This window comes from Cervus elaphus, chromosome 17, assembly GCF_910594005.1.
Source record: "Cervus elaphus chromosome 17, mCerEla1.1, whole genome shotgun sequence".
Lineage (NCBI taxonomy): Eukaryota > Metazoa > Chordata > Mammalia > Artiodactyla > Cervidae > Cervus > Cervus elaphus.
Window position 1 is genome coordinate 7384785 of NC_057831.1, and position 144179 is coordinate 7528963.

At 40.2% G+C, this 144179-nt stretch overlaps 1 protein-coding gene, 1 long non-coding RNA gene and 2 pseudogenes across 8 annotated transcripts; 2 read left to right on the forward strand and 2 right to left on the reverse strand.

Annotated features, from left to right (window-relative positions):
• Positions 1–13526: 13526 nt before the first annotated feature.
• LOC122673622 lies at positions 13527–21543 on the reverse strand. Its single transcript, XR_006334755.1, has 3 exons — positions 21485–21543; positions 19039–19163; positions 13527–14103 (listed from the first exon to the last, which is right to left on the reverse strand). It is a non-coding gene; the product is annotated as an uncharacterized LOC122673622 (long non-coding RNA).
• Positions 21544–30623: 9080 nt separating this feature from the next.
• On the forward strand, positions 30624–108555 carry LOC122673602 (cGMP-specific 3',5'-cyclic phosphodiesterase-like). Of its 6 annotated transcripts, none has more exons than XR_006334737.1 (4): positions 30624–31070; positions 53194–53782; positions 95261–95402; positions 108411–108555. XR_006334737.1 is itself a non-coding variant. In XM_043871528.1 (3 exons), exons 1-3 carry the CDS (start codon positions 30949–30951, stop codon positions 85598–85600), a joined length of 717 nt encoding a protein of 238 aa, XP_043727463.1. In that variant the 5' UTR covers positions 30624–30948; the 3' UTR covers positions 85601–86121. The 6 variants fall into 6 exon arrangements, 3 of the variants coding, with proteins under 3 accessions (XP_043727463.1, XP_043727462.1, XP_043727461.1); XR_006334739.1 differs by lacking the exon at positions 108411–108555 and adding an exon at positions 101033–101047; XR_006334738.1 differs by lacking the exon at positions 108411–108555 and adding an exon at positions 97045–98549.
• Positions 58178–58293, reverse strand: LOC122673662 (annotated as a pseudogene).
• Positions 108556–108591: 36 nt separating the features above from the next.
• Positions 108592–115884, forward strand: LOC122673608 (annotated as a pseudogene). The gene is made up of 5 exons (XR_006334747.1): positions 108592–108825; positions 109587–109734; positions 112689–112809; positions 114050–114153; positions 114842–115884. The product of XR_006334747.1 is annotated as a mitotic spindle assembly checkpoint protein MAD2A-like (transcript).
• Positions 115885–144179: the final 28295 nt, after the last annotated feature.

Sequence of the window (144179 nt, forward strand, 5' to 3'; positions counted from 1 at the left end):
ACAGGTGAAACATATTTAAGCTAATGTAACTCCCAAGTGTTTAACATGTTGTATGAATTATTCTTCTACACACATAATTTGCTTTACTTTTTAAAAAAACTCACTGTATATTAAGACGTAGAAATATGAATGCTTGTTCCTTTAGACTTCTAGGACAAAATAAAATAACTATGTATAATTGGTAAGATGAATAATACGGTGATTAATGTTTAGTGGTGCACATTTGCAGGAGTGAAGTGACACCCAGCAGGATGCTCCGATATGGACTCACGTGACGGTTAAGTTACAACATTTAAGCTAGGATGTCTACGGTAAGGTTGTGTAGAATGGGTGGACTAGGCTCTATACAGCTATATAAATGTGTGATGGCTTGGAGGAAAGGTCAGAGAGGTCTTAGAGGATATAAAACGTTCTAATATAATAGTAGTGAAAATCATAGGCACAGCACTGGATCCAGGGTGAATAAGCTGTGAATGAATGAATGAAGCATTTAGTCAATGACTTAGCTAAAATCCTACAGATAAAACTTAGAAATGCTTAAAGTGTGTGAACACAAGATCACTGGATGAATGTTTATGTAAGCATGGGAAAAACGGAGCAATGACCCCAACAGAATGTATTTGGACATGTCAGCAAAAGCCTCTCAATAGCCCTAACACTGCAGAAAATGGCCTGCAGCGTTTGGCCCTAACTTATCAGCATGGAAAATCCATCTGGGCATATCATTGTCACCATTTATTTGTGTAAAGTAAAATAATCCTCTCCTCTACTGGAGACTAGAGGCCTGGTCACAGTCACAGTCACCTCATTTGAAAGATTCAACCAAGGGAATGTGTGTGTAAAGGTACAAACAGCCACTATAGCAAATGTCACTTTACCCTACCACATGTTCAAATAAATCATCCGATTTCTAAACCCCACTATCTATATTGAATGCCATATTAGGCAACAGAAAGGAATTTATAGTATGTTTATGAAAGTTTTCAAATAATACCAGGACAGGTGGGCTAATTAAAGACAAAAACAAGGTATAAGCTGCTGCTGCTGCTAAGTCGCTTCAGTCGTGTCCGGCTCTGTGCGACCCCATAGACGGCAGCCCACCAGGCTCCCCCGTCCCTGGGATTCTCCAGGCAAGAACAATGGAGTGGGTTGCCATTTCCTTCTCCAGTGCATGAAAGTGAAAAGTGAAAGTGAAGTCGCTCAGTCGAGTCCTTCTCTTAGCGACCCCATGCACTGTATGTAGCCTATCAGGCTCCTCCGGCCATGGGATTTTCCAGGCAAGAGTGCTGGAGTGGGTTGCCATTGCCTTCTCCGAGGTAAGAGCTAGTTACCAGGAAAGACTGGTTAAGAACTACTGAACTAAACGCAGGCCATTTTCTGCAGTGTTAGGACTTTCAAGAGACTTTTGCCGATATCTCCAAACAAAAAGAAAAAAATCTAGAGTCATAAAGGACAACAATCCTTAGCCCTACACTGTCATATGATGCTTATAGATATAGGATAAATAGGAAGATGGGAACTAGGAAGTATTTTTTCCCTCAAAAATAATATGTCAAATCTTAATTAAGAACTTTGTATTTGAGCACCATATATTGCCCCCAAAAGTGGGAAAGAGAGTCTTGGAAAAATCTTAGGAATAATAAAAAATTTAAAATATGCTAAATCCTATGAAACATTAAAGATGTTTAGATAAGAGAAAAGAATATCTGTTTTCTGAGAGTCTTACATTTATTTCAGAGTAGTATAAAACAAAATATTTGTATACTGATTTTAGATAGAATGGAACTCTTTATAACCCTTTTACAGGAGGATGATATCAAACCCTTATAACAACAATGAGCTACTGGTTCATACCTACTAAGAAGGTTGTAATAAAAAAAAGATGGGCAATAACAAATAGTAATGAGGACGTAGGGGAATTGGAACCCTCATATATAGATCATGGGAATATAAATTGTACAGTCACTTTGGAAAATAATTTGTCAGTTCCTTAAAAAGTTAAATGGGGACTTCCCTGGTGGTCCAATGGCTAAGACTCTGCGCTCCCAATACAGGGGGCCTGGGTTCAATCCTCAGTCAGGGAATTAGATCCCACATGCTGCAGCTAAGAGTTTATATGCCACAACTAAGACCTGGTGCAGCCAAATAAATATTATTTTTAAAAAAGTTAAACAGAGCCATCAAGTGTATGTGTGTTCAGTTGCTCAGTCATGTCCTACTCTTTGCAACCCCATGGACTGTAGCCTGCCAGGCTTCTTTGTCCACGGAATTCTCCAGGCAAGAGTACTGGAGTGGGTTGCCATTTCCTTCTCCAGGAGATCTTCCCCACCCAGGGTTGAACCCACGTTCCTGGCACCTTGTTCATTGACAGGCAGATTCTCTACCTCTGAGCCCCCTGGGAAGCCTGGAGTTATCACGTGACCCAACAATTCCATTCCTTATGGATACCTAAGAGAATTGAAAACATATGTCCACAGAGAAACTTGTATATTAATATTCACAGAAGCATTATTCACAATAGTCAAAAGCAGAAAAATCCAAATGTCAGTTGGCTGAAGAATGGGTGAACAAATATGGTATATCCAAACAGTGGAATGTTATTCACTCATAAAAAGGAATGGTGCATGCTATGACCTGGATGAACCTTGAAAACTTGCCAAGTTAAAGAAGCCAGACATAAAAGACCACATATTGTATAATTCCACTTATTAAGTGGTCGAAACAGACAACTGTATGGAGGTAAAGAATAGATTAGTTGATCTAGAGAGGGGATGGGGTTCGGGAGTGACAGGGAATGGGGTCAGAGTTTCTTTTGGGGATAATGAAAGTGTTCCAGAATTAGAAATATTCTGGAATCATATAGTGGTGATGGCTGTACAACCTGGTGAATATAGTAAAAGCCACTGAATCGTGTACTTTAAAAGCATGAGTTTTATGATAAGTGAATTATATTTCAATTTAAAGAGCATGTAGGTGAGTAAGTAATATTAGGAAAATAGCTATATTTTAGAAAAAAAAATTTTTTTCCAAATTGAACCAAACGATACCTCTGCTCCCAGTGCAGGGGGTGCAGGTTCCATCCCTAGTCAGACAGCTGAGATCCCACATGGCTCTTGGCCAAAAAGCCGAAACATAAAACAGAAACAATATTGTAACACATTCAGTAAAGACATTAGAAGAGAGGATAGTGCACATCAGCTGTTCCCTCTTCTTTAGAAAAGATGAAATAAAAATACTGGACTGAAATGAAAAGGTTAATTCTACAAAGTCTCTGCCCACATAGACTTCCTGTACAGTGGAATAGACAAACATACAAACAAATAATTACACTACATGAAATACATGGGGGAAAAAACGAGAGATCTTGCTTAAGGAGCTTTAAAATTAGTATACATTGATCTGAGTCTTGATGCAGGAGTGCAGCTTCCCCAGACACACAGGGTGTGGAAACACATGCAGAAACAAGCTTCATGAGTCTGCAGGTCATTCTGTTGGGCTAGAAATTACAGAGATTTTGCAGAAGAGCTGATGAGGCTCAAAATGTTTTGTTTTTATGAGGAATGAAGCCATGAGCTCTATTCCATAGGAGATGGAGAGCCATGAAAGATGATACTGAAGGAAGTGAATGATTCGTATTTCATTTCAAGCAGATGATGCTGGCAGCAATGAGAGGATTGAAGGCTACGTGACTAGAGCCTGAGAGATCCTTAGAGAGTAAGTGGTTAAGGCAAGTAAAAGATGAAGCACTATTAGCAGGAACAGGGATGAGGTGACCAGGTACGGAGAGACTTAGAAAGACACTGTGAGCTGAGAGAAGAGGATGGATGGAGAGTGACTCATCTTTGACTTAGGCAGAAAGACATTTCCTTGTGTTGTTTACATTTAAATTGTAATGTTTAATTTGAAGTGTTTGTTCCAGGATTAGAAATCTAGTTAGTAGAATTTTGAGTTTTCAGAGAGGAGGAGAATGTATGGGCTGGAGATATTTATTTGAGGGGCCATTAGAACTTTCCTGAACTAATGGAAATGGATAAGATTGAGCAAGAAGAACTGATTAAAAAAGAAAAGAGGGCAAAGGCCAGAAGCCATTTGAAGCCTAGATTATGGATAAGACAGCATGGAGCCTGGCACTTACTGCTTAAAAAGTATTTGTCAAAAGATTGGACAAGTGAACATCATGTTTGCTCCCAAGGATAGCAGGTAGAATGAGGGGTTGAATATGGACTCAAGAAAGAAGGATGCCACAGAATCGTCTTTTCTAACTGTTAATAAATCACAATGAGAAATAAAAATCGGTCCTCCAGGTTAGCTGAGCATGTAATTTTGGAAGGTTCAAGTGCAGAGATGAGAGTGCTGATGAAATGAGTGTGAATAGAAAAGAGGGCTGAAGACAGTTCTAATCTGGCAAAGGAGGCAGATCCAGCAACTAAGAGAGACAGGCCGCCAGTGAGATGGGGGTAAATGGAGATGGGGGTGGTTTCTTGGAAACAAAGTGAAGAAAATGGAGAAGGGGTAGTCACTGCTCCACATGCTGCTGAAAGGTTAGATGAGGACTGAGGATTTCATATTGGATGTGGCAAGGTGGCTCAGATGGAGAAGAAGCTGCTCACCATGTGGGAGACCCAGCTTTGATCCCTGGGTCAGGAAGCTCCCCTGGAGAAGGGAATACAACCCTCTCCAGTATTCTTGCCTGGAGAATTCCATGGACAGAGGAGCTTGGCCAGCTACGGTCCTTGGGGTTGCAAAGAGTTGGACACGACTGACACTCTCGCTATTCATGGCAAGGTAGAGGTCATTCGTGACCTTAACAAATGCTCTTACATGAAGCTGAAATAGGAAAAAATCAAGAGTGCTGTGGAGGAGTCAAACGTGTGGGTTCAAGTAAAAGATTCAGGCAGAGAATAGGAAGTGAAGAAAACAGAAACAGGTATGGAGTTCTAGCATAAAATGGAGTAGAGAAATAGGCAGAGCTAGCGGGGGATGAGGAGTCAAGGGAGGGGTTCTTTTTAATGAGATGAGAGATGTTCCGCACACTTTTAGTTGATGGCAGTAATTTAGTGCAGAAGGAAAGGATGGTGCAGAAGAGGGCAGAGATCAGTCCAGCCTCAGAGAAGTTAAGGAGGAAGAGAACCCAGTACACAAGCTGGGGGAACAAGGGGTTGGTAGGAGCCGTGCTACTGCATGAAAAGCAGAGGATGTGGGTCCAGATGTAGGAAACTCAATACATTTGGTATAATTTAATTTTGCAGATAAGAAAAAAATAGTAGTACATAACTTCCCAAGAACCAGGAAGCCAAGATAGTTAATTAAATTTCTGTCTAAAAATTATGACATGTTAAATGTTAGCCTAAATGGGACATAGTATATTAGTTAAAAATAATACTATTATGTTTGTTAAGTAATTTGTTTCTTAGTAAGAATAAAGTGGTATAAAAGTGTGAATATAGAAGGTAGCTGATTTTTACATATCAAATAGTATAACAGCAATTACATTGGAATCCATGTAAAGGAAATTTTAACACAACTGGAAGATTTCTAGGGTCACTTAACTAACCTCACATTAAACAGGAAGCCATTGATAGCAATATTTCCTTTAGGAATACATATCCAAATCAAACTCAGAGGGGTACATTTCTTTCAAAAATAAACAGAAAATAAATGCCCTGATAGCTGTTTTTTCAGTAAATGTGTATCTTCACAAAACATTTTTAAATAATTAGAATTTATTACTGTATTTTCACAAAACACTTGTAAATAATTATAACTTATTTTACATAGGAGGCGTTCAAAAATGAATACACATATGAATAAAATTTGAAGAAACACTGAGGAACTTTCTAGATCCTATCCTTTCTAGATCCTATGAATTATTAGTAATAGGATTATTATTAGTAATAGAATTGTTAGTCAAATTATTCTTCAAAACATGAGATAACTTCCCTTATAAAACATTGCTTATTTGGGTCCTAAAGAAAAAAAAATTATTATAAGCTGTTTAAAGCCAATCAGCTTTTGTAGGACAGATAATATAAGGGATAAAATTATCCGAATAGAGTCATATTTTTATTAGTGGAAAACGGCTTGAGCATGCTATTCATGTTTTCACTAACTTGTTTTGCAACTAGAGTTTCTTTACAGTTAGTGACTAGTTTTTCTTCATTGTAAATAAAGCAGCTGGAATACTTCTGCACCTTATCAGGTGATAATATGACTTAACATGGATTTTTATGTCCAAAAGGGAAAATAATTTTTATTTATTTTTTTTTGAAAATAATTTTTAAATATAACATTTGACATATGGTTACATTCAATAAGTATTTGTTAATTTGGTTTAAAGATTGTACCTATTTAATATGAAGTAATAAATGATTAAAATAGTAAACCATCAGTCCAAGAAAAGGTTGGAAAATAGTTACTAAAAGATCAACTGGGTACAATACTGTGATTATATATGAACAAGTTCTGACCAACAGAACAGATATCTGCTACTTAATTAAAAAAATAGAATTATTGCTTTTCACAAAATACCTAAATACAAAGTAAATGTAAAATATATTGTGAGATTCCAAAGGTCAATTCTCTAGCTTACATAAAGCTGGATCATTTTTTTTTTTTTTTTTTTAGTGGAGTGCAGTTTATTACACCGGTGGGCCCAAGGCAGAGTCTCCTCTTAGCCGAGGACCCCGACCAGCGTTTGTGAAAATCTTTTATACCCCATGTGTACGATGTGTACGTGTCCAAACCCACTACCCCAATTCCCTTGAGACTTACATAAACAAAGGAAGGGTAAATACAACTACAATAATCCCATCATTCACGTGTTATGTGTTCAAACAGTCAATAATCAGTAAGCCCGCAGTTACATTCCAAATAGTTAATAACTGATAAGCCTGTGCTTACATTCTGATAGTGTCTGGAGGCAGTGGTGTTTAGTGTCTGTTTTCTCTTAGGTGATGAGTAACCTGGATATGATCTTCAAGGTTCCCCTGTCCAGAGGGGGTCTTATCCTTCCATTGCCGTTCCCACAGGCACTAACCAGAGAGTTCAGAGTCCACTGGAGAGGTGGCCGAGCACGATCAGCACAGACAGGCCTGAGATGGAGTCCAGGCCCTATGAATTCCTTCTTCATTCCCCCGTCTTGATGCTCTTAGTTTCCGTAACGAGCATCATTCATTGAGATATATTGTACCTTAACCCTCCTGCCACCCACATGAGAGAATGCTATCAACCTCTGCGTCACAAAATTCACAAGGCAGTGTAGGAAGCAGGGCCCACAAAGCAGTATGATTAAGATTACTGTAACAATCGTTACAATGGTTTTCCACCAGTCTCCCTTTACCCAGGAGAGGACTGAAGTCCAAAAGGGAATATTTTCATTAGACATGGCTTTCACTTGATTTTGCATATCCTCCAAGGAGGTAGATACATTTCCAGACAGGTCAGGGATGTACACGCAACATTCGACTTTAATTACGGCGCAAGTCCCTCCTTGGGCTGCTGTGAGTATGTCTAATGCCATCCTATTTTGAATTACTGCCTTCCTCATCTGAATTTGTTCCTCGTTCAAAGCTTGAATGGCTTTTGTACTGTCTAAGAGGGCCTGTTTAGTGAAATTAGTTAAGGCCTCTACCTTAACCATGATATCCGTTGTCCCTACAGAGGGTATAAACAAGGCAGCAAGATAGTCATACCATTGGAACACAGATCGTGTCCATCTTGCATGCAGATAAGGCAGGTTTACTGGAGGCTGGTGTAGGCTAGGCTTAATTCTGCCATGGGTGAAAGCAAATCCTAATGTGCAAAGCCGCACCCAGCCAACTGGTAACCATGGCCATAAGTTAAGCCCACAGAGCCACTGGGTCCCATTGGGGGCTACCCAGCGCATTCCAGGATTATATTTCCAGTCGGAACCAGGCCACTGAACAGACTGATTGGGGTGATAGGTAACTTCCAAGATTTGTTTCATTTTTACCCCTTTACACCAAATAAATGTACCATAAGTGTTAGTTGGGAAGAAAAGCAAGCAGATTTAATCTTTTTTTACATGCAAAGTAAATGCTTTTTTTAAAAAAAGTTAATAATTTGATTATAGGCCATAAATAATCACTTAACAGAGAAAATCATTTAAATTTTAAGTAATTTTGGATCCTATTTCATACTTGAGAGCATATTTATTCAAGTCATGAGCATACTTTTAAATTTGAGTGTAAATGAACTGATATTTCATAAGTGCAAATTAGGCTTCTCTGCTAGATTGTTAAACAAAAGGGACACATTATTCTAGCTTAGCTGCTTGAGATAGTCTCACTTTGAAATCCCATATTGATAGTGATCATTTCAATTCAGAATGCCTGCTAAAAATTATATTGTATATATTGCTGTGATCTACTCAAGGGTCAAATGTTCTTTGACCATTACATTAAGGTACCATTACAACTTTAGACAAATTTTAATGCCTCTGATTCTAGCAATTCTCTTTAACTGTGCTGAGAAAGTAATTTATGACTTTTTAAAAATTTGTTGGATTTTAAACATTAAAACTTTAAAACATTTTAATCATATCATGTGGTGTTAAAAATATGCGAAGGTTCTACAGCAGTTCATACACAAATTATATACCCATCTTCACTCTTCACTCTCCTTTGCCAGGTAAATTGTTACTTGGGCTTCTTGCTGTCACAGGAAACTTGTAATTTCACGAAACGCACAATGTACAATGTTAGGAAACTGAGGCTTGATAACTTCAGATGAATGGGTATACTTGAATTGGAAAGTTTTAAATAAATGTATTCTTTAAGAGGTGCTTATTTGGCTTGACGGAGAAGGAAATGGCAACCCACTCCAGTGTTCTTGCCTGAAGAATCCCAGGGATGGGGTCGCACAGAGTCGGACATGACTGAAGTGACTTAGCAGTAGCAGTATTTGGCTTGACAGGCCACTTAAGTATAGACTTCTGGGTTTACATGAGTCTTGCCGTTTTGATACCAAGAGCAAAGACTATCTTTTTTACTTGTTTTATTGACTCAACACCAGAATAAAATGTTAATAGTGCAGAGATATAGATACTTTCAGCAGCAAATGACAGAAAACCCATCTCAAACTAGCTTAAAACTCAACCTGGCTTAATTAGCTAGAAGGACGAGACGCGTTAGAGATAGGACTCCTGTCACCTGCTGGAGCTTTTTTTCCTACTCTAAACAGAAGTTTCATTTTCAGGGTCATGTCTAGAGAGAGGGTTACTCTGGGAATCTCTCTCACTGTGACGGTGTCTCAGAGGCCCCTGGCAAACCTCTTTTTAGTTAGCTGGGTCACAGGTCATCTCTGGCACCCATCACTTGGTCTAGAGGTGCGGTTAGCTTTACGTGCATTAGAGCCACCTGCCAGAGCAATCTGGATTGATGAGGTCAAGTTCGCCTGAGACCTATGAGAGGTATGGGGAAGAGAAGATAACTTGAATAAAGTCTAGGTATTGTTGGAAGGAAGAGAGAAACCAATGCTTGTACGCGGCAGAAATGTCTGTTTCAAATGGTGATTGTTGATCATATATAAAATACAGCCCTCCAAAATCCAAAAGCAAGGGAGCAGTTACTCTTCTCTATATACAGAATTGTTATTCTGTAGCTTCGTAATCTCTCAGTCGGGAGGTTTTTGCAGTCCTGTCTTTCAGTGTCATAGTGTGCTTTCAACATTTTTTCAGAAAGGAGTTATATACCAATTTGGTCATTTTTGTGGCTGCTGTTTTTTAAACTGGGCTTCCCAGGTGGCTCGGTGGTAAAGAATAAGGCTGTAACTTTGGAATGGTATCAAACATTTTATTTGCCTTCTGTATCTGTTACTGTGCATTTCACATTATGTTTTTTCTAGCTTTTTAGTCAACCAAACTTTAACAAGCACTATCCTTACCTGGGCTTCCCCGGTGGCACAGTGGTAAGGAACCCACCTGCAAGTCTGGAGCCGCGGGAAACATGGGTTTGATCCCTGGGTCAGGAGGATCCCCTGGAGGAAGGCATGGCAACCACTCCAGTACTCTTGCCTGGAGAATCCCAGGGACAGAGGAGCCTGGTGGGCTACAGTCCATGGGGTCAGAAAGAGTTGGACACGACTGAAGTGACTTAGCACACACGCACTCATCCTTACTCAAGGTACTTTTTACACATCATTCATACATTACTGACATATATATAGTTCAGGGATTTGGTAGTCAGAGAGTTTAAGGAGGATATGCTGGGGTATTTGATAATAGGGTTTGTTTGGAGTGAGGGATTAATTAGAACAAAATAGGACCTATGCAAACTCTCATTACATCTTACAATTATATTAAATCTTGGCTATGTTCCTAGATTAGCTGCATTCAAGCATCCTACCAATACTCTTGCTTCACTTGCCACTTGATTTAAATGTGACCATAATTGATGTTTATAAACCAATAATATGGCTAGAGACCCATCTCTTATTACCAGCTAGAAAAAAATCCTGAGCCTTATCTCTTCACATATAAAATAGAAAGAAAATCTGCCTCACTGAAGGAGGGAAGATTTAAATGAGATGAACTATGTAAGATCATGAAACAATGCCTGACATAAAATAGGCCCCGGAGTCTCAGTGCCGGAGACACGGGTTCCATCCCTGAGTCGGGAAGATTCCCTGGAGTAGGAAATGGCAACCCACTCCAGTATTCTTGCCTGGACAATTCCATGGACAGAGGAGCCTGATGGGCTACAGTCCATGGGGTCACAAAGAGTCAGGCACGACTGAGCAGTTGAGCATACATGCACACAGGCCATAAAGGTTAAGTGACTTCTAGAAAATGCCCTTTGACAGAGTCTCCTAGTTAAAGAAGTCAACCATCAAAGGAACTGAAACATATAAGTACAAATCCTTTCATTTTATAGTGTTATAAGATTATCTGTTTTAGTGAAGAGCAGAGAATAAAGAATATGATCATTGGTATCGTTTAGTTTCTTCACCCCCAAGCCTCCCCTCCCTACCCCACCATCAATTTACCAAGAACCTTCAGGGACCAGACAGCTCCAGTCTGGTTGGTCCTTGCCAACAATGGAGTAGAGACTGGAGCCATGTAGACATGAGCCAAGGAAAGCTAGCAGCTTCTAAAAGTTGGAAGAGGCAAGAAATGGATTCTCTTCCAAAATGAACCAATCCTGCAGACACATCAGTTTTAGTCCCACTGATTTTAGCCCTGTGAGACTTAATTCAGCCCTCTGACTTCCAGAAGTGTAAAAGAATAGATTTGTGTTAAGCCACTAAATTTGTGATAATTTGTCACCACAGCCACAGGAAACTAATAAAAGTGATTTTCCTAGTTACATGAATATAGTGAGGGGGCACCTATGAGGACAGATTCCTTTTGACACTCACTCTTTACTGTTGCTGCTTAAAAACCCATACGAGAAATTTGCATGAAGAACCTAGGAGCCTCAGAGAGATTGGGACCAAGACAGAAATCTGGAGTTAGACTGCCTGTCAGCATAGACTAGGGTGGTTCTGACTAAGGCTTGGTAACAGAGAAGAGCAATGACTCATCCCTGAACAACCAAAAAAGAAAAAAGCGTTTCGTGTAGTCCAATTAGAATACACATTCTGTTGAACAACCCTAACTCTGACAAGTGAGAAGCAACATATTTAGTCATCTGGTATGAGTAGTTTATCTATTAGCAACTTTATGGGAAAAAACACAGAATATTAGGTTGAACTATATGAAACTGCCAATTTTTCCAGGTGTTTTACCTATAAAAATGGTAATGTCATATAGTGCAACATAAAGTCTATAAATGGTTGCATTTCAAGCCCCAGCCACACTCATCTAGAGCTCTACATGGGACACCTGGTAATTCTCCAAAACACCCTTCTCTCCTTACACCACCCTAACCTGACCCTCAGTAAGATTTTGGTGTGTTGGCTATCTTCTATTTGCTTGTCGAGACCCATCCTCCACCATTCTCACCAGCACCCTGCTCTGTAGTCCTGGGAGGCTGACCTCCGTGGACTGCTCCAGCCACCTGGCTTCAGGTAGGTTAGCTAAGCAGAAGATTGGAGGGCATGGGACAATGAGATGAGAGTGTGTATCCACCCTCTTCCTCCTCCACTGAGTCATCTTTGGCTATCTGCATCTCTCCCTAAATGCTACCAACTTTTGTCAGACACCCTGTACAAACAGCTCCCTTGATTTCTGGTAACTTCTCCCTTTCCTTCAGTCCAGGGAAAGGCAATGGCTCTCTACTGTTACTAGTTTGGAAGTTCTATATAATCCTTATTTTTGTTTTCTTTAAACACTCCCACACTTTAAAAAATAATCCTGACAAGACCTCACAGCATAACACAGTGGTAAAGAGTGCATACCCTCTAGCTGAACTGTGTGGCTTCAGTCACTAGCTCTGCCACTCACTGTGAGCCCCTTGCCCATTAGTATAATCTCTGCATGCCCCAGTGTCTTCATCTGTAAAATGGTGATAATAGCAGCACACGGCTAATAGGGTTATTAGGAGGATTGAGTGAATATTATTTGTATATTATTTCAGAGTGCCTGGAATATAGAAAGTGTGACATAAAACTGTTAAATAAAATAACACAGTTCCAGAAAATGACCAGTTTCCACAGAAAGCAAAAGAATGAGTAAGACTCAATGAATCCAAAAATCCTTAAGGATAGTCTTAAACACCTAGTCTCTTCTGAAGTATTCTAAAGTATTTCATTAAGGGTAACTGTGAGGCTGTCACGGCTAACGCCATGGCAGGCAGCCTAGATTAGGAGTAGGCCTGGTTTCCCAGGGTAACATAATAATCAGGCCTCCTAGAGTCAGCCAATCAACATATGCCTAGCCAGAGAAAAGGCAACCTATCAGGGGAAAGCTGAAAGCCCCACTTGGGCCAACAAAAATTACCTTGCAACTGTGTAACCTATCAGCTTGCGCCAACTACCCACTGTGTAACCAATCCGATTGCACCAACTACCTGCTGCTTATTTTGACCTAATAAATACCCGAGAAAACTGGGGCTCGGGGCCTTTCGTCCTCACACATCTGGTGAGGGTGGGAGGCCCTGGCTCGAGTCAGTAATAAATTCCCCTATTGCGAGTTGAATTGTTTCAAGGAGTCTTCTTTCCCGACGGGGACTCGGACTACGGACAGAACAGTAACATGCTAATTACCTGATATAAGTATGTACATGTGCCATTTTGCTAATTTGTGTGGTTTTCTAAAGCATAATTTTGAAACTCCTTACATAGACTGTAGCTTTCTCCTCTGTTCTTTAATAAATCTTGAAACGTGTATATATATATCAAGTCTGGTTTATAAGCCAAGATCCTGACAAGAAACAGATAATACTCTCAAACTAGGTGATGCAGGAGAATTTAATTAAGGGACTTTATTCTGAAAGGTGGACAAGATTTTTAAAAGCCAATGACAAAAGATAGTACAGTGCTTGATGGCGGGGAGTCACTCCTTCCCCTAGGCTGTAAAGCAAAAGTAGTTCTATGGAGAGGCTGTCTTGGAGAGACTTGGGCAGAGTCTACCAGGGCTCACCCAGCTAGGAGGTTACCAGGCGTTTGGTTGTTTATTGCTCTGAAACGATAATCACATACTGTGCTCACAATTTTGTGGGTCACTAGTTCTGGCAGGGCGCAGCAGGGATGGATTATTCTTGCTTCACAAAATCCTGGATCCTCGATTGGGGTGGTTTGAACAGCTGGAGATGTCTGAGACAGCCCCACAGGGGTCATATATATCTGGGGCCTCAGTAAGGCTGTTGGCTGGCTTCTTCGGTTCTTCTTCACCAGCTATTTGCTGGGACTGCAGTGTCCTTCAAGGCGTTGTCTTCACTCACATATCTGCCTCCGAAGGCTGGAACAGCTTGGGGACGGCCAGCATTGCTCTCTCCACGCTCTCTTCATATGCGTCTTTCCAGCAGGGAAGTCTCAGGGTGGTTGACCTCTTACTTACAAGACAGCTCAGAACCCCAAGAGTGAGTGCTCCAAGAAAGTGAAGCAGTGGGGTCTGTAAGTCTGCTTGTGATGATCTAGTCTCAGAAGCCTCAAAATGTCACTTCTACTGCATTCAGTTGTTCAAGAAAGTTACTTAGGCCAATCCTGATTACAGGGGAGAAAGGAATTAGACGTCACCCTTCGACGGCAAAAATTAAAAAAAAAAATGACATCATGTTTAGTTTACCATATCAGGTTATTAAATATGCTGAGCTCATTTTCCTCCTGGCCTGCCATCTCTTGCTTATACTCCCAATTAACCAAGACAACCAATAGCCAGAGGGCAAAGGAACTTGTTCTTTTTAATCCTACTAAAATTTAATAAAATGAGGAAATTTACAAATTTATATTATTATACTTTTATAATCACTATTATGTTGGTTAATATGTTTTTATATTCATATTTTTAAATTGAACAGTAGTTGATTTACAATGTATTCATTTCAGGTGTACAATAAAAGTGATTCAGATTATATATATGCTGCTGCTGCTGCTGCTGAGTCACTTCAGTCATGTCTGACTCTTAGCCACCCCATGGACGGCAGCCCACCAGGCTCCTCCGTCCATTGGATTGTCCAGGCAAGAGTACGGGAGTGGGTCGCCATTGCCTTCTCCAATTATATATATACATATATATATATTCTTTTTCAGATTCTTTTCCTGTATAGGTTATTACAAAATATTGCATATAGTTCCCTGTGCCATACAGTAGGACCTTTTTGGTTATTTATTTTATATATAGTAGTATATCAGTACTAATCCGAAACTCCTAACTTATCTCTGCCTCCCCATTTCCCCTTTGGAAACTATGAGTCTGTTTTCTATGTCTGTCAGTCTCTCTTTTGTAAATAAGTTCATTTGTATCATTTTTTTACACTCCAGATATACATGTTCAGTTCAGTTCAGTTCAGTCGCTCAGTTGTGTCCGACTCTTTGTGACCCCAGGAACCACAGCATGCCAGGCCTCCCTGTCCATCACCAACTCCCAGAGTCCACCCAAACCCATGTCTATCAAGTCAATGATGCTATCCAACCATCTCATTCTCTGTCGTCCCCTTCTCCTCCTGCCCCCAATCCCTCCCAGTATCAGGGTCTTTTCCAATGAGTCAACTCTTAGCATCAGGTGGTCAAAGTATTGGAGTTTCAGCTTCAACATCAGTCCTTCCAATGAACACCCAGGACTGATCTCCTTTAGGATGGACAGGTTGGATCTCCTTGCAGTCCCAGGAACTCTCAAGTCTTCTCCAACACCACAGTTCAAAAGCATCAATTTTTTGGCGCTCAGCTTTCTTTACAGTCCAACTGTCACATCCATACATGACCCCTGGAAAAACTATAGCCTTGACTAGATGGACCTTTGTTGGCAAAGTAATGTCTCTGCTTTTTAATATGCTTTCTAGGTTGGTCATAATTTTCCTTCCAAGGAGTAAGCGTCTTTTAATTTCATGGCTGCAATCACCATCTGCAGTGATTTTAGAGCCCCAAAAATAAAGTCAGTCACTGTTTCCACTGTTTCCCCATCTATTTCCCATGAGGTGATGGGACTGGATGCCATGATCTTAGTTTTCTGAATGTTGAGCTTTAAGCCAACTTTTTCACTCTCCTCTTTCACTTTCATCAAGAGGCTTTTCAGTTCTTCTTCACTTTCTGCCATAAGGTTGGTGTCATCTGCATATCAGAGGTTATTGATATTTCTCCCAGCAATTTTGATTCCAACTTGTGCTTCCTCTAGCCCAGCACTTCTCATGATGTACTCTGCATAGAAGTTAAATAAGCAGGGTGACAATATATAGCCTTGAAGTACTCCTTTTGCTATTTGGAACCAGTGTGTTGTTCCATGCCCAGTTCTAACTGTTGCTTCCTGACCTGCATACAGGTTTCTCAAGAGGCACCATGTCAGGTGGTCTGATATGCCCATCTCTTGAAGAATTTTCCACAGTTAATTGTGATCCACACAGTCAAAGGCTTTGGCATAGTCAATAAAGCAGAAATAGATGTTTTTCTGGAACTCTCTTGCTTTTTCGATGATCCAGCGGATGTTGCCAATTTGATCTCTGGTTCCTCTGCCTTTTCTAAAACCAGCTTGAACATCTGGAAGTTCACGGTTCACGAATTGCTGAAGCCTGGCTTGGAGAATTTTAATAATCACTTTACTAGCGTGTGAGATGAGTGCAATTGTGCGGTAGTTTGAGCATTCTTTGGCATTGCCTTTCTTTAGGATTGGAATGAAAACTGACCTTTTCCAGTCCTGTGGCGACTGCTGAGTTTTCCATATTTGCTGCATATTGAGTACAGCACTTTCACAGTGTCATCTTTCAGGATTTGAAATAGCTCAACTGGAATTCCATCACCTCCACTAGCTTTGTTCATAGTGATGCTTTCTAAGGCCCACTTGACTTCACATTCCAGGATGTCTGGCTCTAGGTGAGTGATCACACCATCGTGATTATCTGGGTCATGAAGAATACACAGTTCTTCTGTGTATTCTTGCCACCTCTTCTTAATATCTTCTGCTTCTGTTAGGTTCCTACCATTTCTGTCCTTTATTGTGCCCATCTTTGCATGAAATGTTCCCTTGGTATCTATAATTTTCTTTAAGAGATCTCTGGTCTTTCCCATCCTATTGTTTTCCTCTATTTCTTTGCATTGATCACTGAGGAAGGCTTTCTTATCTCTCCTTGCTACATATGACATCATATGATATTTATCTTTCTCTGTCTGACTGACTTCACTTAGTATGATAATCTTTAGGTCCATCCATGTTGCTGCCAATGACATTATTTCATTCTTTTTATGACTGAGTAGTATTTCCTTGTATAAATATACCACATCTTCTTTATTCATTCATCTGTCAATGGATATTTGGGTCGCTTCCATGTCTTGGCTATTGTAAGGAGTTGCTGCAGTGAACATTGGGGTGTATGCATATTTTTGAAGTATAGTTTTCTCTGGATTTATGTCCAGGAGTGGGGTTGCAGGATCATGTGGTAACTTTATTTTCAGTTTTTTCAGGAAACTCCATACTGTTCTCCATAGTGGCTGCCCCAATTTCCATTCCTACCAACAGTGTAGGAGGGTTCCTTTTTTTCCACAGTCTCTCCAGTAGTTATTACTTGTAGACTTTTTGATGATGGTCATTCTGACCATGTGAGGTGATATACCTCATTGTAGTTCTGATTTGCATTTTCTCTAATAATTAGCAATGTTGAGCATATTTTCATGTGCCTGTTGCCCATCTGTATGTCTTATTTGGAGAAATGTCTATATAGATCTTCTGCCCATTTTTTTTATTGAGCCATGTATATATGTTTGATATTAATCTTTTATTGATTATATTGTTTGCAAATATTTTCTCCCATACTTTAGGTTATCTTTTCATTTTGTTCATGGTTTCCTTTATTGTGCAAAATCTTTTAAGTTTAATTCGGTCCCATTTGTTTATTTTTGTTTTTATTTCCATTCCTCTAGGAGATGGTTCCAAAGAGATATTGCTGAAATTTATGTCAGTGTCCTGCCTGAGTTTTCCGGAGTTTTATAGTATCCGGTCTTATATTTAGGTCTTTGATCCACTTTGAATTTAACTTTGTACATGGTGTTAGAGAACGTTCTGATTTCATTCTTTGACATGTAGCTGTCCAGTTTTCCCAGCATCACTTATTGAAGAGCTGTCTTTTCTCCACTGTATATTCTTGCCTCCAAAGGAACTTGTTTATACAGTCCTTATAAGCCAGCCCTCTGGAGAACAGAGGAGCCAGAGGAACAAACAGAAGATACCCAGCATATCCAGTGACTCTTCTAATCTTCAAATACTTGTTTTAGGACTTTCAAGCACTGTGCTATGGTTATATAGGAGTGTGTCCGTGAGAACATAGGAATGACCAAGAGGAAGGAACCCTATAAGCCCTTCATTACCTACATTTGTATTTCCTATTGTTGTACGTTTCATTCTTAATCTGTGTTCATATGGAACAGTGTTCTTTGGTTTGGGCTAGAATTTCATTACCTACACATCCTCAATTTCTGGTAGTCTATTTCTCACCTGCAGGAAAAAATAGACTTACTTCCAGTTGGAATCCCACCACTGGGATATCTTTACAAACTATCCTTACACAGGGCCACTAGCAACATGTTAGTCTGTTGTGGTTGCATATTGAGACTTGGGATACAGTGTACTTGTACACCCAAGAGTCCAGCAACGTCAGATACCAGGTCCCCTTTCACCGTGAAGCTCTGTTTAAAAAAAATGATGGAGGGCAGGGAATGGTAGAGTATCAGGTGAAGGCCCTGGAAATCATACTCTACATCCTTTTCTTTTTTATCTTCAGAATCAAATAGTTAATATCTTTTTCAGCAAAGGCTAGTAAAGTAGCATTTCCCTTCTGTATCTTCCAGAATTTTTTGCTGTCCAGTAATTTTAAGACATCTTGCAGTTTCATTTTAAACTGTTTCTTCACAGTTTTCCAGATTCTCCAAATCAGAGTCTTTTTTCTCTAGAATTATCCACATACTTCTAGTGACAGGTGATATAAGGCACATTCATATCTTGACAGGATGTCTGACCTTTCCTGTCCTGGTATTAGGTGATTCTGAAGCATGGGTGGTAGGGATAGTCTATTAAGCCTTTCCTACCTCAGGGCAGCTAGCAAAAACTCAACAATAAAAAGAAATGACAGAAAAAGAAAAACAAATATAATATCGATTATATGTAGAATCTAGAAAGATGATACAGAACTTATTTGCAAAGCAGAAATAGAGCCCCAGATGTAGAGAACAAATGTGTGGACACAGGGTTGGGGGGGTGGGAGGGTAGGAGGAATTGGGACCACAGTATACACACTGCTATGTGTGAAACAGATAAACAATGAGTGAGGACCTACCCTATAGCGCAGGGAACCCCCCTCAGCGCTCCGCGGTGGCCCAGATGGGAAGGAAACCCAAAGAGAGGGGATGTATGTGTCCTGACCGCGGACTCACTGCGCCGTACACAGACAGTGAACAACGTCGTAAAGCAGCTCTGTGACCACAGTGCTAGGGACTCACTCAGACTCGGAAGGCGTCCGGTAAGCGAATGGTGCGGTGCGCCTCGGTGACTGTGAGGTGAAACCACCTGTGCCCTTTCGCAGGTGAATTTCCTCAGGAGGAGCCCATGCTCTCTGCCTCTGCACCTGGATCAGGGACATCCTGACTCAGCTTGGCGCACTCTCCACCAACCCCCGCCACCCCCAGCTGCCTCCCAGTGCTAGATCTCAGGTAATTAAGATACACATTTTAGTTCATCTCTTCCAGAAGTTCCAAGTTCCTTATGCAAATTAATCTAATTCCATCCTAGGAATCTGCCTTTGCTCAAGGGGCCCCAGGGATGGCATCCCCCTTCAGCGGAAACCTTCCAATGCCACCTGTACATAACTAGAGGCAAAACTTCATGTGATTTTTAGCAGATCTGATTCAAAGAAACAGTCTGCCCTCTTTCTCGCAGGATGGAAGTGCTCACTTAATTGTTAATTTTCCCCCTCAAAGGATACCTACAGTTTCTGTCTGCCTCAAGAGGCATCCTGTTACTTTTTATCGGCAACTACAACAAAAAAATACATGTACATATATCTATCAATCACATACTATATAACATTTTAGGTCATGATGTGGAACATACCCAATTTACTGTTCTCAAGGATCTTATAATCTGGTATTCAGTACTTTACTTAAAATTAAAGACCCAATATGTGCCAGATAGTATGGTGGGACCTGGGGACCCAGTGGTGAATGAAGCAAATTCAACCTTATGGAGCTTACAGACATCAGGAATAAAAAAAAAAAACAACAAATAGTAAATATAGAATATAATGTCCAGAGTAGACAAACGCCTCAAGAAAATCACAGCTCTGTTTGGCAGCTCTGATTGTGTGTCTTATTTGCTTGCTCAGAAGATCCTTCTGAGATGATCCTTTAAGATGATCCTTAAAGATCCACATTAAGTGAGAGGTTGAGGTAGATTCAATGCAACTATTTGGATTTTTCCAAGGCAGAGAGGGCGGGTGTGAGAGCCAAAATTTGACAGTTTTTTTTTTTTAAATCTTAATAGCAATAAAAATTGTTAATGAGTCACAAGAACAGTAAATAAGACGTCAGAAACATTATTCATTCATTCGTTCATTCAATAAATGATTACTGAGGCCTATTATGTTCCCTGAAGGAGGAAGTGGCAACCCACTCCAGTATTCTTCCAGGAAAATCCCATGGACAGAGGAGCCTGGCTACAGTTCATGGGGTCGCAAATGGTCAGACACAGCTGAGCAACTGAGCACATTATGTTCCTAGGGATACAAATGTGAACACAAGGTCCTGGAGGGTGTAACTAAGACTGGTATGAATAAGACACAGTACCTGTAAATAAATTTCAAACAAATAGAGGGTAACAATACAGTCCAATGGCTAAGCAAGTGTTACGAGATTACGTAAGAGGTATACATAAATAAGCCTCATGTGGGAAGTGGGGCCCTTAGAGGGCCTGAGAGTATTGAGCTTCCTGGAGCACCTAATGTCTAAAATAAATCCAGAGGAAATAATAGGAATTAGCCAGAAGCGAAAGAGAACAAATTTCAGCCTCATGCAAAATCCTAGGAACATGAGAATATGCTACATTTAAAGAAATGTGGCATTGACTTTCTGCAGTAAACCAACTTCAGATCACAAATAGCTTTCTACGTCCTACTGAGAAGATTGTCTTCTACCAGAGGATAATGGGGAGACATTAAAATGTTTTAAGAGGGAAGTGACTCCATCAGGCTAACACTTTGGAAAGATCACTCTGCCTACAACATGGAGAAGGCATGGCTTCAGGGATTGAAGACAGGAAGTGGGTTGGAGAAAAAGATTTAAGAGTCATGATGAAAGATCAGTCTTGAGGACTCCATGATTGGTTGGAAAAAGAGAAAATTACAAAATGAATTACTTACACAACAAAGGTGACTTCAGAGAATGGATTTGGAGTCAGTTTTGAGTGATGTGCTGGATCTGGATTGATGGATTGAGAGTTTAATAGAAAGGAGAGGTCTAGAAATCCCTTCATGGAGTTATTCTTCAGGTGAGAACTGTTCAACTGTGTGCTGGGCACTCTGACTACTATGGTATATTTATTATATCACTTAATAGAACAAGTCTATGTGAACCATTGTTACTGTTGTTACAAATAAAGAAACTGAGGTGTTGGGCAGTCACATAGCTGACAAACAGGATAACACAAACTTCTAATCTCGACTATAAAAATCAGTCTCATAACCTTGTAACCATTTTACCAAAAAAAAAAAAAAAACCAAAAAAAAAACAAACAAAAAAAACCCTCTTATTTCCCACCAGACCATAGGTGAAGTAACTTTCAGTTCAGTTCAGTTCAGTCGCTCAGTCGTGTCCGACTCTTTGCGACTCCATGAATCGCAGCATGCCAGGCCTCCCTGTCCATCACCAACTCCCAGAGTTTACTCAAACTCACGTCCATCGAGTCAGTGATGCCATCCAGCCATCTCATCCTCTGTCGTCCCCTTCTCCTCCTGCCCCCAATCCCTCCCAGCATCAGGGTCTTTTCCAATGAGTCAACTCTTCACATGAGGTGGCCAAAGTATTGGAGTTTCAGCTTCAGCATCAGTTCTTCCAATGAAGTAAATTTAGGCTCTTTAAAATACCAAAAAAAAACAAAAACAAAAAACAAAAAAAATTCACTCTCAGCATGAAATCTACAAACCAAAATATTGTCACTATTGAAGAGATGCAAAAAGTCAAATGCAGACTTTGAAAGCAATTCAAAGAGGAATTTCCCAAAATGTTTCAAGCAATGGCAACACAGTTTATAAAAACATACAGCTTTCCAAGGTAACTATGGCAAAGAGAAAATAACTTACATTGATCAATTCTAGAGTTTTAAGACATTATAGAAATGTTTTTCAAGTTCTCAGACCAGTATTGCACAATACTTCCAATCTATGCACCACATCAGTGATGTCACTGACAGAGAAGAATGAAAACAAATGAACTGTTCCATGGAACAGTTCCTTCTTTCCATTGATTTATTGATTGCTCTTCTTGGAAGTGCTATTATTTAAAGACAACATTTTATGTAAGCATAGCCAGAAGTTTTATCCTGGAACTTCCAGATTAGAATGTTGCACATTACCTACTTTCAATATATTGTTCATTTCCCTATAAGAAGTGAATGGGAAAATTGAGTCACTGTGAAAAGAATGAACTTCATCTCCGTACAGCCTTTGTTTATTTAAAACATGTATTATTTTCAAGGCATGTAGTAAAGTTGAATGAAGAATTTTGCATAAGTATTCCTAATACTTAGGGTCTTTTTTGAGTTTTAGTTGATTTTATTAAATTAAAAAATGTTGATTTTTGTTTCCAAAGAGTTCAGTCAAAAAAGTTATCCAAAAGCTACTTCTAAAAGATGAAAATTATCTCTGATCATGAGGTTCTTTTTTTCTTTCCCTGTGGCATTATAATTAAATCACACTTTCCTTACATATTTGGGAAGAGGCAGGCTTCATAATGATGTCTATGCAGTCATCTGAGATATTTTAAATGAGACTGAGCATCACTTAAAAAAATTTTAGTCTGTAACTTACAAAGGAAAGACAAATGATTCTCTAGGCTGGAATCAAGATCAACAAGATGATATCTCTTGATTTACGTTTAAACATACACGTTTTTGTTCCTTTAACCTTAAAGAGTCTATTTTTAAATGACCTACTTTTAAACTGGTTTTTAGTTAAGTATGTCACACTCAGGTGCAGTTGACTTTTAAAAGTGTTTCACTCCTTGCTATTTCTTTCTAAACTAATTATTTTATTTTTAGCCATTCTGACTAGCACAAGATATTTTCTCTAGAGAATGAAATCTTTTCTCTAATAGGAAAGTGGATGAAAAGAGCATAGGTTTGTTCTGGATATAGGTGTTTTAGGTTATTTCATGTTTATGTGCATGGTGCATATTATACTGATCAATTAAAACAACATCATTCTTCTGTTTAATATCTTCTCCAGACGCAGGTGAAAGGGCAGTGAGAAACCTCAGGAGTTCCTGAGGTTGATCTGCCCTAAGACAGGACTTCAAAGCATTAGCAACAGATGGTTGTCCACCTCATTTGTAAAAGTTGCTGGGGGGAAATTCCACAGTTGTTTTTCATCCTGAATCCATCTGTGCTGCATCCCTTTGTCAGGAAAGTGTGTCTAGTATCTGTCCAAAATCTCTCCTGTTTGAATGTAAGTCCATTTCCTCTCGTTGTGACCTTCCTTGATGTGAAGAACAGCTGCTCGCCATCACTGTGTAATGTCTCCTCACATGGATCAGCCTTTATACATCAAATAGAATTCTTGGCTTCTTCAAGAGACTTGGGTAAAAAAACCCTATGTTTGATTTGGAGGGAACATGCTGTGTACTGATTGAAATCATTGCACTGCACCATAACACAGTCTTATTATTCATAGGTTGGCTCTGTCTTTGAAATATATAATTATGGCTTGATTTAAATTTATGCAGTTAAAAATAATAAGCTGATCCCTACTGTGTGACACCCTGAAACATGTACTCCAACACTCTCTGCAGAAAACTGCTATATCACATGAGCCTAGTGCTGCTAAAAATAAAGGATGATCTTGTGAAGTGTGATAAGACTTCCACAGACCACTAAAAGAAATAAACCTTCCCCAAAGATCAGTTGCTGACATATTTACATATATCCAATAAGCAAAAGTACCGCCAGAGGCAGTATCAAAGTTGAGTGAAAATTTAAAGCTATTTAAAATTCTAAAAGATGATGCTGTTAAAGTGCTTCATTCAATATCTCAACAAATTTGGAAGACTCAGCAGTGGCCACAGGACTGGAAAAAATCAGTTTTCATTCCAATCCCAATGGAATGCTTTTCCATTCCAAAAGAAGGGCAATGCCAAAGAATGTTCAAACTCCTGTATAATTACACTCATCTCACATGCTAGCAAGGCTATACTCAAAATCCTTCAAGCTAGGCTTCAGCAGTACATGAATCGAGAACTTCAAGATGTACAAGCTGGATTTAGAAAAGGCAGAGGAACCAGAGATAAAATTGTCAACATTCATCGGATCATGGAGAAAGCAAAGGAATTCCAGGAAAACACCTACTTCTGCTTCATTGACTACACCAAAGCCTTTGACTGTGTGGATCACAGAAAACTGTGGAAAATTCCTAAAGAGATGGGAATACCAGACCACCTTACCTGCCTCCTGAGAAACTTGTATGCAGGTCAAGAACCAACAGTTGGAACCAGACATGAACTGGTTCAAAATTAGGAAAAGAGTACAACACGACTGTATATTGTCACCCTGCTTCATACAACTGCCAGGCTTGATAAATCACAGCTGGAATCAAGATTGCTGGGAGAAGTATCAACAACCTCAGATATGCAGATGATACCACCCTTATGGCAGAAAGTAAAGAGGAACTAAAGAGCCTCTTGACGATGGTGAAAGAGGAGAGTGAAAAAGCTGCCTTAAAACTCAACATTCAAAAAACCTTACCTTAGCTTTTTGACCATGGCATCCAGTCCCATCACTTCATAAAAGGTGGAAAAGTGGAAGTAATGTCAGGTTCTATTTTCTTGGGCTCCAAAATCAATGTGGACAGTGACTACAGCCATGAAATTAAAAGACACTTGCTCCATGGAAGGAAAGCTATGACAAACCTAGACAACATTCTACAAAGCAGAGACTGACAAAGGTCCCTATAGTCAAAACTGGTTTTTCCAGTAGTCATGCACAGATGTGAGAGTTGAACCATAAAGAAGGCTGAGTGCCAAAGAATTGATGCTTTTGAATTGTGGTGCTAGAGAAGACTCTTGAGAGTCCTATGGACTGCAAGGAAATCAAACCAATCAAACCAAGGAAATCAATCCTGAATTTTCAATGGTAGGACTGATCCTGAAGCTGAAGCTCCAATACTTTTGGAGCTGTTTGCAAACAGCTGACTCCTTGGAAAAGACCCTGATGCTGGGAAAGGTGGAAGGCAGGAGGAGAACGGGAGAGCAGAGGATGAGATGATTAGCTAGCACCACTGACTCAATGGACAGGAATTTGAGCAAAGTCTGGGAGATGGTGGAGGACAGAGGAGCCTGGTATGCTGCAGTCCACAGAGTCACAAAGACTTAATGACTGAACAGAAACAACTGCCAAAATACTCTTTTAAAAAGCCCACAGTTCTTTTTAAATTGACCCAACAAATAGCTACTGAACACATGTTATGTCCCAATCACTGTACCTTATTCTACAATATTATTCTAGGTGGATTTTTGAGGTGGCCTCCATGATCCCTTCATCCTACTATTTACACCCAATGTCACCCCACTCCAGTACTCTTGCCTGGAAAATCCCATGGACAGAGGAGCCTGGTAGGCTGTAGTCCATGGAGTTGCTAAGAGTCAGGCATGACTGAGCAACTTCACTTTCACTTTTCACTTTCATGCATTGGAGAAGGAAATGGCAACCCACTCCAGTGTTCTTGCCTGGAGAATCCCAGGGACAGGGGAGCCTGCTGGGCTGCCATCTATGGGGTCACACAGAGTCGGATATGACTGAAGCGACTTAGCAGCAGCAGCATATTCCCCTCTGAGCACACGGTTGGGACAGCTGCAGGCTTGATGGCAGGCAACATTCGCTGTTTACTGAAATGGCAGGCAACATGTTATTTTGCCCACACTTCGAACAAACAATATGGCAAAGGTATGCATGTGATTATGTGTCTGTGACAGTTTTGATGACATTATTACAAACGTGCACTGCCCTTCTTGCTGGAGGCTGTCTCCCTTGCTGGTTCTGAGGAAACAACTGACCACGTTGGAAAGCTCCCCGTGGCAAGGCACTGAAAGTGGCTTTGAGAACCAGAGAGGGGCCTCCAGCCAGTGACCTGTACAAGTTCCAGGTAGCATCCAGCAAGAGAAAGAATTTCTCAGTTCTACAATCACAAGAAAGTTAATTCTCCCAACAGTCTGAGTGATCCTAGAAGAGGCTCCTTCTCCAGTTGAGCCTCAGATGAGACTATAGCTCTGGCCAGCACCCTGACTGCCTTGTGAGACACCCCTGAGCAGAATGCCCAGCTCAACCAACCTAGACTCCTAATTCACAGAAACAGAGATAATGAGTGTGTGTTGCTTTCAGTCACTAATAGTGTGGTGGTATCGCTCCATAGCAATGAATAACTAACAAACAGCTCCTCAGTCTTTACCTTTCTTGACCTTGAAATTTTTGAAGCATGCAGGCCAGTTATTTTGCAGAATGTCCCTCAATCTAGGTATGTTTGTATGGAAATCAGTCAATCTCATCCTCATGACTAGATTCACAATTTTGACAGTAATGACATAAATGTAATGTTGTATCCTTCTCAGTATGTTCTAAAATGTGCATACTGTTGGTTTGTCCCAATATAAGTGATACTGAATCACTTAGTTAGAGTCTCTTTGTTGTAAAGATACTATTTGCCCATGGTAACTAATAAGAAACCTGCCAGGTGACACTTGAAGCTATGTAAATATCCCACCCATCATCACACTCTCATCAGTTAATTCTAATGACCATTAGTGATTTTTCTGGGTTCCCTAGTGGCTCAGACAGTAAAAGAATCTGTCTGCTATACAGAAAACCCAGGTTCAACCCCTAGGTCAAGAAGATCCCCTGGAGAAGGGAATGGCTACCCATTCCAGTATTCTTGCCTGGAGAATCTCATAGACAGAGGAGCCTGGTGGGCTACAGTCTATGGAGTCGCAGAGTCGGAGATGACTGAGTGACTAACAACTTCTTTTCAATGATTTTGTAATTACATGATTCCTTTTATATTCATTTCATTGACATTCTGGAACATTCCTTTCTCTTCTGTTTATTGCTTATCTAGTTACTTATTTATATCAGTATGGAATCACAGTTTATTTTAGTCAATGGTTTAAAATTTGTTACTATCAATATATGTCAATATATATCAATATGTATTTTGATGTTCTAATTGTTTCAGATTTGTATTATATTTTGGAAGTCCTCTGTTCTGATATGCTGGCATTATTTTTAAGTCTTTCTTATATTCTGTCAAAACAAGATTTTCCAGGTATATTTTGCACTTTCCCTGTCACAGACCTGGAATCTTCTACAGAGACTCTTGGTTTCTTTTGAAGTGAAGAAAGATATGTTTAAACCAAAATCTGGGACTAAGTGTACTCTGCCACATGAATATCATTGCTTCTAGTATTTCTCAGTGACAGTGGGATATATACTGAAATAAGTTTAACAAAATACATGTAAGTCATGTACACTAAAAACTTCAAGACACTGCTGGGAGAAATTTTGAAAGATTGAAGTAAATGGATAAATACATACATTAATAGATATAGGACTCAGTGTTATTAAGATGTTGATTATGAAGATGTCTACTGCTTAGCATCTCATAAGGGTGCAATCAGTTTATTGGCTGGAATTGTGGTTGTGGTCCCATTTGAGGCGTGACTGGGGAAATACCTGCTTTTGAGTTCACTTTAGTCTTAGTCTTGCAGTTACAACACCGAAGAATTAATTTTCTTGGTGGCTGGAGCTCCTTGTAGGCTATCAGCTGGAGGCTGCCCACAGCTCTTAAAAGCTGCCTGCATTTCCTTGTCATGTGGGATTTCCCCACATCATGCACGCATGCACACACACACACATACACACATTTAATTTGTAACCTCCAATTGCATTTCAACATCACAATGTACCTTCTAGGCTTCCCCTTCAACAATGAGGGACCTAGATCCTATTATATGTGCTAATATATTTATTAGCACATTATATATGCTAATATATTTACTCAGTTTTCTCAAGCTTAGAATATATAGGTTTGCTGTAAGAAAAAAGAAGATACTATGTAGTGTTTGGAAAAAAAAAAGGCAGGAAAGATGTCATGACTTTTATAATCTGTGTTCTCTTTTGGAAAAGGAATTTGATCATCCATTGTTTGTTTTTTCTAGTTGTATGAACAAAACCTTTAGCAACAGAAATGAGTAAAAGTCACGCAAAACCTTGTAAGCCATGTTAGAGACTTCGGGTTTTTTCCTAGTACAATGAGAATATAACAGGTTGGAGGGCTTTGTGTTAAGTCAGTGCAAGTTTTTTTAAGTAGCATTTACATCATTTTCCAGGTTATTTCCTGGTAATGTTTATTATTTACTCATCCTTCAACTTATTCTAAAACAAGATTTGATATGCTTAGAGCAATCCATACCAATAAGTTAGAAAGAATGTATGTTAAAAAAAATGGGGAAATTGGGATAAAGAATAAAAGGAGCTGGAGAACAGATGCCAGGGTGAGGCCAGTTCAAAATATTCTTAACTTTAAGTACTTTAATGTTACAAGAGGTATTGTTTTATCTGAGTTTTCTAGAGACTAGAACAGTGTGAAATGCCTCATCCCCATCCCTTGTGATATACTCACTCAGGTAACGGCCTTCACAGTAACCCCCACCCAACATCTATACCACACAGACTTGAGACTCACTGATGGGAGAGTCCAGGGATTGTTTTTCTTGCATAATTTTTTAGACGCCTTCCTGGTTTCTGATAATTTAACCCTTTCAGGTTGGGAGAGAAAACGGACATTTGGATAATGCCTGTTTATTTAATCATGGTAGCCAACCAAAGCAAGCATTTTTAAGCCAAAAATTCACTCCATCCTTAGTTGGAAGTAGAATTTTAAATTATAATTGACCTCCTGAGGGGAGAAATGCATGACCTTCCACAGAGAAAACCTGACCACTGAGGAGATGGTCTTTAGGTCATGAGCACTATAATCACTATCATAGTAAGAAATTAGAAAATAATTCTCATTTAAAAGTCTGATATAACTTACCATGTATTATTTCATACTCCTTTGCTTGCTTTTTACTGGTTTGTGGCTACTTGCATACAACAGTGAACTTTCAAAGAAACTGAAATTACAAAAGGACAATTATTTAATGAAGGAAGTATAAACTGGGGGACTGGAAGACATTTATTAAAGTTCTCATATTATCTGTTTAATTATGTGTTTCTATGTAGTGAGTAATGTCTTACATTCTTGCCAAGAATATTTTGAAAGGAGTTTGTTAAAAGTGTGTCAGCTACATCACTTTTGGTATATCACTGCTAATGGTGTCGTTCACACATTGTGAAACACACAGCTCCAGTTTAATTCTGCCAAAAAAAATTAGGTCATTGCAAAATACCATATTAAAACTGCAGGGAGATGGGGATGAGAACAAAGCAAGGGAAGACTCCCAATTCTTTTTTTGTGAAGCATGACAGAAGTGAAGTGAAGTCGCTCGGTCGTGTCTGACTCTTCGCAGCCTGATAGACTATACAGAGAAGGCAATGGCAACCCACTCCAGTACTCTTGCCTGGAGAATCCCATGGATGGAGGAGCCTGGTGGGCTGCAGTCCATGGGGTCACTACAAGTCGGACACGACTGAGCGACTTCACTTTCACTTTTCACTTTCATGCATTGGAGAAGGAAATGGCAACCCACTCCATTGTTCTTGCCTGGAGAATCCCAGGGCCGGGGGAGCCTGGTGGGCTGTCGTCTACGGGGTCACACAGAGTCCGACACGACTGAAGCGACTTAGCAGCAGCAGCAGCAGCAGACTATACAGTCCAGGGAATTCTCCAGGCCAGAATACTAGAGTGGGTAGCCTCTCCCTTCTCTAGGGGATCGTACCCACTCCCTTCTCTAGGGGATCTTCCCAACCCAGGGATCGAACCCAGGTCTCCCGCAGTTACAGGCAGTCTCTTTACCAGCTGAGCCACAAGGGAAGCCCTATCAAAGCTTGATAAGAATACGACAAAACAGGGTAGGAATGCCGAGCCCTTTTAAACGGATACATTTTTCGAGGCATGTGTATTTTAACTCCAGTTCAATATAAATGACGAATTAAAAACTGGGCTAACTGGCTGCTCTGCACGGTACCTGGGGACTGCCCCTACGAGCAAGTTACCCTACTTGTATGGAGATTTGCGATTTCATACACAAACCATAGTGATTATTGTATTTCAATTTACCTTTATCTTTTTCCAGTTAGGAAAGGGGGCTTAATGCAAAGAAAGGCAAATTAAGCCTTTCCTGCGAAGGCAGTTAATTTATACTTACTATGGTTATTATTAACGTTAATCACAGGAATGGCTCTGTTAGAAGTTACCCACCAGGACTGTCGAATCTATTTTGGTGACTCACGTCCCAGATCTCGTCACCCCAGACGTGGTCCTTGGCGGGGGCGCCCTGAGCGGTTGCGCTGTCCGGGCTCCGTGGGCCGTGGGTCGCAGCTCCTCCCAGACCCACGCGCTGATCTGGCGGAAAGCGAGGCAAGACAGTCATTGTTCTCCCAGGCGCGGGTGAAAGAGCCCGGGCTACTAGCACCTCTCATTTTCGGGCGAAAATTTCCCCAGCTACCGCTCTCTGGGTTTGGGCTGGGTCTCCACAGCGTGACCTTCCCTTGCCTAGAGCGGGACGCTCAGCGAACACATCCACAGTCACCTTTGCGCGCTCCTCCGGAGCCGGCTTGGCACGCAGCGCACCCCAGCGGCCGCCTGGCCTCCTTTCTAGTCCTGGCCACTAGGCTTCCGGAGAGCTCGCCAGTCGCCGCCCCGGCCGCCTCGGAATCTGGAGCCTAGAGAGACTTCCAGAGCCAGTCTCAGACAGACCCCGGGGAAGGCGCGGGGCTGCAGCACCGCCCCGCCCGCCGCACCTGGAAGCGGTGAGGACCGGGAGAGGCGGGGCGCGGCAGGAGGCTGGCCCGGCGCCTGAGCAGCTCCGCCGAAAGCCGGCCCGACTGAAGCAGGGCGAAGGGGGAGGGTCTCGAGGCGAGTTCTGCTCCTCCGAGGGAAAGGACCCCAGCTGGAGTGGAAAACCAGCACCAGCTGACCGCAGAGAGCCGGGCTGATCATGGAGAGGGCCGGCCCCGACTCCGCGCGGCCGCAACAGCAATGGGACCAGGACTCGGTCGAAGCGTGGCTGGACGATCACTGGAACTTTACCTTCTCTTACTTTGTTAGGAAAGGCACCAGGTAAGAGGAGGAGCCACGGAAGACCCGGCCGGGGCATGGAGCATGACCTGGGGTTTCTCTCTTCCCTACTGAATTCCCTTCCTTAAGCATTAAACAGCCTCCACTCTCAGGCCCTGTGCTTTTGAAGTAGGGCCATGATCTTACGGTGTAGAGACCTCGACTTTTAAGGCGAGTACAGTCGAAAAATCCAAGCGTCGGATCCGATCCAACGTGCTCACAAAAGTTCAAATACAAAAATGTATGTGCCGAACCCCCACCCCCACCCCCTACACGCCGGCTGCCCTGGTATTCCCTGGGAGCAAGATTATTTCCATATATTTGCGCTCACGGGCCTTTCTCTAGCCTCCTGGTTCCCCTAAATCTCCTTAGCGAAACCAAAACAGTGTTTGACCCCCTTCCCTGCAGCTCCGGAAGCACCATTTCCAACGCGGTCCCCGTGGCTCCGCTCCTCCCCCGTCCCCCTTTGCCCCGGCCCTGGCGGGGCGGGGAAGCCGGGGTAGGGGCGAGACCGAGAAGCAGCCCAAAGCCAGCACCATGCCGGAACCTTCCCAGAGTGAGTGCTGTCGTCTTTTACCCCTTCCAGTCCCCTAGTTGTCCCGCGCTCTTCCTCTCCTTCGCGTTTGCGCGCGAGGCGGCGGCGTGGAAGGCGCTCCGCAGAGGGGCTGGCGGCGCGCACACAAAGGACGGCGGAGAGCTGACCCCGGGGGGTGGCAGGTCCCGCGCGGCCCGAGGCGACCCCGGAGGCCAGTCTTCCTGGTCCGGAGCCAAGCGCCCGGGCGGCTGCTGCGGAGGGCGGGGAGGAGGGAGCCTGTGCTTTGGGAGGAGGCTGCGCGGCTGACAGTCGAGGCGCGCGTGGGAAACGCCCGCGGGAGAGTTGGAGAGGCATTGAGGCTGAAGCCGAAGGGCTAGGAGGGTGGAACGAAGAGTGGGAGGCTGGCGGGTGCCCGGAAGCCGGAGAGTTGATGCGAAGCCGCAGCCAGGGCAAGGCTGCTGCGCGCGGACGCGGGCTGACTCCCAGGCGCACTCCTTTGGAGAAGGGGCCCGGACTTCGCCGTCGCCGGCTCGGGGCAGCGGCCTTCGGGCAGCCGGAGCTGGCCGCCTCGGCCGGGAGGGAGGCGCTCGCGGGGCGGTGATGGTGGAAGAGCCGGCCGGGGCTGGCAGCCGGGCTCCCACCCGCCGGCGCACGGCCGCGGTCCGGCCTGGCGCTCCCCGCCAGGGGGCGGCGCGGCGCGGGGCGAGCGGGCGGCGGCGGGCGGCGGCGCGACGGCGGGGACCGTAGGGAAGCCGGCTTCGAGCGACCCGCCTCACCTGGGCGAGTCGTCGCCCCCCGACGCCTCCTGCAGTCCAGGGTCCGCAGAGGCCGCCTGGTGTGCACCTCCAACTTCCCACGTTTGCTATGTTGCCCTTTGGAGACAAAACAAGGTACTTCCTTCAGCAGTCCCCCCGTCTTTCCCACTTTTCCCGGGGGGCGCGGTGGGGCCGGGTGCTGTGCTGGCTGGTGGCACCCGGGTCGCACCGGCTGGGAGATGCTCTATTGAAAATGCGTTCTTTGACATTTTTGTCTTCGTTTACATTCCTGCAGAGGTAATAATTTTGAAATCTTAGATGAGTCTTTTTAACTCCGTTTCTCCCAACGAACGTTCAGGGTTGGTATCGGTTTGATGACTTCGGGGGTTTTTAACAGAGGCGCAGGTTTGGGGACAAACCTTCTCTCTTCTGTTTGATTACTCCGCCTTCCTTTTAAAATCCTCTTCTCCCCGCTTTCGTCTTCTATCACAATACTTAATCTGGAGTGACCAGAGGATAAACCCTGAATGGAAGTGGTTTCTTTCCGAAGGGCACTTTTCTGTGAGTTTGGGGTGAGCACCAAGACCGTCTAGGCCTGGAATTATCCATTGCTGGAGGCCAACAGTTTCCAGAGGTGGTCTCCTCCGAGGCCGTCTGTCTCCGGATTCGTTTCACCGTTTGCACACTTCCACCCTTAATGAATTACAGCGCAGAAGAGACTGGGCAGGAGATCTGGGCTGATCTTTTAAGTGTGAAGGGGGATGTTCTTTAGAGATGTTCCTTAGGCATATTATTAAGAAAGAACGAAATTATTTATTTAAAAATCAGAGTTAATATCCTTTTGTTTTGTTTTGTTTTCTTTCCTCTCCCTTTAAAGACACAAACTTGGGGGTGTTTGGCGGTAGCTTTTAACTCATACATAAGAATACTTCACTTTGAGAATCTGCCAAAACTTGAAGAGTAATATTTTTTCCTAATAAATTAAATGAATTCAGTTACATTTCTTTTCACATTTTTTTCCCTCCGAAGTAGCATAGGATTAAAATCTCAGTTCTCAAAATGACACTACTTAGTATAAAATTTAGATCATCTGAGACTGTTAAAGACTTTTTCTTCAGTTGGAGTTTTTATATTACAGTTGATGTTGAGAGTAGGCTGAACACTTTCTGTGATATGTGTGTGTGTATATATATATAATCTTGAGAGAAGAGTTTGTGTTGAGTAGAAGTTGGAAAATGAAAGTGAAGATATTCAAGAATAGTACAGGCCCTCAGTTTTAGGAATTATAAAGTGCTGAAAGTTGTCAGTGTGAAGAATATAATCTAAGTCTTGTGCGTAGCCATAATTTTTTCTAGAAACAGTATTCCAGTTTGGGCTTATATTTGATAGCATTAGCTGGAGACTTAAAATTTTAAGAATGAGAGGTTGGACATAAAAATGCCACCCTGCTAAACCATGTGATTCACATGGTTGCGGTAAAATCTAATTGCAGACACTAACTTTACAGCTGAGCTGTGTGTGTGTGTGTGTGTGTGTGTGTGTGTGTTTAACCAGAAGCTCCTGTTACTTTGCTACCCCCCTTTTCTTAAATTTTGTATGTATAAAATGAATACTGTTGTAATTCAGGAAACTTGTGAAATAGAATAGCTCTGTAGGGGCGGTTTGCATGTTTATTTATTTAAAATAAATTTGGATTTACTTAGATTGGCCATCTGCATCGGTAGACAGGCTTATTGGTAGAACTATTTCCTCCTTATTTGATTTAATTGTTTGACATTTATCTGTGCTTCTCTGTTCTTTTCCCAGACTGAATGGTCTGCACCCAATAGTAGTCATTGAATAGAAGGAAGGTTCTGGCACTCCTAAACTCTCATTTAAACACCTGTGAATTTTGATTGACCTGGAAAGCAATTATTGCTGCTATATTACATTGTTTTCTATAATAATCTTTCAATACAGAGCTAAACACGTCCTTAGAAGCCAGAGCGTGCAGCACACAAATAAATGGTTTTTAGCAGTCAAAACCTGTTGAAGTGGATTTGAGAGTGTCAGTTGAACAATTCATAACATAATCTATTGGCATAAAAATTAGTTTGCGACTGGAAACTAAAACCTGTGGGAAACTCCCACCCTTGCTGTTGTAGAAAACTTTGCAGTCCTCCAGGTTTGAGATACCGTGTTCCTTAGGGGCTTAAATGCCCCTGCCTTTGCAGATGAAGCCTTTCTGATGCTAATGCCACTTTAACAGCTGTGGTTATTCTTGACAGCATATTAGAATAATTTACCTTTCAATATTACTTACCAGCTCTGTGATTGTGGGCAGTGTTTTATGTCATTTAGTATTGACGAGGTGATATGATTGACTTTTTATTACTTTGTTTTATACTAGACAAAAGCTTGAGAATATTTGGCACATACTGGAAATAGGAGATATTAAGTGAGGGCAACTTTTTATGACTTCTTGGATCAAAGTCCAGAAACAGAAGTTTTACACTCCCATGCAGTTTTCTATGATAGACTTTTTATTTAACACTGCAAAGCTGTGGTGAATTAGTTGGTGTTCCAAGTTCACTGTTTAGGATTCTTTCTTTTTTGTTTGCTTGTTTTTAATATTTTTTTTATCTCTTGAAGCTGTAATTATTATTTGCAAAATATTTTTCTTAAAGTCAGATGATGGGTATAAACTAAATATTGCTATTCACTCTTTAAAATGATAATTTCTATATCATATAGGAATATAAACTTTTCACAGTTTTCAGACAAACATTTTGTTAAACATATTTTGTTATGTAGTCATTAGGGTTGAAGACAATATAATCCTGTGCGTATTGACTTAGTCGGGCTTTGATATTATTTCTCATATTTTTATTATGGTAATTCTGGTGTGATAATGTCCTTTTATCCTTGTATTGCTTATAACCAGGGTTCTTATAGCCAGCTCTAAGGCACTTTTTAGTGCCCTAAAAGTTCTCATGTGGATTGAATTTGGATGTGATTAAATCTAGAAGAATCTGCAGGAGCCCCTGAAATGATGCTTCTCATTGCCCTTCTGTCACTAATGTTCTCAAGGTTTTATATTTAGTTCCATTTTTAGAGCCCCCAATACAAGATCATGATTCCTAAAACTGTGATAGAACCAATGCAGTGGCAGTTAGTCATAAATATCTCAAAATAAATATATTTGTTTAATATTAATATAATACTTAGGTTTGTAATACATTTCATTAACTTTTTTTTTCAGTTTGTGATCTAAAAATCTATAGAAATTGCTAATATTTTCATGAAGTCATCTTCAATACCTAAAGATGAGCAACTTTTAGCATTTTGATTATGTGGTGCAACAGAATTTCCTATTTAGATAGTTCCATCTAAAGAAATGACTTGAGTCTTGTCTCTGATATCATTTCTTTTAAAATATTTGAAGGTGTTTTCAAGTTGTATGGATAGAGTTTGTACCTTCACCCTCACCTCATTACAGAGAGTATGTCTTACCAAGATGCTTTGTTTCCTCTAGGTTTGAAGACGCAATTTAACTTAAAACTGCTTGAACTTCATAGTACATTTTAATAATGGTTGGGAGAAAGTTCTTTCATAGTTAAAAAGGCTGGGGGAAAAACTGCTTGCTGTTTATTAGTTTGTCCCAAATATTTTTCAAACAAACAATTTGTTAAACCTGTAACTGTTGTATTGAGTTGTTTTCTTTCTTTGTTTTCAGGGCTAAGTGTAGGATAAAAGCTTTTCTTAGGATAAAAGCCTTTGGTAAGGACTGCAGAGTAATTAAATAAATCACTGAGGTGATTGACAGTGAAGGGTTGAAAAATGACTGAATTTGGAATGCAGAGTGGCTACTGACTGTGTAGGACTTCCTATGAGATTAGTTTAGCTGAACAGATACAGATTTAGTTGACCAATTGATGTGGCTGATTGGTGTGGCCTTGGAAATATCTGTTAAATCAGGTTCAGTTAAAAAAAAGTACCTGTGAGTTACAACCTAAGAATAAAAACTGAAGAAACTTTTCCATATGAGTCATTCACTTGATACTTAGCTCTGTAATCTTACTTACTGACTTGGTATTCTCATTTTATTTTGAATCTTTTTTTTTTTTTTCTTTTTCATGGTGTGAGTGCTTTATTCATTTTCTCTTACTAGGAATTTATATGTATTACCAACTAAATATCAGGCAGGTAAAGCAAACTGAGTGTTAAGTTTATAAGAATTATTCCGATAAATATTAAAAGCTTAAAGCCTTTTATTGGTAGGACAGAAAGTTCCTCTGTTTTTTTCCGGAAGATGTTATGGAAAAAAACAAACTTTTCCTACTCAATATATATATGGATGCATGTGTGTATATGTGTGTGTGTGTGTATGTATATATATATATATGTGCCCCGTTTGTCGTTTGTAGTGAACTTGCTTTTTAAAATCTTAGGTGCCATTATTAGCTTCTATATGCTTTGAAACCTTTTCCTTGATTCTGAATCATGACGTAAGATTAACTTTTTGAAATTGTCTTTTCTGAATAATTTTATTACATCTAAACTTGAGAGAGAAAAGTCTCCTATCTGATATAATATCGCTGGTAATAATCATGAAAAAAGTAATCACTTCTACTTTCTGTTGAATAAGCGTGCTGAGGTTATAAGAAAAGATCCTGATTTTTTTTTAAAGCTGGTGAAATGTTTAAAACACACACAGAATCTTTGAACTTTATAGAGCTGGAGATCGTGTAATCCAGTGTTTCTCAAATTTAAGTAATCTTCCCCTGTGAAAGAAAGACATTCTTATTGACCTCCAGTATTTTAGTTTAAAAACTTTTGGTCACAAATGACAGAAATTCATGTTGAACTCATGCAAAATTGACATTCCTGGGGACTGGTTTGGATGTGAAATTCAGCGGGATGATATAATCTTGTCAGTATTCTTTTTTTTGGCCTGTATATATATCTAATCAATCTGTCTTTCCCACTTTCTTCCCTCCATCCATCTCACCATCCATTCATCCCACCGTCCATCCATTTGTTCAGCCATCCTTTTGACACTGTGCTATATTGGTTTTATTCTCCAGCAGGCTTTCTTCATGTGCTGGAACATTTTTCTTGGCAAGTTTATGTGGGTCTTAAACTTTTGATGTTTGAGAAATACCTTCTTATCCATGTCAGTCCTCTGAGAATTATTTTGGCCTTACTTGCATAATTTGCCTGCTCTGGACCAACCTTTATTTCTGGAAGAATAGGTTTGTCTCCTTCCTTTGTTGGGGCAGGTAACCCATAGTGTGATGTGTCAGTGAGGGAGGAAAAGTTCCCAAACGAAAGTGGTGTGAGTGCACCCAGAAGTTCCAGCTATCTGCCATAGCTAATATTGACTTTCTCTTATTTTAATGTTAGTTAAATGTGGAATTCTTAAGAGTAGGTATAATTTAATCATAGTTATAGCATTTGTGCAACTGCAATACCAAAATAAATGTATAAGTTAATTATGAATAAAATGATAAAACTCTAGCCAAATGCAAATTGACAACACTCATTAAATCATCCTTGCGGAGTGAATGTGGCCCTAATTGCAGGACGATGCTGGGGTCTGGTGAGGTCATCTTGCCTTTGCTACAGTTGCCTCGTGATGACTCATTTTTCCCACTGGGTCTCTCTCAACAGTCATGAAACTTTCAGTCCTATAGCACAGTACACCAGCTTTTGGTTTTACTTGGCTTGAAAGCATATTTGCATATTAAATCTACCTCTTTTATTTTCTCCTTATCCCAGAACCTTTGGGCTGCAGTGTGACTGTAAACACAAATATAAACTTGACTCCTAAAATTGCAGGATAGTAGTTGGTTATAAGGTAGTCATCCCAGTAATTTAAAGTATATGTCTTTGTCTGTCTTTGTTGTTATTGTCGTTAGTGTGAAAACACAGAATTGTAGCATTTCCATAGAAAAACTGTGTGTGGGTGTTAGTCGCTCAGTTGTGTCCAGCTCTATGTGACCCCACGGACTGTAGCCCAGCAGGCTTCTCTGTCCATGGGATTCTCCAGGCAAGAATACTGGAGTGGGTTGCTATGCCCTCCTTCCGGGGACCTTCCCAACACAGGGAATGAACACAGGTCTCCTGCATTGCAAGCTGGTTCTTTACCATCTGAGCCTACTACAGGTCTTCAAAACATACTTGCTTCAGACTCTGAGGCCTTCTCATACCTCATATTGAGACATGCCAATCTAGTCTAATCTTTTCTCCATGTCTAAGCTGCAAAACAAATTGACGTACATACTTACAGCATAGATTTTGGTTATTAGATTTTCTTTTAGATGTAAATAGATACTTCTTTAAGGAACATTTTTCATACATGTGATTATGAATGCATGGAAGATTGCAAAACATGTCTCTTCCAACTCTTGGTCAAATTTGAATGTAAAACCATATGAAGTGGTTATGCATTTTATTTATATTTGGTCCCAGTAAGCTTCTCAGATGTTTTCATAGCTGGAGAAGACTTGAGAATGTTAATTAACTTTAGGCAGCATTTGTTTCTAATCCATACCAGAAGCAAGGGAACTACTCACTGTAACATCAGAGTAGAGATTATTGGAGGAATCACTTGGCGGTGTCTCAGATCTCCCCTGTTTGATTTAATACCCTGTTATAGTATGGTAATCTTTTATTCTTATTAACCCTTGCTTTTTTTCTTCTTCTTTTTTAATTGAAATATAGTTGATTTACAATATTGTATGAGTTTCAGGTTTATAGCAAAGTGATTCAGTTATATATATATATATATGTTTTATATATATGTATGGTATGTATATTTTTTATATATGTTCTTTTTTCAGATTCTTTTCCATTATAGTAAAAGATTGCTTCTTAAAGGGATGCTGTTTGGCCTTTGGTAGGGATACATTTTGTTGTGAGAAGCTGTTCAGTGTCTTGCAGGGTGTCTAACATCCCTGGGCCCCAGACACTACATGTCAGGAGCACCCCGTTGTTCTGACACGAGTTTCCAGATGCCACCCCGAAGTCTGGCAGCAGTACTTGGTTGCTGCTGCTGCTGCAAAGGCGCTTCAGTCGTGTCCGACTCTGTGCGACCGCATAGACGGCAGCCCACCAGGCTCCCCAGTCCCTGGGATTCTTCAGGCAAGAACACTGGAGTGGGTTGCCATTTCCTTCTCCAGTGCATGAAAGTGAAAGTGAAGTCGCTCAGTTGTGTCCGACTCTTAGCGACCCCATGGACTGCAGCCCCCCAGGCTCCTCTCTCCATGGGATTTTCCAGGCAAGAGTACTGGAGTGGGGTGCCATTGCCTTCTCCAACCACTGTTCTGAGCCCTTTAAAATTTATTTCAGTTTATGATGGTTAAAGTTCCCAGGTAGGACAGATTTAAGCTTCAACTCCCAAACTACGTCTTTCTTAAGACTATGACCTTTAGGTACTTTATTTGCTTTCTCTGTAAAATGTTAATAATAGCATTACTTCTAGTGTTCTTAAGAAATTTAAAGGAAAAATACATATTTTTTAATCTTTTTTGTAGAGTGATTTTCAGTAGGTTACAATTTATTTTACGTTGGGAATCACCAGTGGTTTAATTATAATTGCAAGTTTGGGGAGTCATCCCCCTATTCTGATATGTGGAAATTAGAACAGCAGAATAGGGATTTAACAGACTTTGTGTCCTCACTTTTAAAGTGAGTTTGTATTAATGGTTTGAACAGAACCTTCTGAAGACTGTGGAAGGTACTGGAAAGGGAACTGGAATGGAAGTTCAGACCTCCCAACTGTGTCCCCAGCTTGGTAACTGGCCCAGGTTAATAAACCTTGACTTTATGTGAGATGGGAGCAGGGAGAAGTCAAGGCAGAGAGATTTGTAAATGAGTTTAAAATTCTCTTTCATCCCTAAGCATTCTTGATTCTCACTAGAAGGGCAGAGTGTCAACTTCTCAGATTTGAATAGTTTCCTTCTTTAAGTATTTTCTAAGTAAGAGTGGTGGATCTAGGTCAAAGTGTCCAAACATGGCAACTAAAACTGTAAAATTAGGATCCAGGAGCAGGAGAAATATCTATTATATTTTATGTGAGATTTTTTGTGTTTTTCCTACAGATGATTTTAGCCATTTCTATGTTATCAACCATCCTTTGACAGGAAATTAGTACACTCTTCTTGATTCTCGTCTTAAGTAGTTAATTCACATGAAGATGGAAGAAACACGGGAAAGGAAGAAAGGGGTGCTGTTTTGATAGTGGCCTTGAAAACGCGTTCCTGCGTTGTGTCTTGTGGGTCATTCAGGGCCCGCAGCTTTTACTTCTGTTTTATTTGAGGCGCCCTGCAAGTCTCCCCAAATGTTACACCACACCAGGGTAACATCCGGGAGGCTCAAGTATCAGCCTACTTACAGAATTCTCCCAAGTAAGCCCCCTTGGGTAGTAACTAAAACGGACCGACTTTAATCCCTAAGTCTCCTGTAGCAAATGTTAAAGCATTGTTTTTATCAAGTATTGAAACCATTCCCCAGTTTAAAATTATGGTTTTTATGAAATATTGTTATGGTTTTTATCATAGGCAGTTAGTTGTGTATTTTATCACAATTGTTAAACAGTTTTATTATATCTTTGGTATTTAGAAACCACATCATCCTCCAAATTCTATAACTTATTTTTAGCGATTAAGTTCTGAGTGGTAATAGAAAAACAAGTTATGCTCTCTCAGTGATTTTCTTAACTAAATGATCAGCTCTTATTCTTTATTATTTAGAAAATTTTGTCATACATAAGTATAGTTATTGGTCTAGGGAGTCCGTGTTTTTTCAATTCTAGTTTGAGAAACTACAGACATTAAAACACCGTTTTTGTTTTGTAAAAGTGTTTTTGTAGAGAAATTAGTGCTTTTAAACTAGGAGCTTGGAAAACAAATGGCTAACATCTAGTTATTTTGTAGAAATCCATGAATAAATTCTTTTTATTTTTACAAAAAACTTAATTGCCTTTGAAAATATACTCCAGTTAATGTTTGATTAACTTAAAAACAGTAACTAATATATTAAACCCTTAGTACCAGACTCTATGCGATCACTTCATAGGTGTCATTTTTCTTAATTTTCTTAGGAAGCCTATGAGGGTTAATACCCTTATCTCTGTTTTATAGACAGCATAAATAATGCACCTGAGGTCTTATCTTAGAAGCAGCTTGGGTTGAAGCCTGAGTCTGTCCCACCTGGTGCCCTTATACGCCATGTTCCACTGAAGTTCAGTGTCAGTATTAATGGAAGCAAAGGAAAGACTCAGAGATTTAATGGCATGAGAAATTTGACTCAGGAAGAGGCTGAAGTTCCTCCTAGTGCCTCTTAATGTGCAAGTCCGTTACTAAATGAGCTGCCTAGAGACTTTGCCCAAGTGCGTTTTGTTTCCATATATGATTTTAGAGCATAAAAAGTGGGAACTCTCTAATGATATTTTAAAATAGAGTGGCTGAAAATTTAGATACTAGACTGTTAACAATTATATTCTTAGTATTAGACTACAGATACCCTACCTGCAGTATATTTTCAAAGGATTTTTATCCTCTGGTACATTATTTTAGGCAAGAGTACAAAACACATTAAGCTAGTTGCTCTACAAGTAGGTTTCATCTAATTATATTTTTAGCTCATGAGAATTATTATGTTTACCTTAGAATTTTACACTGCTTTGTAAATTGTTTCCTTTTCTTGATGCCAAGAAATTTTCTTTAAAACCTAGACAAGGTATTTTAATTATTTTTCCCTTTCAAAAAGCATCTGGAATACTGAATATGTATTTTAAGATATTCCTGTCTTTTTTAAGATTCGTTTTGTAACCTGAGTGAGCAAGTTCAACTTTGGTAGAAAGTAAAGTTATTATTGGATGGAGCTACGTTGTGTGTGTGTATCCCTTTTGCTAATCATATTTGAAGTGCTATGTGAGAGCTTGTATTTCACTATGCAGTGCTTTGCATATACAATTTAATACGTCTAGATTATAGGCATTTGGAAAAAACTGTGATCTAATTAGATTAGTGAAAAATTATATTAGTTATAATATAAATTATAAACTGTAGTTTTCCTTTCTGTGATAGATAGTACTATTGAGTGAAAATGAGAAATTGCAAAAGGGGAAAGTTTTCATCCTTAACAGAGTATGTGCCATCAGATAGTGACTTTCCATTTTTTTTTAAATGAATGTGCCTGTGTGCTCAGTCGCTCAGTCATGTCTGACTCTCTGCAGCCCCATGGACTGCAGCCCACCAGAATCCTCTGTCCATAAGATTTCCCAGGCAAAAATACTGAAGTGGGTTGCCATTTCCTCCTCCAGGGTTTTTAGTCAATATTATTTATCAATTTATAAAATTTTTGAAAAGTTTGAGATGAAGTATAGGTGATATACAAAAATTAAAGCTATTTAAATATCCAGTAAAAACAGATATTATTAGCTTGCTACCATTCAGTTTAATCATTACCTCGACTCTTATTTTAAGAATAATATATTTTTCATCTTCTTTAAAAATATGAACACATGGGATGTGTAGTATGAAATAGCACTTTATTTCTGCCATGTGTATAATTTTGATGAGATAAACTCTATTACAATGATTAAAAAAAAAACAGACAATTCACCTAGACATTCTGCCCCACAGATTCCCTTCTGTTTTTGTTTTTTTTTTTAAATCATTCACAAGTGGATGTATTCATTCCTTTCCTCTGTATATTATTAAAGACCCCAAACGTCCGGCCCTGGAAATGCCAGTACGCAGCCTTTTCGTGCAGCAGCTGCTGGAACGTGGCTGCCGGGCCTTTGAGTGCATCCACTCAGTTTTGTAGGGCGCTCCACCCACCCTGACACATCGTCTTGAAAGATGCAGTGCTGTTAACACTCTAAGGAAGCCTCATGAAGTCAAAATATGCTAAAGATTATTCCTCCTGACACTGATTTTTATATTACATCATCGTTGCATGGGCAAGATTCTTGAGCTGCTAGAGTCTTCACTAAAGTGGAATATTAAGGCAGTAAACTTCTGGTTGGATTCATTGTTTTAAAAGATTTGAGATTTAAAATCCAAGTCACATTTTTGATAACTCATAGCAAGTTTTTATCAGCTCCCAGTTGGCTTCGTTTCCTGCCATCTAATTAATATCAATTTGGGGGGTTCTTTACTTGCTCTTTTGAGGTTCTTTACTTCTTTACTTGCTCTTTACCTGCCTTGTGGGAAGGGGTCCCTTGGTGAGCCGTGAGCAGCATCTGTGCCAAGTTGTGTTACAAGTTTGAAATCACAAATGGTATTCACATTTATGTTACCTGAGAAAATAACTCCTGGCATTGATTTTGGTACCCTCCAGGGTTTCTGCATCTCACTTCCCAGGTAGTGCTAGTGGTAAAGAACCTGCCTGCCAATGTAGGAGACACAGGTTCGATCCCTGGGTCAGGAAGATGCCCTGGAGAAGGAAATGGTAACCCACTCCAGTATTCTTGCCTGGAGAATTCCATGGACAGAGGAGCCTGACAGGCTACAGTCCATGGGGTCACAAAGAGTCAGACATGACTGAAGCGAGTTAGCTCGCATGCAGGATTTCTCCAGTTATTGTAAGACATATTGTAAAAGTTTAAGAACAAAACTGAACTGTTTACCTATTTTAAAAGAGACATATAATTCATTTATGAGGTAAGAAATTTTTTCTGTAATAAAATATGGGAGGAAATAACTGACTAGAGGATAATAAAATAGGTTTCGGTGAGAAGAGAAGGAATGATTTGGATGGGATGTTAAACATCAGGATCTTGTCATTGATTATAAATTCTTGGCATTAACTTTTATTGCATTTCCTTTGGCTGTGGCTTTATTTCTAGCATCCAGGGCCTGTTGTCTTTCATTAAAAGCCTTGTAAAAGTTAAATCAAGTCAAAGACTTCAAGATGGTTGTTCTGTTTTTGTTTGCAGGGCAGTTAACAAAGACTTGCTTATACTTGGAAGTAGGGTTTCTAAGTTATTAGAACCTCCAGCAGAAGTAAAATACCTTTGTGGAATTTGCGTCCATTTCGTTCTTTTTGCTCAGACAGCTAGGATGTAATTTATGTAGAGTTGTGATGTAACTCATCTTTTTGGGGGAAGCTTAGTGGGATTCTATAATAAATAACAATCTACACTATCTTCTTTGGACAAAGACCTAGGTGCTCAGGGTACGTGTAGACAGGCTGTTTCCAAATCATATCAGACCCGCTAAACCTGTGGGCCTGTACCACCAGGAACATGACCTTTCTTCCCCCCTTGCTTTCTCTGATTCTCTCAGAGAACGTTATGAGGAAATAAACACCCATTGCCCCTTAGGCCAGCCCTGCAGCTCCACTGGAAAGGGTCTAGGAGATAGCAGCATCTTAAGTATGTGGAAGAGAGTTTGAAATACTTCCATGTGCATTTTCTAATTTGACTCGAACATCACCCCTGTGAGATGAGTGAAAGAATAAGAAAGAGAAGAAGCTAAGGGGCAAAAGGAGATGACGAGAGTTGACTGACCTAATAATCATCACCTATTGGTCTGCTGATAATGTAAGCACTTGTGGGCATCTTCCTGACCCGTTCAGAGAGCTGCCCATTTTTACAATGAAGAACTTGTACTCAGGAGAGAATGAACTCCAGAGTAGTGATTGTCCGGTAGAATGATCTCCTGATGTCCAGTTTAGTATTCTTGACTTTATACTCAACTGAAGATAGTTGCCACCTTGCACTTTAGGAAGAAGTTATAACAGTCAGTGTCTCCCCTGCTGGAAACAGGATGAAATTGAAACTCAGAAGAAAATTGTCTGCTATTGGTTACAAATCCCATTGGTAACAAATGCTAAAGTATAGATTGGAATTTGGGATTTATGACTAAAAACATAGCCTCTCAGTGCTTCCCAAGAATTTTTAGCAATGTGTCAGCCTCCGTTATATAAGCAGATTGCAGTTTGTTTTTTCTCTACTAAATATATGGCATGATTTGGACAGTAAAATGAAAAGGCTTGATGTAAGGAAGAATTTTATGCCACACATTATTAATCTAAGAGCTTTCAAAAGTTCAGTTACCATAACACACAGGATCCTTTGCGCCCTTTCAATGATACAGTTAGTTATTTGATGGCACAGAGCTCATTGATGTGCTACACAGAACCTACCTTTTCTTTGATGTCTATCTGCCAACAATTTCAGTTGGGAAAAACAGAATATCAAATGACTAGTACGGTCATTTGAAATAAATTCAGTATAATTTGAATTTTAGATAGTTTATATTAAAACTGTATTCATTGTTTATCTGAAACTCAGTTTTAACTGGTATCCAGTATTTTTATTTGCTAAGTTTAGCAAAATCACAGTGGATAGTGACTGCAGTCATGAAATTAAAAGACACTTGCTCCTTTGAAACTAGATGGCATATTAAAGAGCAGAGACAAAGGTCCATATAGTCAAAGCTATGGTTTTTCCAGTAGTCATGTACGGATGTGAGAGTTGGACCATAAAGAAGTTTGAGCACTGAATAACTGATGCTTTTGAATTGTGGTGCTGGAGAAGACTCTTTAGAGTCTCCTGGACTGCAGGAAGATCAAACTAATCAACTGTTAGGAAATCAACCCTGGATATTCACTGGAAGGGATGCTGCTGAAGTTGAAGCTCCAGTACCTTGGCCACTTGATGGGAAGAGCTGACTCACTGAAAAAGACCCTGATGCTGGGAAAGATTGAGGGCGGGAAGAGAAGGGGGCAACAGAGGAGGAGATGATTAGATGGCATCACCGACTCGATGGGTGTGAGTTTGGGCAAACTCAGGCACAGTGGAGGACAGAGGAGCCTGGTGTACTGCAGTGCGTGGGTCGCACAGAATCAGTCCTGAACTTAGTGAGTGAACAACAACAGTGCAACCCTGAGAATTACTCTTATCTTGAACACGTTTAATATACGTTCTTTTCAGTGCATCATTTTAGGTTTGTAAACCATGACCTGTTTTCAGAGAAACAGGCATGAGATTCAGTCAGATTTTTTTAAGGACACTGTCTTTCAGAGTTTTTGTTCTGGGTCCCGTGACACTGTTTTTGCCTCAGTGGTTTAGTATGCCATCCTTTTGTGGTCTGGATGGAAAGAATTAAGTCAGAGGATGTGCCGTTGTGAGCGACTGTGTTCCTTCTATACCTTATATGCTTAAATTTGATTTTTGACTCTTTCTACTGCATCTGGATGTTATGAGGTGTCTTCTTCATGACAAACATTGATGCTGTGGGAACTTCTATAGTCTTATAGGCAGTAAGACTTGGAATAAGAAACCTAGATTTGATTCCTAGTTTTGCTACCAGATAGAGTGTGTTTGGTTTAGCCATTTAATTTAGCTTCTTAATTTAGAAAGTAGGATTGTTAATACCTGCCTCGCCAGGTTTAAATAAAATGGTGCTTTTTTCTTCCAGTATCTCTGATAGACATACTTTTCAAAATCTCATAGATTCAAGGGAGAGAAAAAAGGGAAAGTAGAGATCCTGTCCAGGCCATAGAAGAGAGTTGCCCCAGTCAGAGCTGTCAACCAGGTTTCTTGACTCCCATCTGGTATATTTACCCTCATATTTGACATGTTCATCTTTCCATCTTTATTCATGTATATGCAAAACCCACTTCAGTACTCTTGCCTGGAAAATCCCATGGACAGAAGAGCCTGGTGGCTATCGTCCATGGGGTCTCAAAGAGTCAGAGATGACTTTAGCAGCTAAACAACGACATATAACTTCATATGACAGCAAAATTCAGTATGTGTATAAATTAACTTCTGGACACATTCTAAGTTTCGGTTTGGGGAGCAGCGGTCTGGGCTTGCTCACGCCCGTATCCCTGGGTGCCAGCACAGTGCCTGACGTGCACAAGAAGCTTCATGAGCACAATGCAGTCTAGAGAAAAGGACACTTAAAAGTGAATCCAGTTAAAATGAAAAAGTATCAGTGAAAAGGTTTCGATTGGAACTTTACTTTGAAAAATGGAAGTAAATGAAAGTAAATTTATTTTAAATCCAATAAAATTTAAATTATAATGGAAACTCCAAGCTAATTTGTAAAATAGTTTCTGGCAAATAACTTTACTTGTTTGACATTTGCAACAAAATCATAGAGTTTTTCTTCCCAAATACAGTTTTTTAAAATTAACATTTGAAGATCTTCAGTATTTCCAGCAGCCTTTCTTAATCTAGAATGCACTTGTTTGAATAGAATTTTCTTTTCAGGTATTTGTTATGTTAATGATCTTTGTTGATTTTGTTATCTGGTTTTTAATTGGGTTTAACCTTTAATTATCAGTGGCTTTATGTAATATTAGAATAGTCTCCAACATCACTTTGTTCTGCTTCTAGAAATTTTATATCTTACGTAAGTTTACATTTCAGTCTGCAAGTGATTTGTATTTGCAGAAATTAAAGTATTAAAGAACAGGAGATGATCAATACTAGTCTTAGGAAAGAAGGCTCACTTCACATAGCCACATAGGTCATGCACTGCAAAACGTCAAGGGATGCCTGAAAGGAGAGAGGTGTAAGAGATGATTTAATATTATTTATGGCTGGTTTATAAGTAATTGTTTTGATGTTATGATAACTTATGTTTTCCTCCTCAGGCATATATATCTACAGGGACACAGATAATCAATAATGTGGTCTTGAGAAAACCTTTCCCCCCATGACTGGTGGTTAATAAAAATTGTTGATTGAATGACTGAAGATACCAGATCTACTTTTCCTGTGTCATTTAATACTGAGTTCATTTCTCCAAGAAAGTATCTAGAAATACAACACCTGTGAGACAAATTAAACACCCTGTTTAAGATGTATATATAACAGGTCCTACGGGATAAATGAGGGGAGAGTAGCCATGGTCAGTGATGAGGCTTACATCCAAGGGGTGGTGACCATTAGCAGCTAAAACATAATGTTGATTTTCTAAGCATTCAAATTTTCAAAAGACTGTTGTCCTTTTTAATGCAGTTAGTTTAGGAGGCTTCATTTATTTATTCATTCACTTCACTCAGATATTTATCAAGGTCATAGTATTAATATGTGACAGACATTTTCTAAGTACAGGAATGCAGTTAACAAGACAGATGAGTATGAAATTTACATCTCCTTGGAGGAAACAGACAGTAAACCAACAGGTTAATAAGCAAGAAAAATAGATGATAGTAAGAATTCATTACCACTCTAATGGCAGAAAGCGAAGAGGAACTAAAGAGCCTCTTGATGAGGGTGAAGGAGGAGAGTGAAAGAGCAGGCTTAAGACTAAATATTAAAAAAAAAACCAAAACTAAGATCATGGCACCTGGTCCCGTTACTTAATGGCAAATAGAAGGGGGAAAGTTGGAAGTAGTGACAGATTTCTTCTTTGTGGGCTCCAACATCACTGTGGATAGTGACTGCAGCCATGAAATCAGAAGACGATGGCTTCTTGTCAAGAAAGCTGTGACAAACCTAGACAGTGTGTTGAAAAGCAGAGACATCACCCTGCCAACAAAGGTCTGTATAGTCAAGGCTATGGTCTTCCCCATTGGTCATGTACAGTGGTGAGAGCTAGACTGTAAAAAAGGCAGAACACCAAAGAATTGATGCCTTTGAACTGTGGTGCTGGAGAAGACTCCTGAAAGTCCCTTGGACTGCAAGGAGATCAAAGTCTTAAGGGAGATCAGCCTCGAGTATTGGAAGGACTGATGCTGAGGCTGAAGCTACCAATATTTTGGCTACCTGATGTGAACAGACGACTCATTGGAAAAGTTCCTGTTGCCGGGAAAGATCGATGGCAGAAGGAGACAAGGGCATCAGAGGATGAGATGGCTGGACGGCATCACGGATGCAATGGACATGAACTTGGGCAAGCTCTGGGAGATGGTGGGGGACAGGGAGGCCTGGCATGCTGCAGTCTGTCAGGTTGCAAAGAGCTGGACAGGACTGGGCGACTGAAGAGCAACAACAAGAATTCAGATCGTGTCGGGGTTGGGGGGGAACATGAGGTGTTGGGGCCCCTTGAGAGGTGGAGTGAGCAGGGAAGACCTGTCTGTGCAGGTGAGGAGGGAGCCGTGACCTGCCAGATGCAGGTGAGGAGAGCGTCCCAGCCTGGGGGCAGTCAAGGCTTGATGTGCTTGAGGAGCGTCAGGGAGGCCTGTGTGGCCAGGAGGGCCTGTGGTCGGGGGTCGGAAGAGTTTAGGTTTTACTCTCAGTTCAGTGAGAAGCCCAGTAAGATGGTGAAGATGCTAAGGCCTACTTTTCCAAAGGTTGCTCTAGCTGCCATGGGGAGAATGGGTTGAAGGAGGCTAGTATAACCTCAGAGAGTCCAATTAAGGGGCTGTGGCCTTAGTCCAAGATGAGAGATGATGCAGCTTGAGCCAGGGCAGTAGTATAGGAGATAGAAATGAGCAGGTTGGAGTATAGGGTTTTGGAAGTCAACTAGACAGGACTTCGTTGCTAGATTGGATCTGAGAGTTGAAGGAAACATTCAGAGTAATTCCTAGATGTGCAATTGAGTAACTGATATGAAGAAAGTGGACAGGGAGTGAGATTTGAGCAAGAAGAAGGGCAGGGTGTTAGGAATTGTGATTTCACCGCTTCAAGGTGTCTGTGTAGATGTTGTCAGGGAGGTGGTTTGATTAAAAATTGAAATGTTGATCACCATTTTTCAGTGAGAAGATAAATAGGCTGAGGCTGTGTTTCAGGTTTGTAGCTGACATAGTTAAAATACCTGTTTTTATGTTGATTTGAGAAGTGTTTAAGTTACATGTACATATTTTTTAATCACATAAACTAGATTAACTTAAACATATTGCTGGGTTCCTGTTTCATGTTTTACAAAACATTTTATTCAAATGCTTCCTGTACATTTCTCACATGAATATCTGACATCAATGTCTTTGGCACAATCTTTCTTTGTGATTTTGGACATTACATAAACATTTCCCAAAGTATGTCCCCCTCATTTCTATAGAAGTTTTTGAGATACACTGTTACCAGAGTATATTCTTATCACTAGAAATTTTGTGCCAAGCCACGGCATGCATTTATAAAATATTAGGCAATTACATTAAAAAAAAAACAAAACTCTGTGCTACGTATACACTGGAGTAATATAGTAAGTACTTTTTAAAGAGAGCTTTAAAATGTATCTGACACTTGGAATTATGAGATAATCCTGATAATATCTATGTTATATATTTTTTTTACCCATTGCATTATAGATTGGTGTCAATTCAGGGTAATATATATTTACCAAACAATAGATTATTGTTCAAAATAAAATAATTCAGGGAACACTCTATAAGTGAAAGACTTAGTGGAGACCCAGGAAAATGATTAGCTCTTCTCTCCTCCTTCTGGATCTTCTTTTTTCACTTAATAGATTGGAGTGATTATTCATATCAGTACCTTGTACTATCTGCCTCGTGATCCATTTGGGCTTCCCAGGGGCGCTAGTGGTGAAGAACCTGCCTGCCAATGCAGGAGATGTAAGAGATGCAGGTTCAATCCCTGGGTCGGGAAGATCCCCTGGAGGAGGGCATGGCAGCCCACTCCGGTATTCTTGCCTGGAGAATCCCAAGGACAGAGGAGCGTGGTGGGCTACAGTCCATGGGGTCACAAAGAGTCAGATATGAAGCACCTTAGCACAGTGTTCATTTATAAATGTGCCATGATGGATTCTGCCAGGCTTCTATTTATGGGATTAGTTTGCTCTTATCTTTGCTATAACAAACAGTAAGTAAATACACTGATACTTCTTTTGCCGTGTGTGTAAAATCTTTGGAACAAAGGATAAATGCATTTTAAAACTTGTTAGATACTGCCTGCTTGCCCTCTGAAGAGGTGTTATCAATTTCTGCTGCAGCCAGAAGGCTTGGAGAGTGTCTGCATCCTGGCTGTTTCATGAAAATAACCAGTAAGCCGTTGCCTCATGGAGATTGCATTGCTCTTATAGGCCAATTCTTTTAAGCATCCTCGGTGCTAGCAAGTTATTGTCTTTTGAAAGTAAATTTTGAGTTTGGAGAAAAATCAGGTCTGTATTCGGGGAAAAATCAGGTCTGCATACAATATGTATTGTTAGCCGTTACTCTAGGTTTTTTGTGGTTTTCTTTGCTTATTTTGAGAGCAAGGCTCAGTGAAAAACAAGATCTAGCTTTTAGGTAAACTAATATATATGACTTTGAATTTCTTTAGAAGTTAGTTTCAAAAGTTCCCAGAATGTTTAAAGTAATGGGGGCATCAATTTGCATCAGATTACAGCTTCCCAAGAAGCTTGAACTGAACAACAGTCTTTTGGATGTATATGATCTGGTATATTTGTTTTTGTTTTTGTTTTTTTTTAATACTGACTATGAAACCTTTAGCCCAGGTAAGTTTCTTCATGGAGTGGCACATGAACAACATAAATAATTTAAATTTTCTTGGATTAAATTTTGTATACTAGTTACTGCCTATTTTTTGTTTTCCTCCTTTATACAAGGAGTAAATAGAAGATTATTCTAGATTATTGGACATGCATTATTAGGAAGTTATTAATGGTAGTCTACGATCTTTCTTCTACATACTAGATCAAATTGTTTCTGTTTTCTATTTCCTTTCCTAAATCTAATCTATATATAGTGGTATAGATAAAAACTGTCTAAAATTAAGCATGTTACCTAGCCAAGTTCAGATAATTTTTTAAAAAAATTTTGAATATTTAACTTCAGAATAAGTTGTGTGTTTTAAACAGCAGATTTCCATGCCTGTGTTTTCCTTAGACTATTGTCAAATTTAGTGGCTTTTACTTTAATTCAAACTGATTTTGAGAGGAACCGACTTGACACTTGATGCATTATAAATCAGATATCTGAAAATATATGTATACAGGAGTCAATCTTTTATTAAAATGTTCAGTGAAACAATTGTCCTCTACAGTTTTTCAAAATAAACTGTCTTAAATAGACCATCATGTTTTCATTTTCTATGACAAATGGTTACCGCATCAGTTAACCATGAGAGGATTTTAGAAGTTTTCAGGGGTAGCAGTGTTTAAGGAGGGAGGCTTCCCAGGTGGCACAGTGGTAAAGAACCTGCCTGCCAATGCAGGAGACAGAGATGTTGGTTCGATCCCTGGGTTGGCGAGATCCTCTGGAGTAGAAAATGGCAACCCTCTCCTTTGCCTGGAAAGGTCCCTGGACAGAGGAACCTGGCAGGCTTCAGTCCGTGGGATAGCAAAGAGTCAGCCATGACCGAGCATGCTCGCCACCGCCCCCCCCCACCCCACACACAGTGTTTTGTTTTTATTGAGGTATAGTAGCTTTATACTGTCGTGTTAATTTCTGTTAATTTCTGCTCAATGGTGAAGAGAGTCAGCTATGTGTGTACACATGTCCCCTCTCTCTCGGACCTCCCTCCCTTATCCCCATCCCCATCCCCATCCCACCCCGCCCCCGTCTAGGTCACCACAGAGCCCTGAGCTGAACCGCCCACGTTCCACAGTAAGTGCCCACCACTGTGTGTCCTATGCGTGGCAGCGCACATACTGCGATCCTGGTCTCCCTGTTCACCCCCCTGCATGACCGCCGTCCACTTTCTACATCTGCATCCCTGTTCCTACCCTGCAGATAGGTTCATCAGTACCATTTTTATTGATTCCATATATATGTGTTAATATAGGATATCTGTTTGTCTCTTTCTGACTTACTTCATCATGTATGACAGACAGTAAGTCCATCCACGTCTCTTCAAGTTACCGTGCATCAGTCCTTTTTTATGGCTGAGTAGTATTCCATTGTATATATGCACCACATCTTATTTATCCACTCCCGTCTTCCTCAAATATTTAATGTCTCTACATGTTCTTTTCTACAGAGAAATGGTCAATGCATGGTTTGCTGAGAGAGTACACACCATCCCTGTGTGCAAGGAAGGAGTCAAAGGCCACGCGGAATCCTGCTCTTGTCCCTTGCAGCCAAGTACCCGTGCAGAGAGCAGTGTCCCTGGAACACCAACCAGGAAGATCTCTGCCTCCGAATTCGATCGGCCACTTAGACCCATTGTTATCAAGGATTCTGAGGGGACTGTGAGCTTCCTCTCTGACTCAGACAAGAAGGAACAGATGCCTCTAACCTCCCCCCGGTTTGATAATGATGAAGGGGACCAGTGCTCGAGACTCTTGGAATTAGTGAAAGATATTTCTAGTCACTTGGATGTCACAGCCTTATGTCACAAAATTTTCTTGCATATCCATGGACTCATCTCCGCCGACCGCTACTCCTTATTCCTCGTCTGTGAGGACAGCTCCAACGACAAGTTTCTTATCAGCCGCCTCTTTGATGTTGCAGAAGGTTCAACACTGGAAGAAGCTTCAAATAACTGTATCCGCTTAGAGTGGAACAAAGGCATCGTGGGACACGTGGCCGCTCTTGGCGAGCCCTTGAACATCAAGGACGCCTATGAGGTAAGTAAGCTCGTGGATCAGAGGCAGCGTGGGGCACGGGGTGTGGATGGGGCATTGGGCAGCCGCTGGGAATCATAGCGATGTTTGAAACTGAGATTTCATCCTTTACAAGCTTATTTAAAGTGGGGACGTATGGTTAGGAACCTCCCCGTCTTTTGAAAGTCAATTTCTTCACTGGTGGTTGAGTCCAACCCAGGGGCCTTAGGGAAATCTTGTCTTGTTATTCTCCTAAGTGATAATTTGACATAGCTCATCTCACAGTTGTGTTCTCTCGTTTTTTCCTGATTACTGTACATATCCCTCTCCACATTATCACCACGTGGACTTCTGAGGATTTTACTGAGATTCTAAAATAATAGGTCCAAAAACTGTCTGAAAACCAAACCAATAGTCTTTTTAAATTCATTCATTCACTTCATCATACTCATTCATTTGACATCTCATTGATACCAAAGTCTGATTATCTTCCTTTCCACTCTTTCAGTTGTTTTACTAAATAAATTTATCTGTATCTTCAAAAAATAGAAATTTTTGCTCTACAATATTTTGATGGAAGGATTTGATATTTCTTCCATTTTTGTTTCAGTAGTGAACAAGTCTTCATTATAGACTTAAAGATGACAATATATGTTTCTTCAAATTTCCTATGAAAATGATTCTTTTATTGATAGAGTTAGAGATTTTAAACAAAGCGTCTTAATTGAGTGGCAGTGTGTTTATGAATCATGTTCTAGCACCTTGATAGAACAATTGTTCTTGCTACTTATCATGTGGTACACTGTGTAGGTCCCATAGTAACACAGAGAAGGTGAGGTTCCTCTGTGCAGTTTGAGGGGTCATAGACGTTTTGCTCAGCCCTGTACTCCTGATGCCTAGTACAGTGCCTGGCACAGAGATAAGTCCTAATAAGTATTGATTAAGAGAAGATTGTGGTAGGGGAGGTAAATAAGTAGAGTAGAAAGCAGGTCATAATAGAGCCAGGAAAAATGTGTTAGGTTCAGGGAAGTAGAAGGTCGCATGTAACTGGGGGGATGGAGAGAGGTTTCTCTGAGGAAGCAATGATTGATACAGACCCTGGAGGATGGGTAAGATTTGAGTAGATTGAGTTGTGTGCGTGGTGAGAGCCAGATGCAAAGAGAAGTTTGAAGAAGAAACGGGAAGTTGGACCATGTGTTGCTTATGTGGATATATGTTGGGGATAGTGTAGATTTTGAGGAGCTACTGGAGATCACTGAGGTCTTGAATGCCCAGCTGTGGAGCATGTATTTGATTCAGAGCCATGAGGAATAATTGAAGATGGTTTGAAAGGGGGACTGGGGTGATTCAGACTGTGCTTTAGAAGGATGAATATTATGGTGGTCATAAAGTAAATTAGATGGAAAAATACTGGAAACTGGTAGGAGAGGCTATTTTAATAGGCTGAGGAAGTAAGGACCTAAAGCAGGGCACTGGCCTTCAAGATCAAAAGGAGGAAATGGATTGCAGAAGCAGTTGAATCTGCCAGACTTGGAAGCTTGCAGGAGATGGAAGTGAGAAGAGACGTTGGAGATGCCTCAGGTTCTGAAGCTGGGTCAGTAAATAGTGGTGACTGGTGAGGAATTCTGAGGGTAGGGGTCTGGGGAGATAAGTGATAGTTCACGTACGTTAAATCCTGAGATAGCTCTTGGAATCCACTCTATACCGGCAGTGTTTTCAATTTTGGTTCTTCACGGAGCCATCTCCATGACCTCGTTGAGCTCTGTAAATAACATCACACTGTAGCAGACTCCAAGAGGGGAATTAAGGGCACAGCTGAAGGATTGCTGCCAAATTTGCAGAATCCCCTTCCCATCTTAGGTGACACTGGTAGATTAGGACCATAAATATGCTTCAGTTTTGCTGAGAAAGCCTTCATTTGTCTGCATTGTCCTAAACTTCACCAGCACTGAGGATTTCTTCACCTATATCATTTATTTTCTTTACCATCTTCAGAGTTTTTGGGTTACCCAAAAAGTTTGAGTTTTTCATAAGATGTTACAAAAAGTCTGAAAGAACTTTTTGACCAACCCAATAATATGGTGTAATTTTTGTTTTGCAGTGAGCAGTGGTTTAATTCTTGTCTAAAATAGGCCCACAGGGTGAAGCCCCTTAGCTTGGTGGATTTCTCGTGTTGCTACTTCACCCTTGACCCCCTTGATCTGCGTTTATAGTGGCCTTACAGAAGTTCTTCCTGGCACAGAATTTCATTAGAAGTTGTGGGATTGATTGTGATGTAGTTTACGTTGGTCTTAACAGTGAAAGTCAGTTGGCTAGTGGATAATTCATTACTTGGCTTCCCTGGTGGCTCAGTGGCAACGAACCTGCCTACGAATTCAGGAGACGTGGGTTCAGTCCCTGGGTCAGGAAGATCCCTGAGAAGGGCATGGCAACCCACTCCAGTATTCTTGCCTGGGAGAGTCCATGGACAGAGGAGCCGGATGGCCTAGTCCATGGGGTCGCAAAGAGTTGGTGCACCTGAGCACGCCCGCAGTTCCTTACTCAGCCCACTCATAATTAGTAGTGGTCAGAATACTGTCTCTTAGCCTTCTGTGGAAATAGTCAAAATGTAAAAGCGTGTTCTGTGTTTTCTTAGTCCTACACATTCCTTAGATATGTAATCTGTAAAAATGACACTGTATAGCAGTATTTCTTCAGCTTACATGACCACAGAACACTTAGACATGGTGGTGTAGCAGTAGAAAACCAAGCGGTGGCCATGAAATAAAACAGTGTTCAGATTGAAGCTGAGAATAAAAAAGTCTCTTAGATAAACTAATTTTAAGAAATGGTCAACATTTGATTCCCATTTTAAAACTTTGTAACAGAATGGTATACAGTTGGGAATTCAACTGTTTTATTGCTGATAAAATAATACGTTCACATATTTAAAACATGACATGATCCGCAGCTTAGACCAGTGAGTTTCAGTTACACCACAAATGTCCCTGATGTTCAATCAACACATCATCTCCTCTCTCAGGCCATCTTTCATGCAACTTTCTTGAATGTGGCACAGCATCTATTAATAATAAGATATTGACCCAATAATCAGAACAACTTATATAAATGTGTTGGAATTTTCCTAATACTTGAAAACTAGACATCATCCAGTATTTAGATCAGATTGCGTATCACTCAGTGTTCTTCAGAGTAGGATATATAGAGATAAATAAGAAGTGATTTATTGTAGGAATAAGCTCACTTGGGTATGGAGGCTTAGAAGTTCCACAGTCTGCCTTCCATCTGCAAGCTGGAGAACCAGGATTGGTGTAGTTGATGGTATAACTCAGAGTCTGCAGGCCTAAGAATCGGGGGCCAGTGGTGTAACTCTGGTCTGTGTCTCAATCAAAAGCTTCAGAGCCAGGAGCTGTGGTGGACTGCACAAGGGCAAGAGAATATGGATATCTTGGTTCAAACAGCAAATTCGTCCTTCTTTTCCTCTGCCTACTCAAGGGATTAGATGATGCCCACTGGCATTGATAAAGATCTTCTTTACTCATTCCACTGATTCAGATGTTCATCTCCTCTGGAGACATCCTCACAGACACACCTGGAAGTAACGCGTTATCAGCCTTTTGGGCGTCGCTTAGCCTAGTCAAGTTGACACATAAAATTAACTATCACAGATTGCCTTGAAGCCCTGGTTCTATGTCTGGTGGAAGCCTTACGCCTCCCAAGATTTCCTATGTCAAAGGATTTATATTGTCTAAATAACCCTCTTATTTCCTAAATCAACAGGAATGCAAAACTTAGACCCATCTCTTGTTTCCATGGGGCAGCCTCTCCATGGACACCATGATTTTTAGGGAGAGAAACTGGAGGGTTCGTAGGGACGGATCACATCGCCACTCATGTGGTCTTTCCCTCGAGCTGCAGCTCTTCCCACCCCAAACTTATTCCCCCCTTTTCAGTCCTTCTTCAGATAAATACGTCTTCACCATCTCTCATCCTGCAGGTCTCAGGCACTACTCAAGTGAATTTCTGGTAAATCAAATTATTTCCAAAATGAATTTCAGAAGAAAGAAATAACAATAGCTACTGTTCTAATTTTAATAAATTACCAATTTTGATACATTTGTCGTGTTGTAATTGTGTCCTAGGGAACAGAGTTTGGGAATTGCTGTATCATTGTTAAATGCTCTAATAATCTTTAGATATTCCACTTTGTGGAAGAAGACCAGCATATAATTTGGCAAATCTAGTTGGTTATTTCCTTTTTTGTTTTCTGTTATTTTTATCTTTATATGATTTCAAGCTTATAGAAAAGTTGCAAGACCAGTATCAGAAACTTGGGTATACCCTCTACCCAGATTCTCTAATTGTTTATATTTTGCCCCATCTGCTTTATTACTTTCTTTTTCTGTGTGTAATGCATGTAAGTGATGCATGCATATTATTTTTTTTCTGAGCCATTCGGAGACATTTTTACTATATGTATATTCTGGTAAGAACAGATACTGCACTTGATCTTAGCTAAAAGGCTGAGAAGCAATTGCTATATATATTTTCTAACAAGAATATAGTCTTACACAATTGTCGTACTTTTATCAAAATCTGGAAATTTTTTGATACAAAGCTCTTAGCTAACATTCCATAGTCAAATTTGGTCAGTTGTCCCATGAATGTCCTTTGCAGTGATTTCTTCCCCCTCTGTTGAAGGCTCTAACTCAGGGTTACATATTGCACGTGTTTGTCCTGTCTTGTTAGTCTCCATTAAATCTGGGGTAGTTTCTCAGTGCTGCTCTTTCTTGACATGTCTTTTGGAAGGAGACAGGCCAGTTATCTTGCAGAATGTTTTTCTTGAATAGATTCAATTTAGGCGCTTTTGGCAGGAATACCACAAATGTTCTTTCGACCTCGTTTGGCTTTACAGCCGACAATCAGTTCTTCACCTCTACACCAGCTGGGGTGTCCTACAGTCCAGCTCACTCCTGACACGAGTTGCCTGGAGTGGGTACAGACCCCATGGGTTAGGGGCCCTGTCGTACAGTGTTGTCCCCACTTAAGATGCCAGCCGTGAGTAGGACCACACTAGTTTCAGGCCGACTGCAGACGCAGGGGCTCCCCACTCGGGTTTAGTGATTTGCTGGAATGACTCAGAACTCAGGAAAGTGCCATACGTAAGATTATAGCTATATGTTTATAAAGGATAACATTCAGAAATAGCCTAGTAGAAGAGATGCACAGGGCAAGGAGTGAGAGGTAGGGGACACAAAACTTCCTTGCCCACCCTCTATGGCAACACCATCCAGCACATAGATCACCTTTACCCAAAAGTTCCCTCAATCTGATTTTTTTTTCATTATGTAGGGATGGTTGATTAAATCATTGGCCATTGGTGATTGGACTCAGTCTCCAGGCCCCTCTTCCTTATCCAGTGGCAGGGCTGAACGTTCTGACCCTCTAATCACTCAGGTGGTTTTCCTGGCACCCAGATCCAGTCCTGAAGCTATTTGAAACCTTCTCACCCATGAGACTTTACATTACCACGAGCTCAGGTATGCTTGGCAGGGGCTTGTTATGAATATAAAAAGACTATCAGGTAATTCCAAGGGTTTGAAGAGATCTAATGCCAGACCAAACATGTTTTTTAATTATACCACAGATCTTAGCATATGTTACCAGGTAGCACGCGATGTTACTTTACCACATTTTTGATGATATTAAACTTGGTAAGTGGGTTAAAGTGGTGTCCACTAAGTGTTTCACAATACAGGTACAATTTTCCCATTGTAATTAATAAATATCTTAAGAGAAGTTATTTTGATATTATGTAAATACTCTTTTCCTTATCATAGCACTTACCACTTTGGGCATCTACTAATTTTCCAACTTTATATCAATAATACCCTCTATATATATTAGTTACATTCTAATGTGAAGAAGAGCTTTGTCTTCCTTATTCATTCATTATTTCTATCATTATGGACTCATGGATTTATATTTTTGAATGAGTTATGCTGTGTTACTATCTTATTCATATTCTCAGATTATATCCAATTTATTGGCTCAAATGATGTTTTTGAACTGTGGTGTTGGAGAAGACTCTTGAGAGTCCCTTGGACTGCAAGGAGATACAACCAGTCCATCCTAAAGGAGATCAGTCCTGGGTGTTCATTGGAAGGACTGATGCTGAAGCTGAAACTCCAATACTTTGGCCACCTCATGTGAAGAGTTGACTCATTGGAAAAGACCCTGATGCTGGGAGGGATTGGGGGCAGGAGGAGAACGGGACGACAGAGGATGAGATGGCTGGATGGCATCACCAACTCTATGGACAGGAGTTTGAGTAAACTCCGGGAGTTGGAGATGGACAGGGAGGCCTGGCATGCTGCAATTCATGGGGTCGCAAAGAGTCGGACACAACTGAGCAACTGAACTGAACTGAACTGATGTCCTTTTGGCTCAGTCTATCAAATCCTAAAAGATAATGCTGTGAAAGTGCTACACTCAATATGACAGCAAATTTGGAAAACTCAGCAGTGGCCACAGGACTGGAGAAGGTCAGTTTTCATTCCAATCCCAAAGAAAGGCAATGCCAAAGAATGCTCAAACTGTCGCATAATTGCACTCATCTCACACACTAGCAAAGTAATGCTCAAAATTCTCCAAGCTGGGCTTCAACAGTACATGAATCGTGAACTTCCAGATGTTCAAGCTGGATTTAGAAAAGGCAGAGGAACCAGAGATCAAGTTGCCAACATCCGTTGGATCATAGAAAAAGCAAGAGAGCTCCAGAAAAACATCTACTTCTGCTTTATTGACTACGCCAAAGCCTTTGACTGTGTGCATCACAGCAAACTGTGGAAGATTCTTAAAGAGATGGGAATACCAGACCACCTGACCTGCCTCCTGAGAAATCTGTATGCTGGTCAAGAAGCAACAGTTAGAACCAGACATGGAACAACAGACTGGTTCCAAATTGGGAAAGGAGTACATCAAGGCTGTATATTATCACCCTGCTTGTTTAACTTATATGCAGAGTACATCATGTGAAATGCCAGGCTGGATGAAGCACAGGCTGGAATCAAGATTGCCAGGAAAAATATCGATAACCTCAGATATGGAGATGACAGCACACTCATGGCAGAAAGCAAAGACGATCTAGAGAGCCTCTTGATGAAAGTGAAAGAGGAGAGTGAAAAGGTTGGCTTAAAACTCAACATTCAGAAAGCTAAGATCATGGCGTCTGGTCCCATCACTTCATGGCAAATAGATGGGGAAACAGTGGAAGCAGTGACAGACTTTATTTTTTTGGGCTCCAAAATCACTGCAGATGGTGACTGCAGCCATGAAATTAAAAGATGCTTGCTCCTTGGAAGAAAAGCTATGTCTAGACAGCATATTAAAAAGCAGAGACATTATATTGCCAACAAAGGTCCACCTAGTCATAGCTATGTTTTTTCCATTAGTCATGTATGGATGTGAGAGTTGGACTATTAAGAAAACTGAGCACTGAACTGTGGTGTTGGAGAAGACTCTTGAGAGTTCCTGGGACTGCAGTGAGATCCAACCAGTCCATCCTCAAGGAAATCAGCCCTGACTATTCATTGGAAGGACTGATGCTGAAGCTTAAGCTCCAATACTTTGGCCAACTGATGTGAAAAACTGACTCATTTGAAAAGACCCTGATGCTGGGGATGACAGAGAAATGAGATGGTTGGATGGCATCACCATCTCAATGGACATGCCTTTGAGCGGGCTCTGGGAGTTGGTGATGGGCAGGGAGGCCTGGCATGCTGCAGTCCATGGGGTCGCAAAGAGTTGGACATGACTGAGTGACTGAACCGATGTCGTTTTGATATGTTCCCACATCACTCTTGGCATTTTCTTGCTTTCTGGGGGAACTGAAAGTTTTACCTACTTAGCAGGATGTTCTAGACTTTATCTTACACTTCCCCTGCCGTGGACCTAGGAACCCAGGTGCCTCTCAGTGGACGGGGTGGTATTTAAAAACCAAGATCTAGGCACTAGGCATGCTCGTTGCTACTAGTTTTTCAGCAGATAGAGGTAGGAAAAAAATACACAGACTAACATACACTAATATTTTATTTATTCCTATAGCTGGCTACCCACTATATTATAAACAATAAATTCTTACCTCTGATTTTAATCTAACACTTCAAGGTACATTTTGTTTTCCTCCTCCAAAAATGAAGAACCAGGCTTCCTTATTCTTCTTTTTTTAATTGAAGTATAGTTGATTTACAGTGGCATGTTCAGATGTATAGCACAGTGGTAAAGTTATGTGTGTGTGTTTGTGTGTATGTATATATACACACATACATATATATTTCAGATTTTTTTCCTTTTAGGTTATTATAAAATGTTGAATATAGTTCCCCAGCTTTACAGTAGGCCCTTACTGGTTATCTTTTTTATATATAGTTTGTTAATCCCAAACTCCTAATTTATTGCCCTACGTTTTCCCCTTTGATAACCATAAGTTTGTTTTCTATGTGTATAGATCTATTTCTGTTTTGTAAATAAGTTAATTTGTGTCTTTTTGTTTTTTTTTCTTTTTTTAAGCTTCTGCATATAAGCAGTATCATATAATAATTACCTTCCTCTGTCTGGCTTACTTCATTTAGTGGGATAATCTTAGATCCATCCATGTTGTGCAAATGACGTTATTTCATTCTTTTTCATGACTGAGTAATATTCCATCCTACAACAAAAGAGGCAGGAATACACTGGACAAAAGACAGTCTCTTCAATAAGTGGTGCTGGGAAAACTAGACAGCTACATGTGAAAGAATGAAATTAGAACATTCTCCAACACCATACACAAAAATAAACCCAAAGTGGATTAAAGACCTAAATGTAAGACTGGTTACCATAAAACTCCTAGAGAGAAAGGTCGGCAGGACACTCGTGGACATAAATCACAGCAGTATCTTTTCGGGTCTATTTCCTTAGTGTTTATATATTTGTGCATGTGCTCAGGCCAAGTTCCAAGCTCTTTATTCGTTTCTGTAAAATCTGTTTCTTCAGGCTGAAGAACTTTCTTTACTATTTCTTTAGTATTGGTCTGATGGTGACAAATTCTCTGATTTTGTTTACCTAAATATGCCTTCATTTTGCCTATAATCTTGAAAGATATCTTTACTGCAAAGATGCTTCTTGGTTAACAGTAGTTTTCTTTTAATATTTAAAATGTTTTCCCACTTTTTTTCTGGTTTTCACTTTTCTTATGAGAAGTGAGCCAACCTTCCTTTCTTACATGTTTCGTGTTATGTATCATTTTCACACTGTGTGTATATGTTTAAGGTTTTCACTAACTTTGGGAAAATTCTGGTCATGTGTTTAAATATTTTTTTTAGGCCCCATTTTCTTCTCTTTGGTCTCCAATTGTATATGTTAGACCATTTGATATTGTCCCAGAGAACACTGAGGCTCTGTTAACTTTGCATAGTTTTTGTTTTTCCTCAGTCTTTGAGTAGGTACTTTGTCAGTTTCCCTTCAGGTTCACTGACTCATCCAATCTGCTGTTAATCAGTGAACTCTTCATTTTAGACTTCGTACTTTCCAGTTCTAGAATTTCCATTTGGCTTTTTAAGAATACTTTTTTTCTTTCTTTGCAGAGATTCCCATCTGTTCATTATTACCATATTTTAAGCTTTTTAATACATTTATAATAGCTTCTTTGAAGTCCTTGTTGTTAATTCCAATATCTTTCACATCCTGGGGTCATTTTTTATTGACTGTTCTTTTTCTTCACTATGGGTTGTGTTTCCTGTTTCTTCATTTGTTGTGATTATGTTTATTGTAGGCTGGACATTGTGACTGTTTGTTGAAAGTCATTTGGGTTATATTATCTTCTTTTAAAACAGGGCTGACCTTTATTTTTGCAAGCAGTGAAGTTACTGGAAGATCCTTTTGGCCCTGTCAGATTTGATATTATTATTTATTATGATGGATCTACTTTAGTTTTAAATTTATCCTTAGGGAATGCTGCCTGGATCTCCGGTAGGGTCCTTGCTCCCAAGGAGTGGCCCTTCTGTGCCTCAGCTGAATGCCTGGGTACCTAGTGAGGTACCTCTGATGGGTAGGACCCCAGTGTCTTCAAACATTTTTATAATTGGAGGCACCAGTCCACTTTCAGCTTTCAAAAGGTAGTTTTTGCTTGTTCTCTTAAGAGTCTTGCCAAATACATGTTCAGCCTGTATTGAACCAAAGACATGTTCAAACTGTCTTCTGCCACTCCTCTTTATACCCTACCACACCGACAACACAGCCTGTCTTAGCAGGTACTTTGCCTTGCACACCCCAGCACTTGTGTTATTGTTGTCATTCTGTCCCTAAGTCTTCTACAACTCTTTGCGACCACATGAACTGCTGCATGCCAGAGTCCCCTGTTCTTCCCTCTATCCTGGAGTTTGCTCAGAGTCAGTCCGTTGAGTCTGTGATGTTGTCTAACCATCTCATCCTCTGCTGCCCCCTTCTCCTTCTGCCTTCAATCTTTCCCAGCATCAGGGTCTTTTCCAGTGAGGGACTTTGCATCAGGTTGCCCAGACTATTGGAGCATCAGCTTCAGCATTAATCCTTCTAGTGAATATTCAGGATTGATTTCCTTCTGGACTGGCTGGCTTGATCTCCTTGCTGTCCAAGGGATTCTCAGGAGTCTTCTCCAGCACCACAGTAATAAAGCATCAATTCTTCAGTGCTCAGCCTTCTTTCTGGTCCAACTCTCACAGCTGGAAAACCACTACTGGAAAAAACCACAGCTTTGACTAGACAGATATTTGTCAGCAAAGTGAGTCTCTGCTTTTTAATACACTGTCTAGGTTTGTCATAGCTTTCCTTGCAAGGCGCAAACGTCTTAATTTCATGGCTGCAGTTACTGTCCACAGTGATTTTGGAGCCCTAGAAAATAAAATCCGTCACTGCTTCTACCTTTTCCCCTTCTATTTGCCATGAAGTGGTGGGACTGGATGCCAAGATCTTAGTTTTTTGAACATTGAGTTTCAAGCCAGCTTTTTCACTCTCCTGTCTCAGCCTCATCAAGAGGCTCTTTAGTTCCTCTTCACTTTCTGCCATTAGAGTGGTATCATCTGCATTCTGAGGTTATTGATATTTCTCCCAGCAATCTTGAGTCCAGCATATGATTGAAAAATCCAACCCAGCATTTTGCATTATGTACTCTGCATTTCAGTTCAATTCAGTCGCTCAGTCATGTCTGACTCTTTGCGGCCCCATGGAGCACAGCATGGCAGGCTTCCCTGTCCATCACCAACTCCAGGAGTTTACCCAAACTTATGTTCATCGAGTTGGTGATGCCATCCAATCATCTCATCCTCTGTCTTCCCCTTCTCTTCCTGCCCCCAATCCCTCTCAGCATCAGGGTCTTTTCCAAAGAGTCAGCTCTTCACATGAGGTGGCCAAAGTATTGGAGTTTCAGCTTCAGCATCATTCGTTCCAGTGAAGACCCAGGACTGATCTGCTTTAGGATGGATCTCCTTAAGTTAAATAAAACTTAGCAATTTTTATTAAATTGTTACAATTTAATTTAATTTAAGGGTGACAATATATAGCCTTGTCACACTTCTTTCCTGGTTTTGAACCAGTCATTTATTCCATGACTGGTTCTAACTGTTGTTTCTTAACCTGCATACAGGTTTCTCAGGAGGCAGGTAAGGTGGTCTGGTATTTCCATCTCTTCAAGAATCCTCCAGTTTGTTGTAATCCACATAGTCCAAGGCTTTAACATAGTCAAAGAAGCATAGTCAAACCAATTTTTTTTTTCTGGAATTCCCTTCCTTTCTCAGATTGTTACTAGATTGTTATCTCTATAGAAAATTTTAAAAATTAAGAAATATATGTCAATGCCTATAAAATGAAGTGAAAAAATGTACTCTACAACTACCCTCACATAATTTGGTTGGAACATGAAGAATGCTAACAAATGGTCATTCCCACTTCCTGGTCTATAGTTTAAACTGGAGTGGAAAAATCACTCAGACTCCACCATCTTGGTAAATGGACAGGGAACCTTGAGAAATAAATAAGAAGTGGATGAAGGAGGGGACAAAATAGCAGGGGAAATCAGTGTTTGGATCAAGGCTGGGGCTTTACAGGCTTTACAGGCTTTGTGGACTTTCAAGCTTGAGTGGGGTACAGAGTCAGTTAACTTAGGACTCTTGACGGCTTTGGCTAACGGTGCAGGTGTGGGAGGCAGGGATTAGGTGTTTTTAGACCTTGCTGCATGGACTATTTGTAGCTTTTGTTGCGTTTCTGAGCCAGTTCTTCAGGCCTGCACTTTGAAGCCCAAGAATAGATGTCTGATATGGTCTTGAGATGTGGCTGCTATCTGGGCTTTGTCCACTTCCAAGCTGTGTCCCCTGCTCTGGGACCCTCAGGTCACTGCTCTTGCTATTAGCTCCGCACTGCAACAGAATGTGGGTGAAACGTCCTTTACAGAGAGGAAAAGTGTGTTTCTTCACATGGGCCAGTCAAGACAGAGTGTTTAGCAAACAGATGCAAAAGCACCCCAGAGGGTTCCATTGGCTCCACAGAAAATAAATGATGAAGAATGTCAATAAAACAGAGGAAGTTATGAAGTCTGCTTTGATGATGATTATGACCACCTACAGCATTTGAAAGAAGCATCTGGGCCCTACATGCTTAAATCCCAATTACCTTTAGTACATGTAACAGGAGAGAGGAGAAAGAGGAGACTTTGATAATTCTAGGCCGTGCAATTAATTTGCCTTAATCAGAGTTTAAAACAGAGTTTAAGAAAGTTATTGATTGGTAAATAAACCCACTCCTATTTTGGGCCCTCAACTGGATTTGGTCCTGACATTGTTGCAGCTCTGGGTGATGATTTCAACTCTGTTACCCAGAGAGTATATGTGAAGGTGACTTTATCTTTCAGATTAGTGAGGAACAAGAGAGGAAGAGGGGATGAATAGAAAGAAATCTGAAGCTGAAAATGTCAGCAAGTGGAAAGATGTGGATGGGAAGAAAAGTGATAGGGAGAAATGATGATTATGATGTATAAATGCCAAACTCAAATGAAGACGATCTGGCTGCCTGGACAAACTTCATGAAGGCAAAGATGCTGGTTTTTTTCTTTTTTTTTTTTTTAGGAAGAAAAAATAAAAAGTCACCTTGTAGAGAATTCTACGACTTTCTCAGTCATGAGAAGAAATGAATAGCATGAGCAGTTTGAGTATTATGAAAGTTAAGATGATAAGATTGGAGCTAACTTAAGCTAAGCTAAGTTAAGTTAAGATGATAATTCAGTCGCTCAGTACTCTGATTCTTTGCGAGCCCATGGACTACAGCACACCAGGCCTCCCTGTCCATCACCAATTCCCATAGTTTACTCAAATCCATGTCAATCATGTCAGTGATGCCATCCAACCATCTCATCCTCTGTCATCCCCTTCTCCTCCTGCCCTCAATCTTTCCCAGCATCAGGGTATTTTTCGGTGAGGAAGTTCTTCGCATCAAGTGACCAAAGGATTGGAATTTCAGCTTCAGCATCAGTCCTTCCAATGAACACCCAGGACTGATCTCCTTTACGATGGACTGGTTGAATCTCCTTGCAGTCCAAGGGACTCTCAAGAGTCTTCTCCAACACCACAGTTCAAAAGCATCAATTCTTCTGTGCTCAGCTTTCTTTATAGTCCAACTCTCACATCCATACATGACTACTGGAAAAACCGTAGCTTTGACTAGATAGACAAAGTAATGTCTCTGCTTTTTAATATGCTGTCTACGTTGGTCGTAACTTTTCTTTCAAGGAGCTAGCATCTTATAATTCCATGGCTGCAGTCACCATCCGCAGTGATTTTGGAGCCCAAGAAAATAAAGTCAGCCACTGTTTCCCCACGCAGTTGCCATGAAGTGATGGGACCAGATGCCATGATGTTAGTTTTCTGAATGTTGAGCTTTAAGCCAACTTTTTCACTCTCCTCTTTCACTTTCATCAAGAGGCTCTTTAGTTCTTCTTCACTTTCTGCCAAAAGGGTGGTGTCATCTGCATATCTGAGGTTACTGATATTTCTCCTGGAAATCTTGATTCTACCTTGTGATTCATCAGCCTGGCATTTCTCATGATGCATATAAGTTAAATAAGCCAGGTGACAACATGCAGCCTTGACATACTCGTTTTCCTATTTGGAACCAGTCTGTTGTTCCATGTCCAGTTCTAACTGTTGCTTCCTGACCTACATACAGATTTCTCAAGATGCAGGTCAAGTGGTCTGGTATTCCCATCTCTTTAAGAATTGTCCACAGTTTGCAGTGATCCACACAGTCAAGGCTTTGACATAGTCAACAAAGCATAAATAGATGTTTTTCTGGAACTCTCTTGCTTTTTTGATCCAGCAGATGTTGGCAATTTGATCTCTGGTTCCTCTGCCTTTCCTAAAACCAGCTTAAATATCTGAAAGTTCACTGTTCACATACTACTGAAGCTTGGCTTAGAGAATTTTGAACATTACTTTACTAGCGGGTGAGATGAGTGCAACTGTGCTTTAGTTTGAGCATTCTTTGGCATTGCCTTTCTTTGGGATTGGAATGAAAATTGACCTTTTCCAGACCTGTGGCCACTGCTGAGTTTTCCAAATTTGCTGGCATGTTGAATGCAGCACTTTCACAGCATCATCTTTTAGGATTTGAAATAGCTCAACTGGAATTCCATCACCTCCACTAGCTTTGTTCATAGTGATGCTTCCTAAGGCCCCCTTGACTTCGCATTCCAGGATGTCTGGCTCTAGGTGAGTGATCATACTATCGTGATTATCTGGGTTGTGAAAATGATTTTTGTATAGTTCTTCTGTGTATTCTTGCCACCTCTTCTTAATATCTTTTGCTTCTGTTAGGTCCAATCCATTTCTGCCCTTTATTGAGCCCACCTTTGCATGAAATGTCCCCTTGGTATCTCTAATTTTCTTGAAGAGATCTCTAGTCTTTCCCACTCTATTGTTTTCCTCTATTTCTTTGCACTGATCACTGAGGAAGGCTGTCTTATCTCTCCTGGCTATTCTTTGGAACTCTACATTCAAATGGGAATATCTTTCCTTTTCTCCTTGCTTTTCACTTCTCTTCTTTTCATAGCTATTTGTGAGGCCTCCACAGACAACCATTTTGTCTTTTTGCATTTGTTTTTCTTGGGGATGGTCTGTACAATGTCATGAACCTCTGTCCATAGTTCCTCAGGCACTCCCTCTATCAGATATCTATTTCTCACTTCCAAAGTATAGTCATAAGGGATTTGATTTAGGTCATACCTGAGTGGTCTAGTGGTTTTCCCTGCTTTCTTCAATTTAAGCTGAACTTGGCAATAAGGAGTTCATGATCTGAGCCACAGTCAGCTCCTGATCTTGTTTTTGCTGACTGTATAGAGCTTCTCCAACTTTGGCTGCAAAGAATATAATCAATCTGATTTTGGTGTTGACCATCTGGTGATGTCCATGTGTAGAGTCTTCTCTTGTGTTGTTGGAGGAGGGTGTTTGCTATGACCAGTGCGTTCTCTTGGCAAAACTCTATTAGCCTTTGCCCTGCTTCATTCTGTGCTCCAAGAATGGTTGGAGCTCTGGATCATGCCAGATTGGAGGGCTCCGTTCATGTAGACAGCGCATGGTTACAGGACAGAGAAGGTGGAGAACCGTGTAAAGCTGAATACACCTGAGACTCTGAGGATGAAGGTCTGCCAGGAAATGAGACTGATGAGTCTGAGGAAGGAAAATTGTTTTCTGTAGTTGACCAGCAGCAAGAGAAGCAGGACTGTGAATTCATTTGTAGCACATGCTCACATTTAACCATCCTTAGTTTGTCAAGTAACAAAAGCCCAAACAAATTCAAATATTTAATAAAAGAGGAATACCTCTCAACACTTTATCAAAGACAGACTCAGAGCAAAGCAAGTTAGTAAGTGCAGACAATTAATGGCAGTCATCTGCCTGAGGTACCGACTCAACCACATTCTGAAAATGAAAGCAAAGCAAATAAAAGAACAAGAAATCAAGTTATAAAAGAACAGCACAGGGAACAGAGGGTGGAGAAAATAGGTAACAGATCATCCTGCAAACTGGAAAGGGCAGGAAAAGGAGCAGTTAAATATAAAAATATTCCAAAGTTATGAAAATGGGACATTTAGTGGAAAGCACACCCCCCTGAGGGACGCCTCATTATGTTCAGGAAGGGGGCTTCCCTTGTGGCTCAGATGATAAAGTGTCTGCCTAAAATGCGGGAGACCCAGGTTCGATCCCTGGGTGGGGAAGATCCTCTGGCGAATAAATGGCAACCCACTCCAGTACTCTTGCCTGGAAAATCCCATGGATGGAGGAGGCTATTAGGCTATAGTCCATGGGGTTGCAAAGAGTCGGACACGACTGAGCGACTTCACTTCACTTCACTTCACTATGTTCAGTGATGAATTGCAATGTTCAAATGACAATACTCTGCCATTTTTATTGACAGGTACTGAGAAAACAAGTATAGTATTTGAACTAATTTTATTGCTCAATTATAAAACTGTTGAACAAGTTTCCCCTGCAGACCATAACATACATAGTATCATTTTTTTTCCATTTATTTTTATTAGTTGGAGGCTAATTACTTTACAATATTGTAGTGGTTTTTGCCATATATTGACATGAATTAGCCATGGATTTACATGTGTTCCCCATCCTGAACCCCCACCCACCCACCCACCTCCCTCCCCATCCCATCCCTCTGGGTCATCCCAGTGTACCAGCCCTGAGCACTTGTCTCATGCATCCAACCTGGACTGGCGATCTGTTTTACACTTGATAATATATATGTTTCAATGCTATTCTCTCAGATCATCCCACCTTCGCCTTCTCCCATAGAGTCCAAAAGTCTGTTCTGTACATCTGTGTCTCTTTTTCTGTCTCGCATATAGGGTTATCATTACCATCTTTCTAAATTCCATACATATGCGTTAGTATACTGTATTGGTGTTTATCTTTCTGGCTTACTTCACTCTGTATAATGGGCTCCAGTTTCATCCATCTCATTAGAACTAATTCAAATGCACTCTTTTTAGTGGCTGAGTAATATTCCATTGTGTATATGTACCATAGCTTTCTTATCCATTTGTCTGCTGATGGGCATCTAGGTTGCTTCCATGTCCTGGCTATTACAAACAGTGCTGCGATGAACACAGGGGTACACAAACTGAAAGAGACACATGTACCTCAAATTTTTAATTTAATGTTTATTCTTATTGTTTTTAATGTTTGACTAAATTTAATGTTGTGCAATAAATTTACATCCATGCTAAAATGACTTCATGAATGTGAAATGTGTTGATAAATTATTGGAAAATATCATCACGGCCTGCAAAAAAAAACTGAAAGGCCACAAAGTTTGATAGAGGCTCAATAGTAATGGATGGAGTTCTAGTTTTAAATTCCTAGTTCAGGCCCTTGATGGGCCGCTTAGATCAGCTGCCCTGAATACTTTTCATTCTTATTCTGCTTTAAACTATGTTCACGGCCAAGGAGAAATCTCTGAAAGAAATCTGTGAAAGGCTTCACTTCAGGAGCCTACGGCTTTGCCTGTGGCCTCAAGCCTTACCCTCTCACCACTGGAACACAGCCTGTCTTAGAATCTGATCATAGTTTTAGATATCAGTGACCCAAACTATTATTTCACCAAGGGAAGAGTGATAGATTTTATTAATGAACAACTAAAACTGGAGGAAGCTGTTATAAAAGAACATTTCACCTTCTTAAGGTAAAGAAACAGTTCTGAATATAAATGACAAAATCTGAGAAAAATTATTTAACAGGGCTGTCTGTGGAACAATCTAATTCTAAAAATTGGATATACTTTAGAAATTAGGAATAAACGGGAGTGGCTTTAAAAATATGGTTGAGTCTTATTTGCAGAATTAGAGAAGTTTCAGTATAATAACAAAAAAAGAAAAACAATAGCATTAAAATAGAGAGAACTAGAAGGAAACCTAAGATCTTAAAAAGGCAGGTGAGACACAGTGACAAGGGAAATCAAATGATTTCTCTACAGAGGCCAGGCCAGAAAGACATAAAAAAGAGGTGCCCTAAAGGCAGTCTTTGAAAACTCCCCAAAAAGCTCCGATTACAAACTAGCTCTGCTCTTCAAAGATGCCCTCAGTAATTCCAGCCTCATGACATTCACGCCCCTATATAGTTTCTTCCTACTTTTTACCTGGGTTCATCAATGTATGACCAATAGAATAAGCAGAAGTGATGTGTTACTTTCAAGGTTAAGGCATGATAAGATACTGTGGCTCTCTTAAATCACTTCCCCTGGTGGAACCAGATGCCATCTCGTAGGAACACTCAGGACCCACGCTAAGGCCAATACACAAGGAACTAAAACCTTCTGCCCAGGTCAGTAAGGGGCCAGGGGTCCTGCCAAGAACCATGGGAATGAGCCATCGTGGAAGTGGATCTTCAAGCCCCAGGAAAGAAGTCAGATGTTTACAGATACACACACACAAAAAGATTAAAGGAAATGTTCGTCTCTGGGGTGTTGTAACCATGGACTTTTTTTTTTTTTCTCTGAAATGCTTTTATGTTCAACGTTTTCTAAAATTGGCACTGTTTTAAAATTTAAGACTGAAAACAACAATGATGGGGTGTTGTAACCATGTACTTTTTTTTCTCTGAAATGTTTTTATGTTCAAAGTTTTCTAAAATTAGCACTGTTTAAAATTTAAGACTGAAAACGACAATAATGTAGGTAACAGTTGGGAAGTGGGGAGACATGCATGGCCAAGATACAGGCTTGAACAGAACCAGAAAAGGATGAGTTTGCAGCTGAATAAGATTGGCAACCCTCAGAAGAAGCTCCTGAAACTAGGACTTGATGCAACTTGTTCCCAGAAGCACTGGTACAAAAGTGGACAGGTGAGACCAAGAAGGAAAGGAAAGCAATACTGATGTGCTCAAGTCAGATACCAGTGTAGGCCACTGGAGCTCAAGTCCATCGGAGACTTCTGGGAGACCCGCCCAGAGAGAAAAGCTGGGGAATTTAATCTCAAGTCCGTCGGAGACTTCTGGGAGACCCGCCCAGAAAAGAAAGCTGGGGAATTTAATCTCCAAACCTCTGTCATTTGTTGGGGGCTTCACAGCGATGTGCCTAGACTAAAGGAATGCAGAAAATCAGGGAAAGATGCTCACACGCACACACTGAGGAGTCTGCTGAGCTGCTAGATCAGCAAAGTGTATACAAAGGAGACACTGGCCAATGACCCTGGGAAGATAGACTGGGACTGACCTATGGCTTTTATTCTTAAAGAGCTTGGACTTTATTTTACAAGCACATAAAGAACTAAAGTGTTGACTTAATTTTTATTATGCAGAATTTCAAACATACATAAGATTATAAAGAACAGTCAGCATCAACTCTGGCCTATCTGTCTATGCTGCCATCCATGCTTTCTCACTCTATATGATTTGAATCAAAACCCAGGCATCATATCAATTATTCATAAACATTTTAGTATTTGTGTACTATATTTAGTATTTGTGTATTAATACCATCAAATGCCCAGGCAACATTCAAATTATTGAGTGAGAACTTTAAGAGGAAACTTAGGTGTGAAAAGTTCCCCTCGTACCAGCACACATGATGCTTTAATGCCACGAGAACCGGAACAGAGGAGAGAGTGTGGATGCCATCAGCACAGGCCAGGCATGAGACAGCCGAGGTGTGCGCTGGTGTGATGGTGACGGAGACACGGGCCCCGCGTGAGAGAGGCCTCGGGGGACTCAGTGAACGCAAGGGTGAAGGCAGCACAGGCGTCACCAGGTCACAGAGAAGCGGCAAGGGATAACGGACACAGGACGGGAGGCGATGGGTTTAGCCACGGATCCACTGGCTTTAAAGACTAATCTCTGGTTGGAAATGTAGAGAGGATACCTGGAAGATACAGAACCGTGGTTTGAGGGAGAGACTGGAATTAGAGACTTAGATCTGAGAATCACAGAGGTTATGCATAATTGAGAGAAAGTGTACAAAAGAGAAAAAAGCAAAGGGCAAGACAGAACTTCATCCTCGCCTTAAGGACTAGAGATTAAAACAAAGTAACCTAGATGCCCATCAGCAGACGAATGGATAAGGAAGCTGTGGTACATATACACCATGGAATATTACTCAGCCATTAAAAGAATTCATTTGAATCAGTTCTAATGAGATGGATGAAACTGGAGCCCATTATACAGTGAAGTAAGCCAGAAAGATAAACACCAATACAGTATACTAATGCATATATATGGAAATTAGAAAGATGGTAACAATAACCCTATATGCAAAACAGAAAAAGAGACACAGATGTACAGAACAGAATTTTGGACTCTTGTGGGAAAAGGCGAGGGTGGGATGTTTCGAGAGAATAGCATCGAAACATGTATATTATCTGTGGTGAAACAGATCACCAGCCCAGGTTGGATGCATGAGACAAGTGCTCAGGGCTGGTGCACTGGGAAGACCCAGAGGGATGGGATGGGGAAGGAGGCGGGAGGGGGGATCGGGATGGGGAACACATGTAAATCCATGGCTAATTCATGTCAATGTATGACAAAAACCACTACAATATTGTAAAGTAATTAGCCTCCAACTAATAAAAATAAATGGAAAAAATAAATTAAAAAAAAAAAAAAAGGCCATGAAAGCAGACAAATATGGAACAGTCAAGAAGGCAAGAAGGAAACAAGAACTGAGATTTACCACAAAAGCTACTTTCAAGAAGGATGAAAAATCCCCAAATATAGAAGGTACAGGAAAATACTCTGGGGATATCAAAGTGCGTTAAACACTCAGTGGTATTCTACCATATGTGTGGTTGGTGGTTTAATTGCAGCCGTGTCACTCTGCAACCCTGCGGACTGTAGCCCGCCAGACTCCTCTGTCCATGGGATTTCCCAGGCAAGAATACTGGAATGGGTTGCATTTTCTTCTCCAGTCTTATCATATACTACCCTGCATTTCTTAAAGAGTTCCCATCGTGTGCCGAAGACTGTGCTGAAGGTCCTGGGCATGAGATGGAAAATCCAGCTCAGACCTGTCTGTCTCAGAGGACAGAGAGAGAAGCAGTTATTCCACTGACTGTACAAAGAGATAATTACCAGCTGCAGTGACTGCGATGTGGGGAAGCCCGAGGTTGCAGGACTGAGGGTGCACATTAGGAGAAGCAGGTTTATCCTGGGAGAGGAGGGGGGATAACAGATGGTTTCCTTGGAATCTTGAATAGATTGGACAGCCACATCCACAGGAATTCTCTGGCATTACTCCTGGACTTGTTAGAAAAGAATGACAACATTGTTTTTGTCATTCAAAAAAAGAACATGAAAACATGTCATCCACATTTCCTAGTAAAGTCAACTAGACCTTTATTTTGGAAAAAAAAATAAAGGATTTTAGGAAATTTTGATAATGGATTCCTTGTTGAGATATTTTATACAAATGTTTACAAAGAAAAGAGGTATCATCAAAAGCAATGTATGGGAACTTCTAAATTATTTTTAGTGAGATCAGACATATGAGTGTCATAAGAGAAAATGCATATTTTGGCTTCAATTTCTGCCATAAAACCTTATGACTGAAACGAGTATTTCTTTTGGAAATCAGTATTTTGGTTCTCAGGGCTCAAGCAGTCATTTTGTTTGGAAATTATCTTTTCATACTTAGAGCAAGGACAGAGCTCTGCAAAAGTACCACACCATGCCAACAATCCCTGATCAAGTTTTTACTGTATTCCCACACTGCTCACATCTGATAAATTCATATATATAAAATTACCTCCAAAGAGATGAAAAGTAACGGCTTTAAGACATCATTCATGCAACAACAGTAAACTCTAAAGTTGATCTATCTAAGAATTAAGAAATTTAGCTCAGAGATTTGAGCAGTGCTCAAATGTTTTAGAAAGCAATTTGGATGCAAATTAATCCTTAAAATATCCTCAGAATATTCTTGGGGTTGTTTTTTATTATTGGAATATTATACTTTATTATTTTTAAAATAAAAATTCAGATTCCTTTTAGAAACCTTCCTTGAGAAATAAGTCAAGTTCAAAAGTATTAAAAGTTTACTGACATGGTTTCAGATTTCACATGACAACTTGTCTTTAACAAACTATTACTTGTTGAGATTTGATGTAATATTAAAAAGAATATCCAGAAGTATCTGGAAAAGTTGTTAAAATTGTCCTCCCTTGCCAACTACATATTTGCATGAAATCAACTTTTCTTCATATATGTCAACCTAAATGCCATATTGTAACAAGCTGAATGCAGAAGCAGATTGAAAGAATCCAGCGGTCTTCCATTAAGATATATATTCAAGACGTTTACTAAACGTAAAACAGTATCACTCTTCTCACTATTTCTTGTTGTTCTGAAAAATCCATATTATGTATTTTAACATGTAAAGTTGTTGTTTAGTCGCTAAGTCATGCTTCTTTTGCCACTCCATGGACTGTGGCCTGTCAGGCTCCTCTGTCCATGGGACTCTCCAGGCAAGAATACTGGAGTGGGTTGCCATTTCCTCCTGCAGAGGATTTTGTTGACCCAGGGATAGAACCCACGTCTCCCACATTGGCAGGTGGATTCTTTACCACTGAGCCACCAGGGAAGCCCCAACATGTAATTATTCATTATTATCTTAAAGTATAGTAATAAAAAAAATTCAAAGATTTCTCAGCTTTAATATCTAATGTGATAAATACTCAGACATAACCTACATTAATAAAAGCTCTTTAATGATTTTTCATAGTGTAAAAGTGTTGAGAAATCCTCAATAGATAAGATTTCTGTTTACCATGTTTACTATTTGTTATTTTGGATCATTCCTAGGTTGCTTTAATCTACTCCAAGTGCACCTTCCATTGAATGTTTGATTTCAACAGTCTGGCCAAATCAGCAGTGCAAAGGAAAGAACAGGGTATTTGCCCCAACAGGTTTTACAAGGTTCAAGAGGAAAAGAAAAAGTTATTGTCAAACTATATTATAAAATTATTGTCCAATTATATATCACCTATGCTGGAACTCTGTGTTTTTTGAAACGGAAAATATTTATATCTTTCCTAATTATAAAAGGATCAAAAGCCTATATAATACAGTACAGAAGATTTAATAAATCACCCCCAAATCACCCAAAGATATACATTTTGCTATATTTTCTTTCAGACTTCTTTTTTTCATACTATAGTTAATGTGTGTGCCAGGCAAGGATGAAATAACCCATATATAAATTTAGCTATAAGAGTTTCAGGATAATAAAGGATTTCAGATTGGAAATCTCTGGATCCTGAAAATCATTGGGATATAAGTAAGAAATCTATTGTATAAACCTAAGTGATTTGATTTCATTAAATTAAATGTATACTGCTCTATAAGCTATAATAATTAAGCTTTCAATCTAAAATATAGCTGAAGGGAGGAGCCAAGATGGCGAAGGAGTAGGACGGGGAGACCACTTTGTCTCCTACAAATTCATCAAAAGAATAACTGAACGCAGAGCAAACTTCACAGAACAACTTCTGATCGCTAGCTAAGGTCATCAGGCGCCCAGAAAAGCAGCCCAGTGTCTTCGAAAGGAGGTAGGACAAAATATAAAAGATAAAAAGTGAGACAAAAGAGCTAAGGACGGAGATCTGTCCCAGGAAGGGAGTCTTAATAGAGGGCGTTTCCAGACACCGGGAAAGCCTTGCACTGGCGGGCCTGGGGGAAGTGTTTGAATCTCGGAGGGCAACCTGACTGGGAGGGGAACAATAAATAAAACCCACAGATTACGAGCCTAAAAGCAACTCCCAGCAGAAAATTACCCCAGACACCCGCATCCGCCACCAGCAAGTGGGGGTGGAACGGAGAGGAGCGGGCGGCATTGCTTGGGGTAGGGTCCGGGCCTGAGTGCCCTGAGGACAATCGGAGGGAGCTTTTATGAGTTGCCAACTTGAATTGTGGGAGAGCAAAAGAGAGAGAGAAAATTAACCGGCCGAACACACTGCCGGCCGTTCACAGAACAAAGGGACTGAGCAAGTCCAGAGAAGAGCTCGCAGGCTGTGGAACCGCCCAGCCCCGCCGGAGGCAGGAGGCAGGGGGGAGGGGAAGGGGGCAGGCTCGGCCCCAAGGACTGCATCCCCTGCCCCAGTGCAAACAGGCCTCCAGTTTCTAATCAAAGACCTCCTGAGATTCTGGATGGTCGACATCCGCCAGGAGGGTCGCGGCGAGACACAGGGCGCAGGCACCCGACTGGCGCGGGCGGGGACTGGGGCTGGGGACGCGGAGGGCAGAAGGCGCACGCACCCGACTGGCGCCGGCGGAAACTGAGACTGGGACCGCCGAAGGGAGTGGGCGCGCCGCACCAGGGGAGAGTGCGCCAGTCAAGCCCCTGGCTGCCTGGACCGCTCTCACGGGGAAGGCACAAAGAGCAGGCGCAGCTTTTTGTTCCGCGCTTTTGTGGAACACCCGAGGGCTGGAACCTCGCGCAGCGCGGGCCGCGCTCCATATAGAGCAGCCGGGAGCCTGAGCAGCGCAGACGGAGAAAGCAGCACCAGCCCCTCCCCGCAGCGCCACGGAACTAGCAACCTGAATAAGAGTCCACCTCCGCCGGCCTGTGTCAGGGCGGAAATGAGGCTCTGAAGAGACCAGCAAACAGAAGCCAAATAAAAAAAGGGAACCACTTCAGAAGGGACCGGTGCAACAGATTAAAATCCCTGTAGAAAACACCGACTACACCGGAAGGGGCCTGTAGATATCGAGAAGTGTAAGCTGGAACGAGGAGCTATCTGAAACTGAGCTGAACCCACACTGACCGCAACAGCTCCAGAGAAATTCCTAGATATGTTTTTCCTTTTTTTTTTTAAGTAAGAAAAAAAGAAAAATTTTTTTTTCTTTTTTATTTTTTCTCTTTTATTTTCCTTTAAAATTCCCTATTACTCCCCCATTACTCCTTAACTTTCATTTTCATAGATTTTTATGATTTTTTTAATTAGGGAAAATTTTTTTTTCTTTTATTTCTTTTTTTTTTTCTTTTTCTCTTCTATTTTCTGTTTTTCTTTTTCTCTTATTTCTTTTAAAGTCCCCTAGTCTTCCTCTACTACTCCTTAATTTTCATTTTCAATACACTATAACCTTACAAAAAAAGAAAAGAAGAGAAGCCCTGTTTTTAAACCAAACTTCATATATATTTCTAAAATTTTTTGTGTGTGTTTTGGTTTTTGTTTTTAATATAGTGTTTTTAAGAGTCTAACCTCTACTCTAGATTTTTAATTTTTGTTTTTCAGTATATGATATAAATTGTGAACATTTAAGAATCTAATATTCAGTTCCCATTTTTATTCAGGAGTGTGTTGATTATTCTCTCCCAATCTTGACTCTCTGTTTTCTACCTCAGAACACCTCTATTTCCTCCTTTCCCCTTCTCTTCCCAATCCAATTCTGTGAATCATTGTGGGTGTCTGGGCTACGGAGAACACTCTGGGAACAGACAACTGCGTGGATCTGTCTCTCTCCTCTTGAGTTCCCCTTTATCTCCTCCTGCTCATCTCTATCTCCCTCCTCCCTCTCCTCTTCTTCATGTAACTCTCTGAACCTCTCTGGGTGTCCCTAACGGGAGAGAATCTTTTCACCATTAACCTAGAAGTTTTATTATCAGTGCTGTATAGTTGGAGACGTCCTGAGACTACTGGAAGAATAAAACTGAAATCCAGAGGCAGGAGACTTAAGCCCAAAACCTGAGAACACCGGAAAACTCCTGACTACATCGAACTTTAAGTAATAAGTGACGGTCCAAAAGCCTCCATACCTACACTGAAACCAACCACCACCCAAGAGCCAATAAGTTTTAGAGCAAGACATACCACGCAAATTCTCCAGCAACGCAGGAACATAGCCTTGAACGCCAACATACAGGCTGCCCAAGGTCACACCTAACACATAGACCCATCTCAAAACTCATTACTGGGCACTCCATTGCTCTCCAAAGAGAAGAAATCAAGTTCCATGCACCAGAACACCGACACAAGCTTCCCTAACCAGGAAACCTTGACAAGTCAATAGTCTAACGCCACCCCCTGGGTAAAACCTCCACAATAAAAAGGAACCACAGACCTCCAGAATACAGAAAGCCCACTCCAGACACAGCAATCTAAACAAGAAGAAAAGGCAAAGAAATACCCAACAGGTAAAGGAACATGAAAAATGCCCACCAAGTCAAACAAAAGAGGAGGAGATAGGGAATCTACCTGAAAAAGAATTTAGAATAATGATAATAAAAATGATCCAAAATCTTGAAAACAAAATGGAGTTACAGATAAATACCCTGGAGACAAAGATTGAAAAGATGCAAGAAATGTTTAATAAACACCTAGAAGAAATAAAAAAGAGTCAATTAAAAATGAATAATGCAATGAATGAGATAAAAAACACTCTGGAGGGAACCAAGCGTAGAATAACAGAGACAGAAGATAGGATAAGTGAGGTAGAAGATAAAATGGTGGAAATAAATGAAGCAGAGAGGAAAAAAGAAAAAAGGATCAAAAGAAATGAGGACAACCTCAGGGACCTCTGGGACAATGTGAAAGGCCCCAACATTCGAATCATAGGAGTCCCAGAAGAAGAAGACAAACAGAAAGGCCATGAGAAAATACTCGAGGCGATAATAGCTGAAAACTTCCCTAAAATGGGGAAGGAAATAGCCACCCAAGTCCAAGAAACCCAGAGAGTCCCAAACAGGATAAACCCAAGGCGAAACACCCCAAGACACATATTAATCAAATTAACAAAGATCAAACACAAAGAACAAATACTAAAAGCAGCAAGGGAGAAACAACAAATGACACACAAAGGGATTCCCATAAGGAAAACAGCTGATCTATCAATAGAAACCCTCCAGGCCAGAAGGGAATGGCAGGACATACTGAAAGTAGTGAAAGAGAATAACCTACAACCTAGATTACTGTACCCAGCAAGGATCTCATTCAGATATGAAGGAGAATTCAAAAGCTTTACAGACAAGCAAAAGCTGAGAGAATTCAGCACCACCAAACCAGCTCTTCAACAAATGCTAAAGGATCTTCTCTAGACAGGAAATTCAGAAAGGTTGTATAAACGTGAACCCAAAACAACAAAGTAAATGGCAATGGGACCACACCTATCAATAATTACCTTAAATAGAAATGGGTTGAATGCACCAACCGAAAGACAAAGATTGGCTGAATGGATACAAAAACAAGACCCCTATATATGCTGTCTACAAGAGACCCACCTCAAAGCAAGAGACACATGCAGACTAAAAGTGAAGGGCTGGAAAAAAATATTTCACGCAAACGGAGACCAAAAGAAAGCAGGAGTCACAATACTCATATCAGATAAAATAGACTTTCAAATAAAGGATGTGAAAAGAGACAAAGAAGGACACTACATAATGATCAAAGGATCAATCCAAGAAGAAGATATAACTATTATAAATATATATGCACCCAACATAGGAGCACCGCAATATGTACGGCAAATGCTAACGAGTATGAAAGAGGAAATTAATGGTAACACAACAATAGTGGGAGACTTTAATACCCCACTCACAACTATGGATAGATCAACTAAACAGAAAATTAACAAGGAAACACAAACCTTAAATGACACAATGGACCAGCTAGACCTAATTGATATCTATAGGACATTTCACCCCAAAACAATCAACTTCACCTTTTTCTCAAGTGCACACGGAACCTTCTCGAGAATAGATCACATCCTGGGCCATAAATCTGGTCTTGGAAAATTCAAAAAAATTGAAATCATTCCAGTCATCTTTTCTGACCACAGTGCAGTAAGATTAGATCTCAACTACAGGAAAAAAATTTTTAAAAATTCAAACATATGGAGGCTAAATAACACGCTTCTGAATAACCAACAAATCATAGAAGAAATCAAAAAAGAAATCAAAATATGTATAGAAATGAATGAAAATGAAAACACAACAACCTAAAACCTATGGGACACTGTAAAAGCAGTGCTAAGGGGAAGGTTCATAGCATTACAGGCTTACGTCAAGAAACAAGAAAAAAGCCAAATAAATAACCTAAGTCTACACCTAAAGCAATTAGAGAAGGAAGAAATGAAGAACCCCAGGGTTAGCAGAAGGAAAGAAATCGTAAAACTCAGGGCAGAAATGAATGCAAAAGAAACTAAAGAGACCATAGCAAAAATCAACAAGGCTAAAAGCTGGTTTTTTGAAAAAATAAACAAAATTGACAAACCATTAGCAAGACTCATTAAGAAACAGAGAAGAACCAAATTAACAAAATTAGAAATGAAAATGGAGAGATCACAACAGACAACACTGAAATACAAAGGATCATAAGAGACTACTACCAGCAGCTCTATGCCAATAAAATGGACAACTTGGATGAAATGGACAAATTCTTAGAAAAGTATAACTTTCCAAAACTGAACCAGGAAGAAATAGAAGATCTTAACAGACCCATCACAAGCAAGGAAATCGAAACTGTAATCAAAAATCTTCCAGCGAACAAAAGCCCAGGACCAGATGGCTTCACAGCTGAATTCTACCAAAAATTTAGAGAAGAGCTAACACCTATCTTACTCAAACTCTTCCAGAAAATTGCAGAGGAAGGTAAGCTTCCAAACTCATTCTATGAGGCCACCATCACCCTAATTCCAAAACCAGACAAAGATGCCACAAAAAAAGAAAACTACAGGCCAATATCACTGATGAACATAGATGCAAAACTGCTTAACAAAATTCTAGCAAACAGAATCCAACAACATATTAAAAAAATCATACACCATGACCAAGTGGCCTTTATCCCAGGAATGCAAAGATTCTTTAATATCCGCAAATCAATCAATGTAATACACCACATTAACAAATTGAAAGACAAACCCATATAATTATCTCAATAGATGCAGAGAAAGCCTTTGACAAAATTCAACACTCATTTATCATTAAAACTCTCCAGAAAGCAGGAATAGAAGGAACATACCTCAACATAATAAAAGCTATATATGACAAACCCACAGCAAGCATCACCCTCAATGGTGAAAAATTGAAAGCATTTCCCCTGAAATCAGGAACAAGACAAGGGTGCCCACTCTCACCACTACTACTCAACATAGTGTTGGAAGTTTTGGCCACAGCAATCAGAGCAGAAAAAGAAGTAAAAGGAATCCAGATAGGAAAAGAAGAAGTGAAACTCTCGCTGTTTGCAGATGACATGATCTTCTACACAGAAAACCCTAAAGACTCTACCAGAAAATTACTAGAGCTAATCAATGAATATAGTAAAGTTGCAGGATATAAAATTAACACACAGAAGTCCCTTGCATTCCTATATACTAACAATGAAAAAACAGAAAGAGAAATTAAGGAAACAATACCATTCACCATTGCAACAAAAAGAATAAAATACTTAGGAGTACATCTACCTAAAGAAACAAAAGAACTATACATAGAAAACTATAAAACACTGATGAAAGAAATCAAAGAGGACACAAACAGATGGAGAAACATACCGTGTTCATGGATTGGAAGAATCAATATTGTCCAAATGGCTATTCTACCCAAAGCAATCTATAGATTCAATGCAATCCCTATCAAGCTACCAACGGTATTTTTCACAGAACTAGAACAAATAATTTAACAGTTTGTATGGAAATACAAAAAACCTCGAATAGCCAAAGCAATCTGGAGAAAGAAGAATGGAACTGGAGGAATCAACCTGCCTGACTTCAGACTCTACTACAAAGCCACAGTCATCAAGACAGTATGGTACTGGCACAAAGACAGAAATATAGATCAATGGAACAGAATAGAAAGCCCAGAGATAAATCCACGAACCTATGGACACCTTATCTTTGACAAAGGAGGCAAGGATATACAATGGAAAAAAGACAACCTCTTTAACAAGTGGTGCTGGGAAAACTGGTCAACCACTTGTAAAAGAATGAAACTAGAACACTTTCTAACACCATACACAAAAATAAACTCAAAATGGATTAAAGATCTAAATGTAAGACCAGAAACTATAAAACTCCTAGAGGAGAACATAGGCAAAAAACTCTCCAACATAAATCACAGCAGGATCCTCTATGACCCACCTCCCAGAATACTGGAAATAAAAGCAAAACTAAACAAATGGGACCTAATGAAACTTAAAAGTTTTGCACTACAAAGGAAACTATAAGTAAGGTGAAAAGACAGCCCTCAGATTGGGAGAAAATAATAGCAAATGAAGAAACAGACAAAGGATTAATCTCAAAAATATACAAGCAACTCCTGCAGCTCAATTCCAGAAAAATCAATGACCCAATCAAAAAATGGACCAAAGAAAATAAACAGACATTTCTCCAAAGAAGACATACAGATGGCTAACAAACACAGGAAAAGATGCTCAACATCACTCATTATTAGAGAAATGCAAATCAAAACCACAATGAGGTACCATTACATGCCAGTCAGGATGGCTGCTATCCAAAAGTCTACAAGCAATAAATGCTGGAGAGGGTGTGGAGAAAAGGGAACCCTCTTACACTGTTGGTGGGAATGCAAACTAGTACAGCCACTATGGAGAACAGTGTAGAGATTTCTTAAAAAAAACTGGAAATAGAACTGCCATATGACCCAGCAATCCCACTTCTGGGCATACACACTGAGGAAACCAGATCTGAAAGAGACACGTGCACCCCAATGTTCATCGCAGCACTGTTTATAATAGCCAGGACATGGAAGCAACCTAGATTCCCATCAGCAGATGAATGGATAAGGAAGCTGTGGTACATATACACCATGGAATATTACTCAGCCGTTAAAAAGAATTCATTTGAATCAGTTCTAATGAGATGGATGAAACTGGAGCCCATTATACAGAGTGAAGTAAGCCAGAAAGATAAAGAACATTACAGCATACTAACACATATATGTGGAATTTAGAAAGATGGTAACGATATGCAAAACAGAAAAAGAGACACAGAAGTACAGAACAGACTTTTGAACTCTGTGGGAGAAGGTGAGGGTGGGATGTTTTGAAAGAACAGCATGTATAATATCTATGGTGAAACAGATCACCAGCCCAGGTTGGATGCATGAGACAAGTGCTCGGGCCTGGTGCACTGGGAAGACCCAGAGGAATCGGGTGGAGAGGGAGGTGGGAGGGGGGATGGGGATGGGGAATACCTGTAACTCTATGGCTGATTCATGTCAATGTATGGCAAAACCCACTGAAATGTTGTGAAGTAATTAGCCTCCAACTAATAAAAAATAAAAAAATAAAATAAAATATAGCTGAGTAACAGATCTGGACATTAAACAGTCTTCCAGCTAAACGTTTTAATGTATAGAAATATTTAACATTCAGAAGCTATTCTACTAGCAATTTTAAAATGTTATACAGTAGAAGGGGCTTCCCAGGTGGTACTAGTGGTTAAGAACCAGCCTGCCAATGCAGCAGACATGAGATGCAGGTTCGATCCCTGAGTCAGGAAGATCCCCTGGAGGAGGGCATGGCAACGCACTCCAGTATTCTTGTCTGGAGAGTCCCATGGACTGAGAAGTCTGATGGACTTCTCTGCAAGAGTCCATATGCAAAGACTCAGACACAACTGAAGTGACTTAGCATGCACAGGCATGCATTATAATAAGCATGAATAAACATCATAGTTCTATTTTGGCATTTGGTATTATTAAGAATGCCTGTTTAAAAAAAAAAAGCCTGTATTTTAAAAATCTTGTTTCAGTGAATCACTACAATATCTACCAACTCTGCCTTAGAACCTTACTTACAATAGTGAGGATTCCCTTTTGTTTCAGTGGTAAAGAATCCACCTGCCAATGCAGGAGCCATGAGTTGGATTCTTGATGCAGGAAGATCGGGCATGCCATAGAGTAGCTAAGCCCATAGGCCACAACTCTTCAGCCTGTGTTCAAGGGCTTGGAAGCCCCAACTACTGAGCCACATGCCGCCACTTCCGAAGCCCAAGTACCCTAGAGCCTGTGCTCTGCAACCAGAGAGGCCGCCACAAAGAGAAGCCTGCACACCCAACCGGAGACGAGCCCATGCGGCGACCAAGATCCAGCACAGCCCAAAGTAAAGACTCCTGCTTACAACAGTGACTTAACCCCATACATGTGCTGGTATTCGTGTGAAAGGTAAGAAGTAATTAGCAATAAATGTTTCTTAAAGACCATCTGCTTTCAATTTTTCCTCAGATGTTTTATGAACTGTCACTATGAAAAATATTAACTTTCCAAAAATTAAGCACATTTGAAACAATTTTTAAGAGGGGAGAAAAACTGACAGAACTGACCATTACACAATAAAGTTGAATGGTAACATACAAAAATGTTTGAGAATGCTTTTTTCTTAACTACCTTGCAAATGTTTCAACACCACATTTTTAAGAATATAATCTGCTTTCCTAAAACAGGCAATTTGTGGCTTCCTGAATTACTTTTGTATCACTTTCAAGCATCACTGATAAGTTCCAGCAATCACACTTTGAACAATAATTATCTAAAATAACTTATTGAAACCCTAGAATTTTTGTTGTACTATACTGCAAAGTACTTCACTACATTTTAACACCTTAGATTGAGTTGTGAGCACATTATTTATAAACTTTTTTATTTTTAAATTAATATTTATTGGAGTATAGCTGCTTTGAACTGTTGCATTAGTTTCTGCCGTACAACAAAGTGTATACATACATCCCCTCGGATACATGTACTGGGCGATTTCCTGCATTCAGGTCACCACACAGAACTGAGTACAGCACATAGTATCAGTAGTGAATATATGTCAAGCCCAGTCTCCCAATTCATCCTGCCACCACTTTCCTCTTGTATAAACTTCAATTTTTAATTATTTCTTCTTGGTTTCAAAGTTGTCTCACATGACCTATTTGCATATTTCATGAATATGAACTCAAAGGCATCAGATATTAAAAAAAAAAAGGCCTTCACAAACTAATATAAATGTGGTCCAAACAACAAATAGAAGAATCATGTTAATCTGTCATTGTATTTTCAGTCACACAACAGGTTTAATGTAATAATTACATTACTGTCACTAATGAACATACTTATAAATATGAAGAGTATCTACTAAAAACATATACACTGCTTTTAGATATTATCAAAATCACAGTGTAATTCAAATGGGTATTATAAATCTGGCCTTAAAATAATCTCATTTCTATGCATGTAGATGCTCTCACAGGCTGTAGAAAGCCGCCACCATATTCATTTGAAGATGGATATAGACAGCATTTACTTCAGTTCACAAAGTGTGGGCATGAAACAATCTACAGAAGCTTTTTACAGGGTTTAAAAGAGTTCTAATCACCCATGCCAACTGCACTTCTTTCTCAACACAAAACTGCCTTTGAAACCAAGCATTCATTTGCTAAAGCAAGGAATCTGCTGTTAAAGAGATTGATTATCCTAGGGCCTGACCTAATTGGGAGATTAGATATGGTTCTCTGTTCTGGGTGGCATGGTTTATAGAGGGGAAAAGCAACAGAAAAAGAGCAAACTTCTTTTGAACTCCAATGCACTTCTACTTAATTCTAATTTTCTCTAAATAGAAACAGTCTGCAATTGTCAGACTGGTGAAACTGGTGTGTTATAAATTAAGAATGCATTGAGTTTTTCACATCATTTTGTTAGTAACAGGTACTTTCATCACATAATCCCACTTTCATCACATAACCCAAACAGTATCCAAAAAATGACTCTTTTTGGTCATATCCCACTGAGTTAAAATCACTATATAATGCGCGCACACACACACACAAACACAAATCCGGACTTTTACTGATGTATCATTTCAGTGTCTTCTATAGCCAGTTAGATATCAGGTTTTCCCCCCAAACACAGGCATCACTTCATTGCTGTGGCTGATTGCATTTTTCTTCCTAGCCTTTGATAATCAGACCTTTGTTAATGCTATTCACCATATATCAGATTCAGGTCATCCATCCAAAACGCGACAAAAGACCCAGACGCTCATGTAAATTGCACTCCCCCAGAGCACTGCCCTTTCCTGCATAAGGACACAGAACCAGGACCCCCTCCCGTTTCTGCTCACTCTCCGTATTCATTTAATCTGTCACGGTTGGAAAAAGTATTCATAGGCTTTAAGAAACATTATGCTTTGTTTACTTGATAAATCAAACAATCAGATAATTATGAAGTGTGATAAAATTTTCTATACAAAATTTAATAATTTATTCCAATTCAACTTCAAAATTAGGTCCACTTTTCAGAATAGACTCTTTTCGACTTACTTTTCACCCCTTCTTGAACTGTCAAGATAAAACCAAATTTGACTGCCCTTTCACTAAAGAAAAAAGGTTTCAAGAAGAAGGGTGGACTGAATCATTCATAAGTTATCTCAGAATTAAATAGCTAATTTAACAACATGATGTATTCCTGTTGTCTTCAGTTAAAATCTGTATTAAGCATTAATTACTCAGAATCTCTACTTTCTAAAGCCTTCAGTAGCTTCAAGAGACTTAAAAACAACTATAACGATACTTTTAAATGGAAACGATTATAGGGTCAAATCATATCAGGATCATATGTGTGCAGATGAATCCATACTCCAGGATTAAAACTTTTTTCTGTTCATTTCATACTTTACTTCCATCCCATGTATTCTAGTATCCGCTATGTTGTGGATACTGAAGTAGAAACAGACAGTTGTTTTTTAGAAACCCTTTACTGTTTGTAGTTTTTGGCTGTGCTGGGTCGTCATTCCTGGCTTGGGCTTTCTCTAGCGGCAGCAAGTGGGGCTACTCCTTGTTGCTGAGCAGGCTTCTCGCTGGAGAGGCTTCTCCCTTCAGAGGCTCTAGGCACGCAGGCTTCAGTATGTGCAGCATGCGGGCTCCCGAGCACTGGGCTTTAGTAGTTGTGGCACACGGGGATTAGCTGCCCCGTGGCCTGTAGGATGTTTCCAGAGCAGGAATCAAACCCATGGCCCCTGCATTGGCAGGTGGTTCTGAACCACTGGACCACCAGGGAAGCCAGTTTTAAATAGAAAACAATTTATTCAAATAGAAACCACCAACATTTTGGTATTTCAAAGAGAGCATAAAGATCAAATTAATGTATATGAATTTCTGATCTCAATTCTAGAGGCTATCAAATTTAGTTAAAATTGAGTGAAAACTCAGTAAAATGGTAAGAAACTTCTAGGGTTCCCACGCCTACTATCCAGTCACTAATACAACCACACTAAATTTAATACACTCAACAGTTGATCATAGTACCAAAAAACCAGAAATATTTTACTGCACTTACATAACAATGTGATATCAAACACTAGCAGCCATTGATGTTCAATAAATATTACAGAATATATCATTGATCTTAGCAAGTGAATGACGCAGGCCATCAGTTCATTAGGATTCTCTGTGATTGAGGCTGAATAGACAGGACAGAGAGAGAGCAGCGTGACTCATGCAGAAAGAACACTGGGAAGCAGAGCAAATAAGGTCAAGAGGAAAGGACAGGAGATTTTTTAAATGACTGGAAATTTAGGGGAGTTAAAGAACCATAAATATCATACAGCAAAGACACCTTTAGAAAGGGGAAAATGGGGGGACATTGATGAATCTGTGATAATGGGGCAAAACCTGGGATTCTCCTGGTAATTATAGCACTCACCAGACTTTAAACACTGAAGTATTCAAGTGCCTCTTGCTTTTCCTGTTACTATAACTCTGCAGTCTGTACTGTATGTCACGCTCCTCTGTCCATAGGATTTCCCAGGCAAGAACACTGGAATGGGCCGCCATTGCCTTCTCCAGGGATCTTCCCGACCCAGGGATCGAACCTGGGCCTTCTGCATTGCAGGCAGATGCTTCACCATCTGAGCCACCAGGGAAGCCGACAACTCTGTAATCTGTACTTTACACCAGCTATGCTAATGCTGCTAAACATGACTCTATATTCCCAAGTCCAAAACCTTCAGTGGCTCTCTAAAGTCTTGGAAAAGGACAAGTTTTCCAGCCTGTTACAAAAGGGAAAAGAAAGAAGACCCAGATGTGATCTGATTACATGAGAACTGTGTCCCAGGTAAAACCAAGCTAGTGTTTAAACCTTGGGTCTGTTGATTTTCAGTTCTGTGCCTGTAATATCCTACTTATATGTTTCAGTTCAGTTCAGTCGCTCAGTCGTGTCCGACTATTTGTGACCCCATGAACTGCAGCACACCAGGCTTCCCTGTCCATCACCAACTCCCAGAGTTTACTCAAACTCATCCAGTGAGTCAGTGATGCCATCCAACCATCTCACCGTCTGTCATCCCCTTCTCCTCCCACCTTCAATCTTTCCCAGCATCAAGGTCTCTTCAGATGAGTCAGTTCTTCATATCAGGTGGCCAAAGTATTGGAGTTTCAGCTTCAGCATCAGTCCTTCCAATGAATATTCAGGACTGATTTCCTTTGGGATGGCCTGGTTGGATCTCCTTGCAGTCCAAGGGACTCTCAAGAGTCTTCTCCAACACCACAGTTCAAAAGCATCAATTCTTCGGTGCTCAGCTTTCTTTCTAGTCCAACTCTCACATCGATACATGACCAGTGGAAAAACCATAGCCTTGACGTACCTTTGTTGGCAAAGTAATGTCTCTTCTTTTTAATATGCTGTCTAGGTTGGGCATAACTTTTCTTTCAAGGAGCAGGCATCTTTTAATCTCATGGCTGCAATCATCATCTGCAGTGATTTTTGGAGCCCCAAAAAATAAAGCCAGTCACTGCTTCCATTGTTTCCCCATCTATCTGCCATGAAGTGATGGGACCAGATGCCATGATCTTAGTTTCCTGAATGTTGAGGTTTAAGTCAACTTTTTCACCCTCCTCTTTGACTTTCATCAAAAGGCTCTTACTTCTTCTTCACTTTCTGCCATAAGGGTGGTGTCATCTGCATATCTGAGGTTATTGATATTTCTCCCGGCAGTCTTGATTCCAGCTTGTGCTTCTTCCAGTCCAGCGTTTCTCATGATATACTCTACACATAAGTTAAATAAGCAGGGTGACAATATACAGCCTTGCCATACTCCTTTCCCTATTTGGAAGCAGTCTGTTGTTCCATGTCCAATTCTAACTGTTGCTTCCTAGATTTCTCAAGAGGCAGGTCAGTGGTCTGGGATTCCCATCTCTTGAAGAGTTTTCCACAGTTTGTGGTAATCCACACAGTCAAAGGCTTTGGCATAGTCAGTAAAGCAGAAATAGATGTTTTTCTGGAACTCTCTTGCTTTTTTGATAATCCAACGGATGTTGGCAATTTGATCTCTGGTTCCTCTGCCTTTTCTAAAACCAGCCTGAGCATCTGGAAGTTCACATCTAAAAAAGGTTATTTCCCTACTTTATGACTCAAATTGGACTTAGTATTCTCCACTGAACCTTCCCTAACCACCACACATCTCGCCAGCCAGTTTGAAGCACTCTTGAAGTTGCCTTCCAAGAAACATTCCCATAGTTATCTTGGGAATCATTGTGCATTTGCTGCATATATTCACTTGGTTCTCATCTGATACCTCCTTATTTGCAGCTGTTTTTGTGTACTGGCTTCCCAACTAGATTTGCCTGGCAAAGCAAGGTTATTTTCTTTTCCCTCTTGCAGTGACACAGTACCACATCACAAGATAAATATTACTCAGTAAATATCTACAGATAAAAAAATCTCTCTTAAAAAAAAAAAAAAAAATCTCTCTTGAGAAAACATGCTCTGTGTTGTTACTTCTCCTTGGCTGACGTTTCTTCCCACTCCCCACAATGGCTGCACTGAAAACCTTGTCTGCCCATCTCTACTCCCCTCCCTGCCCCTCCCTCCACTGAGAACTAAAAGTTACTGCAATACTGTGACTCATAGGAAATTTATGTGTTTGTTTATGACCAAGCATATGTGAGAAATACACAAACACACACACACACACACATGAAGGTGTTTGTGTGTGTATGTTAGGTAGGAAGTGAGGCATGAGCAATGAGGAGTGGACTAGCGGGAAAAGATTCAAGTTGATCTCTAAACCCCACCCCAGACACCCCCACAGTGTGGCCCAGGAGAGCTCACAGATATGCTACAAAATAACTTTTGCCCTAGGCAGACTTTTCCAACTCCTGCCCTTGCACCCTAGGCACAGGGTAGATACAAACTAAACACAGGGGCTTCTCCAACTCAGCACCTGAGACCTTGATGCATAGCTGTGTCCTCAAGAGACCTCAGGAGCCCATAAAAGATTCATAAATATTCTATACATAGAGACACCTGATTATAACAGACTTAATTATGGGAAAGACAGGCACAGGAGAGCCCGCTGTTATGTAACTTGCAACTGTAAATCAAAACTGCTAGCTCACGTCCACCTAAATACGTAAAAGTCCAGTCACCAGGGCCCCTCCTGCCTGGCCCACCTCTCCCTTGAGGGGCTCTGTGCTTTCCTTAATAAACTTCTTTTTGCCATGGATAAGACCTCAGATTCTTCTCTTCGTCCTTACCGAGAACTGAGCCCCGTGAGAGAGTCCTCTTTGACCCTCCCTTACCCGGTAACATATATAACACACACAGAGAGCGTCCACATACATCCCAACGACAGACTGTGGTCTTCATCCAGTTTCTGGCTCACAACTTCCAGAACGCTTGAAATGTCCTGATTGAAACAGGCAAAAAAGGTAACATTTGGTCTCTTAACCTTTGGTTGCAGACAAAGGTCCAGGGAAGGTGACTTTTGGCTTCCACCCAAGGGTGGGGGTTGGCTGCCAGGAAAACCAAAACTAATCAAAACTAATCAAAACTGTGATTAGACAAAACTTTCAGTCCCACCCCCGGGGACTGGAGGTGGGATCCATCAATCAATCATGACTATGTAATGAAGCCTCCGTAAAAACCCAAAAGGACCACGCTTGCCCTTTTCCAGGAAGCTTCTGTGTAGGGAAACCAGAATACCTCGCATGCCACACAGGGCTTCTTTGTCCAGGATCTCACCCTACGCATCTCTTCATTTAGCGATTGATTCATATCCTCTAATAGTCTTTTATAATAAATGGGTAATTACTGAGTAAACAAGCTTTCCTGAGTTCCATTATTTGCTCCAGCAAATTAATCAAAACCGAGGAGGAGGCCGTTGAGAACCTCTGGTTTGCAGCCAGTAGGTCAGCAGCACAGGGAAACAACTCAGGCTTGAAACTGGTGTTGGAATGAAGGGTGGCCTTATATGAGAGACTGAGCCCTTCACCTATGGACTCTGACTATATTTCTGGGTAGGCAGTGTCAGAATTGAGTTGAATTCTGGGTAGGCAGTATCAGAATTGAGTTGAATGAATGCTAGGATACTGTTGGCATCAGAAAATTGCTTGTTGCTGTCCTGAAGCCTACACACACACACACATGCTGATACTTGGTCCAGGAACCCTTTGCAGCTATCCTCACTTAATGTTTCATAAAGAAAAATAAGAATTCTATACTCTTCCTTCTCCTTTCTTGCATATTTTCATTTCCCAGGAAGAAATGGTCTCTTTTAAAGCTTATTCTCCATCTAGGTCCTCCATGTTGCTATTTTCTGTGGTCTTGGACTGTTAGTTACACCTTTCCAACTTCCAATCACAGTTTATATATTTCTTCTGGATCTCTTTCCTCTATATTCCTAAAAATAAAATGTCCAAGTTCCAGCAATTGCTCATGTTATCACCCCACTCTCCCTACCCCTCACTTGCAAACTCCTCAGAGAAGACGTCCATCACCTCTGCATGACCCAAATTGCTTCCTCTTAGTTCACCAAAGATCTTTTAAGTGCAAAATCTAACGTTTTCCCATTCTTATTCATACTGAATTGTGAACTGAACTACTAAAATATTCTACCATCCAACTCAAATTCATTAAGTAGGTTTTCAGGACATTCATCTCATGATTTGCCTCCTACTTCTTCATTTCTTCTGTTTCCATCACTGTGTCTTCTTCAACCATGTGTCATTTTATTAGTTATTACCCCCAGATCCTTCCGAGTCTTTTCCTCACCCAAACTCACTTGAAGGAAAATTAATCCAGTTCCACAAATTGAGTTATCATGATCTCCATGTATATAATTCCACGATGACCTCTAAGATACCAGACTTAATTCTTCAGAGTTCAAACACATGAACACATTTCCAAAATGTCTGAGATCTGTCATCCCTTTATATTCTTATTGTACTGGACATTCTCATTTCCTTTTGTTGGAACTATCGAGAGTTGGCAAGCTGAGAAGGCTGGATTTCAATCACCAAGCTGTTTCTTAGCCAAAGCATTTATATAGTGCACAAAATAAAACCACTTCTGTTGTTCCAGTCCTACTCGGGTACCCTTTTTGGTTGCCCACTCTTAACCTGAAGAGACAAAACTTCAACCTGGACAACCCCTAAGCCCAGGGTCTTCTCTCTATGCTGAGTTTCCACTAGGTTTCCAGCCATTCAGCTTTGTTGCATTCCACTGCTGGATGGGTTCCAGGAGTTTCCCATCAAGAACAGAGGGAAGGACAGAGCATAAAGGATCGCTCAAGCTAGATTATTAAAAATAGAGTCAGACCTTCCACACTTTTAGGATTCATATCCTGCTATCATCTAGACTTTCCTGGACTTGATTTCTGTTCTTTTAGCTGCATGACCTTGGATAAATTAATCCAACCTCCTTCTGTAACTTAGTTTCCTCCATTGTAAAAAATGCAGATAATAATAGTACATAACTCATGGGTTTGTGAAGGGATGAAATTCACTGATTCCCATAAAGCACTTAGAAGTGTGCCTGGCAGAAAATAAGAGCTTAATAAGCGGTAGTTAATAGTATTATTATTTCATCTTTGTCACAATGTTAAGAGAGTGTGTCCCCATCTTTGCTTTAAGTTGCTTTACCTAAGGACTCCTTTAGTTATCCTCTACTAAATATGTACCTGACCCAGGAAAGTTGCATGGGAAAATGGAGGGAAAGCTACCTAAACAATAATAATAACAACAACAAGAGTAATGTAATACATTAACAGTAAATCAAGGCTTCACTTGCATTATCTAATGGAATCCTCACAAAAATTTTATGTGGCAAGTACTATTACAACTTCCATTTCACATACGAGGGGGAAAGGTCCTTAGATAACTTTTCTTAAATTGTTCAGATAGTCTGCCTCTAAAAAGTTTCTGGAACGCACTATTTTGGCAACCCTTTCTTGCACATTTGCCTATGAAGTCTGCCTCTGATAGACTGCTTGGAGATTCCTGCTTCTCCAGACAATGCCATGACACTCTACCCCTATGCTGCCAGCAGTAAAGCGTTTTCTTGTGATCCAAGTGGGTTTTTACCACATAAGAATTTGTCAAAACTCCTAAGAGGGTATTTATTCTATGCCTTCAGCACATTTAAGTGGAAAATGAACGAATGTGCCTTCAGCACATTTAAGTGGAAAAGTCTGGAGCTCTCTTTCCCAATAAAGATCATGTATTTTCCTCACAGGACTGCCCTGGCAGAAGCCAGCAAGGAGAACAGTAACTCAGATTTCTACACAAGAATGCAAGTTGACTATCCTAGCTACATCCATTCCACGTCTGCCTTAGAGAGGGGGACAGGGAAGGACCACGACCATCCCCAACTCCAGGTGATATATCCTATAACCAACTGGGTTTCTGCATATACTATCTAAACCAACTATTTCCACAGTGGGATTGTACAAACCGATTCACTGGGGTACAGGGAGAAATGTAGAATTCCCACTTAAGTTGAAAATAAACTAAGCTGTACTAAAACGTAACAAATGGATCAACTCCAACACCCTCACAATCTGCACATCAGAAAGTCACAGATCATGACTTGTGTCCTAAAGAAATGAAAGTCAACAGTTGCAAATCTACTGGTGCTTTCTCTGTGCAGCTAACAACAGATACTGTGCCCTCTAACAAGAATTCCAGAAAAATTAACATTTATTTCTTTCAAAGAAAAAGTGACTTAAAATGAGGATTTTTTTTTTTTCCAGAAGACACTTGTGTGGCTGAAAGAGCATGTCTGTGTCAATTATTTTTTTAAAAGTTTCATCTGCACATTAAAAAACTTGGAAACAAATTTTTCTAATCTATTTATAATATTTCTAAATTACAATCTATTTCCAAAGGCAATTAAGACGAAAGCAATTAGTTCCAAACTAATAGAAAGGTACTAAGTTCTCATAGTTTAAAGAAATGGACCAAAAATACTTAAACTTTCAGTTTTAGACCCATTCATTAAAACTATAAAGCTACAACATTTTTAAATTAGTTTGCAAGAATATTTAATTGGTACCAAGAAAATGAGGAATTTAGTAGTTTTTCAAGACTCTGCATAATTGCTAAATACTGATAAATAAAAATAAGAAGTCAACAATGCACTTTCACTTGGATCTTCATATCTTTGTGCTGTATCTTTTTTAGCTATGATGGCCAAAAAACAAAGCAAAACTAAAACAACAAATTAAAAAAAAAAAAAACAACAAGTATTAAATTAAGCTGAAGTATCTGACTTTTATGGAGAAGGCAATGGCAACCCACTCCAGTACTCTTGCCAGGGAAATCCCATGGACAGAGGAGCCTGGTAGGCTATAGTCCATGGGGTCTCGAAGAGTCGGACACGACTGAGCAACTTCACTTTCACTTTTCACTTTCATGCTTTGGAGAAGGAAATGGCAACCCACTCCAGTGTTCTTGCCTGGAGAATCCCAGGGACAGGGGAGCCTGGTCTATGGGGTTGCACAGAGTTGGACACGACTGAAGTGACTTAGCAGCTGCAGCAGCATCTGACTTTTAAGTCATTATTTAAACCAAGATTTTTAAGAATAAGGAACATGCTTCCTTAACATGTTAATCACATAATTCTTAATATAGTTAATATATTTAGAGATAGTAAAATTATTTTCTAGTGATATAAGAATCATCTTTAAATAAATACTTCTTTAGATCTTTAATTTCCTACATACATACACACACATGCACACACTGTAGCTAATACTGTGGAAAATGTCTATCATTAGAGATAAATAAACCTATATTGTGGAGAAGGAAATGGCAACCCACTCCAGTACTCTTGCCTGGGAAATCCCATGGACAGAGGAGCCTGGTGGGCTACAGTCCATGGGGTCACAAAGAGTCGCACACAACTTAGTGACTAAACCCATATTGGGGTGTATTCACTATTTTCTGTTATTGTTGAGATACATTATTTTAAACAAGATCTTCGAGAAAGAGATGAGGATGGAACATTTACATTTCCAGAGTCCTTTGAAGAACCTCCCTTCAAGCTCCAGTCTCCCTGGAGGCACAGCAAGCTTACCTGCGGTTCTGAAGGCCTGCTCCTCCCACCCTGCCGATCTTTTTCCCAAGGCCGGCAGCCATCCTAGGAATAGCAACACACACCTTCTTAAGTCCCTAAAATGTTCATCTTCTATGAACAGTGGTATTTTGGACTGCTCTTGGAAAGTAAATATTACAATTTCTTATTAATTTAATAGAGATTAATGATAACTCAAAATTAAAAAGAATCTTGACTCAGATCAGGAAGATCCCCTAGAGAAGGGAATGGCTACCCGCTCCAGTATTTTTGCCAGGAAAATACCATGAACAGAGGAGCCTGGCAGGCTACAGTTCATGGGTTACAAAGAGTCAGATATGACTGAGCGACTATCACAATAAGAATCTTAATGCAAAATTCCAAAAACAAAATGCTGTGCTGTGCTTACTTATTTGCTCAGTCGTGTCCGACTTTTTGCGACCCCATGGACTGTAGCCCACCAGGCTCCTCCATCTATGGGATTTCCCAGGCAAGAATACTGGAGTGGTTTGCCATGCCCTTCTCCAGGTGATCTTCCCAACCCAGGCATCCAACTGAGGTCTCCCTCATTGCAGGTGGATTCTTGACCAGGGAAGCCCTGAAATCTATCTTATTAATACCTTTTTAATTATACAAAAAAAAAAAAAAACCCACACATTTCTTTTAATAATAAAATTCTGCGAATAAATTTTAAACCATATATATGCTTCATTCTGTTGTTTCTTACACTAGAGTCTGCAAGAATATTCTTGGGGATATACTAATTAAATGAAATTTGATTTCAAGTTTTCTTTTATTTTGATAATAGCATAACACAGGTTTAAAGAGGTATATTCTAGATCACCCAAACAACTGCAATCTATTTTGAAGTAAAATGTTTCCATCTATATTTACAACCATACTGGGACTTAGCAAACATAAAGAGACACTATTTAATATTTAATCCATTTGATCTTCAACATTCAACCAAAACCTTTGGAATTCAGTAAGTCTTTGTGCTGTTAGTTGATGTTTACAGGTTACATACACCATTCAAGAATTTAAAATGCTGTCATATTCAATTTATAAGTAGAAAAGCTCAGCACAAATAATAGAATTAATGTGCATGACTGATCTGTAACCTGATAAATATGGCTTGACTACTATATTGTTTGATTGAGGTATAAACACAAGGCAAGTTATAAGAAAACTGTTTCAGTTGAAAAAACCAAGCTTATATAAATAGAAAAATATAAACAAACTTAAAATAAAGTGATTTTTCATATGTTCACAAAGCTTTTTCTTCCCATAAATGTTTTATAAAATGATACTAAAAAATATTTGAGAAACACCCAACTTATGGCTTGTCTATGGAATATCTCAGAAAATATTTTCCACTTACTCAGCTAACATCTTAATTTTATTATTAGTTAGTAGATTTAACAAAACTAATTCATTTATATGCACATATTAAGAACAATAAAAGTGATTTTATCTACAAAAGATTCAGAAACAACATGCTTAAAAGGTACTACAGGCATAAAATATTTAACCAAATTTAATATGTAATTATAAAGTCATTTAACACTTTAAATCTGTTTTTATCAATTTAATTGCAACCATGGCTTTTAATTTTTCATAGAGTCTTTGTGTTTTTAGTTTCCATATCAGACCCTGTTCTGACTTGTTTGAAATTTCACTTGTATTTTAAAATATCCTCTGCTGTCAGAGGCAACTGATTACAGGACCCATTTTTCATATATATATATCACACACATATTTGTTGATATTTGTAAATATATAAGTGCTCCATCAAACAATCTCTGAGAATTAGATATGAATAAGATTATCATTTTACTTTCAAATTATACCTTTTGGTGCCTAATTATGGTTGAGCTATGGAAGACTTCTAAGTCTCTATGTATCATTTATTACAAAAGAATTATAATAAAACAATACAACATGGTAATACTTTCTGATAAGAACAGCCCATATTTTTCATTACAAGAACTTATGAAATTATTAATGTTCTCAATAATTTTTGTACCTAATTTTTACTAAGGTAAAATTTTAATATCCTATGTATGCAACTGGATCATTAAAAATGATGAATTATGCAAGTACAGAGATACATTTGTTAATTAAGCCACTGTTTATTAATAAAATTCCATGATTTAAAACTGTTCTATTAGTTTGAACATGTGGAACAACAATCAAACAGTCCTTAAGAGGAAAGTATTTGGGGAAAATGGATCTTTAGGAGATTTACATTATGTAACTTAATTTTTAAGCTTATGAATAAATGTAAACATTCATTCGACCTACAGCATAATCCGAGTAGGAAATTTCTGATTTTAATTCTTGCTCTTCAAATCACATGAGAGAGCTGTATAAGAAATAGGGTAACACAGACTCAGGACAGCATCCTTGCTGTTCAAGAAGGCAAATTCCTCATACTGACAACTGTGCACAAATGCCTACGTGCACAGAATTTTTACCGAAATTTAGTAAATAAATGTATTAAAGTTATTACAAAGACAAATATTCTTACTTCACCCATTTCAGAACAAAATGCTCCATGTAAAGATACTGGACTCAAGAATAAAATAACATCTGGAAATTTGATGGAAAACCGTCCTCAGTCTATCAGAATCGTGATTCAACTATCCAAAATGTTTTCTCTCTCCATGTGAAAACAAATACGCAACTTAAATGTAAATATAAATAAATATGCTTTACGGCATGAGTGTGTGCATACACACATATTTAAAAGAAGGATACAAGTTCTGTAATATCTTATGATCCAACATTTCATTCTGATGTGTTCCACATATACAAATACCTTAGAAATCACTAAATTCTTTTTCCCTCATTTCACTTTGAACCAAAGCACACATACAGGGCCCGAATTTTCTAAAGGTATTATTTCACATGTAAATAGTGCCATCTTGTGGCAGTTGCCGCTATTTGCATTCTGGCATAAAACTGATTATGGATTGAAACTGCCATGGTTCCTGGGGTGGGAAGATCCCCTGGAGAAAGGATAGGCTACCCACTCCAGTATTTTGGGGCTTCCCTTGTGGCTCAGCTGGTAAAGAATCCACCTGCAATGTGGGAGACCTGGGTTCAATCCCTGGGTTGGGAAGATCTCCTGGAGAAGGGAGAGGCTACCCACGCCAGTATCTGGCCTGGAGAGTTCCATGGACTGTATAGTCGATGGGGCTGCAAAGAGTCTAACACTAACACACTGACACCTATAAGTCTCCTGAAAGTTCACAGGATTTCCTCAGTGGCTCAGGCCTAAAGAACCCACTGCCAACGCAGGAGATGTGGGTTCGGCCCCTGGGTGGGGAAGATCCCCTGGTGAAGGACATGGCAACCCACTCTAGTATTCTTGCCTGGGAAATCCCACGGACAGAGGAGCCTGGAGGACTACAGTCCATGGGGCTGCAAGAGTTGGACACAACTTAGCAACAACTCAGCAACCTAAGGTTACTGAACATGCTCAGTCTAAAATCAGTTAATATTTTAAAAACAACCATCTTCCAGAGTATCCTCAAACAGAAATACTTTTAAAACAACTAAATCAGAAACCCTAGATTCTATTACTAAATTTTCTACTAACCAGATAATGGGTTACTAGACAGGAAGCCTGGCATGCTGCAAACCCCAAACTCCATGGGGTTGCAGAGTCAGACACGACTCTGCAGACACGACTCAGTTATGAGCAATTGAACAACAATAAACCAGATACTGAATAAACTATATAATCACTCTGGACCTCATTTTCTTCATCTCTAAGATTGTCCAGCTAAGTTACTGTCACTTTCTAAAATTCCATTTGATTCTAGCTTTAGAAATTTGCATGAGTATTTCTGATTTTAGCATCCTAATATGGAATACAGGCCTGTTTATGACATATGTTTTCATATTTATATCTTTTATTAATTCTAGGTTGCTTGGTTATGCAGTCTGCTTGAATTTTCTTCAGAAATAAATCTTAATTTATACTTCTCCCTGTCCAAAAAACCTTCAAAACACATTAGAAAGATGTCACCAAATTGTGAATAAAAGTCAATTCAAGTAACTGAAAACAAGTTTTAAAAAACTTTTTGTAAGGATAAGAGTGCATGCTTTATTTATTTTTTATTAGTTGGAGGCTAATTACTTCACAACATTTCAGTGGGTTTTGTCATACATTGATATGAATCAGCCATAGAGTTACACGTATTCCCCATCCCCATCCCCCCTCCCATCTCCCTCTCCACCCGATTCCTCTGGGTCTTCCCAGTGCACCAGGCCGGAGCACTTGTCTCATGCATCCCACCTGGGCTGGTGATCTGTTTCACCACAGATAATATACATGCTGTTCTTTCAAAACATCCCACCCTCACCTTCTCCCACAGAGTTCAAAAGTCTGTTCTGTACTTCTGTGTCTCTTTTTCTGTTTTGCATATAGGGTTATCGTTACCATCTTTCTAAATTCCACATATATGTGTTAGTATGCTGTAATGTTCTTTATCTTTCTGGCTTACTTCACTCTGTATAATGGGCTCCAGTTTCATCCATCTCATTAGAACTGATTCAAATGAATTCTTTTTAGCAGCTGAGTAATATTCCATGGTGTATATGTACCACAGCTTCCTTATCCATTCATCTGCTGATGGGCATATAGGTTGTCCTGGCTATTATAAACAGTGCTGCGATGAACATTGGGGTGCACGTGTCTCTTTCAGATCTGGTTTCCTCAGTGTGTATGCCCAGAAGTGGGATTGCTGGGTCATATGGCAGTTCTATTCCCAGTTTTTTAAGAAATCTCCACACTGTTCTCCATAGTGGCTATACTAGTTTGCATTCCCACCAACAGTGTAAGAGGGTTCCCTTTTCTCCACAGCCTCTCCAGCATTTATTGCTTGTAGACTTTTGGATAGCAGCCATCCTGACTGGCGTGTAATGGTACCTCATTGTGGTTTTGATTTGCATTTCTCTAATAATGAGTGATGTTGAGCACCTTTTCATGTGTTTGTTAGCCATCTGTATGTCTTCTTTGGAGAAATGTCTGTTTATTTCTTTGGCCCATTTTTTGATTGGGTCATTGATTTTTCTGGAATTGAGCTGCAGGAGTTGCTTCTATATTTTGAGATTAATCCTTTGTCTGTTTCTTCATTTGCTATTATTTTCTCCCAATCTGAGGGCTGTCTTTTCACCTTACTTATAGTTTCCTTTGTAGTGCAAAAGCTTTTAAGTTTCATTAGGTCCCATTTGTTTAGTTTTGCTTTTATTTCCAATATTCTGGGAGGTGGGTCATAGAGGATCCTGCTGTGATTTATGTCAGAGAGTGTTTTGCCTATGTTCTCCTCTAGGAGTTTTATAGTTTCTGGTCTTACATTTAGATCTTTAATCCATTTTGAGTTTATTTTTGTGTATGGTGTTAGAAAGTGTTCTAGTTTCATTCTTTTGCAAGTGGTTGACCAGTTTTCCCAGCACCACTTGTTAAAGAGGTTGTCTTTTTTCCATTGGATATCCTTGCCTCCTTTGTCAAAGATAAGTTGTCCATAGGTTCGTGGATTTATCTCTGGGCTTTCTATTCTGTTCCATTGATCTATATTTCTGTCTAACAGTGCATGCTTTAGATAAGATGGGGTCAACATCAAGCACCCAAAAGTTAATGGGAAAGGAGTTCCACCAAAGATTCTAGAATCACGTGTTACAGTGATAAGCAAGAAACAGAACAGGCTCAGAGTTAAGCAGCTTTGACCAACACTAGCATATACTGCATGCTTGCCACCTTGGATTCTGTACTACCATTTCATCCTTCCTCCACATCAGTCATCAAAACTCAATTCTTTTTTCAAAACATCTTGCTCTGATGTACATCTTATTTAAGCTCTGGCATCCACTTTGTCCAAGAATTCAAGCTCCTGGGCCGGCATTACTAAAATCACCATCAGAGTTTACTGCTTTTCAAAGAGTGATTTAAGAACTTGCATCAGAATCATTTGGGACTCTGGTTAAAACAAGTTATCTCTTAGATTCCATAGAAAAAGACCAGCACTATCCAGTAGAAACAGAACACAAGTTACATATGTAATTGTAAAATGTTCTGGTAGTTTAAAAAACTAAAAAGAAAAAAAAGTAAAATTATTTTAATATTTTATTTAATTCAATGCACATATAGTATCATTGCAATAAGTAATCAATTAAAGACATATCAATATACTTTACTATCAATATACTTTACAGGGCTTCCCTGGTGGCTCAGAAGGTAAATAGCCAGCCAGCCTACAATGTGGGACACCCAGATAGGATCCCTTGGTTGGGAAGATCCCGTAGAGAAAGAAATGGCAACACACTCCAGTATTCTTGCCTGGAAAATCCCATGAACAGAGGAGTCTGGTGGGCTACAGTCCATGAGCCCCAAAGAGCTGGACACGACTGAGCACCTATATATATATATATGTGTGTGTGTATATATATATATATATATGAGCTGTTATACACACATTTGTTTTTCATACTAAGACTTCAAAATCTGGTACTTTATTCTTGTAGCATATCTCTATTCAAACCAGCATATTTCAAGTTCTTAAGTCATAAGAACTTAAGTTCTTAAGAACACAAAGAAAGTAAGTACTTCCTCTACATGGAAACCTCATATATTTCACCAGTCTTCTAGAATTCCCAAATTATATTGATACTAATGATTATTTGCATCTTCAAAAAATTTACAAACTATAGTATTATGAAACTGAAGGATATCTTTCCTGAAGTGCTAAGTAGTAAGCTCCTTAGAAAGAGAGACAATTTCTATATGGAGAAAGGTGGGCACCATTTTCTACCAGCGTGGCTCTAACCCGAAATCCTGGTGGAAGAAATGAAAAGGAGGTGATTTAAATACACACAAATTTGCACCACAGAGACTAAAGGATGTAAGGAAAGTATTACTGGATCAAGTCAGCTTATTAGCTATATACCTGTTTCACTCTTCAAACTGATTAAATTCTGATATATAACACTGTATATAGACAAGAGTTCTAAGATGGCCCCCCAAATTTGTGATCTCCAGGGAACATATCCTATATAATCCCTCCCCTTGAGTGTGGTAAGACATGTAGTTATGAGGCAAAATCATTTTGAAGATTAGGTTTAACAAAGAGGAAATCATCTGTCGGGGTCTGACTTAATCACATGAGTTGTTTATTTATTTTTTTTTTTTAATTTTTTTATTAGTTGGAGGCTAATTACTTCACAACATTTCAGTGGGTTTTGTCATACATTGATATGAATCAGCCATAGAGTTACACGTATTCCCCATCCCCATCCCCCCTCCCATCTCCCTCTCCACCCGATTCCTCTGGGTCTTCCCAGTGCACCAGGCCGGAGCACTTGTCTCATGCATCCCACCTGGGCTGGTGATCTGTTTCACCATAGATAGCATACATGCTGTTCTTTTGAAACATCCCACCCTCACCTTCTCCCACAGAGTTCAAAAGTCTGTTCTGTATTTCTGTGTCTCTTTTTCCGTTTTGCATATAGGGTTATCGTTATCACCTTTCTAAATTCCATATATATGTGTTAGTATGCTGTAATGTTCTTTATCTTTCTGGCTTACTTCACTCTGTATAAGGGGCTCCAGTTTCATCCATCTCATTAGGACTGGTTCAAATGAATTCTTTTTGACGGCTGAGTAAAATTCCATGGTGTATATGTACCACAGCTTCCTTATCCATTCATCTGCTGATGGGCATCTAGGTTGCTTCCATGTCCTGGCTATTATAAACAGTGCTGCGATGAACATTGGGGTGCATGTGTCTCTTTCAGATCTGGTTTCCTCAGTGTGTATGCCCAGAAGTGGTATTGCTGGGTCATATGGCAGTTCTATTTCCAGTTTTTTAAGGAATCTCCACACTGTTTTCCATAGTGGCTGTACTAGTTTGCATTCCCACCAACAGTGTAAGAGGGTTCCCTTTTCTCCACAGCCTCTCCAGCATTTATTGCTTGTAGACTTTTGGATAGCAGCCATCCTGACTGGTGTGTAATGGTACCTCATTGTGGTTTTGATTTGCATTTCTCTAATAATGAGTGATGTTGAGCACCTTTTCATGTGTTTGTTAGCCATCTGTATGTCTTCTTTGGAGAAATGTCTGTTTAGTTCTTTGGCCCACTTTTTGATTGGGTCATTGATTTTTCTGGAATTGAGCTGCAGGAGTTGCTTGTATATTTTTGAGATTAAGCCTTTGTCTGTTTCTTCATTTGCTATTATTTTCTCCCAATCTGACGGCTGTCTTTTCACCTTACATATAGTTTCTTTTGTAGTGCAAAAGCTTTTAAGTTTCATTAGATCCCATTTGTTTAGTTTTGCTTTTATTTCCAATATTCTGGGAGGTGGGTCATAGAGGATCTTGCTGTGATTTATGTCGGAGAGTGTTTTGCCTATGTTCTCCTCTAGGAGTTTTATAGTTTCTGGTCTTACATTTAGATCTTTAATCCATTTTGAGTTTATTTTTGTGTATGGTGTTAGAAAGTGTTCTAGTTTCATTCTTTTGCAAGTGGTTGACCAGTTTTCCCAGCATGGCTTCACAGCTGAATTCTACCAAAAATTTAGAGAAGAGCTAACACCTACCTTACTTAAACTCTTCCAGAAAATTGCAGAAGAAGGTAAACTTCCAAACTCATTCTATGAGGCCACCATCACCCTAATTCCAAAACCTGACAAAGATGCCACAAAAAAAGAAAACTACAGGCCAATATCACTGATGAACATAGATGCAAAAATCCTTAACAAAATTCTAGCAAACAGAATCCAACAACATATTAAAAAAATCATACACCACGACCAAGTGGGCTTTATCCCAGGAATGCAAGGATTCTTCAATATCCGCAAATCAATCAATGTAATACACCACATTAACAAATTGAAAGATAAAAACCATATGATTATCTCAATAGATGCAGAGAAAGCCTTTGACAAAATTCAACACTCATTTATGATTAAAACTCTCCAAAAAGCAGGAATAGAAGGAACATACCTCAACATAATAAAAGCTATATATGACAAACCCACAGCAAGCATCACCCTCAATGGTGAAAAATTGAAAGCATTTCCCCTGAAATCAGGAACAAGACAAGGGTGCCCACTCTCACCACTACTGTTCAACATAGTGTTGGAAGTTTTGGCCACAGCAATCAGAGCAGAAAAAGAAATAAAAGGAATCCAGATAGGAAAAGAAGAAGTGAAACTCTCACTGTTTGCAGATGACATGATCCTCTATATAGAAAACCCTAAAGACTCTACCAGAAAATTACTAGAACTAATCAATGAATATAGTAAAGTTGCAGGATATAAAATTAACACACAGAAATCCCTTGCATTCCTATATACTAACAATGAAAAAACAGAAAGAGAAATTAAGGAAACAATACCATTCACCATTGCAACAAAAAGAATAAAATACTTAGGAGTATATCTACCTAAAGAAACAAAAGACCTATACATAGAAAACTATAAAACACTGATGAAAGAAATCAAAGAGGACACAAACAGATGGAGAAACATACCGTGTTCATGGATTGGAAGAATCAATATTGTCAAAATGGCTATTCTACCCAAAGCAATCTATAGATTCAATGCAATCCCTATCAAGCTACCAACGGTATTTTTCACAGAACTAGACCAAAGAATTTCACAATTTGTATGGAAATACAAAAAACCTCGAATAGCCAAAGTAATCTTGAAAAAGAAGAATGGAACTGGAGGAATCAACCTGCCTGACTTCAGACTCTACTACAAAGCCACAGTCATCAAGACAGTGTGGTACTGGCACAAAGACAGAAATATAGACCAATGGAACAGAATAGAAAGCCCAGAGATAAATCCACGAACCTATGGACATGAGTTGTTTAAAAAGGACCTCCTTGGAAAGAGAGACAGTGGAAGTGTGACAAGGGCTCAAGACTGGCCTCTGGCCAACAGCTAGCAAGCCAATGGGGACCTCAATTTAAGAACAAAGACATTAAATCTGCCAGGAACCAAGGACCTCAAACCCAGAGTTTAGATGAGATCCCTCTTGCAGCCAGGTGCCTTTACTTCAAACTTACAAGAATACATAGAGCAACCAGCCATGCCATGCCCAGACTCTTAGATCTAAGGACTGAGATCATAAATGGGTTTTTTTTTTTTTTTAAACCACTAATGTGTCATAATTTGTTACACATCAATAGAAAACTAATACACTCAGGCACTTTCTCATATAATTAAATAACTACATCCGGGCAGGTTTCTCAGACTTCATTTTACAAATAATTTCTCCACCTGCTGTAAAAATACAATTGCTTCACAAGTGACACGCCATTAGTAGTACACTATCTGCTTAATTGGGTTTCCCTGGTGGCTCAGTGGTAAAGAATCTGCCTGCCAATGCCGGTTAGATTCAAGGGTGGGGAAGACACCCTGGAGGAGGAAGTGGCAACCCACTCCAGTATTCTTGCCTGGAGAATCCCATGGACAGAGGAGCCTGGCGGGCTGCAAGTCCATGGGGTCGCAAAAGAGGCAGACACCACTTAGCGACTAAACAACATCTGCTTAATGCTTCTCATAGAAACATTAAAAGCCTCTGGATTTGAGTCAAAATTCACTGAGAAGCTCTTCAGCGTTGACGAGCCTTTTTGGTGAGATGACTCTATTCCTGACCAGTTGCCTAAGGGTGGCGGGGTGCAGAGTAGAAGCTGGACTATCAGACGCAGACTCTTGCTGCCGCCAGCCTCCGCCGAGCAGCGGGGTCGGGGGTAGACGCGAGCTGAGCCAGGACGAGGGGCAGAAAAAGGGATGCCGTTCGTCCCTTTAATCCCTAGCCCAGTTTCTCAGGAAAAACACTACGCCGGCACAGTAATACCTCTAAAACCCTGTCTGCGGCACGCAGCTGCTTTGAAAGAAAGTGAGAGTGAGGCGCTCAGTCGCGTCCGACTCTTCGTGACCGCATAGGCTGCAGCCTCCCTAGCTCCTCCTACCATGAAATTCCCCGGGGAAGAATACTGAAGTGCGTTGTTGCCATTCCCTTCTCCAGGGACTCCTCCCAACCTAGGGATCGTGCGTGGCAGGTCTCTGGCACTGCAGGCAGAGTCCTCACCGTCTGAGCCACTAGGGAAGCAAACTCCCAGAGAACCCAGCAAGTTCCGACCGCTGACTAAACATCACTGGGGCCACTCAGCGTGGCGGACAGTTCATAACCCTTTCAAAAGATCTTTCAAACTCGGGAATTGTGCTCCTAGGTCGCTCGGTCCGCAGACCTAGAGAGCGGCCACTAAAACCTGAACCTACCGTCTTCCCCTCTAGCCGCCAGCTCGCCAGCCAGCCCACAACTACAGCGGGAACCCGGCCAGGTGTAACCACCCGGAACTGCGCCGCCACGCTTCCCCACTGCGCCTGCGCGAACCGCCGCTCCTAAAGGGGCAGAGAACCCGGCGGGCCCCGCTGCGCAGGGCGGGGTCCAGAGGCGCTTGGCGCCTGCGCAAAGGGCGCGACGGGCGGGGTCTAGAGGCGCTCCGCGCCTGCGCAAAGGGCGCGACGGCGTCCTGCGTCGTTCCTTTTTAAACTAGTGGCGGGGAACTGCTCCGGAAGCCCCTGGCGCCGCTGTCTGCTGGGTGGAATCGCGTACCGTCATCCGTGGGCCTGGCAATGGCGCTGCAACTCTCCCGGGAGCAAGGCATCACCTTGCGCGGGAGCGCCGAGATCGTGGCCGAGTTCTTCTGTAAGTCCTCCTCGCGCGGAGCGGAGGGCGGGGAGAGCCGAGCGCAGGCCGCCCGCAGGCCCGCGGCTCAGCCGGAGCGGCCCCGAATCCCGGCCCCTGTAGCCGCGGCCTCGGGTGCCGGCAGGAGGGATCAGGAAGTGGGGCGGCGGGCACCGCCTCCGCTCGCGTTGCTCCGGGCGGAGGAGGAGGCCCGGGTGCCGCGGGGGCCCGCCTTGCGGTGGGCCCCTTGGCGGGAGCGTTTCTTTCCAGTGCAGAGCTCCTCCCACACCCCCCGCCCCCGCTACGGGGAGGCCTCGGGGGTGGACCGAGACGGGCTAGATTTCGGGAAGCGCTGTTCTGAGCTGGCCAGGTGTACCTGCTGACAGAACCTGGCAGGATCGGTGAGGAGAAAAGGAGGAAAGAGACGTGGGAGAGGCCTGCCTGGGCTTGGTACCCGTCTGTCAGTTGCCTATTTTGACACCCTCTAACCATAAAATAGGCATTTGGACTTGTTTTACAATGAAATGAAATTTTGGCACTGGTAGATTAGTGGTTTGGCATTTTTCTTCTGTTGCCACATATGCAGCTGTCACTTAGACGCAAGATTTTAAGGATTTTTTTTAAATGCCACTTTGTACCTACTCGGCTTTCAGCAAAACACAAACACGTGTTTAGACATTTATAACTTTACACTATCATGAAACCATAGCCCCATCTACATATGCCTTATTTCCCCAGAAGTTACAACGTGACGATGACTTTAATATTTCTTATGTTTTCAGCGTTTGGCATCAACAGTATTTTATATCAGCGTGGCATATATCCATCGGAAACCTTTACTCGGGTGCAGAAACACGGTCTCAACCTTGCTTGTAACTACTGATCCTGAGCTCATAAAATACTTAAATAATGTGGTGGATCAACTAAAAGGTATTTTATTGTTGGACACAGTTTTGAGTTTTGTGGGCCTTTATGTTAATAGGATCTTCCCAGGTGACTCTGGTAAAGAATCCACTCGCCAATGTATGAGACACAGAAGACTCAGGTTCCATCCTGGGTCTGGAAGATCCCCTGGAGGAGGAAATGCCAACCCACTCCAGTATTCTTCCCAGGATAAGCCCGTGGACAGAAGGGCCTGTCGGGTTACAGTCCATTGGGTTGTAAAGAGTTGGATACGAGCACACCTACGATCCACATTTTCTAGCTTCTTGGTGGTCATTTTTCAGCTCTGTATAGGGTAGTGTAAAATGCACTACCATCTCCCATACAGTGAACCAGTTGGGAGGGAAACAAATAACATACAAATTGAAAGAATTCCCACCCTTCCTCCACTTTTGAATAGGCTGAATATTTTAAGGTTCAGAATCTGATATGGCTTAACAAAACAATCTCCATCAACTCCTTCAGGGATGATAGAACACATTGGAATTTTATGTAATTATGATGGAGTTTCTTATCTGAGAGAAATCCACTGCATATATTTTTTGTAGCTGCTTGGAATCTAAAGCCATCATTATATTAAGATGAAGGAACTAAAATCAGATTGAACCTAGGGAACTAAACTTTAAAAAGAAGGAACTACTAAATAACAGCACTCATTAGAATTTTCTTATTTTTCACCTGTTTCCATTTGTCTTTTTTTTTTTTCATCATGCCTCTGAGTCAGTAAGCCTTTTCTATCTGCGCACTCATTTTCTTCTTTTAGCTCAAGAAGTTGCAGTATTGTGGGATCAGTATGCTCTATATATTCCTTTTATTTCTAGTAGTTTCTCTTTCATATTTCTCTCCACTTAGGATTCTTGTTTCTAATTTCTCTGTGTTGTAAAATGTTTCTCCCTTTCTGCCCATTAGATCTTCCAAAATACTAGTTCTAAAAATACTACAGCCCGCATTTTTTTTTAACCTTAAAATTCATGAATCATTTTTGTTGCTTCAGCTAGCTTCTTTTTCAGATTACATCATTGCGTTTTCATTAACTTGAGAGCTAAGCCACCCATAGTCGTTCATACAGCTGCACTCAGATTGTTTGGTATGGAACCTCTAGGCATCTATGGATGTATGTCGTCATCTTAATCTGAAGAAGTAGCAAGCCAGCTTTGCCCAAGTTACTGGTTTTTGGTTTGTGTCCTTTGAGACCAATAACATTTCTTGTCAGATGTATCTACACTTTCCTACTTAACTTCTCCCTTTGAGTTCAAATGGAGGAAATGCTTTACAGGCAAATTATTCAGTCTTTTAAATTCCACTTCTCTAGCCTTAGGAATTTGACCCTATTTCCTCTCTCTTATGTTGTCAGTTTCTCTGTTTTCGTTTGGATTATTCCCATTGGTTTCATTTCCATTTTTAAGAGAGGAAAAAAAAATCACCAACTTCCCCATATCTTCAAATTACCACTCAATCTCTTTTTCACAGGTAAACTGGTAAAAGTTGTTCATATATGCCAGGGGTGAGCAAGGCCAACAGGCCAAGTCCAGCAAGTGGCTTATTTTTGTACTGCTTGCAAGCTAAGAATATTACACATTTTAAAGAAGACTATGCTACGTAGGTGACCCATAAGCCCTCAATATTTCTAAAATATTTTCTATACCTGCCGATTCCTGAATAAAGTATTCTCAATTTCTAAGATTACTTGAGGGCTCAATCTGAGGCCCTCTTACATGTAGATAATTTTAGTAACAACTTGTGTATCTGACTCATGAACCGATATCTAACCAAAGCCTCTCCTAACTCTCAGCTCATACATTGAGTGACTCCCTTAATGTCTTTATGCAGCTATATAATATACCACTTCACACTCAGTATATTAAAAACTGAATTTAGGATCATCTCCATTTCAGTTCTCTTTCCTCTTAGTGACTGGATCAACCATCTGACTACTGATATAAATCAGAAACCTGGGAGCTATCCCTGATTCATTCCTCTTCCTTACCCTAAGGTAATCCAATAAATCTTAACAATTTTAACCATGAAATCTCTTGAATCTGTCTACTGCTCCATCTCTACCAGTATATCTTTCTCTAAGTCTTTATTAGCTCTTGCTTGAATTATTCATTACTTAGTGCCCTAGATCCCCTGTTTACTTCCAGCTTACTTTCTACATGTATCCAGAAGGATAGTTTTCAAGTACAAGTTTAATTACATCATACTCTGCTTCAAACACAGTAATGACCTTCTTAGTTCTTAGTATCACGTCTTTAATGGCTCCCATGACTCTGTGTGGTCTGGCCCATTTATCTTGTCAGACTAGCCTTGCTCATTCTCCCTTTCTTAAACTGCAGTTGTTTTGGCCTCCTTTCAGTCCTCTGATCCAGTGCTCTGTTCTGAGTCTTTAAGACCTATACCTTTAGCAAGGAAGATCCCACGTGCCACAGCTAAGACCTGACACAGCCAAAAATAAATTACTTCATATTTTAAAACCTATACCCTCTTCCCTGTTTTGCATATGTATACTGTTGTCTCTTAGGACAAAACTCAAACCCCGTGAGTCAGAATTCCCTATTCGGTGCTTTAATTGTGCTCTATGTTGCCCCATGATGGGTAACTGCTACTACATCATAGGAAACTGCACCATCATGGCGGTTACAACAATTATAATTTCACACTTATTGTTGTGATTAGATTAGTGACATCTACACCCTTCCCTTGGATTAGGATGGAAGTACCTCGTGTTCACTGTCCTTAGCCCCCAGTGCTATGCCTGGCAGAAATAGTGAGAATTTGAAATCGGGAGCTAGGCTATTGATGGGGAAAGTTTTCTGCATAGTTTGGAGGAGATCCAAAATAGCAGTGGGAGAAATTTGCTGAGGATAGGAAGTCGGTCTTGAGAGGACAGTTGCTTTGTAATGCAGCAAACTAAAAAAGATGCCTTGTTTTGTGTATTGCAGAATGGTTATACAAGTGTTCAGTTCAGAAACTGGTGGTAGTCATCTCAAATATTGAAAGTGGAGAGGTCCTTGAAAGATGGCAGTTTGATATTGAGTGTGACAAGACTGCAAAAGATGACAGGTAAGTAGCAGTTACTTCCATTCTCATGTTTTAAAATTTATTTTCTTTACTAAATGAGTTCTGATTATATTGAACAAGTTTCATATAAAGTACAGTTTTTTTCTAGGATGTTAATTTGATCCTTAGTCTCCTGTGGCAAAGAATAGTTCACTGTCTTACATAGATAATATACTTTTAACAGACTTGCCTATAGTGTAAATGGGTGAATTTCACCTTCAGTGTTTATGGTAGTATGTACCTGGTGGCCCTTTAGTGAATTGTTTAAAGGTACTTTTAACCATAAGAGATTATCCTAGATTCCCCCAGCCTAAGATTCAGCTCTATTGTATTTCATTGAATGCCCCAAATCTTCTAAGACACTTCATAAAAAAGTTTCCAGACCACCTGTCTGGAAATGCCCATATGATCATGTCTAGCATTGTCCTAGGCTTGCTTACTGGTAAATTCAGAATCATTTCTCATAATGAAATGTAGTTTGTTTCTGAAGCCTTTGGTCTATTTTAGGAAATTTTTAGCTTATAAAAATAATTTGATAGTTAATTTAGTATTTTATTTGAAGCAGTAGGGAATTAAGCATTACGAAAAAATGCCAAAGTGATTGCACCAACAAAATATTTTAGATACTATTATTATTAGATACTATTATTTTCATTTTTTAAGGGGTTTCCCTGGTGGCTTACAGGGTAAAGCGTCTGCCTGCAATGCAGGAGACCTGGGTTCGATCCCTGGGTCGGGAAGATCCCCTGGAGAAGGAAATGGCAACCCACTCCAGTGCTCTTGCCTGGAAAATCCCATGGACAGAGGAGCCTCGTAGGCTACAGTCCATCGGGTCACAAAGAGTCAGACGCAACTGAGTGATTACGAAAAATGCCAAAGTGATTGCACCAACAAAATATTTTAGATAATACTATTATTAGATACTATTATTTTCAGTTTTTAAAAGGTGCTGTAGTTTGCCTAACTTGAAGCACTTGGCCAGTTTTCCGATTATCTGATACCAAATGACCTGATTTTAAGACCACCCCTAAAAAATGACTAAAATGATAAATGAAATAATAAAAATGCATATGCCTCTTGTGGTATATAGGTCCTGATGATACACTTATAACTTTAAAAAAAACACACAAAAAACTCCATTTTAATGTATTACTTATTTGATCTTGGAAACATTTAATCAGTTAGTCTTACCAATGTTTTAAATAATTTGTTAACACGTAAATTGATTTGGTTTCTCCAATAGTGCACCCAGAGAAAAGTCTCAGAAAGCCATCCAAGATGAAATCCGTTCAGTGATCAGACAGATCACAGCTACAGTGACATTTCTGCCACTGTTGGAAGTTTCTTGTAAGTATTATACAGCTTCACATTGACTTAAAATTTGTCAGGGAAAAGACTAAGCTATTAGTTTAAGAGTTAGCCCTTTATTAAAATTTTTCTTAATTATTAATATTACATAATAAAAATGAAAAATGTATTATAAAGCAGAAGTAGTGTTACATGCATTCTAGAAATTCTGAAATTCTGAAAAGGAAAGGAATGAAAGTATTCCACAGTATTCATTCTTGAATGTCTTAATGTAATCCCTTTCATTATCTTAATTTTTTATGTATATTTTGAAGGCTAGCCAGAACTGTCTTGCTTTTCTACCTTATCAGATATTTCCTGAATGCCTTCTATATGCGAGACACTGTTCTAGGCCCCAGGCTACATCAGTCACAGAACCCAGATGTTAGCTTTCCTTCGGGTTACCTTTATGCTATCCTATGTGATTAACTATATACTTCTTGCAAATAATGGTTTTCTCTTTTAAAAAAAGCAAACTTGAACTTTTCATAAGATAAAGCAAAAGGAGTGCAATATTTTCTGTACTACAGTAAATTTCTATTGAGGAAAAGCAATTGACTAGTCATTACAGTCCAGGCTAAACTCCCTTTTCTAATACTGTGGGTGGTTCAAAATGTGAGAGAGACAAGGAGGGTTCTTCTACTTTTGAAAAAAATAATGTACTTTAATGATTTTATCTCCAATTTAGGTTCATTTGATCTCCTCATTTATACAGACAAAGATCTGGTTGTACCTGAAAAATGGGAAGAGTCAGGACCACAGTTCATTACCAATTCTGAGGAAGTTCGTCTTCGTTCATTTACTGCTACAATTCACAAAGTAAATAGCATGGTAGCCTACAAAATTCCTGTCAATGACTGAGGATGAGATATGGACAATAATGTACTTGTAACTCTCAAATGTGGTTTTCCTTCCAGATCACCTATAGTTGGTATGTTTTATTTCATTGGTTAGTTTTTAGATGAGGAAAACTTAACATGATGCTTTACTGAATCTGTGCAAAATTGTTCCAGTTTTGGTACCTATCTGACTTTCCATAGGGTTGACGTAAGTTACTGCACAGATTACATCAGTACTGCCGTGTTACTTTCTTTCAAGGTAGTAACCGTAGGTGGAAAAACTTTTGCTAAATGCCTCTCTAAGTCAGGCTTTTGGTCAAGTAGCTTGACTCAGAATGTAGAGAAATAGTTAAATATAAAATAGAACAAAAGAAATACGAATATTCAGAATCTTCATTTAGATCCTGAAAGTAACTAATGATAATCCATAAGTAGTGAAATATTGCTCTTTATTGGGTCCTATTGCCATTCATTTCATTTGTATAGTTTCCATATTGAAAAAATGTCCAATTATTTGAGTTTAATTTATGTAACTTGAATCTATAAAGCTGTGGGTATTCCCACTCTTCAAATTGTTGTGATACAGAACTCTTAAGAATGTCTTTTCATGTTTTATAAAATCAAGCTTTAAATGACAATGATGAAATAAAGTTAAATGTGTATGCTTTTAATTTGTATTAAATTTTTTATATTGGTGTGTTGATACAGTTAAGTAGTTACGGATTCAGTACGGCATATTATTTCTTGTGCCTACTATGTTGTAGGGAGGGCCTAAGGATACAAAGTTGAGTAAGTCTTGAGGTACTTTCAATTTATTGGACAAGCTTTAATTAAACCTCCTTCACCCTATAACAGTAGATTTAAAATAAACATTGTTCTTTATGTAAAATGATAAGTGTCATTTGGAATTAATTCAGTTTAGCAAATGTCAGATTGTATAGAACCTTTCTATGCTCTTAGGTTTATTATCAGTCTAATTTTCCGTATACAGTTGACCCTTGAACAACATAGGGGTTGGAACACTGACCCTCTAAAGCAATTGAAAATCCCAGTAAAACTTAGAACCAGCACTCCATATCTGTGGTTACCCCAAACCCATGGATTCAACCAACCATGGATCATGTAGTACTATAGTACTTACTCTTCAAAAATAGCCAAATATAAGTGGACCTGCACAATTCAAACTGTTGTTCAAAGGTCAGCTGTATCCTTAAACATCATGTTTATTCTTCTGCCTGTGCCTTCATTAATACTCTCATCAGGTATATTCTTTCAGTTCCCACCTATTTTTCCAAGGTCAGTTTAAGGCAAACTCATAAAAATTCCTTTCTAATGTCTATACTAAATCTTAGCCCATTTTGTAATAATTCAGTTTTTTAAGTATGTAGTAGCAGACACTGTTCTAAGATCTTTATATGTATTCATTCATTCAACCTTCACTATTAAGTAAGTACACATAATCGGTATCCATTCATTCAAAAATCACATAATGAGCATCTGTTAACGTGCAGAGTAAGAACACTGCGTGCCAAGTACTAGGAGGAATGAAACAGAGTCCTGGCCCTTCCAGAGCTCGAGATCTTAGGAAGGAGAGGAAAGGAGGACAGAGGACCACAAGGTGGCTGAGCAGGTCTCTTTCCTTGTGTGTTTGTCTGTTATTTCACTTGGAAGAATCTCTCTCTGATCCAGCTGGGTGCTTGTGGAGCGTAAAGGCCTATGTCTTACGTTCTTTCATCTCTCAGTGCTGCTGGACAAACAGGTGCCCGTCTTTGATGATGGGTTTATGTATGCTGCTGCAAAAGCCATTCCCAGAGAGGAGCTAAAAGTATCTAACTTAGGTCCAGCCATGTCTTTTTTTCCTGAATAAGAAAAGCAGTTATATAGAAGTGGAAATTGTGTTGATTTTGGGATGGTCAAAACTCAATATTCAAAAAACTAAGATCATGGCATTTGGTCCCATCACTTCTTGGCAAATAGGGAAAAGGTGGAAGCGGTGACAGATTTTATTGGGCTCCAAAATCACTGTGGATGGTGACTGCAACCATGAAATTAAATGACACTTGCTCCTTGGAAGAAAAGATATGACAAACTCAGCATATTAAAAAGCAGAGACATTACTTTGCCAACAAAGGTCTGTCTAGTCAAAGCTATGGTTTTTCCAGTAGTCATATACAGATGTGAGAGTTGGACAATAAAGAAGGCTCAGCACTGAAGAATTGATGTTTTTGAACTGTGGTGCTGGAGAAGACTTGAGAGTCCCTTGGACTGGAAGCAGGTCAAGCCAGTCAATCCTAAAAGGAAATCAACCCTGAATATTGGAAGGATTGACGCTTGAGCTGAAGCTCCAGTACTTTGGCCACCTGATGCGAAGAGCTGACTCATTGGAAAAGACCCGGATGCTGGGAAATACAAAAGGCAAAAAGAGAAGAGGGCAGCAGAGGATGAGATGGTTAGATAGTGTCACTGAATCAATGGACGTGAATAGGAGCAAACTCCAGGACATAGTGGAGGACAGACCCTGGGGTTCTGCAAAGAGTCAGACAACTTAGCAACTGAACAACAGAATCTCTGTTTCCAAGCAGCATGAGGTGTATTATAGTGGTCAATATTAAGACATTTGAATTATTGGGCTGTTGACATTTGATATAGTCATTGAGAAGGAAAGCAAAAGTAGAACTTGAGCAAAAATATGAAGAGAGTTGAAAATTATGGTCCTGTTTTTAGGAAATATGTTTGAAAATCATTATAGGAAGCAATGACTGCTTCTGGAAACACTGCCCCTTTGCTAATAGGAAAACTAAATGTGGTTCTTTCCTCCTAAAAGCACACCAGTAGCAACATTATGGATAACCAATAACACTTAAATGTCTGTCATTTATGTATTTAATATTAGTGATCTTAATACTGATTTATTATTCATACTCTCTTTTCAAGAGTTATGTCCAGAAATTCATGCTCTGGATTTGAATGTTAGTCTCAATAGAAGCTTCTGCCATACAGTCTATTGCCTAGAAGTTACTCTATAGTACCAATTCTGCATTATCTAGGCTCTTAAAAAAAAAAAAAAGCAAAAACTGGCTTTGAAAAAAATTAATGAAAGAACATTAACTACATAAAGGATCAAAGGGAAGGCTGAAAACTAGAGAACTAGGGCAGCCTCAAGGACTCTCAAGTCACAAATTTGTGAACTCTGTAATAAATGGGTCACTGGTGTTACCCAGTGATATCTCCAAAGGATTCAAACTGATTGTTTCAAAAAAAGTAATATGGATAGTTTAAAAAAAAAAAAAGTGACAATGAAGAGCCTTAGCATTTTAACAAGCTGAGATGTAAGACTAAGAATTCTGGGAAGTTGCATTTTTAAATATTTTGATCACTTTGATGCAGCCAGCGTTGTTAAGATGGTTAAATTAGATTGCATATTACTATTGTAAGTTTTCTGAGGAGCTAGTCATGATCATTTTTTACCACTTACAGATTATATATCAATTCAGAAATACACTTACTGGAGTTGAGTAGGAAGAAGCCAAGCTGTGAGCTTTATTGATAAAGCCTGACTGGAAAACTCTGGCCTCAATCCCCATTGAACTTGTCCCACCCTCTTGCTATAACTTGAGGCTCACCTTGGGAGGGAAATGTTTAATCCAACAGAGGAAAGAATTGTGACTGCCACACCATGTTAAACATAGAGAAGTTGATTCCGAGAGAGTCTGGTTAGCCTCCAGACATGGCCTGCACTCTGACCCAGTTTTGCTTACTGTAGGTAGAGGAATGAAACGTGCTCCAGCTGAGCCCCTCAAAGTCCGGAATAGCCCCAAAAGGGACTGAACCCCACCTAATCTGCAGGGCCCTTCCCCCAGTGTCGTTAGAGGGACAGAGAAGTCAGTCCTCTGGTACTTTTACGCAGAGGTGTAACAATCTCATGTATTGGCTGAAATGGCAGCTCACTCCAGGGTTCTTGCCCAGAGAATCCCATGGACAGAGGGGCCTGGTGGGCTGCCGTCTGTGGGGCTGCAAAGAGTCAGACACAGCTAAGGAATTAACATGCACACAAGCACAACAGTGACAACAAACATCTGTTTCTCCTTCAAGTCTGCAGGTCAGCAGATTGCCTCATTCTCGCGTAAGTCTACAGGTCACACGTCTCACTTGACCACTGAAGGGGCACAGAACTCTGAGGCTTCGCTTCAAACTTGTACACTGATGCTTTTCCACATTCCACTGACCAAGGCAAGTCTCATGGTTAAGCCAAACTTCAGTGGGAAAGGGAAATACACTCCTCCCAAGGAGATGGTAGGGAGAGGTGTGAAAATCGAATGAAAGGCTCTAATAGACCAGGGACTGGCAAACTTGTTCTGTAAAGGGTCAGTTTAGGCTCTGCAGCCAATATGGTCTCCTGCACCTACTCAAGTGAGTCAGTCGTTATGAAAGCTCCTCAGACAGTAAGTAAACGAATGAGCGTGGCTGTGTTCCAGTAACAAAAAGCTGATGTGCTGTATTTGGTCCATGGGTTATAGTTTGCTGACCCTGTAATAGGTACATTTGCTCTTTTGTTCACAAATGTTCAAACCCGTCGCTGGCTCAAAGCAACTGATTCTCTGATACTTAAGGCTCACATTTAAAACATCATTATTTGTTGAATCCATCCACAGTACCTCAAATAGGATGGCCCTCTATTTCACCTCAATCCCGTATTGAAATATAACTGGCTATTTCTTCGAGGTACTCTTCAGGACACCCTACAATGAATTTTTATCTGAAAACGGGAAGGGAGCCCCTTTGGCACATGATGCCTATGAATAGATTGAGAACAGCGAAAATGCTGCATGCTTCTATTTTCGATCACTGTGTAAACATGGATGCTGAATACATTTTTACTACTAGTATGCATTCAAGTTTCTTAGGTTCCTAACCTCCTATATGTTTTATAATTATGGACTGAAAAATTCCTAGCATAATAAAGCAGGTACACACACACACATTTAATTTTTTTTTTTACCTTCTGTTTCATTTCATTGTAAGATTTATCTTAATTTTATTAAACGTGAAAATTCAGGATAGCTGAAATAATGCTACATTGTAATACCTATGTTCTCCACCAGGTGGCACTAGTACTGTGACTTTCTTTTGGCTAAAGACTAATATTCAGCTTCTCTTACTGAAGTTAACATTGGGACTTCTGGCTACAGAAAGACACCAGGAGGAAAGGCACAGCAGCTGTCTTTTGCTGGCATTTCACATGAACTGTTTCATTTAACTCTCGCGCTGTAGTGCACAAAAAGAATTGCAGGGCCAAGGGGCACGCAAATGGCACTGTGATCTAAAGTTTAGATGGTCTCCTTTTGTCCATGGCCGGGGAAGTTCATTTGACTCCATAACAAGCACATCGAAAGGAATGTTTCCTCACCATTTTCTGAGTGGCTCTTACCGTCTACATCCTGTTAGCAACTGAGTGTCCTGAATAAGTCAGTTTTCCTTTACTGGGCTTTGAGTTTCATCGGTGAGTTTGTATTTCCACTTCCCTCAGATGACTCTGACCAATGATGGGAAGCAACCAAAACACAGAGGACATTTTCCTAAACCTTATCTGTATTGTTTATAGAAGAAATTCAAGTACGAATTTTCAAGCATTTGTGAACCAGTTTTCCAACTTACCAGGAGAATTGTCCATTACTCCTTGGGGCATTAACTTTTGGATTAACTTGTAAATAATTTCTCATTTTTAAAAATTCCATGTGTGAAACTGTATTTCAGTTATTTTATTCATTGTAACCATGATAAAAGTTTGTGTTGGAATAACTATGGAAGAAACCTGTCTATTAAACTTCAAATTTTATTAGTTATATTTTCTAAAAACAGATCTTTGGTAATCTTTCCATTATTCATGATTATGGCTTTGAAAGTCAGCAGAATTAATCTATGCTTATTAAAAAAAAAAAAAATCTAGCTGGGAAAGCTACTTAATCTCCATTAGAGCGGACAATCCTGTTCCAATCTGGCAAAAACACTGTAGCCCTAGCAACAAAACTATTAGAAAAGGCCTAGAGAGAAAAATGTCAGCGCTGACCCTCTGATTACACAAGTCAGTTTATGTTACCACTTCACCTATTTTTGTCCTCCTACCATTTAATCTATGTTTATACTAGAGAAACATAATACAGTTTCATTTATTTATCTAGGTCCATTTTCATCTACATTTATCTGCACCATTTTGCTATGCCAGCTTGTTTGCACAAAGGAACTTAACATCAGATCAAAATCTTTATTGTCTTGGAATTTCATCTGTGCTGGAAAAGGCCTCTGAGCATAAGCAGGCTAACCACACTCCGCTTCCATGCAAGGGAAAGATCTCAAACATCTTTAAAAACTAGCTAGATGCGGATATATCAAGTGGATGCCTAGACATGGATATGATTTCTATCTGAATGGCAGTCTCCCTGTCTATGCACAGAAGTTACTGGTTTTAAAGATTAAGTCAGTGATACCAAAATAGTTCATGTCTAAAATACCATTCTTGGATTGCTGTACTCAACCATAATAATCAATGCAGCTTTGTAGAAATCAACTCAAAGGTTCCAGATCTAAGAAAGGAAATTTATAGGCAATGATGGTCTAGCACATGCCCAGCACCAGTGAATGCTTTCCATCTGTTCAGTCCGATTCCTCGTGGGAGACCAGAGGGTGGGGCTCGTGAGGAAGTGAGGGACCGGGGCTGCAGCCTGTGGCCTTGGGAACTGGTGATGGGCACGGGAGGGCCGTGGAGCAAGAAAAGGATGAGGTCGGGGTCTCCAGCGACAAGCCGTCCACAGTAAGCAACAGCTCCAGAGCCTCAGTTCAGGACTGCGAGGAGAGAAATGTGTGGAAAGAGAAGGAGTGGATCCAAAAGGAAGGTTTATAACTGAGGATGCCTAGAGGATAACCATGAAGGAACACTGAGTAGGTAGAAAGGATCCTTCATAGAGTATCTTAAACTCAACCTGTAGACAGGAATGGGATCTGGCATCAAATTAGTACATTATATGCATTATATCTGGAGTAGGAAATGGCAACCCACTCCAGTATTCTTGCCTGGAAAATCCCATGGACAGAGGAGCCTGGTGGGCTATGGTATATGGGGTTGCAAAGAGTCAGACATGACTGAGTACACACACACACACACACAGTCTCAATCCTCACAACAAACTATCCTCATTTTACACCTGTAAAAAGTGAGATCCACGTAGGTTAAGTAATTTGTCCAACTTCAAACATCCAGAATACATTCCCAGACCTGACTCCAAAACCAATATTCTTTCTACTATACCTCACTGCCTCTCAGAGACTAGGGAACAAAGAAGCGCTGCCCTGTTCCAATGTCCATCTCAGCCAAGACTTACCACATGAATCTAACCCCAGGCTGGAGAAGTGAAAACTCACAGCCACAATATTTGACTGTCGAGGTGCATTAACTTTTTCAAAAACTCTTTTTCATAATAAGCTATCACTAAATGTTTATAAACACAGAGCGTCTTGCTATGTAACAGGAGCATTTTCTTCTAGCAACATTTTCTTCTCTCATTCTTTCACTTGTTTTTGTACCAACTGCTGTGTTGGCATTTGGGTTTCTAGTTTACGGCCTTTAACCAGTTTGAGAAACAGACACAGGAAACAGGAAGAGATTGAAGTGTATTTATTACTATATGAATTATGGGGTTCCTATTAATGCTGGGTAGGAGGATGAGGCTTAGACCTAAAGCAGAAATAGGTTTGCTACTACTCCTCCATGAATGAACTGTGAACACTCAGAAAACTTCAGTCTTGCTCACTCAAGCCCAGCTCTACCGTGGGAGTAAGACCTGCATCCTGAATACCGAGGGCGGAACTAGAAAGCATCTTACCTGAACTCCTGTAAGTCTCAGAAAGTGTTCTTCTTCGTTGCTGCGGATGGTGTGAGAGAAAGTGGAGAGAGAAGCCCCGAACATTTCTCCAGTACCAGTTTCCATCATCAGAGTTAGAACAGAAACCTGAAGGTGGGAGTAACATGCATCCCTCCCAATATTTGCCAGGTTTTTAATCTTTCATCATATCACACTGTGTGTTCCACTGGCATCATGCCAGTTATTTTGGTACCCAATACTTCCAGGTATCTATGTGAAAAAAAATATTCATGGTGATGGTGACAAGCATTTTTTTTTTACTTTGGTAATTATGTATTTTAATATGTATTCAGGAAAATACATAACACATTTTAACATACGAGTTAAAGGTTTTTAAGTACACATAACATTTTTTAAAGTATTAGCATGAGTGATAGGCAAATAAAGGAAAATCATGACGGCACCGTGTGTATGAAGGGAGGCTGGGGAGCGATGCCATGAGCCATGTCCTCACGCAGCTCAGACGTAAGCCAGGGCGGCCGTCCCCGAGTGGGGCAGGCTGCGTGCTCACACCATCCCGCGCCCTGCTCTTGCTGCACAAACCTCCCCGCTGCAACTGCTGACGGGCATCTCACTGCCCGCAAAAGACTCTAGCAGCACGTGAGTCAGACAGGATTCCATGCAGCACCATAAACTCGAAATTCACTCCCTGTTCTATTCTTATCACTAATTATGTCCTAACATGCTGTCCAAAATACATCACCAGACTTTATGAAATGAACACAAAGACTGGATCTACAACATAAAGATGCTCCAAGTCCAAACAATAGGAAGCTCTTATTATTTGACTTCCTCAAAACTAACTCCCCCTGCAAATAAAGGACCATAGAAATTAAAGCCCAAATGCCTTCACTCCCAATGTTATGGGCTCAGTCTTGCCAGAGGGTCTTACTTAGTTGTCTAGGTTCCTATATCTGCCGCTGCGTCCTAGGCTGTCTTTCACAAGAATGTAGCTTCTTTAAATCCTAATCTCTAGTTGTGTAATGTGGGTCAACACTGCTATTCTCAGCCAAAGAAGACGACAGATAACTCAGTGGTGCCTGTGTTGGAGACAGTGAGGACTTGAGACGAGTGGGTCTCAGTCCCAGGGCAGGCCAGCCAACTGCGCCAGAGTCAAGTCCACAGTCTGGGAATCTGTACTCACTGACCGGAAACTGCCCAACAGCTGTGCTTGTCCATGTTTAATATATGTGTGTATTTCTTGTTTGTGCTCTTCCTTGTTTTGTGTGGGTGGTGCTCGTGGGATCTCCCCATATATGCTGCCTACTTTCTCTCAGGGTGACATGTGAGACATTATTGCCTTCTTAGAAAATTTAGATATTCTAGTTCCTTGTCTCATGCAAGACTGTGGTCTAGAGAAAACCTCTACTCCCAAATTCTTCCAACTGTATTCTTTCTAGGGGTGAAATACACTTTTCTCCATGAAAATATGAGGAGTGGGGTAGAGACCATCACCCCACTTCCTTAGCACTATGTTTTTTAAGTTAATAATATACACTGCTGTGTTTATTCTGATTGTGATTGTCGTCACTCTTCCATAAACTTTCCCTTCCTACCTAGGTGGGTTAAGCTGGACCCAGATAGGAAGTAGGTGACCAGAGTCAAAATTAAAACACCAGGATCTCAGTAAGACCAGAGGGGCAGGATTACTCTTGTACAGTGTTGGTGGGAATGTAAACTGCTTCACCCACCGTGAAAAACAGTTTGAAGCTTTCTTTAAATGAAGAATGAAGGGGATCAAGTGTATGGTGATGGCCGGTTACTAGACTTACTGATTACTTTGTACTGTACACCAATATTGATTTATAATATTGTCTACCTGAAGTCTGTATAAATATGATATACTAATTTTACCTCAATTTTTTTAAAAATTAAGAAAAAGGAGCAGAAGGATACAAAAGTTTAGCAAGACTTTAAGGAGATTCTAGATATCACAGATTAAATTCAAAAGTTAGTATTCCAAAAGGTGGGCCATTGAGAAGATAAAACACAAGCATAAGCCAAAAAAGAAAAAAAAGAAAAGCCTAAACCTAAACTTCAGGGCAGAAACGTTGCTGCTTCCCTCCGTCCTGTCTCGGCAGGCTCTGACTGACCGAGTGTGAGGAGAAAGACTGCAGCTGTGGAAAAAAGCAGTGCCGGGAGGTGCCGCTGCAGAAAGGTCTTGCTTTTTGCTTTTTCACTTTTAATGCGTAAAATTAATACATATGCAAGTTTTTCTTTTAAAAATCAAACAGTCCAGAGTGGTGCTGAATGAAAAGTTCTCTACCTGACCTCACTCTCCCACTCCCCATATCTAATTCAGCTCCACACTTTTAAACATTTTTTTTATTTTGCTGCTAGTTATTACCACACCTCTGAAACTTACGTTAGTTCTTCCACCTCTTGTTCATCAACTTTAGACAGTTATCTACTGAGAGATGATAAATTTAGTTCATATTTCTTTATCTATCCATTGCTAAGTTTTTCCAGTTCCAGTATTTCGGTTCTTCTGGTGGTTACCTATAATTCTAAAGCCTATGCTTAGTCTCCATATTTTGTTACATCAATTTTAGATAGCATGTCTTGACAAAGTGAGAAAAATTTGTGTCTGACATAACCTTCCACATGTGTCTGCTGCCTTTAACATTCAAACTTCCTTTTTCTTACATGATCAATGTCAATATTAGATTCTCTTTAATAGTTATTATTGTCTTCCAAGTTTTATTTATATGCTGATTCTACAAACTGAAATAGCATTTACATTACTGCAATTATGAATTACTACTTACTGAAATATTGAATAGCTTTATTTATTGAGAAAAATAAGGTAATCTATATAAGATGGCAAGATGAATATTCCAAGTGTCAAGGTCAAATCAGATTCCTTAAACTCAATCTTCAAGACTTTCAAATAAATTATTCATTTAGGCAATGATACTATGACCAACCTAGACAGCATATTAAAAAGAAGACATTACTCTGCCAAAAAAGATCTGTCTAGACAAAGCTATGGTTTTTCCAGTAGTCATGTATAGATGTAAGAGTTGGACCATAAAGAAAGGTGAGTGCTAAAGAATTGATGCTTTTGAACTGTGGTGTTGGAGAAGACTCTTGAGAGTCCCTTGGACTGCAAGGAGATCCAACCAGTCCATCCTAAAGGAAATCAGTCCTGGATATTCATTGGAAGGACTGATGTTGAAGCTGAAACTCCAATACTTTGGCCACCTGATTTGAAGAACTGACTCATTTGAAAAGACTCTGATGCTGGGAAAGATTGAGGGCAGGAGGAGAAGGGGCTGACAGAGGATGAGATAGTTGGATGGCATCACGGACTTGATGGACATGAGTTTGAGCAAGTTCTGGGAGTTGGTGAAGGACAGGGAAGCCTGGCGTGCTGCAGTTCATGGGGTCACAAAGAGTTGGACACCACTACGCAACTGAACTGAACTGACCTTTAATTTCTAAGAAATCTTCCTTCTCTGATTATTCTTGTTTCCTAACCACTTATTTTTTGGGTCCTTGACCTGCAGATGTTAAGTTTGGGAGGGCATGGAGTTTAATCACTTTTCTTTCAGTTCTCTTAATTAAAAAAGAGGCTCCTGTTTTCTTCAGGAGTCAATTTAAATCTGTTCCACTTGCACCATCATCTTGTTTTTTGCTGTTGGTTTCTTCTAAATTTTATGGTTTTTTCATACACATGCATGATGAAAAAGATTAATACTGGTTGCATAACTTTCAACTGTGCTATCAGATCTCTCCTGTGAATGAAAAGATGGATGGCAGGGTTTATGTACATATAAGCTAGTACAATAGGCCCTAGGTGTCTACAGGTTTCACATCCACGGATTCAACCAACCTAAGATAAAAAAGTGTTCCCCTCAAAATTCCAGAAAATTCCACAAAGCAATATTTAAATTGGCTGTGCACTGGCAACTATGTAAATAGCATTTACATTATATTTACCTTGCACCTATAGATTATAAGTAACCTATAGATGATATAAAGCATACAGAAGGATGTGCACAGGTTATATGCAAATACTATACCCTTTTACACAAGGCACTTTAATATCCATGTGTTGCAGTATCCACAGGACATCCTGGGTAGAATTAACCCCTCATAGATACTGAGGTATGACTGTATTTTTTAAAGGTATGTTTAAATATTTAGTTCACTGTGTATTTTTTTTGAAATTTGAAATACATTTTAATGTATATTTTTAAAATTTGACTTTTAAAAATGATACATGATATATCAATTATTTTATTTCGTTTTTTGTATGCCAGGATTCACTGACTGTTTAGAAATCTGCCTTCAACCAAGGGCCTGAAGGTTAAACATAGTTTCCAGGTATGGTCAGCAGAGGGCAGCAAAGGGTAGTGGAACAAATGCTCCCTGCCAAGGATTCGCTTCCCTCTTTGTGAAGGAAGAAATCAATTATCAGGCAGCAGAAGGCCCAGAGTACCAGAATCAGGAGAGAAGTTACTCACAGGGACAGTGACCCAGAATGGGGATCGGTTGGAGAGGCAGTGGAAAGGTTCACCCACAATTTACTCTGGTATCTGTCATTAGAGACGTGAACAACTGGACATCAGGAGGTGACTCATCAATTAGAACACTTTCAAATCCTGCCTGCTCTTCCCAGTCTGTCTACAGCCCAAGTATGGGTCCTTAGAGTGACAGGGGCGTGCTGTCCACCCGGGGAGATGACGCAGTGGGTCCTTAGAGGGATAGGGGTGTGCTGTCCACCCGGGGAGATGACGCAGTGGCACCTTAGAGTGACAGGGGCGTGCTGTCCACCTGGGGAGATGACGCAGTGGGTCCTTAGAGTGACGGGGGCGTGCTGTCCACCCGGGGAGATGACGCAGTGGCACCTTAGAGTGACAGGGGCGTGCTGTCCACCCGGGGAGATGACGCAGTGGGTCCTTAGAGTGACAGGGGTGTGCTGTCCACCCGGGGAGATGATGCAGTGGGTCCTTAGAGTGACAGGGGCGTGCTGTCCACCCGGGGAGATGACGCAGTGGGTCCTTAGAGTGACAGGGGCGTGCTGTCCACCCGGGGAGATGATGCAGTGGGTCCTTAGGGTGACAGGGGCGTGCTGTCCACCTGAGGAGATGACCCAGTGGGTCCTTAGAGGGACAGGGGCGTGCTGTCCACCCGGGGAGATGACTCAGTGGGTCCTTAGGGTGACAGGGGCGTGCTGTCCACCTGAGGAGATGACGCAGTGGGTCCTTAGAGGGACAGGGGCGTGCTGTCCACCCGGGGAGATGACACAGTGGGTCCTTAGAGTGACAGGGGTGTGCTGTCCACCCGGGGAGATGACGCAGTGGGTCCTTAGAGTGACAGGGGCGTGCTGTCCACCTGAGGAGATGACGCAGTGGGTCCTTAGAGTGACAGGGGCGTGCTGTCCACCTGGGGAGATGATGCAGTGGGTCCTTAGAGTGACAGGAGCATGCTGTCCACCTGGGGAGATGATACAAGCTTCCTGTCTGAGCGCTGGCTAAGTGTTCCACAACCTGCCATTTTGAGAAGAGTGTGTGTGCCTGTGTATGTGTGTTAGTCACTCAGTCACGTCTGACTCTTCGCAACCCCATGGACTTGGGGTTGCAAGCCATGAAGCTTGCCGGGCCCCTGTGTCCATGGAATTCTCCAGGCAAGAATACTGGAGAGGGTTGCCATTTCCTTTTCCAGGGGATCTTCCCAACCCAGGGATTGAACCAGGGTCTCCTGCATTGCAGGTGAATTCTTTACTGCCTGAGTACAATGCTGACAGTTAATGAAAACAGTCAGATACATTCCAATTAAATAATCTAGGAACCAACCTAAATGTGAGGTGGCTTAGATATACTTCCTTCCTCCAGAGGGCAAACGTTGTTTAGTTGTGGAAACACCATATGATTTTTAAATTAGATAAATGTGCCTCTATGAATTGTTAGATATACGACTCTCAGTTACTTAACTTTACTGAGCCTCAGTTTCTCTGTCTGTAAAACTATAAATAATGATTCTTACCTCACAAATCTGCTACAAAGAAACCAGACGACATACATAAACTGCCTGAGAGAGAGCATGGCAACTTACAGTTCATCAGTCAACACTAGAACCTGTTCCATCTCCCCGTCTTTGTCATGGAGGAACATCCATGAGAGTTGTTTTGTTTTTCAATGCAAAGTTTCACAGTCTCCTAAGAGCATAACTAACATTAACTGAGGGATTACTGTGCTGGGAACCACAGTGAGTTTTCCAAAGTATTATCTAATTTTAGTAACAAGTCTATTAGGTAGGTACTTTTATTATTATCTTTTTTACAAATGAGGACACTGTAAACTGGTTTTCCTTGTCTTCTCATGTATGTAGTGAAGAACAAGGAGGGAGTCAAACTAGGTAATTGGGATCCAAAACTCACATTCTTGGCAATACACCATCCATTTTCCACTACAGACATTTAATCAAAAATTTAAAAATCTAAGGGAAAAATCAGAATTAAGAAAATAGTCTTGTCTTTGCAATGTGTTTAAATGGTGGTACTACTGGCATGGGATCATCTCTTCTATTTTATATTTAGGGCAAAAGTTCAATGTTCAGTGAAATAAATTAAAACACCTTGCCACTGTTATTCTATTTAGTTCTTTCAAAAATTAAAACAACTAGTAATGGTATTTTGTAAAAATTAAGCTTTAAAGTTAACTACTACATGACTAAGGAAAGCTCCCTTAATCTTTCTGGGAAAAAAGTTTCTCTCTTTTGCCTCACTCCAAGGGAACAATGATAAAAGAACACTTCTTTCTCAATGGATACCTAAAACACAATCACAATCCTGGTTACATGCAAGAATCATACAAAAAGCTTTTCAAAAATACAGGTTCTTTGGATCTGGTGGCTCAGAACCTCTGGAGGAGGATAGCCTGAAAAGTCTGAAGCATATCAAAACTGATTACCAGTGAATAGATTCCAGAAGGGGAGAAGTTTTCCTGGCTCTAAGCGCTCCAAAAGAGAAAGACAGAGAATGGAGATAATCTGGGAATTGGGGAAAGTGCAGAGATATGTCTGTCTACACTTCTTGCCTGAAATAGATCCTGCAGACCCTTGATGAGAGGCCAGGAAGTGTTGCCCAGTAAGCCTCTATGGTTCTAAATACAGTCGAGCATGTCCAGTGGCACCGTCCCTTTAAAAGTAGTAAGCGGTCTCTGGAGGCCGCTGTCTACTTGCGGTCCGTGCTTGGGCTTCCCAGGTGGTGCTAGTGGTAAAGAACCCACCTGCCACGCTAGTTTGGCTTTAAGATGACAGGCCTTAACAAGGTCAGAAAACACTAAGAAGACCTTTCCTGCTGGCCTCCACCTACCTTTTCAGACTTACTGCACCTTCTTATACCTCTTGTTTGTGTCTCCAACCCAGTAAACTCTTTCAGGTCTCCGAAATTTCATAGATTCAAGTTCTACCCTTTGGCACAAAATATAAAACACCCTCTCCCCAAACACTGTTTTCTTCCTCTTCTTTTTCCCCTTCTCATTCTCCCTCTCTCTTTCTCCTCCCTCCTGTCTCCATCCCTCGTTCTCTTTCTCCCTCCCCCGCCTCACCAATTGTCTAATTCCAAATTATCTTTAAAAGCTCATTTCAAATGAGTCCTTCAAAGAAGCCTTCCTTGCCTGCCCTCCCCACAAAGGCAGGAGTCCGGTCTCAGTGGTAATTGATCATCTCAGTCTGTAAATTTTCTTTGTAGTACCTACCAGAGTCTGGCATTAAGACTTACTGGTGACACTGTTTAATTTCTGTCTCCTCCACTTAAATCTAGAGTTGAGTCGGAATCCCTTTTGCTCCCTCTGCCCAGACCTAACCAAATGCCTTTCCTTTAGTGCCAGGTTCAAACACCGTTGAACAAATGAAGTGAAAGACAGACTACTTTGGATGATCCTTTTCCCCTACATTCATGGCAGAAAGCCATCTCACTGATTTATTCAATAAAATGTTTTGAATTCTTCCCATGTGCCAATGCCTGTGAGAATTAAATGATAAATCAAAAATAGACTAATTCCTTGAAGTCCTTAAGAGTCTGCATGCATCCTCAATCACTTCAGTCATGTGTGACTCTTTGTGACCCTATGGACTGTAGCCTGCCAGGCTCCTATTGTCCATGGGATTCTCCAGACAAGAATACTGGAGTGGGTTGCCATGCCCTTCTCCAGGGGAATCGTCCCAACCCAGGAACTGAACCCATATCTCCCGTGTCTTCTGCAGGTGGATTCTTTACCCACTTTGCCACCTTGGAAGCCTCTGTAAGAGTCTAGTGGGGAATATAAAATATGCATTCAGATAACTATCATAAGAACCTACAAGAGAAACCACAAACTTCCATATGGTCAAATTTCAGTTCTCCACCATTGTCAAAGAAAAGAGACCGTCCCCAGGAAAAGAGGTTAGGGGCCTCGCTGCCCAGAAGCTGTGTGACCCCTGGGTCGGTTGGAGCTGATCCTTCATTATTACTATACCAGGCTTCTTGGCCTCACAGTTACCCAAACTAACTGAGTGGCAGCCTCCTCAACTGTACAATGGTCAATTTTCTAGTGGAAAGAGAATACCGTCTTTACATAAAATGCTTTTAGCAGAAGACTACAGGTTCCATAACACTGAAGAAGACACACAGAAGGCAAATCAGCACAGGAAAAGATGCTCAGCATCATTAACTATTAGGGAAATGCAAAATAAATCCACCATGAGATGGCACGACACAGCTATCAGAATGCCTAAAAGTGACACCACCAAACACTTATGTGGGGAAACTGAATCACTCATACAGTGCTGGGGAGAACACGAAATGGTACAGCCACTCTGGAAAACAATTTGGCATTTTCTTTAAAAACAAAAGATACCATTGCTGCTGTTGTTTGCTCTTTGTGTCCTCGTAGACTGTAGACCACCAGGCTCCTCTGTCCTTGGGATTCTCCAGGGAAGAACAGTGGAGTGGGTTGCCTTGTCCTTCTCCAGAGGATCTTGCTCACCCAAGAATCAATCCCTCATCTCCTGAATTTGCGGACAGATTCTTTACCCCTGAGTCATCAGGGAAGACCTATAACTACCATACAATTGGGCATTTACACTCCTAGGCCTTTAACCTAGAGAAATGGATACTTCCATTGACACCAAAAAAAAAACACGTGTACACAAATGTTTGCTGCAGCTTTATTTGTAACAGCCCAAAACTGAAGACAGCACAGGTGTTCCACAATATGGTTAAACAAAAAGTGATACATCATTCTCATGGACTGCTACTAAGAGTTACAAAGAAATGAACTATTAACACCTGCAAAAGTCTAGATGAATCTCCAATTATGCTGAGCAGGGAGCAAAACTGGAGCAAATCCCAAAATGTTACATCCTGTATGATCCCATCGATATAACCTTCTTGAAATGGCAAGATTAAAGGAGAAAAATTAGTGGTTGCAGGGATTAAAGAGGTGGCAGAAGTGGAGGGGAGTCTGTGTGGCTATCATTGAGGTGATGGAAATGTGCTGTATCTGGACAGTTTCAATGTTAATATCCTAGTTATATTGTGCTATATTGTGCTATAGTTTAGAGAGATACTACCATCACGGGAAACTGGGTAAAAGGTTATAGACTCTGTGTTATTTCTTGTCACTGCATGTGAATCTGCAGTTATTTCAAAATAAAAATATTAATTAAAAAAAAATCAAAGCATCAGTCGCTCAATTGTGTCCGACTCTTTGTGACTACCTGGAGCCTGTAGCTCTCCAGGCTCCTCTGTCCATGGGATTCTCCAGGCAAGAGTACTGGAGTGGGTTGCCATTCCCTTCTCCAAAAACATCAAAAGACAGAGCTAAAGTCAGGGGAACAGATATGGAACCTTGTCAGCTATGGCATGAGCCTCAGAACGGTGACATCATAATGGCCTACTGGCCATCACCTGGACTACTCCTCCTCAGGCTTCATGGGTCTGTTCACAGTACTCTGCCAAGTGCTGTAGACATACTCAGCTTTCAGTGCCGAGAATTGGAGAAAAAAAGGATTTTCAGGGCAATCAAAAAGCACTCTGAGCTTTTTGGTTGTCATTCAAGGTTTCACCACATCAGGTAATCCTTTAATATACTATTTTTTATCATCAAAACAAATTGGTGGTCACACGACGAATTTTATTTTGTTTCTTCTAAGACATATGAACTAATTTTTCACTTCAGCACAGGTTTCATGAAAAGCTACTGGTGTTCCTAAGATTCATACTGCAGAACATGAGTGAGCAGCTTTATATTCTCATGGTGGGGCAGGATGTAGGGGGAAATTTTCTTGACTTCAAGACTAAAATTTTCTATAGATCTATGAAAATATCTGCTCTGTTTATCAAAGAGTCTTTATGTTCAGTACAATTTAGTTGTTTTGATCAGGCAGTTCTGTTAGACCTTAGTCATAGCTCAGTCAAGTAATAACTAGGCACTGCCTAGTATTTATAAACTTTTTTGATGTTTCCAGTATTATTTAGCTGATCTTAGAGAATTTTCCCCAAAATTTGAATATTGATTTAGATATGATTGAAGTCAATTTTCCAGAATCCTCGGTTATCTAAAATTTTAGGCTAACATGAAACCAAATTGTAATGACTTCTTGGCAAATCTCCACATCGTTTTATCTATAATAGGCCACACATTATCCTATTTTGTGTGGTTTTTAACTATTATCTGTTTTTGCCTTCCTGTAATCCTCTCTACCTTTGGCCTTCTGGTTCTCCTCTTCCTAACAGTTCAAGACCAGCTCTGCTCCTTTCTCTATTTCACTGCCTCTAAGAGTCCACAGGCCCAAGGGCTTTGTCCTTGAAACTGTTGTCTGTCCACATCAACTCCCTGAGTGACCTCATTTTTCTCGGTAGCTTTCTATAGCTTGCTGATTCCTAGATTTGAGCTGTGAAGCTCTGTTTGGGAGACTGAGGCTTATTTTTAGAGTTGTGTCAACCTTGACATTTAACATAAACCCCATCGTATATCTGACCAGTGACTAGCTGTTCTGTGGTGTTTGATGTTTTTCAGGAGAAGCCCTTCTGTTGAGGTGGACACCAACAGCGAGAATACTTCATCATCTGAGGAAGCTAATGGTACCCTGCTGATCCACAGCCCCATAGAACTCAAAAGCGGCTAGAGAAGCAGAAGCGGTACCTCTCCTTATTTAGTGATTTGTTGCTTATGTCTAATACCAAGTGCGTATATATTACATGCTTTCCTAATCACCATTAAATGACACCTTTGCTAACCTTTAAGAAAATATGACAGACAGGGTCTCTCTTGTCTGCGGCTTGTAGACAGATGATAAAAAATAAGAAATGAGAGGGGGAAGGAAAGGTTGTGACTAACGCCTGTGATACAAGGCGTTACATCATGATACATCATGAGTATCATGAAGGGAATCATGAAGAAGACAGGACCATATTAGAAAGGGGTTGTCCAGAAGGACCTCTCAAGAAGGCAGCCTCTAAACTAGACCTGTGCGTGGAGAAGCAGCCGCCATTCCCAGCCAAGGCGCTGAGCCTTCGAGGCTGAGGGAGCAGCAGGCCTGACTGGGTGCAGCTGGGCCCGGTGGATGAGGATAGCTCTGGGAGGGCCAATGTGACTGGAGCCTAAAGTGAGGGGCATGACGTTAGACGTAACACTGTAGTCAGGGGTCCAGGCCACTGGGTCTCCACAGGCCACAGTAAGGGGTTAAAATGCTATGCTGAAAAGTGTTTAACGAGGATAGTAACCATATCTGCATATACTTTTTAGCAAAGCTTTCTGGCTATTGGCAGACGACAGATGTTGGAGTAAGCAAGAGTGGAAGCAGGGAGACTAGCAGGGAGGCAGCAGTCCTGTGAAAGGTCGAGGACTCCACCCCGGGGCTGGCGGTAAAAACCAAAGATTCAGCCACACAGGTGCAGAATATATGTTGGAGACAGAACCAGCGGGGTGCACTTTCCACTCAGCCCTCAACACAGATGCGACTAAGACCACAGACTTGGTGGCTTCACAAAAGAAATGTGTTTTCTTATAGTTCTGGAGGCTGGAAATCCAAGATCAGGCGCCAGAATGGTGAGGCTCCAGGGAGAGCTCTCCTCCTGCCTTGCAGAGAGCTGTCTTCTCATCGTGTGCTCACAAGGCATCTCCTTGGTGCCAATAAGCCCACCAATCCTACTGGATTTGAGTCTTACCCTTTATGACCTCATTAGCCTTCATGACATCCCCCAAAGCTCTATCTCCAAATAGAGTCATGTTTGCACTGAGGACTTCACTGTGTTAAGGACTTTAGCGGGTGGGGGAGGGGAGGACACAATTCCCCCACTGCAGGAACTACAGTGCTGAGAACTTGTGCAAGACTGCACCACAGTTTTTAGAAAAAGACCTAGAAGATCATTCCCACAGTAACATTTAGGTATATTCATGATCGTTATTAAAATACAAAAATGTTTTTTTTTTTTCCCCCAGAAAGAAACAACTAAAAAGAAATCACCTCCTGTGATAACAAGCATATTTCTTCCCTGTCATGCCTCATTCTTAGATGGAATATTGTATCCTGCCTTGAATCAATCTGTTCAAATTAATAATCTGAGTTTAGCACCTAGTTTTGCCACTTAGCCATAAGAAGAGGTGGGAGCACTGAGGGTCCCTATTACCTCAGCTCACCTTCAGACTTCAGCTGAAAACTCACTCATCTTGAGGCTGATGCGGTAGAAATTAACACAAATGGAATAAGTAATTTACTGACTTCTCCCTATGTATTTGATCAGAATAAGTACATTTTACTTTCTAGGAAATAATAACAACGGAGAAGGAAATGGCAATCCACTCCAGTGTTATTGCCTGGAAAATCCCATGGACAGAGGAGCCTGGCAGGCTACAGTCCATGGGGTCGCAAGAGTCGGACACGACTGAGCGACTAAAAAGAGGGGGGGGGTAATAATAAGGAGGGTTTAAACATTTATTTCTTCACAAAGAAATTATATTTCTCCAGTTGTGGGATGTTAATATTCAGTGAAAATTATTTTGAGATTTTTTTGGTCATTTTCTCCCACACTACAAACATTAGAACTTCTGTTCTCAAGAATCAATCTCAAGAATTCTTCAACATTATTTTGATATTAATTAGAATGCTAATAAGCTACCTTTCAAATAAAATTATACTTTTACTTTTTATAACAGGATCTACTTTATAAATATTAAGATATAGATACTAGTAGAGGCCTATGAAGAATTAACAAATAGGGAGGGACTATACATAGCCAACACCATTTTTAGACATCACTATCCTCACATTTAGCTGTTACAGAATACAGAAACAGTAAAAAATGAATGTTATTTAGATCAAAAGATGATTACTATTAACTTATCAATGAAACAGCAGATACTTACGCAATATACCACAATCTCTATTTCGAAGCATCTAAGAGAACAGTCTTGTGTTAGAATAGGAGAAGTCTGCCTAGAATCCCATAAGCTCCACAAACCATTGGGGCTTACCCTCCAGTATAAAGGCTGAGATAGAGGAAAGGAAGAAGGGCAACGGTGAACAGAGTTTTGTCAAGAGAATGCACTGGTCATAGCAAACACCCTCTTCCAGCAAAACAAGAAGAGACTCTACACATGGACATCACCAAATGGTCAATACTCAGCTTCATGCCTGAATTTTGCAGTCAGGAGCTCATGATCTGAGCCACAGTCTGCTCCATGTCTTGTTTTTGCTAACTGTACAGAGCTTCTCCATCTTTAGCTGTAAAGAACATAATCAGTCTGATTTCAGTAGAGCACCTAAAGAACTATGGACGAAAGTTTGTAACACTGTATACGAGGCGGTGACGAAAACCATTCTGGAGAAAAACACATGCAAAAGGCAAGGTGGCTGTTTGAGGAGGCTTTACAAATAGCTGAGAAAAGGAGAGAAGTGAAAGGCAAGGGAGAAAGGGAAAGATATACCCATCTGAATGCAGAGTGCCAGAGAATAGCAAGGAGAGATAACAAGGCCTTCTTCAATGAACAATGTAAAGCATCAGAGGAAAACAATAAAATGGGGAAGACTAACAAATCTCTTCAAGAAAATTGGAGATATCAAGAGAACATTTCATGCAAAGATGGGCACAATAAGGGACAGAAATGTTATGGACCTAACAGAAGCTGAAGATATTAAGAAGAGTTGGCAAGAATACACAGAAGAACTATACAAAAAAAGGTTTTAAAGACCCAGATAACCACGATGTTGTGGTCACTCACCTAGACCCAGACTTTCTGGAGCATGAAGCTGAGTGGGCCTTAGGAAGCATTACTACAAACAAAGCTAGTGGTGGTGATGGGATTCCAGCTGAGCTATCTAAAATCTGAAAACAGAATGCTGTTAAAGTGCTGTGTTCAACATGCCAGCAAATCTGGAAAACTCAGCAGTGGCCACGCGACTGGAAAAGGTCAGTTTTCATTCCAATTCCAAAGAAGGGCAATGTCAAAGAATATTCAAGCTACCATACAATTGCTCTCATTTCACATGTTAGTAAGGTTAGACTCACAATTCTTAAAGCTAGGCTTCATCAGTATGTGAACCTAGAACTTCCAAATATACAGTCTCAGTTTAGAAAAGGCAGAAGAACCAGAGATCAAATTTCCAACATTTGTTGGCTCATAAAGCAAGGGAATTCCAGAAAGACATCTACTTCTGCTTCATTGACTATGCTAATGTAGTCAATGAAGACTCTGTGGATCACAAAAAACTATGGAGAGTTCTTCAAGACATGGGAATACCAGACCACCTTACCTACCTCCTGAGAAACCTGTACGCAGGTCAAGAAGAAACAGTTAGAACCAGATATGGAATGACAGATTCAAAATTGGGTAAAGGAGTATGACAAAGCTGTATATTGTCACCCTGCTTATTTAACTTATATGCAGAGCACATCATGCAAAATGCCAGACTGGATAAATCATAAGCTGAAATCAAGATTGCTGGGAGAAATAGCAACAACCTCTTGATATGCAGATGATGCCATTCTAATGGCAGATGCAAGCAAAGAGGAACTAAAGAGCCTCGTGATGAGAGTGAAAGAAGAGAGTGAAAAAGTTGGCTTAAAACAACATTCAAAGAACTAGTATTATGGCATCTGGTCCCATCCCTTCATGGCAAACAGATGGGGGAAAAGTGGAAGTAGTGAGAGATGTGGGCTCCCAAATCACTGCAGACAGTGACTGTAGCCATGAAATTAAAAGAAGCTTGCTCTTTGGAAGAAAAGATATGACAAACCTAGACAGCATATTAAAAAGCATAGACATTATTCTGCCAACAAAGGTCCACATAGTCAAAGCTTATGGTTTTTCCAGTAGTCATGTATGGATGTGAGAGTTGGACCATAAAGAAGGTGGAGCACCAGAGAATGGATGCTTTTGAATTGTGGTGCTGAAGCAGACTCTTGAGAGTCCCACGGACAGCAAAGAGATCAAACCAGACAATCCAAAAGGAAATCAACCTGGAATATTCATTGGAAGGACTGATGCTGAAGCTGAAGCTCCAATTCTTTGGCCACCTGATGTGAAGAGTGAACTCACTGGAAATGACCCTGATGCAGAGAACGATTGAGGGCAGGAGGAGAAGTGGGCAGCAGAGTTAGAGATGGTTATATAGCCTCATTGTCTCAATGGACATGAATCTGAGCAAACTCCCGGAGATAGTGAAGGTCAGGGGAGCCCGGCATTCTGCAATCCATGGGGTTGCAAACAGTCTGACATGACTTAGCAACTGAAAAACAACAACAAAGAGGAAAGGAGAGGGGTGTGGGAATCCGTAGTAAGGGACACACAATAAAAATTTTAAAGGTAGTCCTCTTCCTTCTCATCCTTGGGTCAGTTTACGTTAGATTTGTTCTAACTTATGAGAAAATCTCATTAAGTCATGACTAAGTGTGAAGAAATACAATGAGACCCTAGGAGAATTCACTAGAGTATAAAGTTTTGTTGTTTAAAACATTTCCAAGCTGGCATCTAGCTTTGTTGGTATAATGTCATGAGATTTATCATGTCAGTCTGCAAATTAAAGAACAATTCCGTCAGAAAGTCTGGTGGTTCCTGGAGAAGTGTTGAGGCTGAGGATAGGAAAGAGGAGAGGGTACCTCAGGGAAGTTGAGGTCAACACACATGGAGGCCAAGTAGGTAGGAGCACAGGCTCATGATTTAGCCTCATGAGTTAGGTTGTCTGAGTTCAAACCCTGCTTCTGTTGCTTTGGGCAATTTACTGAACCTCTATGTGAGTTTCCTCACTTGTAAAATGGAGCTGCTAAAGACTACCTGGTGTAGTTGACAATTAAGTGGAAAAAAAAATGTTTATAAAATACTTAGAACAGTGCTCACTGTATGGTAAGTATTCAGTGTTCCTGGAGAATAGAAACATGCTCTGGGCCTTTGGATAACTCCTTGGTTTGGTTTCAAGGGAATGAATAATCTTGGCACTTCATTTCACTAAGAAGAGAATTATTGAAATGCCTTTTCCCAGGTCAGTGGATTTGGAAGTTTCCACACAGTACCTTGGGTGTCAATACACTTAGACATTTACATCAGAAAAAATAAAATCTATAAAATCCAACAGATAGGCATCTATCTTCCCCATTAAGTGAAAGTCATGTCCAACTCTTTGTGACCCCATGGAGTATACATTCCATGGAATTCTCCAGGCCAGAATACTGGAGGGTAGCCTTTCCCTTCTCCAGGCGATCTTCCCAACCCAGGAATCGAACGGGAGTGTCCTGTATTGCAGGCAGATTCTTTACCACATATCAGGAAAGCCCTCTTTCCCACTGGGCATAAACTTTTAATTTGAAAATACTTTTAGAGTTACTATATAGAAAAATAATTTTATCTGATAATTATGTTTCATTAAATCTTCAAATACACAGGCATAGGGTAAAAATGTTGAAACTGAATGCAGAAAAAACCCACCTTGTATCACAAAGCAGGTCTCCATCACATTTATATCCATAGTGCCCACTGAATCAAGGTTATCCTTCAAGCAGGCTTCTTGCAAAATTATTTTCATTTCATAAATCCCATTGAAGAGTTGGAGCTTTAACTGTTCCTGAACCAGAGGAATCAAAGGCATTTCTGCACATGAAGTATTTCAGATCTCATTCTACATTTAGTGTGTCTACATGTGGTTCTGAATTGTAGAAAGCTCCAGAACTGTGTGCCCAAGTTACCTAGGCATCTTTCATAGGGGTTGTAGCTATCTAAATCTCAGGCCTGCCAAGAGTAAAATTTGTGAATTAACCAAGAGATATGGTGGTTTCCATGCTAGAAGTCAACAGAGAATCAGCAGAATCTGTCAGAGAGCAATTTCACTGGTGACCTTCTGATTCCCCAGGTAAATGGGAAAGATGTCTATCATCTACACAGAAGACATCCTGGCCACTGGTCTGAGGTTGACTGACTGACTGACTGACTGACTGAGTTTTAAGTTGGGGTTCAGTTTGTATGCTAACAATTTTTCAGTTTTTAGCTATAAGGGGAAATGTTATGAACAAAATTTTAAGAAAGGAAATTTAAAATAACCTATGCTAGATAATAAAAAATTTTTTTTTTAAAAATTAAAGTTGAAAATGTATTTTAAATCTCTCTAATCTAGCTTTTTTTTTTGGTCTCTGTTAAGGAAAAAGTTCTTTAACTTTTTATAAACCATATATCATGCATGCATTTTGGTTCAGCCTCTCAATACTTTTTGACATATGCAAGGCATGAATGATTAATTATAATAATTACAAAAATATTTATATATTTTGTACATTTATATTATTATAATTATAAAATGCTAAATATTTACATTTATATAAGATTTATTTTTAAATATAATATATAATAGTAAATATGAGACTGATAAGTGAGTTAATGGTTTTCTTAAAAAGCTCTAAAATAAAAAGGATGGTCTATACTTATTACTTAACATTCAGAAAATGTCTATTCCTACGATTAAGGAAGTATTTTCAGGGACTTCCTGGACCAGCCTCCGCTCAACACACATTTTTGAAAAGGTCTATCAAATGCCTTGCCAGGCTGTCCACAGAGAGAAATAAAGATGAAGGAGGCATGCTTGGCCCTCCAGGAATAAGAAGCACCATCTTAGCATGAACACAGCTGCTCCCATCACGTTTAAGAAAAAACTAACAGAGGCGTTATTTGGTTCTTTCCAGGTATAAAAAGAACTTTAAGATAAAATACTCCTGAGCACCATGTGGACTGCCAACAGTAGAGACAAGGCTGGTGAAGCCAGCGTCAGCGCCAGGAGGCCCTTTGGCCTGGGCTGGCCCACGGTGAACTCTGTGGCCACCTTCAGGTGAGACCTACAGCTTGCTGTCCTGTATCTACGTGGGTTAAAAAGAAGAACGTTTTAATCTGATTGTATATTGAGCCAGTGACTCACTTCTTGACTGACCATAATGACACATATGGGCGTCCCTGGTAAAGAGTCTGCCTGCAATGTAGGAGACTTGCAGGAGACGCTGGCTCAATTCCTGGGTCAGGAAGATCCCCTGGAGGTGGAAATGGCAACCCACACCAGTATTCTGCCTAGGAAATCCCGCGGACAGAGGAGCCTGGCGGGCTACGGTCCACGCGGTTGCAAAAAGTCAGACATGACTGAGTGACTTAAACAACAACAGATGACACATATGCCTTGTACTTCTCCCCCCAAAACGGTTTTTATGTGCAAATGCACGCATATGGATAGTAAACAGTGGAAACGAGTGGAGTCATTTCCTTTGGTTTTGATCAGTGGTTTTTCAGATGGGCTATCTGAGCTACTTGGGAAGCCAGATCCTCATGTGTTCATGGTATCCTTGTATGAGGAAGGAGGATCATGAGAGCAAGACTCTAGGACCCCTCACCAATATCCTGCCCTCAATCCTGATTATCTTTCTTGAAAAAGTACAATTATATTTGAAAAACTGACTTTATACTCCCAAATTAATTCCCTTTAAAATGGGATTTAATTATACACATAACATTGATTGTGTCACAAAATACTAGGCTGCCTGAATTGCTGTGTACATATAATCTTATTTGGTGTGCGTAGAAGGGTGACAATAAAAACAAAGGTATGATTCCATGGAGTACATAGAGGTCAGTTTTCCAATAACATTCTTAGACTGGAGTGAAGATGGGGAATGTGAATGTCCCAAGTTGACAGTCCCCGGTTCGCAAGTGTCATGAAACGTTTACAACTGCCATTTGGAACAACCATGCCCCAAATCTCAGTCTTTTACGCACACTGGGCATTCATCACACGCACTTGACACCCTCTCTTGTCCTCCTCACGGACTCCACCGAAATCTCTTGTATCATCACAGAGGTAAGACAACTAAAATGTTGCCAAGTGGTAAATTTACTAAATTCTAGAATGCAGCTGTTGACTTAATGAAAACTTTGAAAGCTTTTGGGGAAGAAATGTGTATTTGTATCATTTTTACATGTCTCCTTTCCATGACTTATTTCTCTAAAGATCCAGTTCCTATTGCTTAAACATCTTTTCCATGTTGTAAGTGAAAGAAAGCAGTTTCATTTGGGAATGTGCAGTTTCTGATAAGGGAGTGTCCAAGAAACTTTTTTCCTAGTGAGTCTAGAAAGGCAGAAGTCAGGTTTACACATGTTATTAGGTTTAAAAGCTGTGTAAGAACATACATGGCATTCATAACAATGCCTGGCACCTAGTGCTTTTGCCATTTGCTATTTTACTCTTCTGCAGATTGCCATGAGTAATTAGAAGCTGTGTTTGTGTACATATGCAGGTTGGGGAGCTAAGAGTGCATTCACTTCCTGGTGAAACAGTTCTTGAAATGCGGATGAGGGGTAGGAGCAGTGTTTTGGTAGGAATATAAAATATGGCAGCCATAGGAGGACATACATATTCCGGGTATATATCCAATAGAAATGAAAACTTACATCCACACAAAAAATTTATACACAAATGCTTATAGCTGCTTTATCCATCATAGCCAAAAAAAAAAAAAAAAAAAGTGGAAATAGCCTAAATGTTTATCAACTAGTGAATGTATAAACCAAACCTGGTATGGGGCTGAGCATGGAGGGGACTGGGGTGTGACTCCTTAATGCACACAGGGTTTGCCGTTGGGTAATGAAAATATTCCAGAACTAGGTAGTGGTGATGGTTGCACAATACTGTTAATGTACAGATGATCACTAATGGTCAGTTTTATGTTATGCATAATTTACCACAATAAATAAAAGTTAGTGATAAGTCTGTGTATGAATGAGCCTAAAACATTTTCAGCTCTGGATATTAAACGCTACACAAACTTTAGCAGAGAAAATGCTAATCTTTAATAATTTAGCAGTAGATGGATCTTCATCAGAGGATCGTAGTAATGAATAAGTTTTCTAGGAACTAATTTCATATATTACAATTTATTATATGATACACACATAAAGGAATAAAATATTGTAGGGTTCTTTCCTAAAAGGACACTCCTGTTTCTGAGATAAGACAGTTCCATCCAAATGCCGATTCCTAAGTATGATTTAATCTGAATAATAATGTTCTTTATATCTGAATAGCACTTCCACCTACAAGAACACTCAGGTATAGTTAATCCTTTTCCTGTTCTGGAAACTGAGGCTCGGAGTGGTTTAGTGACTTGCCCATGATTACACAGCTTGCATCACACTTGCAGTTAAGTGTTTAGATTTCAAACCATCTTCTTGTCAAGTTTAACATCTACTTCTCATCACTGTAATATGGTTTAAAAAAGAGAGACTCCATATCAAGAGCCTAATTAGGAAGAAGGTACAACTTACACATGCATACACATTAGTTAACAACTGGCTGCTGCTATTTTTTTTAATCTGGAGTAGCACTTAATATGTTAGTACCAGTCTTAATATGTTAGTGTACGTATTTTCTGTAATTTTTCTTCCATTTTTTAATATCGTAGTTCTTCTGAACAAAAGGAAAAATGGCAGTCCTTCCTTCAAAGGTATTTTGACAACAGTATACATATTTTAAATCTTTAATTCATGATAGAAGAATGCAAATCTCTTCAAGGCAGGGCCCCCAAACTTTTTCCTTCTCCTTGGTGGGAATTGTTAAGACTCCCCTCAAATGACTTCTTGTTTAGATTTATCCTGACTGCTACTGCAAAGAATGTTCTCTCATATCCATGTATGTTCTGCTTAGTTTTAAGGAAGTTCTCTGTGTCACTGTCATCTTTCCCTTCTCGCCATCCTAATGGTTGGAACTAACATTATTCTCAAAACATATGCTAAATTTCCACAAGTGTGGATTACTTATT

What these genes read in the sequence shown, in the direction of transcription:
- LOC122673602 (XM_043871526.1), top strand. Translation starts at nt 30,949, where the DNA reads ATGGAGAGGGCCGGCCCCGACTCCGCGCGGCCGCAACAGCAATGGGAC. An exon ending in TTTGTTAGGAAAGGCACCAG is followed by an intron (nt 31,071 to 53,193) that starts GTAAGAGGAGGA and finishes TCTTTTCTACAG; the next exon opens with AGAAATGGTCAATGCATGGT. An exon ending in ACATCAAGGACGCCTATGAG is followed by an intron (nt 53,783 to 59,789) that starts GTAAGTAAGCTC and finishes TCATATTCTCAG; the next exon opens with ATTATATCCAATTTATTGGC.